This window comes from Bacillus rossius, chromosome 3, assembly GCF_032445375.1.
Source record: "Bacillus rossius redtenbacheri isolate Brsri chromosome 3, Brsri_v3, whole genome shotgun sequence".
Classification (NCBI taxonomy): Eukaryota; Metazoa; Arthropoda; class Insecta; order Phasmatodea; family Bacillidae; genus Bacillus; species Bacillus rossius.
The window spans coordinates 23,627,282-23,771,460 of NC_086332.1; the positions used below are offsets into that span (position 1 = coordinate 23,627,282).

Sequence of the window (144,179 nt, forward strand, 5' to 3'; positions counted from 1 at the left end):
TATTTATGGTAATTATCTAGTTGAAGTGCACATTCAAAAAAAGCAGGTAAATATTTACTTGGGCGGTATTTCCGAAAAAAAATGTTAAAAATCCGAAAATACCTTTATTTTATGCTCTTTAACTTCCTCTTTTCATTAAAAGTGGCGGAGGTAAGAAATTCCAAATACGTTAGGAGATATCGAATTTTTAAATTTCATCATATGTAGTTGAGCGGTATTTGCAAAAAAAAATGTTAAAAATCCGAAAATACCTTTATGATATGCTCTTCAACTTCCTCTTTTCATTAAAAGCGGCGGAGATAAGAAATTCCAAATACTTTAGGAGATATCGAATTTTTTAATTTTGCAATACAAGACCTGTGGAACCATTCGAGCGGCGCCATTTTTGTTATTTTTCCGTGTGTTCGTGAGACGTGAATACGTGAATCGTGAATGCGTAATTAATAAAATGGTTGATTAGGTCAGGTCAGTCACATTATTAATACTTTCAAACCAAGCCGACATTAAAAATTATTTTGTGAATTAATTTTAATGGCTGTTTAGTTTTAAAATATTTATAATGTAACTGACCTGACCAAACAAACCCGGACAAAGGGTGAACAGTAAACTAAAATGGTCGATTAGGTCAGGTCAGTTACATTATAAATACTTTCAAACTAAGGTGATATTAAAAATGTGAATTAATTTTAATTATTCCTTAGTTTTAAATTATTTATAATGTAACTGACCTTACCTAACAAACCCGTAACAAAGGATGTACAGTAACAACTGACGTAAATTTTTTTGTTACTTATTACTTGCGCAACAATATCAAAATAACAAATAAGACTTTAAAATTAGAAACGTTAAAAACTCACCTAAGTTGGAGGCGGTAATTAAACACCGTTTTAAACAATAATTGAACTAAATAATCACGTATTAGTTAGTTTGAATTCTGGCCTATCACGAACAATCACGTGACATCATTATCCAATAAAAAAAAAAATACTCGTACGTAAACAAGAAACAATGGTGCACGCACGCCACAGGAATGCGCTGGTTTTGTGCTGAAATTTAAAAATTCGATATCTCCTAAAGTATTTGGAATTTCTAATCTCCGCCGCTTTTAATGAAAAGAGGAAGTTGAAGAGCATATAATAAAGGTATTTTCGGATTTTTAACATTTTTTTTCGCAAATACCGCTCAACTACATATGAAGAAATTTAAAAATTCGATATCTCCTAAAGTATTTGGAATTTCTAATCTCCGCCGCTTTTAATGAAAAGAGGAAGTTGAAGAGCATTATATAAAGGTATTTTCGGATTTTTAACATTATTTTTCGGAAATACCGCCCATGTAAATATTTACCAAAAAGCATATAAGGGTAGTTTTCTTATGTATCTGCTTTTCTGGAAATTAATAATAAAACTCAAAAAATACTTTTTTCAAAAACTATTAATATATTGTATTTACCTTGAAATCACCCTTTATAGCTTACATTATAATACCTAAGCATTGACACAACCCATGCCATTTTTTTGTTCTTATTCATGGATCGGCAAATCTAATATTCACAACAGGCCATCAGAGGCCACGTTTGTGAATGTTCGGAACAAATTATAAAAATTTTTTACGTAGTAAGAATGATTGTTTGGATTAGGTTAGCTCCATTAAAAATACTATAATATTTTGTAGATGGTTAGTTTTCAATGGTTACTTAGGAATTACAGTAAAATGTAGCAACCAGTCTACACATGTCCATTTCAAAGCCCAAATAGTTCAGAAGTTCACAGAAAATTACTGAAGTTCGCTACTTGCACACACAATTCAGTAGCACATATTATAGGATAAATACACGCATGAAAGATGTCCATGCCCTCTTGCACCTTTCATAGACTTAAGTGAAGGAGAAATTAGAGAATAGTCAAGCTACATTAAAAATAAAATTAAAAAATAAAAAGTGTGGAAGGTTGATTAGGTAGGTTAGTATAGCTATATTACAAAAACTGTGAAATTGTGTAAACAGTTGATTAGTTTAGGATACCTACATCGTAAATTTGTAATTCCTAGTAACCATTAAAAATAATTTATAGTATCTTTAATGTAGCTATTCTAACCTAATTAACCATCCACAATGTTTTGAAGTATTTTTAATGTAACTAACTTAACCTAATCAACCATTCTCACTATTTGACTGTAAGTTCACCAAAACATACACGGACCCGAACGGGAAAGCAAAAATGTAGAAAGCTGCATCAATGCACAGGTATTGTAATATAAACTATAAATTGTGATATCTCAGAAATCAGTAGGAATTTAGAACTCTGTTTTCAGCGTAAATAGAGGAGCGTCTTTAGTGTTTGAAAAAAAAATTTTTTTCTGGATTTTATGTTATTTACGAAAAAATGTGACGCAAGAATTTTACCCAAATGAGTATCGGAAAATATTTTTTTTTTAGATTCTGATAGGTAACTACAGCAATGTGCAAGAAAATAAAAAAAATTAAGAATTAGGAACACATAAAAAGAAACGAAAAATCCATATATTTCGTAAGTACTATAAATTATTAGCATGTTATGCTAACGTGTTGAAAAAAAAGTGTTACACCATGAATTCTGTGAAATATCTAAAAACTACAGAAACACATTTAATTTGAAAGATGACACAATTAATATTTGAATATGCATAACAGGACTCTTTTTTTCAAGCTAGTATATGTAATCTCTCACCATAATTACCTACCTTCATTGCATATATAAGTTTATTTTGTGTACATATTACTTGAAGACTATTTACCATAATATGTAAAACAAATGGGGCCCCTACCTGAGTTTCTATAAAATATTATAATTCTATGCTGCGAGACTGATTGGTTGTTATGTAGAGGTTCAAAATCAATTTGTAAACTACCTATATTTTACATGCAGTGTTTCAGAACCCTCTTAATTACATACGTATTTTGGGTACTTACATATTAACGCCACCACAGCTACAGATTTGAAATATTGTAAAATGACATGAAGGGTTGGTTAGGTCAGGATAGCTACATCTTAAATTGGTAATTCCTAAGCAACCATAAGATATATTTTATAGTTTTTTTATGATACCTATAATAAACCAACCAACCGCCCACAATGTTATTTTTAGCACAACTTCTGTTGTGTTGGCGTTAATACGTAAGTACCGTATTTTGTTTCTTAGAAACTTCTAATAATTTAAGAAAATGCTTGTAGTAAAATATTTTTGAATGCGGTATTTAAATACTTTTATGATATTTTCATGTATTTAAGATCTATTGCAGATTTTCTCAGAAATGCATAATAATCATTTTCTGTATAGTTAGCCTTGTGTGGCTTTAAAACAGTGTTTTTTAAATTAATTTTTTTTCCCTTGTGTATCATGACTAGGTACGGGCTTTATGTCAAGATTGGTTTCCTATCGACTACCCATACTCATGGTATGAAGACATCACTTCCAATCCTCGATTTTATTCACTTGCTGCTGTTTACAATGGAATTATCATTGGCTTAATAGTTGCAGAAATAAAGTCATATTTCAAACTTAACAGCGAGGTACGTACATATTTGTAAAATATTTTATTGTAATTTTTTTTTGTGTTCAGGTGTATGCTAAACGTGTCTATATAAATTCTTATTATTTAAAATTCAAATGTATGTTGTTATTTCTCAACTGCCATTCAATTAGTCTTTTGCTGATTAGGTCTTTATCAAAATATCACTTGATCTTACCTCTAGCTTGTTGACTTCATTGTTTTCTTTGCTTAATTTTTGTAAGTAAAGTTTTTTAAAAAAAAAAATTATGTAAAATTATTCCAATTATTTATGATCCAAAAAAAAATGTTCTCAACTTATTTTGAAAATTTATAAATACTGATACTTATAAAAACTTTCAGTATTAAATGCCAAATTGTAGGCATTTGATTTGAATAAATGTATATTTTAATGATTAAAACCAGGCAGGAATGTGCCCAGGAAATTTTTAGGGGGAGGGGGGAGTGCCCCTGTGCTACTCCTCTGGATCTGCCCCCTGAAACCAGGTAAAAAAGTAAGCTTGCCAAGGTAGCAGTATTTTTAGTCTCTTCAAATACACTGGAGTGAAATTGGCTAAAAAGTCACAGCAGCAGCTTTAAAGTACTGGAAGAAAAAAATTGTTCCGGCGGGAAAGGGTAAAAGGAGTTAAATTTAGGTATAATACATGAGTATTTCGTGCAACCACAGAAAACTGAAATAAAACAAAATTAGATTCAGGCATTGAAAATAAGGGTTTTTGTTTCATGCGTTGTGTTAGCAGTTTAAAACCTACTACATGATTCCAATTTTCTTTTAAATTTTACATTATTGATTCAGTCAGTCGCAATTATTCTTAAAAAGCATTTGAATTGCTATACTGCATTTTTATGTTGATGTAGCTAAGAATAATCTCTAGATATTTAGGCTACCATTGTTTCATGTTAGATTTATAATGAAACAGTTTCTGTACATTCTTATTTCTATTTTTTCTTCCCTGTATTTATCTAGACTTGTAGCAGCTGGACCCTAGTAAATAAAACCTCATATAACCATATTAAATTGCAATGCCTTTATTTTTACAGATGTTTCCCATTATTTTAAGTGATAACCTAAAGAAAAAAATTCTTTGACTAACTTTGTGATCTAAAGAAAAGAAGACAGTTCAGATATGCTTCAACCATTTATTTTTGCTAGAAATAAATGATTAAACCTTTATATAATAAGTAAGCATTCTAAGCATCTGAAGTTAACAAATAAAAGTGGCTAGTTGAAGAAATAAAGAGGGCGATAAAGGGCTTCATTTAGAGCTGTTTTAGTGGTCAATGCGACGGCAAGTAAAGGTCAAACCAGTTAATGCAGATGAATGAAATTTTTACACATCATTGAGGAAATGTATAATGAATGATCCCAGTTGTCAGAATGCGGTTAATGTTGTTAATAATAAGCAAAGTTAATTAGTAAAAATGTTTATATTAGCGCAAGTTTGACAACTTGCAGAAAATAAAGTAATCAGAATAACAAAAAAGTAAAAACTGAACGATTTACATGTAACATTGTTTTATAGTATATGATTTTTGGAAATAATTATCTTCATACAATTGCGAATTATTTGCACACGCGTAAGTCACTGCACATTTATGTTTCAGCCGAAAATTTGCCACTTCACTGTTTGGAGATAGGACACTTTTATTCCATCCCTTCAGCAAGACCCGAGCGCTGTAGATAATCCTCGCCATTAGAGTGGTCGGGTTCCCGCTGTTATCTGCGCCTTTGACGAATGTGTGGAAGGGGTGTAGATGAAGGTCTGGTTTTCGATAACACATGTCTTGTCGGGTTACTCTTCATTTCTCTTGTCATTGCATTCGCGTCATCCTCATTAACATTATTCTTAGAGTATTCTTTACACATATATATTTTATTGTACCGTTTATTTACAAATATTTAACAGGATTGTGGATATACAATTACTAATTTTAGTTGCTTTTAGGTTACTTGGCATACATCTTATTTTCAACCAAATAATAATAGTTGTATAAAAATTTAATTAACTAAATATACCGTGGGATATTACTTTGCAAGCCATTTATTGGGGGATAAGTTTTACAGATTTTGCAGTTCCAACACTATAAGCACAACACAAAATACGAATAATTACACAAAACTGTAAAGCTGATTTGTAAACAAAATACATAAGTTACAATAGATTACCTCGCGGTTACATACAAATTGATAATATACATAAAAATATTACAAGTTTTCAAAGCTATCATGTTGTTTCATTACGTAGCATATAAAAATAAAAATGGGTGCATGTACTTAGGTACGCGCGTGAGAAGTTATTCTTCTTTGGCATCATTAAAAAATAGTTTTTAATTGCATGCAAATAATTAACTACAGTAAAATAATAAAAGGGCTGAAAAAAGATAGTCAACACAGTCAATAAAGTTCAGTTTAAATTTGAAAAATCAAATTAATAAATTTAGAGAATAATAAATATATATGACATAATTTGTACTAAATATTATAAGATTCTTAATTTTAAATATTTATTATTGATTATTTAATATTTTAAAAGAAAAAAAATATAGTGCGTGGAGTCCCTCCGCGCGGAAGAAGTGAAACTCACAATGTGGAAATGAAAATAGGAAGGGGTAGAAATTGATTTTTAGTGAAATTATATTGTATCAAATCAAACTAATATAAACCATGAAATCATTCAACGATAAAAGCTGTTTATTTAATAATTACGCGGACAGGTTCGCCCCAAGGAGAAAATTGACGCGGCGAGACCTCGTTGACATAGAAAAATGACACACACTCACTATTTATGTGTCTATGAAACATGATTTTTTTCTGTAATTTAAATTGTAATATACAAAAAGGGTATTGAAAATTGAAACAAATATGGCGACACTACAAACTGTCAGGATCTTTATTTTTTTCTTACTCTCTACTTAGTTCCTTACAATAGCAAAACGCATTCACTCTCGCGTGTCTCTTTCTATTCCCCCTCCCCAGGAGCGTTAAACGTTTAACGCAACCTTGTTGGAAGTCGCATTAGAAGTATAACTTCAAAAATATCTCTTGTTTGTATCCCATTTAACACTAAAATGTATTTTATATATAATGTATCACATATATAACACATGTATATTTCATGAATAGTAGTTACTGAAGTAAAATGGTTTTTCCTTTATTACAAAATAAAATACACAATATAAACTATTCATAACGTAATTTCTTCTTGCTTTTAGCATTCTCAGATGTAGTTTCTGCAATTGGCGTACTTTCTTCAGTCTTTGTGCTTTCCTTTAACCTTAAATCAAGGTAAAATAACATGTGTTTTTATTAATAACACTGCCTGAAGCTATACACTGAAAACGACCAATGAATACTATAAATACTATAAATAATTTGTGTACTTACTTATTTTTCTCTCTCCAATTTGCTAGATTTTTACCTCTATTCCGTTTTCTTCGCACATACAAATGCAATTTACCACGAGCATTACCTTTTACAAAACGTGCGTTTGTTTTCGCCATTTATAAATGAATATCCATTCATATATCCCGAGCTAACACAGCGACAGCAAGGAAAACTATATCCGACTGCCTCGCAGTACTTCCCTACCCCTTTCGGTCCTTATCTTGGGACTGAGAAGTGTCGCCTATCGCGAGGGACTCAGAACAATATCGGTCTAACGTACAATATCAGGCGCACATGTTACGCTTCAAGCAGCTGGAATTTCTAGTAGCTATTTATCCCACTCTTAAAGTGCTGCAAAGATGTCATTAATTCAGTTCCACCACTATAATAACCCCCCCCCCCCCCCCCAACTTTTTCTTCTCCAAAAAAATTGTGGGTATGCAATTTGAATATAATTAAATATCTATGAGACTCTCTGCTTACATCTCAATAGTTTTGACAGTTAAATTTAGTGTACTTACTGTAATTGATTATATCAATTTCATCCCAGCTCTGATATAAAATAATCATGTGATTTCTGTCACAGTAATATTTTGCAGTGCACATAGGTACATCAGTCGTTGAGTCTGATGATAGAGCAGAGTGTGTATGTAGAGTCGTAGTGTTTCAGGTGGCGGTGCAAACCCCAGGCATTGTGTCGAAGTTGTATCTGAAGCAGGCGGAGGTGGGCGGCATCATTAGACTGGGCTATAGAGCAGGATGTGTTTGGAGAGATTGATAGTGTCGTAGTGTCCCAGGTATACTGTTGTAGTCGTACGGGTGGGCTGCGTATTGAGCCCTAGGCGACAGAGCAGGATGTGTTTCGAGTGAGTGGTAATGTGGCGCAGGACCGAGGCATCCTTTCGCAGTCGTTCAGCAAGCAGGCAGAGGTGGGCTACATCCTGAGCCTGGGCGTGAGCAAGGAGCATCGTCGCAATGGCATCGCCTCGCTGTTGCTCGACAACCTCATCGCGCACCTCACGGCCGTGGAGCGCGCCGACTGCAAGGCCCTGTTCCTGCACGTGCTCACCACCAACTCTGCCGCCATCCACTTCTACGAGCACCGCAACTTCAGGTTCCCTCTCGCCTCTCTCGCTGTTGTCTTGTCTTGGTTCACAATGACTTTAGAGGTTCTGGACCGCGACAGAACACAAATTAGCAATATTGCTGGATATCGAAAGTCAGTGTAGTTTTAACAGGGATTTCAAAGATTAATATACAGTACAGTGGTATATAAAATGAATTGTAGTAAATTAAAAGAAAGAAAAATTGGGTGTTGTTGTTTAAAGAGGTATGTGATATGTGTCAATGAGTCATATGTCATCTTTGTAATATCATTATAGAAATTTAACTCGCCAAAAAAAAAAACTGTAAATAAAAACCACAGTAACGATAAACTCATGAGTGATCTAAATCGCTGGCATTTGCTGTAATGCAACCGGGCAGCCAAGGTCAACAGCTGGAATCACCCCAAACCATCTGACACAACTTGATTGGTGCCGGAATGCTGAATGCGCCGAACCGTAAAATGCCAGATTATAGACCTTTCACTGCATATGCATACTATTTGTTCATACGTGCATCTTCATAGATTCTGTACCTGTTTTCTGTTTCAAATTACTGCTAAAGGTAATCAGTAATGTTAAATATGACTCAGTGAACATTATTATAATGTCAATAGGCAAAACTTCTAGGTGAAGAAAGATTCCATGAAAAGAAATGATTAATTAGATCAGATACATTAAAAATATTGTTCACTGAGATACTAATTATTTTACAAAATGTCAATAAGTTTTCTTTTACAAAATGTCATAATATCCTAACAAATGTTCAATGTTTATTTTTAGCAGGTACAATGAGTCTCAAAAATGTATGTGAACTTTAATTCTGTTAAAAAAAAAATTGATCTGAAATCACACAGGCCATGCTTATTTATTATATTTTTATAATTACTTTTATAAAGAAATATTCCTGTAAAATAAAATAAATCATGATACCTCTTGTGCGTTTTGTGTTTGTTCGCCAATTTTGTTTCCAAATATTCAAGATTGAGTCGCAAGCTGTTAAATGTCACACAAGTTATTACAGTTATACATTGTAAAAACTGCAATGACTTTTATTCCTATGAGATAACACTAAATATCTTGTGATAAAATTTTGCTGAATTATAAATTGAAACGAAGGTATCCTGACAATAAATAAACCCTTGGTGAGTGAGAACGAGCCTTAAGGCATAGTTTTTCGATACAATGCAGTAGAAATGGTTTTTGTATATTGCTGAACAATATTGTCCATATATTCTGGGCATGAAAATTTTAATCTTCCTATAAGATCGTGAACTTCAGCACTGGTGACGGCCATAAGTTGAATGTTGTTGGTCTTCGATGTAATTTGTCCTAGCATAGCATTGACTATGTCTTGATCAGCTGGTAGCCAATAAAATTATTCTGAATAGAATTATTTAATTCCGAAACTATTTTTAAGTTGAGATCGCACATGAAATGACAATGGAATTAATTGAGTGGCAAGATCGTGAGAATCTGTTAGTGTCCAAACTAGCAGAACAACTTGAAATGCTAAAGTAAAAGGTTCTACTGAAACGTTACTAGGGATATTATAAAGACTTTGATTTATTTATGTTTATTTGAAGTATCATGTGAAGGTCAAACAGGAATTTGTGGAATGTCTCTCACTTTGCCTGATGAATGTTTTGTGTTTCCAACAGGTTACATTCCTTCCTGCCATATTACTACTCAATCAAAGGAAAATGCAAAGATGGCTTCACCTACGTGCTATACATCAATGGAGGCCACCCACCGTGGGGCATATAATATCCTTTACCACCTCACTAAGTATCTGTCCAGTATCAAAACTATCCGTACTTTGCATGTTGGTGGCGAGTGCGTAGGCAGCTAACATTACATGCACGGTACTGGTTTGGTTTTACATGCTCCTGTGTGGATGCAGACTGTGACTAGGGCCAACTGGGTTGTTGGTTTGGTTTGGTTTTTGAAGTGTCACTTTGGATGCATTTTTCACTCTTTGATGGTCAGCTTCCACAAAAGTAAGGAACTGTAATGATTTAAATGTGGGTGCTAAGGGGCCTGCCGAGCTACGAGTATTCACGAGAATGATGCTCTAAAGAAATGTATTATTCTGGGGGAAAAATTTATAAATAGTGTTAGTTAAATTTCTTTCTTGTTTTTGAAAAAAATATATTGTGGATTTCTGTGTGACTTAATTTTCTGCTACGAGCTGAGAGTGTTGTGTGACAAGAGAGCATTCAATTTTTGAGTGACGTGAATCCTTGAGAGAAATTATGTGAAAAAACATATATACTTATGTACATAAATATAAATACATAAATATAAATTGTGAAAAAAACTAAATACTATAAATACGTAAATATTAAACATTTGTGGAACTGTGGTTAGTAATGCTACCAGGCTTCAGTTTATATGAATACCTGATTGCTCTACTATTGGATTTGGGTTACGTGTGAAAAATCAGAGTAGAAACTTTGTTTTTTACAGTAGGTATGTAATACAACTAGTTCTCCAAATTTAAGCATCACACGTTTCACCATAAACATGTGATTTCTTCACAAATGACTCACTTGAATAAGTTGACATGATTATAGTTCTGTCAAAAATGAAATGTACATAATTACAGGTTAAATTCATTTATATACTGAAAGAGTCATATGATACAATTAAAATTTTGTGTAATCATTCTTAAGTTGTTAACTATGTTTAAAGAAGTAAAGTTTTGATAAAGTCAATTTTCAGTCGCTTATAAAAAATATCCGAATTTATTTTTCACTACGATATCATTGCATGTAACTGATTCATGCAGTCCTGACCAATAAACAATCGTGTCCCAAATTAATTTTCGACATTTTAATTTGTGTTGTACACTTATAAACTAATAATGTCAATGTTGTATGTATGATGGTTCTTGAGAGCTGTAGCCTATAAATTAATGGCAACTTATTAACAGTTTGGTAGGTTTTTGAGGAACATTACCTTATTTAAGAGCTCGGCTAGGCATGCCCCTTAAGCAGTCGTCTGATGCATCAATGTTGACGGAAGTCTCCCACGGCAGGTAAGGATTTTTGTTTGACTTGCAAAACCCCACACACAGCTCTAGCTGCAGAGACTGAAGCCCTGGCAAACACGGGCTTGTTCTGGTGGTGCTTTCACATATTTTAACACATTAGAAAAATCTTAAAATTGTGGGACTAAGTACTTCAAACATTGTGAAAGCAAGCGATATTCAATCCTTTATGTGATAAAATTATTTCACACTATTTTATGCTTGTACTAATTATTTAAATTTTATTAATACAGATTTTTGCTTACGAGCTGGAATAGAAGAAAAGCTTTGCAATTCATTGCTATTCTGTTTTTATTTTATTATTGAATTAGAATAAATGGGCCCCCCCCCCTTTTTTTTTTTTTAATTTTGTACTATTTCTGTTTATAGAAATGAAAATTTAGATTTAAGTCATGGATCTAGCAGCGATAGGAAGTATTAAAAACATTTTTCATTTAGAGTCAGAACCATCTCTCTGACGTAAACTCTAGGCAATAATTTTAGAAAAGACAAACTACAAGTAAAATTTTACTATAACATAATAATGTATTAATTTAGTAATAATTATAAAGTAATAAATTTATATAATTCATGACATGCAATTTCTGAAAATAAGTACTTTGATACATACCCTAATATGCAGATTTCAGACTATAACACCTAATGTAATATAATATCTTTATGCTGGTTTTTTACTATATATAGTTTCTTTAATACTATCTTGAGTTTTATATTATACGCACAATTTTTGGTGAAGTAATATTAATTTTTACAATATAATCCTTTTAATTCTTGTAGAACTTGGGTAGGTCAGACATCTGGAGTACGTGTGACTAAATGCATGATGTGCTTATGTTTAAGTAGGGCATGCAATTATCATTCCAGTCATAAATTATTCCTCTTGAAACAATGGTTTGGCATTGACGGCGTGGGTTGTGTGGGGTGTGTGTGGTGGGCAATTGGGCATTCACTAACACTAAGATGTGTCGCGCCCTTGGCAGCCTTGTTGTCCTCCTTGACTTGTGCCCACTGACTACCTGAAGCACTACTGCGGGGTGGCGTACCGCGCGGACCCCTGCTCCATGCCCGCGTGGCTGTGGCGCAAGCTGCAGGCTGCGATGCACTGGGTGTGGCCCGGCATGCGGCGCATAGCGGTGCACAACACCAGCGCCGTCGTCTCCTACTGCAGTTAGCGACCCCCGGGGCCTATCGCCGTTCTCACGATCATAGTGCTGCGTTTTGTGCTGTCGCGTCACGGACAAACAGCCAAACACCTGCGTTAAGATATGAACTGTTTCACACAGCAGTTACACAGAGTTTAAATTTTATTTATATCTTGTTATGCCCTAGAATCCCAGTTTTTCCGTGCTCTTTAGATTTTTCTAAAGAGAGAATCGTGGTAAATCTGTAAAAAAAAAAAAAAATAAATAATGTTGTATGTGTAAATAAAATTATAATTTTATTATTTAACGTGCTCTGTGGAATTTGATTATTAAAATTTTTGGTATGCGCCGTGACAATTTAATATGGCCAATTGTGATTTTTTAAAAAAAAATTTCTACTCGGTAGTTTGTGAATATGTATTGTATTCGTTATATTAATTTTTTTTTTGTTATTTATTATTCTTTAAGTAGCTCTTGTTCAATGTTTTAAATCGTACTGAACAATACTTTACTTTTTTAACATTCTTGACTGTTAAAAAAAAATTTTAGATAAAAGAAATGTGACTGCAATTATTTCAGTTCATCATAAATGCTAACATCTGAATTCCCTGAAGTTCTTATAAACTTATGGTATGATATCACTGTGGTGAAAATTGTATTAATTTTTAGTTGATTTTAAACAGTATATTTTATTTAATGTGCAATAATATAAGAGTTTACCCTAAGGTGAGTTTAAATAGCATAATTTTAATTACCTATCTTATTATTATCTTGGTAATAATTGGGCACCTGTAAGTAAAGACTTTACTCAAGGCCCAGTTATGTTATTCACCAAGAAACTATGAATGAAACACTTATATTGGAGAAAGGGAATGAATTAATAAAATTTTTGTCATAAAATTTTAGATGTGCCACAACTTTCACTGCCATTTCCATAGCATACTTAACACAGTAAGTACCAAAAATAATTTTGTAATGCTGATATTGAAATTAAACATTCATTATTTCGTTTTTTTTTAAAGCAGTGTCTGTGTTTCACAAACTTAATTTGTATTAGCTTTATTCACAAGCATGGTAATGTTGATCCTTGTGTTTGAAGCTTTGTTGTGTATATATGTGATTATAGTATTACATCAGAGATGCTGACTTGTAAAGTGTTCATATTTTGTATTTATTTGACAGCACAAGTTCAGACATACTAGGTACAAATGTGTTCGTGAACAACACTAACAATTTCTTACAATTAATAACAAAGATTTTTTATTTAAAACTACATTATATGGCCACCCCAAGTAAACTTTACACAACACTTAAAATTGTTTATAAAAAATTGTTGAGCATTTTTTCTAAGTCATTAATCAAAATTCACAATGTAGTGCTCATTTGAATGTCCAAAACAAAATACACAATAAAATGTTGGGAATGCATATAATTATGACTAAAATGGTTGGTTTTTACACATTTTTATATTGTATAGTGATGCATGTTATTTAGAAAATATTTGTGGACAAGCAGTAATGGATATTAGGAAAGGCTAAAACCAGAGTAACAATACAAAGGGTAAGAAAGATAATGTCAGATAAGCTGATATGTATTGTGCAGAATCAGTAGAGGACAGAAAAGCATTGTTGAAAAGAAGGGACTGTTATGACTTATGAGTGTTGAACACAAAATGAAGAAGACAGCAAGCAGAACGTAATAACAGGTTATAGAAGGTGAGATTTAAGTGAAACATATACAAATGTACCATTAGTATTATAGAACAGTAAAAAAAAAGGCTACAAAAGGACAACAATGAAGAAAAAATTTAGAATGTTTTGACGAAAGGCAGTAGTTGTTTTAGACAATCTTTTAAGAGTTGAAATATTTTGACGTAGCTTAGGGCACCCAAGGCCGATTTACTTACCAGTGTTTTTCCACATTGAGTCACTAAAGTAGTCCAACATGGCCACTTGTGCGATGAACTTAAGCTTCTCAAGTGTTTTCCAGTTTTAAGAAGTTACCACACCCATGAAAAAAGGGTGAATATTATAATGTTAAATGTTTTGTGTGGGGAGGGGGGGAGAAAGAAAAGAATAAAATTTGAATAAAAGAGATATATGACATAGGTACCTACGTATGTACATATGATTAACCTACCAAGCCCTAGAGTCAGTCCTAAGTGGCACCGTGATGAGAACACCTCAAAACGCACTAGGAACCGACCCATACTGAGAAGGGGTACCAAGCCAGGAGTTGGATGGGGCGGGGTGACATTTCTTCCCCTCTCCCTTCCCACGTGACTCACTTTCTGTCAATGATATATTGAATTATCTACAACACTAATCTACCTTCAGCACTGAAGAATTTGATTTAAAAAAAAAACAACTTATAAAGCGTTTTGTAAAGAAGTTTGACAATTAGGTTTGCAATATAATAAATAAAATAGATACTTAAATGGCAACATCTTAATGTTCGTAACTTCAATTTATACAATCTTTATATTGAAATAACTGCTCAGTACTCCTAGGATGTAGTTATATAGGCCTGCTGTCTGGGAACTGTCTCAGCAGAATATTAACAAATAAATTAAACACTATTCTAACAACTTGCAATAGGCTATTAAAAATTAATTCGGCTAACAAGTGGCTTTCTCAAAAGTCAGCATCTCTGTAAAAGTACCTCTATGTATGACAGTTTTCTGAAAATCTGTTCCAACATTTATTTTTCATAGTATTTATTCATTGTTTTTATCAATCTTGATAAAATCAACAGGTCTTGTTATAAAGTGAGTTCTCAGTGGTCAGGGGCACCTGACAATGCTAAGGCGAGTGTTTGATGATGTAAACAAGTGTAAACAAATCTAGTCATCTAGCTCACAAAAATCATTTCATGCAGTGATCATCTAATTGTGTGGTGAAAGTTTTGATGAGTGTATACGGGTGTGATGACCAACCAGAATTAATTTTGATATTTATAATTTTATTTATGAAAGTCATCAATAAATTTCACAGTTTACTGAAAAGGAAATTATTATATTGTATGTAAGAACTACACATGAAAATTAAAAGTTAACATAAACTTCAAAATATATACTTCCAGCATATCAGTCATCTACTTGTGCACCATAATTGCTAGGTTACATGATAAATGAAGCTACACATGTTTGAATATGTGAGTACACTTGCCTATGTGTTGGTTTTTATATCCGAGGGACTCTCAGATTTGGTGGTTTGTTTACGATCTGTTACTGCCAACATGATTTGTGTGGCATGTGGATATGTGATATGTATATAGGAATTATTATTGTTGATATTAGATTCAACTGTAAATAAAAATAAAGTTTCAATGTGCTTTTTATGTCAGTTCTTATGTGCTTTTGACACACAACCTTACTGGTGGGAATTTTACTGAGAGCATTACAGGCACCATCTCACTTTTAAAATTGTAGTGTACTGACGTACATAATTCAAGCTGTAGTATATACGTACACAGAAATTTCCTAGTGAGCTCTTGATACATAGAATAACAAAGTGTTTCAGTTTCTGATATTTGCTGAATATCATTTATTTACATAGTGTTTCAAGCTTTGAGAAAGAAGTCATATTAATGCTTTATTTGCTTAGGTTGTATTAACATATTGGTAAATCCTGACACATTGCTGAATAATACATAGGAAATCCTGCCATGAAGTTGTATTTTTAAACTCAATGAAGTTACTTAAGAATCTAAAATACGTACATAATTATATACACCTACACTTTAAAACATTTATTGGTCCAGTAGAACATTTATTGAAACTTAAATCTATGAAAACTATTTCTCAAAAATTTTGAAATACTACTATCAATTTTATTTTATGCATTAATGAGTCAGTTACCTATTTCCCCTCTAACGTTATTGTTTTAATAGTTGTTTGCTAAGCCAATAGTTGATTCTTGTACAAAGTTCCTGTTTAGTTGTTAAAAGGCTTGCCACGTTTTTGAATGAATATATACATATATATTTTTTAATGTATGTATGAAAACTTTGTACATGATGAATATATTTATTTGTGTTCCAACTTTAAGCAGACTTACATGTTTGTTTAATTTAATTGACAATTTTATACATAACAGACAATTTTTAGTAGTTCACTTAGCAGATGTGTATATATTTTATTACATAGTCCATTCTACTTTAATAAGTTGCTTTTGCATGTACAAAATGTGTAGTGTAGAGTATTACGTATGTGGTTATGTTTATCTTGGAAATTACTATAGTTTTTGTATTATTGTATTATTTTTGGTGTACTCTCCTTTTGTTGTCAGTTTTGCAACCTTCCTGCTTTTTAACTAATATGTACAATTGAATCTACTAAAAATATCATCGTTTAGCAAGAATTGAGACCTAAAATTTGGTGCGTAGGTTTGCATCATGAACCATTGGGAGATGCCAAAATTACATACAATATTTTGTTTTCTGTTAATGTCGGCAAGGTTAGTTAAATAAATTTTTTTTTTTTCTTTATTTAGAAAAATTAGTAAAAGTAAAACGTGTTTAAGAATTTACCAACTAAGAATCTTTTCTGTTTATATTTAGTTTAAATTATTTTGTACTCAATGTATAAACTCATAATAAAAGAAGTTTGGCTGGCTGAAAGGACAAAATATTCTAGTCCCATCAGAAATTAAAATTTTTTTTAACTAAATTTGACTGCAAGAATAAATTATACCATTTTATTTAATATCACATTCTTTGAAGTAGTAATAATATTAATTTTAATTTAGGTAAGAAGTATCCTTAAGCATTTTATTAATTTATTTTACGTGTAGCAATGATAGCCAGGCAGGAAGCAAGGGATAGGTATATTATCCATGGTAGAATCATGTGCTTTATTACCGTATTTACTCGCATAATCGTCGCAACAATTTTACCAAATTTTAAGGAGAAAAATTGAGGTGCGACCATTAAATGAGGAAAAATTGAAAAAAAAAAAAAATTAAGTAAAATTTTTTTGTAAATCGCGTGAAAATGCTAAATTAAAGAAGTTAATATCTAGGTACATGGTACCTATACGTAATATTTATATACAATACACGCAAAATAAACAAAACACAGGGTGTCTACTGACCCTGGAAAACCTGGAAAAATCAGGGAATTTTTTCAAAAATCAGGGAATTTTTTTTGGTAGGTTGTAGTTGGCAATACTTTTTTGTTTATTGATTAGCTTGCATTGACGTAGCAAGTGTATCCCCTCCCATTTTTATTTTTGAATGGCAAATAACGAACAGTTCCCACGTCCATTTTCTTTTATTTACCATCCGATTCGGAAGTGGCGTTAAATCACGTGATACAAACTGGTTAAAGCTGGTCTGTTATCCTGCTGACGTATGTGCTGCGGCATGTGCTTCCCGCGTTCGGATTACACCGACAGGTGCATTTAATTTTAAGTAATTATGGATGCCCCCAACGTAAACTGGGCATTTTTGTTAGCTTTGAAAATACATATCACAGACACTTTTGGTGAAGATTCGCCATCGTTGCTAGAAATTGGTAGCTATGGGCTTCATACGGTCCATGGTGCTTTCAAAACTGGAATTTCTGCTACACAATGGGATGTTACTTTTTGTTTAAGCATGTACCTGCAAGGAGGGCAGATTACATTAGAATAACTGGATCAGAGCTTTTTCCCAAGAAATTTTGTGCAATAAGATGGTTAGAAAATACTGCAGTTGCTGAGTGTGCCATGAAAACGTTACCCCACCTAAAGAAATTTGTTAGTGAAGTTTCTATTCATTAGTCTTTCAATGTAGGTAGTGGAAAGTGCTCTTGAAGATAATCTTCTAGAAGTAAAATTTACATTTTTCCACTCTTTGGCATCAGAGCTGCAATTGTTTCTTACAATGTTCCAAAGAAATTTGTTAGTGAAGTTTCTATTTCATCTGTCTTTCAATGTAGTGAAAAGTGCTCTTGAAGATAATCTTCTAGAAGTAAAATTTACATTCTTCCACTCTTTGGCATCAGAGCTGGAATTGTTTCTTACAATGTTCCAAAGTGAAGCACCCATGGCACCTTTTCTGTATGATTCACTGGTAGACATTTTATTAGCTTTGGCAGGAAAGTTTGTGAAACCAGAGGTACTGAAGAGCTTTAGGGAAAAAAACACAATGTATCTCGATTGGATGTAGATAACCAGGAAAATCTATTTACTGCTAACAATATCAAGTTGGGTTATGCAGTACGCCATGCCATCAAGAAACAAAAAGTACCAGAAAAGTCTGTCCTGTTACTGATAAATGATGTTAGGACTTGTCCAAAGGTTATGGTAAAAAAACTTCAAGACAAAAGTCCCCTGAAGTACAAACTTACCAAAGGAATTCCTGCTTATGTCAGTCTATGGCTTTAAATTCGGGTGTGAGGAAACAGCATGTGAAGTACAGTTTAGAATGTTGTCTTCGAAACAGGTGGCTATCAGGACAAGAAGCTGATAACATTGAGTGATCATATCAGTTGGTATGTTCCTCGCAAGATTCTGAAGCACTGTTCTCGTCTTTTTCTCGAGAAGATGGGCGCCTTGATCACTTGTGGATGCTCATTCTTAAGGCACATACAGTAGCTGCCAAAACAGGCCTTCTAAAGTTTGTGAGGATGATGATGGAAATGCATAATTGGAAAGAGGATTTTCAGTGAATTCTAATCTGCTGACTAAAAACTTGCAGGAAGAAACACTGATTGCACAAAGACTAGTGTATGACTTTGTTCAACGTTCTGGAGGTGTAGAGCATGTTGATATCATCAAGTCCATGTTACAATATGTAAGAAATGCTAGTTGTAGGCGTAAGGAAGCCCTGCAAACAAAACAAAAAGAAAAGGAGGCTACAGACAAGAAGAAGGCAGAAAAAAGAAGAGTTGAAGAGGTGATCAAGGCATTGCAGTTTAAGAAGGCTCGAGTGTTGGATTTGGCTTGTTCTGAAGCAAGTGCTATAGAGTTATAGACGCAAAAGTTGAGTCACTGCGAAATTGACGGGAGCTTCCTTTTACTAATGTTTTTTGTGTGTGAAATATTTGTAGCAGCATATTTTATTTGCCATCAATTGAGTCACTTTGGCCACGTCTAGAAGAAGGTAATATTTGTACTAATTTAAGTAAGTTGAAATACTTTGAAACCCATCAATGTATTGTTATGCAGTTTTTTCAGTTTCGTGGAATGTCATAATTGTGTTAAAGAAAACCTGGAAAAATTCAGTTTTAGACCTGGAAAACCTGGAAAAATCAGGGAATTTCATTTACTAGATCTGGTAGACACCCTGAAAACAACTTTTGGTTACAAGAAGTTTGGCAAAATAAAAATATAGTATAAACACGACATTGCGAAAAAATCAATAAACAAAATACATTTATAAAACGTATTCAGTCTGAACACTAACCAAGTTTATCTATTCATTGTCTGAACTAAATTCTGATGTATCAGATTCATTTGCATGTTTTTCACTTACTGAAAATTCTCTTTCCGCGGCCCGATTTCCGTGCTCTTCTGCAAATGTGATTACGCGCAACTTGAAAGCAGCAGTATACGAATTGTATTTACCCATATTTTCACAAAATGAACAAACTCTGCAATTACCGGTACTTTCCACTCCAATGCAAACGAGAGTAACAATGGCATCACAGCATCTTATCTTCCACACACATTCCTTTCTCCCACACGGCCAATTAGGACATGCCGCTCAAGGTTGGACCAATGAGAAGCGCCACAAGCCATGTGAAAGCAGGCTGTTCCATTGTGTTTACGGCTGTTCCGATCGCACCACACGCCACATGAAAGCAGGCTGTTCCATTGTGTTTACGGCTGTTCCATTCGCGCCTCGCGCCTCAGTCGCCGTCAATAAATTAGGGTGCGACGATTATGAGGAGAATCTTAAATACCAAATTCATTACCTCAAACAATAGGTGCGACGATTAAGCGATGGCGACGATTATTCGAGTAAATACGGTATGTTAGGTGACTATAAGTATAGGTGACTGTAAGCATAGATTATGGCTCAAAGCATGGAATTGTGTGATCCAATTATCAGGGGGAAAAAAAAAATATATATATATATATATATATATATATATATATATATATATATATGTATATGTATATATCTTGCGTACCATCTAATTACTAGCTGATATAAGGAAATTACTATAAAACAGACAAAATATTTAAATCAATGAAATTATTAATTATACACAATGATTAAGGAGACTGAAATGAAAACTAAGCCTTACGGGCTAGTTTCATGGCCAAATTCTAATTAAATGTCCCAAGTACACTTTTAGTGGTTTTCATGGTGTTCCATTACACACATTTTTAACAGCAAGTTTCACAAAACAAAATTATGTGGCAAGTTTCAAGAAAAATGTATTTGAAGGAGAAAACCAACATAAGTCTTGTAAAATCATGTATTAGTTGCACGTGGTCTGTGGGGTTTTCACAGGATGCTTCAAATTATGGATATTTTTAAAATTAAAAATTCTTATGTTTCCAGCATAACAAAAATGCATCACTGTATTTGTGTTTAAAAAATGTTTGGCTAAGCATGAGGAGTAGGGCTTTCAATGTATCAGTTGATTTTTTTTTTGAGTGCTCATAAATATAAAATATGTTGTAAATTGTTTCGAAGATGGTTGTAAAACGTTTGCCCAAACATCAGGGTATTCCGTCATTTCCATGGAATAGGCCTTACAGTTAAGAGACTATCTTTCATACTTGGAAAGATTAGAGGGGTGCTGGCAAGCGCCCTGCACTCACGAAGCGTGCACTATCCATTTGTTGAGGTCGAACACAGTGGTTTTTACTGTTCTTGAAGCTTTTGCAAGAAGTATTTCTGAACATGTAACAAAGACTAGTGCATTCAGTCATGTACGGAAATCATCTTTATGTGATTGTACAATGGTCTCGCCTTGTCTTCTGACTCCACGTGCCCACACACACAAACGTAAACTAACCACTATCTTTGTTTAGTCATCCAGTGATACCAATCGTTTATTCGCAACTAACATTAATTATTATTATGGAAAGTATGATGTCAAGCCTACATTACCAAATCCTATAGTTAATTAAATGGACCCTACTTTACACTATTTAATATTTCCATGGTGACAATTAGAGCTTCTGATATTAGGTAGCTGTTTCAATCGGAGTGTTGTGATTGTGGCACACCTGCCAGGGGTTGAAGTATTTTGTTCTTAATTTTACACTAGTTTTTATTTTATTTTATTAAAACTGTGGGGTAAAGGGCAATGCAATAAGGCGACCTTTTTTTTTGTTTCTTTTTACATGCCGATTGATAATAAGCCTTTAAAATCCATAGTATTCCTCTGCATCACAAAAATTCATGGGAAATAAGAGCATTATCCTAAATTATTTCAATTAACTAATTTTTTATTTCAGCGATAAGATTTGCAGGGTTTAACTTCAAAGGCGTTTGCAATCTTGGAAGCAGTTATGAACTTAAGTCGTATATGTAGGTTTTCAACTTATTTTTACGTGATGAATCTGCAGCTGAAGTTTGTTGGTAGAGTTCAGACTCATCATGTTGGGTCAAAAATGCATCTGCATTTCAAATTGAAGCCTGTACAGAAACCACAATTGGTGAAATGGTTGAGGTGCAGTTACAACAATGAGATATTGCAAGTTCAAATACTTTGGCAATTTTACCATCACATAAGAAATTATTATTTTGTACTTATTTTACAGGAATTTGAAACTTTATTATTTTGATCATGTCCTGCAATGTACTAATTCTTTTAAGAAGTGCTTATCCAATATTAACTTATATTCGTGAATAACTACAGCAAAAGTGTTTTATATTTAATAAATAAAAAAATTTGCACAGAGGCTCTTATAAGATCCTAAGGTTTTTCTTATATCACTGTTATAACTAATTAACCTGTATTTTAACACAGCTAATTTATTTCTTCCATAGTTTAAGTTTGTTTCTTCTTTTCACTATGAACAAAGTTCCGCACTTTAAAACCATTGAATGCATTTGAAAAGATGTGGTAAAATAACTACAGTATTGTGATGTCCACTGGTAAGGGTAAATAATTGAAAGAAAAAAAAACTTCAGCAGTGATTCAGTAAAACTTATATTCTGAAATATAATTTTTTTATTGTAATTGTGGGGAAACACTTGTGTATAGGCCTTCTAATAGATCTGTGCAGAAATTCTTCCTACTTGTGTTTTGAAAGAAATGGCACCACTTGGGTAGCCAAATAGTTATGTGCGGCTGCTTCTCACACACACACACACGCGCGCACACACACACACACACACACACACACCCTATATGCACTTGTGTGAATGGCCCCACCTCTCTGGAGATAAACATACATAACATGTTGGGCTGTGTTAGACTGTGTAGAAAAATCGATATTATTTATGTGGCTCTCCAATGGTATGTGATGATGTTCTGTAGGCCACAGTTAGGTATTAATTGAATAGAGGTACAAATATACATGGACATACACTAGGGCAAATGAAATTATAAATGACATAACACAACACTCATAAATAAAATATATAATTATTTTATTGAAACAAAAAAAAATGGTTTAAAATTTACCCTTACTAATAGTATTTATTTAATTACTTACTATATTCAAAACCTAACTGGTACTTGGCATCATAGATCACACATGAATTCCAATCAACAGGAGTTAGGATGCGCACATTTAATTCTTAACAAAAGTCTTTATTTGGGTTCGTCGAAATTACACAGTTTTACTATATGTTTTTAGGGATCTTAAGTAATATCCTCGGCTAGTAAGGTTTGAAATATCGTCGGTAGAGCTCAGAGTCTCTCAATCTGTAGGACCTCCAAGTTGATGTAATAGTGTGTAAAACAGTTAAATTCGTATCAAAATATTGTTTATATCGTAGATAATGTCAAATTACTGCAAAATATCAATGTTTACATTTGTTTTTGGAGGCGATGTGACGGAAAACAAACAAATTTTTGCACTTTTTAATTACTCACGTTTTACACTCCTAGGCCCTTTATCTTTTTAGATAAATCCTAAATTATGTTCTAGACTCCCTAGAATACATAATTAATCATCCTCGGTTCGGGATGCCTACCGCTCATTAGCTAAATTGTAGGATTTATTACCGTCGACGTCACAAGCTACAGCTTCTTAGCTGGCCATTATAGAACTCTCTCTAGCTTCTTAAATAAATCAGTTAAATTAACTGTCAAATGGCGGGCCGTGATTGGCCGAAAACCAAAATCAGTTACTTTAAATACTTAATAAAACGTGAAATCCGCACGCAATAATAGCGCGGATTACAAAATTTCACGTAAAATTTAAATCAAGAAATATTAAAATAATAATTTACATTACAAAATAATGGCGTTAATTTTACCGTTTACCGTCTTAAAGTTCATTTAGTCCTTAGAGGGGTTCCAAGAATACATATTTCAAATAGTCCAGAAAAAGTCAATAGAGTCAATTTCTCATAGATACACATAAAAATAAATTACCATTTCTGAAAATAAATAACATATTAGACATAGAGCAAACAATAAATAAATAATAATTAATCTGTCAAAACAAATAACATGTTGCAGTAAATAATGAATAGTTAAGGAAATAATAATTTATAATCCTTAATGGGTCCCTGCAAGTCTAAATAATTAACATATTTAAACAGGAATGGTAGGTAATTTAAATTGTCAAAATGTACTATTTATTAAAAGCGTACGTAAGAAGTGTCTCTTGACATTGATGAACCAATGTTAAAACTCATAAAATTGGTTATTTTTGTATACTATAATAATATTGATTGAAACATGATTAAAAGTTCAAATTTAGTGATGGGTCGAGACTCGAAAAATCGAGCGAGTTGAGTCGAGTCGGCGAAACTAAACTCGACTCGAAAACCGAGTTGATTAAGATCGTGTCCTCGAGTCTCGTCAAAGTTTAGTTTTTGGCTCGACTATGATGTTGCACAATTTCCAATAGTGAAGGTAGGTACTTATCCGAAACCATGCACTTTAAAATAAAATATAATGTATTATTTAGGCCTACCTAGTGGAAAACCTCTGATCCAACACTGAAAACCTTGAAAACGAAGTCGGAAGATTATTAATTTTTGATCGTGTAACCGCAAACAGTGTATCCCATCCTTCAATATGCACTTAATATTTATAACTGCAACAAAATACCTTTATTTAACTATAACGGAATTTAAAAAATGTTCTCTAGATTCAGTCATGAACAAGACCACGTTAATATTTGGGCAGCTTTGGAAGTAAATAATATTTATACTAAACACTAGATAGCCGCCATTTTAACTCCGGGCCAATGGCCTATGTAAGTCATCATACAGCCAGGGAATGTTGCCACTTTGGCAAATTGGACCACTTTCTGCAGAAAGGAACCAACCCACAAAAATGGGAAAAATGAGCCAACCTCGTTACTTGAAAAATTATATCTCATTCTACATTCTGCAGAAAGAAACCAACCTCTAACTATTTTGTGCACCTATCTATGTGATTTTTAAAGAAGGACTGAAAGTTACTTGGGATGTATTACATTCTGCAAAAAGGAACCATGTTGTTTGGTTCTTCTTTGCAGAAAACATATAATGGAAATTTTTTTCAGCAGAACAGAACCATGTGAGTTGGTTCCTTTTGTAGAAATGTATACCTATTGTTCTATGATCTGTTTAAAGTAAACATTGATGTTTACAGAGTGCAGATACAGACAATAATGCTAGTTATAGATTTCAAATAGCTATTACAGATTCTTAATGTGGTTAGTGTCTAAAAAATATGGACATTTTTAGCAGGGGTAAAAAATTGGTAGAGCTTTGTATATTACAAAACCCAGCTAACAATAGTGATTGTGAAGCAGGAGAGAGTTTGAGGCAAGTTCAGAGTATTGAGGTAAGTGCAGACTTTAATAACAAAAATAATAATCTAGTTATTTGGTCGATGTAAGTAATTATCATGATATAAATGTGTTATTTTATTTTAGGATGCTTCCAAGGATAATAAAACATGTGATGTTTGGCCTGGAAATAAAATGTTGTTGGATAATCCTGTTAGCAATCCAACAACTGAAAGCAACATTGATATAATACTCCAAGAAGAAGAGGGAAATAGAAGAGATAATAATGTACAGGTGTGTGCAACATATATTATATTTAATATTGATATAAGTTATTGGTTGGAAATAAAGATTTTTAAATTCAATTATATGTTATTATTTCAGGACCCTGAATGTACTGGACTTCCAGTAGTAACTCTCTGGCAAAATGACTTTGATTCAGTACTGTTGCCAGTACCAGGAGTTGAAATAGAGTTCATTACTGCTAACTTCACAAACACATCCCTGGCTGGAAACCTAACTACAGAGATAAATGGGACTGGCTTTGAAATACACGTTAGTACCTTAAATTTATTATTAATATTATTCTTGGCCTATTTGTTTAAAAATAATATAAGTACACATTTTAATAATAACAATTTAACTATTTTAGGATACTGATCCCATCGAGAGTGTACAACTTTTGCCTGCTGATGAAACTAGTTTAGAAGTAACCAGAAAAAATGCAAACATTGTAGCATCTACAAGCCATGATATTCTTCAGGGAGAAGAAAATATTAGTGAGGTTAGTGTAAATACAATTTTATTCATGCAACAAACTCAAAAAGTGCTTGGAAACTTTTATGTACCCGTTACACGCACTGTGTCTGCATTACACGATACATTGGTTACATTACATGTTACACAGGTTATCTGACGAGCTATCAGCCATGATGCTACTGTTGACTGACGAACCATAGACAACACCACACTCTCAGCCTTACCAACCGAGCTGACAGTACATAACAGTCCTTCCCTCCAAGTGATTTTTTACCCTAAGCACTTGTACATATTGTTATACACAATGGAGAACGTAGTCACTCAAGTTTCTTGGTGTTTTCTTGACTCGTGTGGATCGCTCCCTCACCCTCGTTGGCAAGTTACTCAGCTCCTGGGGCTGTCCCTGGGTCTCCTGCAGTGAGAACTCCAAGGTTCCAGCAAGCTCCTCAGATGTTTGCTGCCCTGGACGAACATGATCGACTGCAGCTGCCGAACCGCAGTCACTAGGAAACCCCAAAAATGGTAGCTCGGAGTCCCCCAACACTAGGGAACCGGTCGCTCGCTGGAGGGGCATCTCGCTGCCACTCATCCTCGTACCAGATGATCCTGGTTATGTCGCTGTACTGCTTGGAGGCCTTTGTGGTTGCTGCTGAAGCTCTGCTATCCCCCGATGGACAGCTTGCTGGAGCGATTCTTCCTGCTCTCGGGGCTGCGTCCCAGATGCTCCTCCCACCGGTAACCTCGAGCTCCCCTGGAGTCGTGTAGCGATATTGCGTCGCACCATCTGATCAACATGTCTCCGTGCCATGTGACCTCCAGCCTGAACTTGGTATGTAACTGGACCCTCCTTACGTGCCACCACTCCAGGGACCCACTTGGGTCCAGCTCCATAGTTGCGTATTAACACTGGGTCCTTTTCACTAAACTGTCTTATTTTTCCACCACACCCGTCCTCCACTAACCCTTTTCCCGCACCCGACAGCGACCGCGGGTGCAGCTTGTCGAAAACCGTCTGCAGCTTCCGACCCATCAAGAGTTCGGCAGGCGTCTTCTGCGTGACCGTACTGGGAGTTGTGCGCAACGAAAAGAGCAGTCTGTGTAATCTCGTATTCCAGTCGCCTGCTTTCAACCTCTTCAACTTGTCCTTGACAGTTTGCACCGTTCGCTCGGCTTGTCCATTACTGGCTGGGTGGTATGGGGGCGTATACTTGTAGATGACTCCATTCTTCTCTAGAAAGGTCTTCATTTCACTTGAAGCAAAGGCAGTCCCATTATCAGACACCACAACGTCCGGAATACCATGGTTACTAAACATACTCCTCAGCTCCTGCACCACTACAGCAGATGACATTGACGGCACCAACCGTACCTCTGGCCATTTTGATAAGGCATCAATGACAACCAGAAATATTTTCCCTTGGAAGGGCCCTGCAAAATCAACATGCAGACGGGACCATGGTCTCTGGGGCGTGCTCCATGGCACCTGGGTCTTTGCTGGTGCCCTGCGTTCAGCCTGACATATCTGGCAATGGCTTACAATCTCCTCAATGTCTTCGTCCAGTTTTGGCCACCAGATGTAGCTTCGAGCTATGGCCTTTGAGCGCACCATTCCATCATGTGATGCATGTAACATTCCTAGGAGGCTACTTCGCACTACCACCCGAGTTCCCCACAGCACACAATCACGGTAGACTGACAGTTCTAACCGGCGGTTCCAATAGGGTCGAATCTCCTCACTTGGTAGTTCTTGTGGCCATCCATGCAACACAAAATGCTTCACCCTCTTCAACACTGGATCCTCGCTCACGCATCGTGCCATGGACTGGGCGTCCAAGGGGGCGTCCGGCATTGCTTCAAACATCAGGATATCTGCCACTGCCGGAACTTCCCTAGGTGATGTCGGCTGTGGCAACCTGCTCAAGGAGTCTGCATGTCCAATCCGAACCCCTGGCTTATGCATGATGGTGTAGTCATACATGCCCAGCAACAGACTCCACCGTAACATGCGAGGTGACAGTATGTCCGGGGTTGGGCGCTTGGGATCCAAAAGTCGTAATAGTGGCTTGTGGTCCGTCACCACTGTAAATGATCGGCCTGCCAAATATTGATGAAATTTAGTCACCCCAAATATCACTGCGAGGGCTTCCTTGTCGATCTGCGCATAGTTCCGCTCACATTTTTGCAGTGTCCGCGACCCAAACGCCACCGGTCTCTCTTCACCATCGTCCATGACGTGTGCCAACACTGCACCCACACCATACTCTGAGGCGTCGCATGTTAGCACCAGAGGTCTTGTGGTGTCATAATGGACCAGCACACAGTCTGTTTGTAGCAATTCCTTGGCCTTGGTAAATGCAGCTGCATGCTGTGTCTCCCATTTCCAGGCAGCGTTTCCATCAAGCAGTCGGTGTAGAGGCTCCAACACACTAGCTTTATCTTTCAAGAACCGCTCATAGAAATTGAGCAAGCCCAAAAAAGACTGCAGGTCCTTCTTGTTTTGGGGCACTGGTACCCTACGGATTGCTTCCACTTTGTCGTGTGTGGGATGTATCCCTTCCGCATCTATCCTATAACCTAGAAAATTCACCACTGCGGATGCAAAAACACACTTGGACTTCTTCAACCGTAACCCAGCCTTGTCTATCCTTGCCACTACCTCCGCTACACGTGTCCAGTGCTCTTCTTCATTTGGGTCCGCTATTAACACATCGTCCAGTAGCACTACCACTCCTTCTATACCTGCTAAGAGTGTTTCCATGAGCCTCTGGAACACGGCAGGGCCACTGCTCACTCCAAACTGTAATCGGCGGACCTTGAAAAGTCCCTTGATGGTATTGACAGTCAACAAATCTGCCGTTCCCTCGTCGACTCCAACCTGCATGTAGGCATCCTCCAAGTCCAGCTTCGTGAAATATTTCCCCCCTGCCAGCGATGCCAGAGCTTCGTTGATGGTCGGCAACGGATAACACTCTGTCTTACATGCTGGATTGATTGTGCCCTTGTAGTCAGCACATATGCGAATGGACCCATCCGATTTCATAATAGGCACGACAGGTGTCGCCCACGATGAATACGGCACTGCCTCGTAAGCTCCTCGCATCACCAGCTTGTCGATTGCATCCCCTACCTTGTCCCTTATTGCAAACGGCACTGGTCTGCATTTCCTAAATACTGGTGTGGCTCCCTCTTTAAGCACGAGGGATACCGGTGGACCTTTGTACTGTCCTAAACAACTGCTGTCAAATACCTTTGGATACTTGGCTACCAGTTCCTCCACCCATTGACTCTTCTGCACAACACTAGGTTCCTTGCAACTCTCTACCATGAAAACGCCCTCCACAGAAATCCCAAGGGGCTCCAACCAGTTCCTCCCCATCAAACTCGGCCCTTTCCCAGCCGCCACTAACACCGGAAGCAGTACTGCCTCACGTCCCCTTGTTTTTACCAAGACTGTTTTAACTCCCTTAACTCGCAACTGTTCCTGGGACCACGTACGCAATGCGATGTTACACATGTCCAATGGTGGCTGTTCGGGCCACAGGGCCTTGTATGTTTCCTCACTAATAACAGAAAAGCTTGCACCTGTATCTATTTCCATGCAGTGTTTGTTGCCATCCAACCCAACATCCATGACAAAGGGTGCCTTACTTTTCAACGCACGCAGGTTATTCAAACTGTACATTGCTTCATTTTGTTCTCCCTCTTGCTCCCTTACTGTATCTGACAACATGTGAGTAAGTCCAGAGTTAGACTTATTCCCCACATTTCCCTGTCGGGCCCCACCAACAGGCCTACCTTGTTTTTGTTTTGTAATACAGGCTTTCTCTATGTGGCCCTGTTTGGAACAAAACCGGCACACAGTTGTCACATGCCGACACTCTTCCGCAACATGATTCCCTGTACATCGCCAACACTGTTGTTTCCGTTTGTTCTCCTGGGGGCCCATCATTTGTTTACGTATTCCCGTGTCCATGTTTGCCTGAATACCAGCCGGACGTCTGCCGGTATGGCTTCTGCCTGCCACCGCATGCACCGGATGTTCGTCAACACGCGTTGTACTTATCTCGTCACCTTTTCCACGTAAGTCCAATATGTTCTTCCCTGTTGCCTCAGCCGCCATAGCAACATCCACTGCATCTTTGAAGCTCAGTGGATCCTTAGACAGCAACGCGTGCTGAACCGATCTATCCCGCACACCACACACCAGTCTGTCTCTCAACATCCTCTCCAAATTGGGGAAGTTACAATGCGTGCTCAATCGCCGGAGTTCCGCCAGATAGACTGCTATCGTTTCATCCGCTAGCTGGTCACGTTTCAAAAATTTGTATGTCTCAACAATCTCGCTGGGTTTCGGTTCGAAATGTGCGGACAGCTTGCTGAATACCTCGGCGATGGGTATCTCATCGGTAGCCTGTGGAGCTAACAATGATGAAATTAAGTTGTAGAGTTCCGCCCCGCAGACAGTGAAAAATACAGCGCGTTTTGCTTCGTCGTTTTCAATTTTATTAGCTATAAAATAAAACTGCACCCTTTCGCGGTAACTCTTCCACGTGTCCCGACTCGGCACAAACTCTCCCATAACCCCAATCGCCGCCATCATCGCCCGCACACCACTTCACGCGCACGAACCGATCCGGAATTCCTCGTCGCCACTTTTATGTACCCGTTACACGCACTGTGTCTGCATTACACGATACATTGGTTACATTACATGTTACACAGGTTATCTGACGAGCTATCAGCCATGATGCTACTGTTGACTGACGAACCATAGACAACACCACACTCTCAGCCTTACCAACCGAGCTGACAGTACATAACAGAAACTTAAGTTCTTATAAATAAATTTTTTGTTCCAGGAGGAAATGTTAGTTCACCAAAATGCTGATACCGATTCAGACTTCGCACCTAAACCACCCGACTCTCCGCAGAAAGGATGTGATCCGCGGCCAAAGCGAGGGCGAAAGAGGAAGCATGAAACTTCAAGAGAAGAAAACAAAGCAAAACGAAATAGAAATGAAGAACATTACAACAACAAAGGTGTAAAAGTTGTAAAATCTTTCAAAGATTACCGATGCAATTGCTCACAAATGTGTCATGAGAGACTTTCAGTAGAAGTGCGAAAAGAACAGTATATAAAATACTGGGAGCTTGGTTCTTATGATGCACAAACCAATTTCATTGCTGCTCATGTGTCTGAAAATACAAAGAAAAGAAGCCAAGGAAAAAATGAAGCAAAGAGATGTTTTTCAAGACGTTACAGATTTGGCAGTGAAAATGTATGTAGGGATATATTTGTCATTACTCTTGGAATTTCAACTAAAAGAGTTAATACCGCACTAAAAAAGTTAAGGACTTCTTCCATTACTGACAAAAGAGGCCACACACAAGGTGGGAAGAACAAGATATCGGATGGCAAGAAACAAGAAGTAGTGAGACAGATTTCCAAAATACCAAAATATAAATCTCATTACAGACGGGAACAAACTGGTGCTAAATTTCTTCCCCCAGGCATGACCTTACAAGATATGTATGGAGCCTACAAAACTGAAGTTTCTGAGCCTGTTAGTTATTCCACTTATAGGCGCATCTTTCTAAATGGCTTCAATCTGAGATTTAAAGCATTGAAAAAAGACACATGCAATTCGTGATACCTACGCAGCAAAATTGCAGACTCCGTATTCTGAAGAAGAGACATTGAAAATAAAGCAGGATCACGACAAACACATTGATATTGCAGAAGAGGCTCAAAAACTTATGAGGACTAACATGAAGGATGCAAAAGACCAACCTGCAATGGAATGTTTGACATTCGACATGGAAAAAACGTTACCACTACCCAGGATTCCTACCAATGTCATGTTTTACAAGAGACAGTTGTGGTTATATAACTGTGGCATTCATTCTGGAAAATACAGCAAAGGTTTGTGCTACGTTTGGGTTGAAGGTCAGGCAGGTCGTGGTGCACAAGAAGTTGGATCATGTTTACTCCACCATATTGAAAATAAGATTGAGAAAGACACAAAGACACTTATTTTATGGTCTGATAGCTGTGGTGGCCAAAACCGAAACATAAAATTGACGCTCATTTTGAAAGCTGCTTTGGAATCTCATCCCTCGTTGACAAAAATTCACTTACGGTTTCTTGTATCAGGACACAGTTTCTTACCAAACGATGCTGACTTTTCTGATATTGAAACTGCTCTCAAACATCAGCAGCGTCTTTACCTTCCCGAGGACTACAAAGAAGTAATGAAGACATGCAGAAAAAGAAATCCTCTTGAAGTGGTTGAAATGAAAAAATTCATCGGAACATCCCAGCTGGAACAGATGGTTAGCAATAGGAAGATAGATGTGAACAAAGAAAAGGTTTCTTGGTTACAAACCAGAGAAATAATGCTAGAGAAGAACAAGCCTTTTTCTATTTTTCTGAGAAAAGACTTTGTAAGTGAATATTCAGAAATTGATATCAAAAAACGTCAAAGTGGCCGACCTTTAACCGGTTTCCGTGATAAACTAATACCTCTGTGGGAAAATGGTAAACCAATAGCCATCCCAAAGCTTCGTGACATAGAATCGGTAATGGATTTAATACCTGGTGATGCCAAAGAGTTCTACAAAGCCTTGTTTGGAGCTGCACAAGTAGAAGATGATGTTGATGGCTTCTCAGGAGCACCAGATTTTGATGTGGAATAGTGTAGCAGATGTTACTGTTTTTCAGACTACAAAACCAAATTTTTAAATAGAATCAGTGATGATTGTAATACTTGGTGATGACAAACAGTTCTATACAAAGCGTTGTTCGGAGCTGTACATGTAAAAGATGATGTCGCTGGCATCTAAGGAGTACCACATTTTGACGAAGTGTAGCAAATAGCTGTGGGTTTTAAACTACTAACAAACTACCTACTTATAGTTTTGAAGTATCTAGTAGTAAGTATTTTAATAAAAAATGTTACTATAAAACAGGTTTATCAAGGAAAAACTTTTATTTTATTAGTAGTTGTATGTAAATATATTTTGTATTAAAAAAACTACAAAATGTTTACTAATGTATTTACTTAAAGTTTCTGTCGTATTTATTTTTGTTAATCAAGTGTATTAAAAACTATTAATTTATAAAATCAGAAACACTAATAGTGCAGCTTGGATCATCCAACAAATTAAATAACAATATTATTCTATTCTGCATAAAGGAACCAATAAACAAAAAAACTATTTTAAGTGTTAAATAATAAACTTTATTTACTGAAATTTGGAGGGATGCTGCAGGAGTAATAAAAGAGCTGTAGTAGTGAATATTGACATTCTACACATCCTTCTGAATTGTTTATTGAAGATACACTTTGACTATCATTATCTCAGTTCTTATGTTGTGTGTGTTGGTTCCATTCTGCAAAAAGTGGTCCAATTGATATCAACAATAATTGAAATCTCCAACCAGTTTTCCATGGCCGAACGGAAAATTGAGGCTGCTGAAGTTTATGTTTACACTTGAGTTTGCTTCGCCGGCGTCGTATTAATCATAAACGGTTTAGTATTAGTGGAATAGATATGTTTGTACGGCCTGGGACGTCAAAAAGTGACGAATAGAAATCAAAAGCAGAGATTTGGGAATTTTTTGAAAAATGTGATCATCAGACAGCTAAATGCAAGTGCTGCAAAAAATACAAGACTCAGTCATCATCAAATTCACGTCTGATTCGTCACTTGGATATTTTCACTTAAAGCGTCAGTATGAAGATTAAAAAAAAATACAAAAATCAAAATGTGTAGGGAAACCTTCAATAATTCAAAGTTTTCATATTTAATTACATATATTATATTGAGAAATATTTAACTTATATTTATTTCGCTCATCATTCTGCCACTTGAACCTCGCTAAGTTTGACTCATCTCAACAAATTTCCATGAGTTCGGCTCGAGTTCGACTCGAAGACAAATTTCTATGAGTTCGACTCGAGCTCGACTCGAAGATAAATTTCTTTGTTTAACTCGAACTCGACTCGATGCTGAAATAGGGTGACTCGACCCATCACTATTCAAATTATTAATAAATATTTAAATTTATCCTTTTAAGAAGTTATATATGGTCTTATATCATTTTATGCTGTCAGTACAAATTATTTGTGTTGTTGATTAAGAATGACTACATATTTAACTTTAATTCATATATGTATATTTTATATGCTTACATTCCCTACCTAGAGTAATTTAGGGAAAAAATCTTCTGTGACGAAAAATAGACTGCCATATCTAATATACCTTTAAACACATGTGTTGTTATTTTTACCAATGTATTACAACGGCTAAAATGTTTATTTTCCAACCATTGGAGACCCTTAACCTTAAGAAACAGATTGTACTAATTTTGTACTACATGGTTTGTTAGATTCTTTACAATGGCGAGTTTATTTTACCAGTGTGCACAGCAGCGCTAGTCAGGAGTGGTTTCACATTCTTCGTTGTGCAAGAGCACGTGAAAACATGAAAACATTAAACATACAGACAATTGTGGGGAAACTGCTATATATGCACACCCCCACTCTTCAAATGTTCAATAAACATTTGGTATTTGATCTTTACTGCCCATTCATTTTTATTAAATGCTTCACAGTGTATTATCTAGTATAGCGAATAGTGTTAAAAACTGAACCGTTAAAGGCCATGTATCTTAAGGAACAGAACATTGAAATTTTGTGGAGTTTGGTCTGGTGGTTATTTCACGACGACTTGTTTATTTGACTATGGCGAACTGCTACTCTGGCCGGGGGTTCCTTCTCGTGAGAGATAAAAAATTACACCATTAATACTTAAAATATTTAAAGTGTTTTACACGCTCAATTAAACATTTGCAGAAGTTTACCGTCCCAGACCATATATCATAAAACTTTAAGGCAGATGTACTGTAAGGTTTCTTGTGTTGTCAAGGGAATATATGTGGTGGGTCAAAATTATGACCGTGGGCCCACCACATTGTTGGACAAGTGGAGCCGGCTAAAGACTATGTCCCTGGGTTATGACAATCTATACAAATAAAACTTGATGGTCAAAATCGTAATACATGCGTACGTATAGTCCACAGTAACCTGGACATGAAGTTGAACACTTTGTACGAGGCAAAAATATTACCTTACAATAATCACCAAAAGTTACTGGAAGACTTATGTTGCAATCAGTATAGTGTAGAATGTGTATCGTGAAGTTTTATGGTGTGCACTAATAGGACTCTTAGGTATAAAGAGTTTGATGACAGAAAAGTAATGAAATACAAAATGTGGATTGCTGTGAGGCAAGAGATTCAAGATCAGTGACAAAGTATTTGAAGAAATCTTTTATTCATCCACGTCAATTAATAACACAAATTGCATTAAGATTTGAAAACATTTTTGCCCATGAAAGGAACATCGTTCACCAGTTTAATGCTACGAAGAATTTAAAAATAAATATTCAAGATGAGGATGTCCTTACATGGATTTCAGCGAAAATTATTGCACAAAGTATACAAGAAGAGATACAAGCATTTCATTTAGGTGGATCACGAGGTCAGCTAGTAGTGATTCATCAACTAGCATAAATACGATTGTATTGTACAATCTCTAAGAACATAGTCCATTCACCTGCTGCCATTTGGGCACATCTACAACCAATCTTTAAAGCTCTTCCAAATGGCATTAGGCATGTACACTTCTTGAGCAATGGCCCTGTTACGCAATACCGTAACAAAACAATGTTTTTTTGTAATGGCAACTAAACTCTGAAGAAATTCCAGGTGTAGATGCATTTATATGGAATTATACAGAGAGTGGGCATGGAAAAAGTGCACCAAACGGTGTTGGCGGATTTTGTTGTAAACGCTGGTGGTGATATTAATGTTAATAGAACAATTCGTACAATCTATCCAAGAATGATGTAGCAATACAATTGACAGTCAAGTCATCCAGTAAATGATCAACAGAATTGAAAAGGAGGTGACAAAACAGAAGACATTCAAAGGTACTACCTTGAATGTGCATCAAGTCACAGTGTATTTTCAAACTCTATTCTCGATCAAACTAGCTGTAAGACTCTAACGATGGGAGGTCTCGGCTACTTTTGTAACAGCAATGCTTGTGAGAATTTCAAAATAGGCAATATTAAATATGACCCAAAACCCAGATGAACTGTGGATGAAGTGTTTACTGAATTAGAAGATGATCTTCATTTATCTGAAGTTATGCCAAACATGCTAACTGAAGCACTGAAAGATTATGCTGAAGCTTGAACCAGTGGCTAACAGCAGTTATGCTGCTGTGGTTAATAAAACTGATGAAGAGAATGATTTGCGAATTAAGTTTTTTGAAGATTTGTGATGCCAAAGTACAGACCTTTAGAAAAGATGAAAGTGACATTTCAGATGTGTCCTTTGGCCAAATAATCCATTAGTTGAACAATCCTGATATAATTCGCAAGCAGAAGAGAATATTTCAAATTCCCAAAATTAGTAGACTTTTTGAGCGTTAGCTCTCTCGTTCTAAGAGAAAAGACAAAAGTACTACTTTATTTTGCACATATTTATGTGACGTGTTACTATCAAGAATTATTTCATTGAAATTGTTTTTCTATTCACAAAATTCCCGGCGGTTGTAGAACTTCATTCAGTAAAATGAAACCCAAGAGACACTGTGTTCCATCTTAAATACTTCCTCTATTATTTACAAATTACAATAAAGATGTATATCAGACTTGGTAAGCACTTTAGACCGTAAGTGGTACAAATGTTTTAAACTTATTTTGTCGTGATGAACCTGAAGCCGAAGTTTGTTGCTCAAATTCAAATTCAGACTCATCCTGTATATACGTAAGAAATAATTTTTTTGCAGGTAATACATACATCCGGAATTTCGTACAACCCATGGATAGACAGTTACGGAAACACTAATATGATACTAGTTAAAACACCAATAACAGTTATAATTTTTTGGCTGTTAGTTTTCCATCATTTTACAAAAAGACAACAAAAAATTTTTGTTTCGTCTTCATTTTGTATGTATATTACTTGAAAAACTATTGCATTCACTACACATTATTTTTGTAAACATTAATTATGAACACCACTGAACACAAGAATATTGAATGAAAATTTTAACACTTTTTCATTAACTAAAAAAGTAACATATATTTTAAGGATTATTATCATAAAATTTCAATACAATTATTTTTAATTGATTCCATGTTTTAAACTTATTCAATGCTAAAGTTTAAAATCCAGGTTAATATCAATATTAGTAAAGTTGGCTTCTTTTTATCAGGATGATATTGTATTCAGTTAGCATGGTAATAAGATGACATGAAACAAAAACACTAAAACACCCAAATTGCACCGACACAAAGCAAAAAAAAGATAATTAAAAACATCACTCAGCATCATTTGAAGATTTATTTTAAGTAATTTTAGCTGGCAATGAAAACCAAACACAACCATTCATAAAATAATAAAAACACTTCAATTGTTTGCTGAAAGCCAGATTATTTTATTGAGTCAATAGATAAGTTTTCATTTCAGTGAAACTAACTACCTTAAAATCTTCCAACATTTTTTACGTAAGTTTTTTTTGTTGGATATTGTGGGATTTTCCGGTTGATAGTTTGAACCTCCACTTTGGCAACACTCATTATTTTGCAGACCCATGTTGGTGAGGACGGCGGAATGGCACTACCGCCGGTAGCCGCCGGCCGGAGGGGGATTCTGGCTCTGGCTGAGAAATGCCAGGTGTCCCTTGGGGCACCTGTTGGCATAGTGGCCCTTGCACCCGCACTTGTAGCACGTCACCTCCTCGATGGGCTTCTGGGGCAGTTTGTTGGGGGATATCTCGTCCCCTCCGTCCCCTTTAGGCACGTACACAAAGTTCTTGTTCGGCATCTGAAACTGGACACCACCACAAATCAAGCCTTTCTACAATGTATTTCAACTTTTTTTCAGTCCCTTCATTATGGAGATGCATCTCCTTAATTAAATAACAACCATGTTAATACAAAAATTCCCATTAATAAAGTGTTTTCACAGTCCCTAGAAATTACATAAAAGTTACATATAAGTAATTTGTTAAATACAAAAGTATGGTTTATGTATGTTCCAAAGGTAAGAAATTGCATAAGTAAAGGATTGTATAGTACAAATATTCGAATAATTTAAAGAAACAATGTGAAGCGTAAGCTAAAATAATTCTGTTGCCACTGCTTTGATTCAGTTTTATTGGAGGAGGGGGGGGGGGGGGGGGAAGAAAGCTAGGATATTATATATTCTTCCAAAATGATGGTATGTGTATTTTTGGAAGTAATTTTAAAACCTTTGGTTTATTCTTTTGTCTTAAATATTTTTAAGTAACTTAGTATAGTACAAAATACCTATTGAGTCACACGTGTAGCCATCCTAAATTTTTTATTTACAATCCCTTAAAAATAGTAAATATGGTGCTGTTTGAAATTATGTGCAAGTGTTCTTGGATTGGAGCATATATTTTTTTTGTGTGTTATTATTGTATTAATGAGAAAAATATTTTTAAATTATATTGAATTTGATTCAGAAATTAAAATTAAAAAAAAATGGTGATTAAATTTTGTAATAGTTTGGTTAAAACAAACCAAATAATAGTCCCTTAAGGTTTGTATTTATGAGGTTTGGCTTTCTCCTGAAAAACCCTAAGCCCAGAGAACACGCAAGTGAAATGTTTTGTACCCGGAAGTCTTCCTGTTTCATCTGCGCCTCCCTCAGCTCGGGCGGCATCTTGTTACAGTACAGTGCCTTGTGCCCACTCTCGTGGCAGTAGTGGCACGTGATGGTCACCATCTTCTTGCCGTCCTTCTGCTGGACGTCCGTCGCCGGCAGCTCAAACCTCGGACTGTTGGCACAAAAAAAAAAACCTTCTAACTCGGCTACTATATCCGAAATATTTATTCTGTAGCCTGCAAACAATCTAGACTGCCTCAAAAATACCACAAATGGCAAAACATTTATAACTGCTGCACATTCCTTGAGGGCTAACATTCCAATGCAACTGTAGGTGGTTGAACTTGCACTATGACCCGCATAATCAAACTAAAACACCAAAACAGTTAATATTAATTTAAAGATACAAATGAAAGTGTCTAAACATTTCTTTTTTCCCAAGGCATAAACCAAATGGTTTCCAGATTAGAGCCTAAAGATATGTCTAGATATCCTAATGTCAAGAATAATCTGAACTTTTTTTTTATTTATTTAAATAGTGCAGGATAAAAAAATGTTGACGTCTTCACAATCTAAAATACAGTTTGAAATCATCCCTGTTAGGCAGATTCTGCTAAAGCCTGAAGTTTTAAACCCCCAATACATATAGATAGACAAGACAGTGTCTGACATGGGAGAAACTATGTATAGTTTGTACCCCTAGTAAAAAAAAAAAAAAAAAAAAAAGCTAACAGCAGAAGCTGGAAGCTTGTAACATTACTACATTAGTGAATACCTTTGACGCCTGCAGCTAGGCTGACCGGTCTGTCTGTTCTTTCTCGCCTGCTCCATTAACAATTGAAATACCAAGTGAGCCAACACACGATCACACAATTCTCATCACGATACTGCTCTTTCCTTTGCCCTGCATTAAATGAGGGGCACTGTTTGAAGCTGAACGTCTGGAACATTTGCTTTTTTTCACGACTCCTAAGTTGCCTTTCAAGTGAGAAGCAAAAGAGATATGTAGGTATTGCATGCATGAACCCTTTTCCCTTTCCCGAGTTCTTTGATAGCTTCAGCATTTTGATTATTACTGTTGCCAAGACAAGACAATAATATCCCTGCTTATTAAGCTACACTCCCCTACCCTGACACCGAGCACGGTGTCTAAATGGTTAAACTGTGGACTCACATTTGGAAGAACTCACGTTCAAATGATGATCCAACCATCCTGATTAAGGTTTCCCATAGTGTTCCTGACATCACCCCAGACAATTGTTACTTTCCATTGGCCATGGTTGATTTATTCCACAATTTCCTTTTGTTGAAAATGCCCACCTCTAAAAGGTTGCTGCTGACAATAAGTAAAGACCACTTAAATTTTATAAAAGTATGCTGATGAACCCTAGTCTGCTGGCAGCATTGGACTGGAACCACAGCTTCAACTCAACAAACTGTCACTGATTCTACCCAACTGAATACTCCTCTGCTCTTATGGCTTAAATTGATGGTGTTAAAAAAAAATTTACATTGTTGCATTTATTTTAGGCTCTATTCCTTAAGGCCGCTGTGTACATGGGCAAAAATATGGTGTGAAGAGCTTCAGAAGATATCTCACGGTTTTAAAACTGCTCAAGATATACAAGCCAGGTCTGTTTTAGAAAAGCATTTAATAATACTCTGAGGGCAGAGATGAGTAATCCTGTGTCTATATTAATTTTATAAATTGTATTTTCAGAAGAGTGGAGATGGCTAAAACATATGTTTTCAGATTAATTTGACCTTCATTTCCCCATCATATAATGTTATGAATGCCGTTCAAATCTCATATTTGTTCTATGCACAACATAAAAAGCACGAGCGTCGCCCATAATTCCGCCTAACACAAATATAGCCCTGACTAGGGATCCGTAATTTTATTTTATTTTTTAAAATATATTTATATTTTTTAAATACATTAAACGAAACAAAATACAATTTTACTTGCAATGATTCATTCCCAGGCCAAGTCATACCTCTCCTTCCAATGCGTTACTTACGACACATCTACTCAAAACAAAGAGGCCAGAGAAACTACTGATTTGCCACACATTAATTACTCAATGCTGAGGACACCGTGAACTTGAACCTGGACTCCACGAGGACACCGAAACTCTTAACTGAAGACGGAAAAGCCGACTTACTGCATGAACTTGCAGTCGGAGCCTTCCGGACAGAATCCGGCCACGTAGTTCATGCACAGCACCCTGCGCACGTGTCGGTGCCTGCAGTTGGGGCCGTGTCGACAGAACCCTCTGTCGTACCACGGGCAGTCTTTTATCTTGCTCTCCGGGTCAATGTGCAAGAAGGGGCATTCCTTGTTGTGGCAGGCGTCTGCAACACAGTCATCCATCCTTGTGTCCGCACGCCCCCGGCACGGCATCGCTGGCACTTGTGGCCCTCTTGTTTCTTTGAGCTGGTGAGTTACATCGGGTGTACAAGGAGGGTTCCCCCCTCCCAACCCTTTTAAATATTTAAAATACGGTTAACTGCCACCGGTGGCACTACTTACTGAAGCGCGAGTAGAAGTAACACTCGGGCATCTTGGTCATGTCGTACTCGTGCAGGAACTCGCACTGGTCGCCCTTCTTGCAGAGGCCACGCAGCCAGTGCTTGCACACGATGGTCCTGTCCCCGCGCACATGGCGGAACGGGCACGACGACCCTTTCACGCAAGAACCTTTCGGGTAGAATTCGCACACCGCTGCGATGGACTCTGGAAAACACGCACAATGCCAAACATTAACATGTGATGGTTTAAAAAAATGTAATTGAGAAGCAAATTTCTTGGCTCTAGTGCAGGCAGTGCGGATTTATGGACATGTTCTGCTTGGCTTGTACAATGAGTTTTGTGTGTAAGCACAGAATATTACCAGTACTAAAATCGTCATTTTAGCAGACCCGAGGTACCACTATTCTGTAACAATGGATATTGTGAGTCTAATCTGGAACAGTGTTATGGTTGGCAGATGATGTCCATAATCCTATTGTGAATATTTGTTTAAAAAATTAAGCTTTTGGCCCTACCTAGGCAACAGTAAACATAATACCTAACTAAATGCAAACATGTGCACACACACAAACACACACACACAGAGAAGAAAAAAAAGAGAGCACTAACAATGAATGGGTGGGGTAAACAAATAAACACTAACAAATACAAATAAATATAAATGATTTGTTTGTTACTGGGCCTGCAAACTTCATCATATGTAACAGCCAAAAAGCGTGTAGGCAGCCGACCAGCAAGCGAACCAAATAAACATTAATTCCATCAGTTCAGCTCTGCCCTGCCAACCTGCTGTCATGTGACAGGCAGCTTAGCCAATCAGATGCCAAATCACCATCTGCAGAAAGTCAGCACTGTAGGCCATCAGGTCAGTATGCCAGAGCCTTGAGAGTGAGTACCCATTCCAACTTAAGAGACAGCCCGAGATGGCTTTCTTTTATTCATCCAGCTGACCATACAAGTGTACACAATAGTATCGCGGGCATGTAAAAATATCAATAAATTATTTGTTACACATACAGCTCTTTAACTGTAAAACTTTTGCAGGTAATTAAAATCTTACATATCTTACACTCCTGTCTCATCACAACCACCCCAATGTTTAGTATAATTGAAATAAAAACCTTTGGTTTTTTTGACACCTAAGCCGAAAATAAAAAAAAATAACAATAGATCGAACTAAATTAATAACAGTAACTCACTATCCATCCCAGAAAAAGGTAGAGGTAATGCACCATGTTGTAGTTCTAAAGCAATTTCTATGTCAAACTTTATGGTTTCTACGCTTGCTACGATGAATTCCATTGCAACAAGACTCCACCAAACGCTACACAAAGGTGTACAAAAGCGATGTAATGTTTTACTTAATTTCAACACTGAACATTGTGTTGAACCACAAAAGTCTTAACGAACGTACTAATAAATAATAAACAACAACACAGATGATAATGACAAGATGTATATATACAATAATTGATTAACAACTGTAATATTAACAATTTGTGACTGCGCGTAGCGCTTCAAGCAGTGGTGTGCAAAACTAACAAGTACAACCACAAGTAAATAGTTTTTATTTATTATTTTATTGCATATAAAACTTAAAACTCATAAACCTGCATGTAAAACTCTAAAAAATGAATATTAATTTTTTAAAATGAAAACCGATGTCTTATCCCTGTTTATAGCGCTCACTGCGGAAGTATTCAGCGACACAGTGCCTCAAGAAGTGCATGTAAAGATATTTGAGAACACACCATAGACAAAACACACATTATGCTTGTCTTTTTAAAACTCCACAAATGAACCCGAGATAGTGTGGCAAATAAGAATTCTCCGAAGATTTAGAAATATGAAGTTTACTGAACATCTATCTGCGCATATTACTCCAGAATGGAGAAAGCAATATATAAATTACGAGGTAAGATCCAAAGTAGAACATTTAAATTTGTATTTAGATTAGGAACTTGACTATTGGGCTTCCACCCGGTAAAAGTGTGTTTTTCCTCCGCCGGTTGATCGCCCAGGGCTCCGCGCCGGTGCTTTTGATTTTGATTTTATTTGTCTAGCATTAATGGGAAAAGTGTTGTTTTATTATCTTGTAACTTAATGTGAGGGTCAAAACTTATTTAAATTCATGATTTCGTATTATAAAATATTTTTAAATTATATTATTACCTCGTATAGTGACAATTCTACCGGAAATTTCATAGTAAACAGATCTAAGGATAATTATCAAGAAGTAATACCAAGTAACCTGGGATCGGTAAAAAAGTTCAGCGTGTGGTTAGTAAGGGGAGGAGGGTGCTGGGGTTGCTTGGCAGGACCCTACAGGGCGCAGGAAGAAGGAATTGGTCAGGCCAGGGATGGGATATGGGACCCCTACCTACTGACTTGAGGCAAGGGAGCTGGAGGAGTAGCATAGAGCAGTAAGGTGGGTGATGAGTTTGTGGAGGAGAAGGGAAGAGCAAGAGGGGGAAATGCATAATCTGACGAAAAAGGGAGGAGGAGGGTGGAAAGGTTAGTCAGACTTTATAAGGTGATAATAGGAGGTAGGTGGGGGCAGCTAGGAACTAGGGTACACTGAGGTTGGTATAAAGAATGGATGGATCACAGGTGGAAGAACCAGAGGGAATGGAGGCGAATGGAAAGAGGTAGGAACCCTTTCATTGGGAAGACAGGGAGGAATTGGATTGGGCTTGAAGGAATGCTTTGGGTGAAAGATGCAAGGGATCCGAGGAGCAGTCTAAAAGGGAAGGGTTGGGGGGGGGGGGGGGGGGGCAGTGAGTTAAAAGTGAGGACTTCTTGCACAATTGCGAGTGTAACATATCACTCAGTCAATTAAAAAAACCATCATCAAAATTTAAGTTACAGGTTGGGTTAATAATTAATGTAGTTTGAAAAGAGTAAAATTTTAAAATTTTCGGGGGAGAGCCTCCATAAAAGTAAATAGCCCAGGGCCCCACAAAGTGTAAGGCCACTACTGCTGCTGGGTTTGCTTGGTTGCCGGCCCGGGCACATCGATTAAGGACAAGGAGGGGATGCCAATGGCAAGACAAGAGCCCCTAAAAAGGCTTGTACTTCCCCCATGCTGAGGGCTACGTCCTAGGATGACGAGCATGGTGCTTCCACATGATGTTAAGAATTTTTTTGACCTTAATGGCCCCGACACAAACAACGTAGTATTAACACATGGATAGTCACAGCTATAAGCACTTACACATCACCAAGTAGTACAGTGACCTGACTACAATGAGCACATGATCTTGACCACATTAACTATTTTTGTTGTTTGAACCTTCAAACAATTAATGCTGCTGTAGCGTTAGTGTCAGTAGCGGATCCAGAGGGGGGGGGGCTAAGGGGCTCAAGCCCCCTCCAAAAGCATCTGGGTCCACTATTGTTTTAGTGTTTGCCTTGATAAAGCCTAGCCTCAGCTGGGTCAAGCCCCTCCCAAACCAAAATCCTGGATCCGCCACTGGTTAGTGTGTATTATGAGAGAAAAAAATGAAGTGTTAATGTAATAAAATCCAAACTAGCATGAGAATTGCAAAACTAAGTGCAGAAATAATTTTTGTTCCTTTAATAATTTGGGCTGTGATGATTATTGCTTGACATCATTGTGCAAACACAATATAACAAAAGAAAATAATATACGGTGCAATCTAGCCTACATACACATTTTCGTATTAACACATAAAGTTCTCAAATTACAAATATAGTAAGACTTAAAAGAGCTTATAATCAACCAAAAATATTAATGAGGTTAGCAAATACCTTGGTATTAAGTGAGAGTTAATGTAAGAGTTAACTCTACTTAATACTAACACCGGGCATGTGTAAATGCTTATCATAATCTACACTTGTAACAAATCAGATTGAATGACTATAAGTTCAACTGTTATGTATAGGGACAAGATCATTATACTGAAATTACACTGAAAAGGATGTCAGAACACCATATAACACCAAAATGTAAGTTAGTATACCATAAAGCATTGAAATGCATCTAAAACCATGAAATTTAATCATCATTCTTAATCAGAATTTAACATAAATCATAACAACAATATATTTTAATATATTGAATTCATTTAATGTACTGGCATGGGGTGAATGTGACTTCTCGTGTCTTGTAAACCTGCATATTGTCAAAATTACGGGTGGTGTTCATGACGTCTGTATAGTTAAAAGTTTTGACAGTAGCTTCCCAGTGAGTATATTAACATATAATATTTTTGGTTTGGCTTGCTGGACTGTGGTGGTGCTGGGATATGCAGGAGATGAAGGCAATGCTATATGCAGCCGTGGAGCAGGCCCCATCTGCCGAACTGGTGGAACCGGAGGTTCTTACGAGGTACTTCACCAAGTTCGATGAACAGTTCTTCCATTACTGTGACAAGGAGCTCACCAAGATCAATACCTTCTATTCAGGTACCTGTTTAACATTTATTTATTTATTTAACGTCATTGTAGATGGTAAAGCAACATGCATGTTCTTACGCTTGAGCACATTTGTAAGTTCCGCAGATTGACTATAGAAGTAGATCACAGGCGAGGCTTCCCAGCACCAAATTTTCATGGCCAACATCTACCGTGGCTATTGGTGCAAGACTTAAAACTGTGGACATATTATTCACCTGAACTTCCTCTTTCATTACGAGCTTCATTTCATCTTCAAGCTCTGCCAGCCAGTGACAAGGGGGAGGAACAGGCATTACCTGGGTCACTGCGGGGTTTTCTCAGAAATAAGAGCGGTCAGCTGACCGTATCGTAACAATATCTTAATAAGATAACTGTAGTAAGCAAAAATTTTCATATGCATTTTGTCAGGTGGTGAGACAACTGAGCAAATGCATTTTCATGCTGTTCTCCGTGTGTTATAAAGACACGAAAAATAATGACACTGGTTTGGTTTTCTACGAAACAACATTGATCTCGTTTCGTCATCTAATGCTCTTGTATAATTGATATAGCAGTGTATCAATTTTGTTTTCTGCATATGTTGAACGAATGCTGATAAAATAATTGTTTTCCAATCACTTGGAGTCATGTCCAATACCTCATTTCAATTAAATTTGATGCTGTAGCATTTCTGTAGTCCAATTATAGTATAATCGCACCATTTCAGAGCTTTGATAAACTACTAATTTTGGGCTACCGATTATTCCTTTCGATGCTTGTAAACTGTGACTGTGGCAACTGTCTAAGATTGGCGTGATTTCATTTTGAGAGACAAAATGGTTTAGGTTTACCCTGACTATACTTACTGGAAGGCTAATGTATGTTTTGAATAATAACTTTGCCATTTCTGGAGACCAAAATTCAGCATATTTATTTAACACGTTTAACTCCAAACATTTGTATATTTTTGCGACATCTTCAATTAGGCCACAGTTATTTGACATGACCTAAGGATGTCTAAACTAATTCAAAAGTTGTTCCAAATATGTTTTTCACATCGTATTCGCGCACTAAATGTGTAGTAAAAATTGTATATAATTATAAAACAATGGTATGTGTTGCCCCAAAAAGACATTCTAAAGTGGAATATGTGTTTAGAAATCATTTTGCAGATGATGATGTGAAAGTGTTTTATGAACTTCCACAAAACATGTAGTACTAGCTTAAAGAAGTAGTGCAATTCATAATTTTCTAAAATCTTAGAATGATCATTTTGTAACTGGTTTTAACACCTTATATTTTAGGTTCACAAAAGTTGGGTATTGTGATGGCATTGAATTACATTTATATATTACATGTGTATGTTAAGTAAGGAAATAAATGCATTACTATAGATTAAATGCTTAAGGTATATACCAAAAACAAAAGTCATTCTTTTAAATTGAGGTACGTATATCAGACACTTTGCACATATATTAAATGCAGCATGTATTTTTTTTGTATGTGCAATTAATTGTTATTTGCATTTCTTAGGACTTGTTTCTTAACCAGAACACTGATGGTTTGCACGCTACATTTGGCAATGGTATTAAGATTCCTGAAGCAATTACCGTCTTGGCAGCACACGTTTACGTGTCTTTTTCCTTGAATATTTGTACAGATAAATCTGAAAAGAAAAAAAAAACGTTTTTTTTTTTTTTTTTTTTCCATCAATAGGTTTGAGTTCCATACATTGCACCGATATATGATAGGTATACTGATTCTGTACCTTTTCATGTGTGTCTCAGTTATATGAGCCATCATATAACATGCATATGTGCTGCTTAAAGACCAGAACCTTGCTCTTGACGGAAGTGAAAATTTGTGTCAACTAACTTTGATTAGTAGAGTATGATCAAATATTGCAGAAATAAATGTTGGACATGGTAATCTTTTTTGAAGCACTGTGTAATTCTAGAGATGAAAGACCTATAAGATTGCACATTGGCTTAAAACAATGGGTTACATTTTAATTATTTTATAATAGAATCTCAGTTTTGTGTCTTTTGGGATCTTTATTTAAGTCTTACATTATCTTAATTAATCATTAAATATCATAATTAAATTATAGAAAATTTTATACAGGCAACTAAATTAACTCTGCTCAAAATTTATTAACATCTGCCAAAAAAAAATTTAAGTAGCACTCACTAAGAGGTGGATGAGAGTTGGAACAACAAAAGAATGCATTTTCTCGTGGAATTGGAGTATCCTGATAAAACAACCTATGAAAACCAAACGTATGACACTTTTCTCACTTGTAGATAGTCATGGTTTGGCCCAGCTGGAAAACAACGCTGATCGCCACTACTATAGGCGGGCGATCTGACCACAGAACCATTGTAGCCTGAGTAGCAATAAGACAGGAAGCAACAATGCAAGGGAAGATATGAGTAGGAGATTATAAAGAAAAAGAAAAAAATGTTGTACCCAAGGAAAATTAAATTCTCAAGACTCTTTGTCTCTCACACCAAGTAGCTTATTTAATATTATTGTCATTGTTATTAGGCATTTTTGTGTAGATTTATTATGATAGCTCTTTGTGTTGTCGAGTCACTTTTTTTCCCCATCAGATAATTCATCACGATAGCAATCATACTTAAACACAGCCTTGACTTACGCAGGTCCTGCTTGGCAGTCTGGCTACTGTACTACAGGCAGCACACCCACTAGGGTGCTGCAGAGCTAACTTATTGTCAACCTCAGGAAAGGAGGGTCTGACCGCTTCACAAAGATAGACATCACCATGACTGTGGGTCAGGAAAAAAAGATATGCTCTGGAAAATTGTTTCAAAATAAAGTTGAAGCAAAAAGAGTGGTGCAAGAAGTGAATAAAGTATGGATGAAGAAATAACCAAATATGTTCAAAGCATTGTGTTAAAGGTGTAACATGGTGTGTGACAAAGGGAAAAAGAGAAGAAGTAGAAAGTGGTGATCATAAATGAGAGGAAGAAAATGTAAGGTTGGAAGAAGTAGCTGAATGTTGGAGGAAGTACTTTAGGAAGATAAGACAGGAGAAGTAGGAAAAATAACTGTGGACAAGGGAAATAATTTCATGTGGGAAGAGGTTGAGAATGAAATCAAAGAGAATGAAGGATGAAAAAGTGCCTGGGGTAAATCAATTAATAATGGAAGTGGTGTGGTAGATGTACACATTGTTCATCTAGGGTGGTAAGAGTAGTATGGATGGATGTCAGGTTTCCAGAAGATTGGAAATAGTGTCTATAAAAAAAATGCAACTGCACCAACTATGTTAAGTTTAATAATGTTGATGTGTGCAAAAATCTTCTATAAGATTCTAGAAAGGTGAATAAGGAAAATATTGGGTTTAAGGTGAGGGGTGTAATAGGACAACTTCAGACAGACTTGCTTAAAATTCTTTATTGTCAAATATGGTATAATAATTTCATGGACCTGTTTCTATTATTAGTGTGAACAAAAATTTAATTTAAGTGTCTGTACATTCCAAGTGCAAGCTGTAATGTAGTTAAAGTTACAATGAGGGCTTAGTTATAACTTATAATATCAATTTTTTTTAGTGCCAAACATGACTTGATTACCAGAATCTCAGTACATACTTTGCATCTTGTTGCTGTAACCATACTGTTTGAATGATACTTAAGTGATACAATAAAACCCCGGTTAACCAAGCTGGGCTTAACTGAAATTGTCTCCAAAATCGCAAATCCAAAAAATACTTAACTATACTGTACATTTATACTTTTTCCTTTAAAGAAATACCTGTGTAGTTATTTTAGGTTCCCTAAGATTTATTGTACAATGCAGTGAATCAACGCAAGCTGATGTCCTTCTGTTAAAAAGATGGCCTGACCTTGCTACACAAAAATGGAGGGAGTAATTTATGCTAAGTGTACATTATGTAACGATATTCTAAAACTTAAATTGTAACTGTGATAAAGAAAATAAGCGTTGGCTACAAAGAAAGTTGTGAATTTATTTTACCTTTAAAACATTGCAGAATTACATACTACAATTATATAAAAAAAAATAATTAGAATGTTAATGGCTTAACCGAAAAATTTTTTTTATCTGAAACTTCTCCCTCCCCCTCTCCCTTTTATTTTGGTTAGCCGGGGTTGTACTGCTTATGTATTACATATGCTTTCATATATCTCTAAATAACTGTCTTGTTTCATTATGCAATGGATTAAATTTAACTTTAATCACACCTTGAGAAGTGAGAGACGAATCTGAAATGTTGAATATGAATGCTGGGCACAATATCTGATGTGGTAAATCCACAAGTAAGTAAATGTAGTGCTTAGAAATAGCCATAAACTGACATGCAAGAAAAAAGACTACTTGATTTTCGTACTGAGCATCGTCCCCTCTGAGTAGTTTGGTGGGGAAAAGTGGTGTGTGGCCAGCAGTTTGTGTGACCTTGTTCACACAGCAGTTCAGAACAATGGGAAATTACGATTTTTTTGTGTTGCTAGGCCCACAAATCTATGCTTCTATACTAACATTATAAAGAGTGCGTGAGTTTGTTTGTTTGTGTGAAGTAAACCTGAAACTACTGGATCAATTTCAAGAATTCTTTCACCAGATGGACAAAAGCTATGTTTTATTTTAAAAAAAAAAAAGATTAATAAAATACTTAAAATAATAGTAAAGAAATACACCATAGATGTATGTACATCTTGAAGACAAGTATACCAGAGAAATAAAGTTGCACCAAAGAGATATGGAAGTGCTGATATAAAGGGTGTGTGTATTGAACTCATTTTCTTTACTTTTTTTTATTTGTGCTAATCTTTCCATGGAGGTAAGAAAATGGAAATAGGCTATGTTTCATTTTAGATATTAAAAAAAAAAAGATGGTTCCAAAGATATAACATTTAATTCAAAACAGGGCTTTGCTAGCTTAGGCTTAGTAAAATGTTGCAGATGTAACGTAGTTATAAAATGTAGGCAATAAGGTAAATGAAAATTTTATTGAAACTTTTAACGTTGGCAGTACGCGAATCCCTTTTGCAATCGCTATTGTGGCCTGTGTCACCATGCATTATTTATTTTTGAATGGAGTTTATTATCCAGTCACTTAGTAACAGGTGTTTTTATAACAAACTAGAATTTCTCAATTCCCTCAACCCATTAGGCCGTTCTTCTGACTGTCTAAAAATATAAGTTGGGATTCCAGTTACATTTTATGTGTAACCTACACCCTTCAAAACTGTGCAATGGGGCAAAATTGCAAGTTAAAGCACTCAGGAACAACATAATTGAAATCATCACGCTCGCAGGATGAGCAGCCATGCAGATGTCGCACATTCCTCACCTTCACAATTTAAGCTAATACAATTTCCATCAACAAACGTACAAATATGTTACTGTTGATCTGAGTAAAGAGTGCTTTTCTCATGCACAACTGTATGTTGGTATATCTAGATCAGGGAATGTGAAGGATTAGTATATTTTGAATCTCTTCTGAAAAGTACAAAAAATGTTGTGTATTCAGTAATATTGAAATTAATCAGTATCTGTTAAACTAAACAGATTGTTTATTTTTCTAATATTGTACATTGAGTACCTATCCTTACTCTTTTCTGTAATTTATAATGTTTTTTTTTTTTTTTAATTATGAATAGCTTAAATACATATCAGATTTTTATAATGACTGTTTAAAGTGTTCGTTCTCTGTTGAAAATATTATCTACCCGAGCAAAGTTGTAGCGTGTTGCTGGTACTTTATAAAGAAATTCTGTTGAGCTTTTAATTTTAATTCAATATTTTACAAATTAGTCATGACTTTTCATTAGTTTTTTTTACAATATAAATAGTTTTATAAAAAAAAATTATGTTTATCTAAATCCCACATAATTTACTAAGTTGGGTTCATTTTTAACAATGTGTGCACTTTTCTTTTTACAGAACCTTTTATTAAGAAATCATCAATTTCTATTTGTATTTTTTGCAGTTGGAATGCTTCTTGTTTAGAGTTGAAAAGTTTAAACATATTTTACATTTCACTGCTTTACCTTTTTCCAACATTATGGTAACAGATGATTTTTAAATGCCCATTGCAGTGCTTATTGAGTCAGCAGCATTTTATTTTAATGTGTGTATTTCTGTTTGTGTTTTTAAATACAATGTGACAATGTACTCTGACATGCTTGGCTTAAGGATCAACCATACTCGCATTAGACTCAATAATAGAAAGTTAGATGACTAATATCTATATTCATATCAAATCAATGGTTAATGTAACAGAATTAACAAACAAAATATTTTATATGTTTAAAGTTTTAATGCAAGTGTTATGTGATGACGTTGGGGTCTGCACAGTCTTTTTTCTTGCATGTCTAGTCTAGTGTTCGTATTGTGTCCACTGATGACTGGTTTGCTTACTCAAGATCGTCACAGAGTGCTGGTAACTTTTAACTATCAAACTGGTGGTGATTATCAGAGAAACTGGCGGAAGCAACTCGCAAGTTTGCGAACCTTTGCAGCGAGCTGAGCGAAGCGCAAGAGGAGGAGTTCAAGGGCAAGGACGGCCCTCTGCGCCGAGGCAAGAACATTCTGAGGAAGAGGGACGTGCCAGCTCGCAAGATGCAGGAGCTGAAGCTCGCGTTCAGCGAGTTCTACCTCAGCCTCATCCTGCTGCAGAACTACCAGAACCTCAACTTCACTGGCTTCCGCAAGATACTCAAGAAGCACGATAAGGTGAGTTAGTTGTAACGGTTTGGAGTCGTGTCATTGTGTGTTTTAACATCGGGTTGTACGCATGTGTAAGTATTATAACTTCTGGTAGCCTTAGGCTAGAAAGTAGTTATTATTAACATATTCTCCAATCCTTCTGAAGGTAGAAAACTCCAATTCCATCATGTAAACAAAGTAATTTCTCATTTGCTGATTGAGGTGCGTGTTCCCGGCAAGATTAAGTAATATTATCATTGGTTTGTGGTGACAAAAATTATGTGTAATGATAAGTTAGTGTTTATGTCACACTGCTCTGCATTGAAAGCCCTTTAGGATCATAGTGGATGCCAATTGCCAGTCCTCACTATATGAGCATGATACTTAAGTGTGCTCAGTGAAAGTGACCCTAAAGATGTAATTGTTATGATTTAGAAAGACAGCTGTACATAATTTGTGTCAACCCAGAGCTGTTACAAGTTCTTAGGGTCAAGGGTTTGCCACTTTGTTCTCTCATGCAGAATCACAGTTTCAATGGCTGTCCAGTTACATTATTGAAATCAATATTTAAATAAAGTACTTGCAATGTTGGCGGTAGTAAGCAACACAAATGTTTTTACGTTCGGGTCCTGAGCGCATTAAATACAAATTATTGTCATGAAATAATGCTAATTTTTGTAAAGTAACTCTCTTGTGCCACATTAGAGTAAGTTTGCTCGGGCAAGACAGATAGTGAGACATTTATGCAAGCAAGAAGAAATGAGTTTACTTTAATACGTGTCTTGTTTGCACTGTGGGCTGTTGTTTGACCAGCTATAATTGCCCACCTTTCGTAGATGTTTGTCCTTAGAAATCTGTATAGACTTGTTAAATGGCTGCTGTCATCATTTTGAACATTTGTAAAACATTCAGCTGTCTCTTGATTCGACCGGAGGTGGTTGTTGGCATTCCAGCTGCTGAGCGTGGACATCGGAGCCCGGTGGCGCATGGAGAACGTGGAGTCGTCGCACTTCTACACCAACAAGGACATCGACAGGCTGATCCAGGAGACGGAGACGGTGGTGACCCAGGACCTGGAGGGCGGGGACAGGCAGCGGGCCATGAAGAGGCTGCGCGTGCCGCCCCTGGGGGAGCAGCAGAGCCCGTGGACCACCTTCAAGGTGGGGCTGTTCTCGGGCTCCTTCATCGTGCTGCTCATCGCCGTCATCCTCTCAGGTCGGCAGCCGGGCCTGTAGTGCTCCTTGTACACGATAGTCAGTACAGCATACCGTGTTTTACTGCATAATCATCGCATGTTTTATACTAAAATCAAGTTCGAAAAGTAGGGGTGTGACATTTATGTGAAAAAAGCATTTTTTGTGATGTAAAGTTATTCGTAAAAACAAAACCTATTCATGGAAAGTACGTTCATTTAAAAAGTAGAGTATACAAAAGCACGCCAGACAATTTAAATTAATAAGTCATGCAACAAAAACATTTTGTTCAGCTTCAAATAGAAAAACCAAAACTGTGACGCGAACGTGAGTCGGAACTCATAACCATTGTGGTAGGACATGCCACGAGAAAGCGCGGGCTATCAAATCTAGTTAACTCAGCACTGGACATAGTGCGCGCATTGCATGCAATTGGTGATACGTCTGTATCGATATTGGACTACGTGTGTGCGCTCTATATGGGAATCAACATAACCAATCATGACTGATGCCGACTAGCCTGGCTACATTTTTATAAGCGTACACAGCGGCGACAAAGATGAAAATATATAGGTTATAACGTTTGCAAATGTTTATAAAAGAAAATTTACACATTAGTCAACTTCGTTAATTAAATAAGTAAGCTGTAATTTCCAAATGAATATTATATTTCAACTTTAAAATACATTGTTTTATACAGAAGAACTACCTACACAAAGTTCTTGTAATCTTAAAAAACATCGTGAGATGTTTAAGGGAGAAATTTTGATGTCCTAAAATAATGGTGTCACGATTATGCGATAAAACACGGTATAACACCAAAATACAGGTTAAATAATATAACTAAGCAGAATTTTGACAAAAATTCATTCATATCGAAAAATGTAATCCTTTAAGGTTGAAATTTAATGAATTCCATTATTTCAGCACAAATTATCTACCATATGTATAAATAGAACTAGTTTATTTAATTTGTTTGATCTTACTTATTGAATTATTATAATCTACCAATGTAGTTCATTATTATTGTTCAGAAATAATCTATCTAAAATTGGTTTATTATATAACAAATTAATCTAGTATTATAAAAGTAAAGAAAGTTATGACAATAAACCCCAAATACCCTGTTTTAAAAACAAAATTGACCTAAAAATAAATCCTTTACATCTTGTCACTATTAATAGAATGTTGATTTGGCTGCACTAGTCCAGTCTGTTACACATGACTAGGGCCAATGAAAAATGGTAAATAAAAAAGGCCCATTTCGGTGAATAAAAAGAGTTATTTCGGTGCCACATTTCGGTGAAAAAAAAATTGTTTAGTTAGAAAAAATAACTACCGTATTTACTCGTGTATAGCGCGCCCTCGTGTATAGCGCGCACCACGATTTTTGCAACAAATTCCAAAGAAAATTTTTTTTTTCCCTGTAAATAAATTTTACTAACATTTTGTGGTACCTGTTAAATAATTACGTATGAAACAAATGATAATTTAAATTGATGTGTGGTGATGCGTGAGGAAAATACGTAAACTCTGCTGTGTAGACTGAAGATAATGAAGCGCTGTATCGTCACAACTGGTACTTGAACGGGAGGGAGGCAGGCAGGAACGTGACGCGGAGGACTAGATGACTCACCGGTAGCAGCTGCGACGAGGAAGCGAAGGAAGTGGGAGGGGGAATGGCGACAACATTCTCTCTCTCTCTTTTACTTTACTAGCTGCGCCGGCTTTCTGTAGAGGGGGAGGTCTAAAAATAAACAAGAGAAGTGCAAGCTTGCGCGCGCACGTGTGTGTGTGTGTGTGTGTGTGTGTGTGTGTGTGTGTGTGTGAGAGAGAGAGACCAGGTTGTGTGCGTGCGTGTGTGTGTGTGTGAAAGAGAGGCCTTGTAGCTTGTGCGTATGTGTGGGGGCTGGCCAGAAACGTCACCCGTCACCCGGCAGTTAACGACTTCCACTCCTCCTCCCCGTCTCACCCCCTCACTTTTTTTTCCGTGTATAGCGCGCATCCTTATTTTTTTCCTTTACTTGAGGGGAAAAAAGGGCGCGCTATACACGAGTATATACGGTATTTCGTCATTATAATTTTATACACATGTATGTATATGTTTGATGGAATAATTGTTTTATTTGGTCGAAATTTATCAAAAACAATGTTTTGAAGTACATTCACATCTAAAATTTAGCACGCTGCATTTGTAATTAAAATTCTCAAGATTACATACAACAAAATCGGAAACTGATCAGAAATGTTAGTGGCTCAAGTCCATTTTGACTACCTATCTCTGAAAATCAGCTATTATATATTTCCTGCAAACTAGTCCCCACCAAAACACTGTACTTATTCAACAGTACAGAATATTGTTTTTTTTTGTTTACGTTTTTCACCGCCTCAACTGCGTGTGCGGTATTTGTTCATGTATATGTTGGCACTCTTGGCCGGCATTTATTTTCGTGCATTGCCGTGACAACTACGAAAATAATTAGTCGCCTCGGCTAGGACGCCCAAATACAACAATTAGCATTTTGAAAGTTATGATTTGATTGGCTAATATGGAAGTGACGCTATTTTTCTGGACTGCGTTTGGCCGATTCAGAGAAAGGAACAAAGATTGAGTTAAGGCCTATCGACGATTGCGTCACCAGACGCATTTGCGGTCGGCAAAATAATGTCATTTTTGCCGTTTTATGGTCTTCTACGTCTCGTAGGAACGTGTGCGACAACGGAGACTGAGTAGGCGTACGTCTGGATGTAATAATTTTCATTCGTGAAATATATGGTTCTAGAGTAACTTGACGCTTAGTTCCAGAACCCGATGCTTTGTTCACCTAGTGCGATGCTCGAAATTTACAGTGTTTTTCACACGTGTATTTTATTTTCCAGTCGACTTGCACATTACAGAACTTGCACATCATGATGCCTTTTTCTTTACTGAACACGTAAAATCCTTCGTCGTCATATTATTTAGCTCTTTCGAAAACACAACTTTCGGCATTTTATACGTTTATCATGTGACCACGGTAATATGACCAAAATGACACAAAAACTTTCAACGGAAAACGATCATAGATGCGGAAGAGAGACATCATCCACTCGGAAATAAAGAACTTAAACTCGACAGACACGCACTCGTGAAAACAAAATCATAGAACATTTCGACACTCGTAACTACCAACGCCATCTGTGATTTGTCCACCAGTAGCTAAAGTGATAATGTTTATTGCCACACTCTACTCTATGGGTGCTAGAGAAAAACAAAAGCAAAGATGGCGTCTCACATATAACCTCTTGGAATAATAAACGTTTTGTGCAAGTTCCAGAATGATTCAACGTGATTTTTCGCGATAAAAAGGTTAATTTCGCGCGAATATCGCGATTTCGTCATATTTCGTGAAAAACTACGGATTTCGCGCATCACAGCAAATTTCGTTAAAACGAAATGCAGTATATTAACGTCTTATCACTACCATGTAAGGTTATTTGTATTACACATCATGTGCAAGTGATTTTTTTAAAATTTCGCGATTTCGTCATTAACGAAATTTGACTACCCCTACACATGACTCATTAATTTAATGAATTTATTGTGATGCAGTTGGTTTATACTGTACAGCATTTTCAAATATTTTATTTCAAGATTAATTCACATTCTTCTGTGCAATAAAACAAAATGCAAAGAAGGGTTAACACACAGGAAAAGGTACAAATTGCTGTAAGAAACTATTATAGATTGTGTGGCAGGCTGAAAACTCAATACAGTGTAATGTGTTTACAAACTTAAGTTTTACTAAAGTTTTGATAGTGGTGGTATGTGAAGCATAAAATAATTTTGTTTACTTTTAAGTAATTTCATATATTTGATTTTCAAACAACTTTTTTTTCTTGTTTCGCATAAATACATCCTGTCAAATTTTCAGCAAGTCACTAGGAATGGATAAAAAAAGATAACCTGTTTTTTCATCAAAAGAAGAAAAAAAAAATTACATTGGGAACAACATTACTTGCTTTTTCATCCAAATCTTCACTCACCCCTTTCTAGACATATGTGAAGGATTTCTTCAAACAGTGCACTTTTCTTTATGAAGTGTATCTTTCACCAGAGTGAGAATTGTCACTGCAGTTTATGTCACCAAACTGTAAACAAACACTAAATCCAGGCCTCATTGCTTACCGTTACAATTCATGAACAGGATATGAAATCATGAATGATTGCTGTAAACACATATTTAGCAACTTGGATCTGTAGCCTCACAACTTAAGAAATTATGGCTGCAGTAGATTGGAACTGGTAACCAGCGGTTGGTCATACCTCATTTTTCTCACATTGGATTCTCAAGAGAATAGAATCCACTTCTGAGATATGAATACCGGTAACATTCTGGAATAAACATTCAACCTTTTACATTTTATTTTAAAAAATATATATATAATATTTATATGTTCAGTGTCTAAACAATTCATTTTTTTTTACAAAGTTCCCTGCAGTGCTAAACAAACGTTTTGAGAGCACCTTGGGTGGAGGCAAACACAGCTGTGTCTTCGAAAGTTTTTGCAGGCTAAAGTATTGAAGGACCGGTCAACTACTGATGTTAATGTTTGAATTTCTGGATGTTTTCATCCAGGGATTTTTTTTCTTAGGATTTTTTTCCTTAGGATTTTTTTCCTTGATATTCTGATCTCTGTATCATCAAATATTTGATGGTGCATGCTGCATATTTGAGGGTTGGAGGATCGGCCCGCCGACAACGCTCTGTGTTTCCCGTGTGCAGCCATCTTCCACCACAGCAGGAAGGACTGGCACATAGTGACGCGGCTGTACCGCGGCCCGCTGCTCGTCGTGGCCTTCCTGTTCCTCATGGGCATCAACGTGTACGGGTGGCGGTCGTCGGGGGTGAACCACGTGCTGATATTCGAGCTGGACCCGCGCAACCACCTGTCGGAGCAGCACATCATGGAGCTGGCCTCCATATTCGGGGTGGTGTGGGCCCTGAGCGCGCTCAGCTTCCTCTACAGCGACTACCTGAGCATTCCCCCGTACGCCAACCCTCTGGCCCTCGTCACCATCATGGCTGTGTTCATCTTCAACCCCACCAGGACCTTCCAGCACGAGGCGAGGTTCTGGGCCCTGCGGGTGCTGGTGAGTCCCCTGTACCGCCACGTCGGATTAGTTTTGATGGGATTACGAAACGTAGAAAGTGAGATGTAAGCCTCTAGAAAACACCAAACAATGCTGAAATGAAAACAGGCAGAAATTGTAAACTCTGAGCGAAATAAATACTCAGACAGGGCAGTAATGCAACCTTGTGGCCAAGGTCGACAGATGGAATCCATCCGAAAATATTGGGACGCAAGCACCTTAGTTGGTGCTGGTTTACAAGGTGTCGAGATTACTGTGTTTTATCGAGTAATTGTCACACGCGCATAATCATAGTACAGTTTTTTAGAGCATCAAAATTTGGAGAGAAAAAATTCTCCATAAACGATGCATTATTTTTTGGTCCCGCTGTTATATTCCGAGTGCTTTGTGTAAGTAGTTTTCCTGTATAAATTAATGTATTTAAAGTTAAAATCTAATATTCATTCGTATATTACCATTTACTTATGTACTTAGTTAACAGAAATACAAAGTTGTCTTATGTGTAAATTTTATTTTAAAGATGTTTGTTATAATCTTTATCTGTTCATCTTCGTTGTCGCTGTGTACCATTTATAAAAATGTAGCCAGCGCTAGTTGGCATTGTTCATGTTTGGCTATGTTGATTCCCGTTAAGAGCACCCGCAGTAATCAAATATCAATATCAATAGCTTGCCGATTACAAGCAACGCGCGTGCTCAGTCTAGTGTCGAGTAAAGTACATTTGATGCCCACACTCTTTCGTGGCAAGTGTGTACTACGACGATAGTTATGTGTTAGTTCCAGCTCACGTTCAAGTCACAGTTTTATTTTATTTTTTCTATTTAAAGTTGAACATTTTTTTTTTGTTGCATGACTTATTAATATAAATTGTTTGGTGTGCTTTGTATTCTTTACTTTTGAAATAAATGTAGTTTCTAGTGGTGCACCGATGCCGATACCGATGAATTGTAATCGGCGATTATGGGTACTTACCGATTAATCGTAATCGGCGATTATCTTAACGATTACTTTGCCGATTATCTACGTTCCGGCGTAATTAAGTAGGTTTTTGTTTTTACAGTGTAATATTTTGTTACACATTTTAGGACGAAATACAGTAATATTTGTATATATTACAAAATTCATCTAACTCCGTCATATCAAGATTACAGATATTTCGTTAAGTTTAATAAATCTCATTGCCTCGAACAATAAAAAGTACATTTTTCTTTTTCCTACACGTTTATTTACGTTTCGTCTTTTGTTCTGTCTTTTGTTTAGTGGCCTTGTACATTACCTATAGCCAGAGACGTAAAATAGATGGCACGCAATCAAAATACCACAAGCAGTTACAGTGGATTCTATGAGAATCGATCTTTTCGAGTCGTAGTAGCGGTTCAAAATCGTGGTCCCGATACCTTTCAGAGTTTATCACTGCGTTTTACAAACTCGTTATGGGCGTCTATGGTAACATTATCCGTTGTTGTGTTATTTGTATGTGACGTGAAAAGTGAAAAAGTATTTATAATTTTATACATTCAGTCAACATTAATAAAATCACATGTGCTAGAATTGGTTTTGAGTCATTTTTTATAATTATAGTGAGATGGCGACTAGGGAGGAAAAAAGTGAAGTGTGGAAACATTTTTCTATAAACTCAAGTGAACAAAATATAGCAACATGTTTACATTGTTAAACGGTAATTTCTCGATGCAACCTTATGTGATAGTCGATAATAATGCTAGTTTTCCGCAGCAAAAACTTACCCACTGTAAATTACAATTATTAGACTGTAGTTAGTTGTTTACAATAACAAATATAAATAGAAGTTAATTTAATTTACACTTTGCAATGACTTAATAGTGTATTTTATATATTTTTATACTGTTATTATAACTGTGTTCTTAATTTTAACTAATCTTGTTATTAAATTCACATGGGAATAAAAAATTTTGTGTGCATTATTAGACTTAATAAATTTTTTCATTATAATCGGTAACTGAATCGGTATCTGCCGATTATTGCTCTCATAATCAGTAATCGAATCGGTAATCTAATCTGTAAAGTCATATCGGTGCAACACTAGTAGTTTCCATTAATAGGTTCTGATTTTATGAATGACTTTATTAAAAAAAATGCTTTTTTCGCATAAAAATCACACTGCTACTTTTCGAATTTGATTTTAGCATAAAATATGCAACGATTATGCGATAGAACATGTATATGGTGAATTACGATAAAACCAAAATAATACCATAAAACATGTCAATACACCATATCATCATGAAACTAATCAACAGTTTTAATCAAAACTTACTCAAACCACAATATCAAAGAATTTCATTTATTTAGCATAGTTTGTACCAAAGTGCATTGTACTAATTATTTGAGGATTTTCTACATTATAATTTTTACAAAACACCTAACAAATATTTTCTCAAAATTATTGAGGTTTGTCTCTGTTTGAGTTCTGAATTTGCAGGGTAGGATAGTGGCAGCACCGTTCTTCTACGTCCACTTTGCAGACTTCTGGCTGGCAGATCAGCTGAACAGCTTGGTGGTGGTGCTGTTGGATTTCCAGTTCACCATCTGCTTCTACATTTCCAACCCTAATTGGATGGAAGCCTCAGGTAAAATGTTTCATTGCAGTTTTTGCTGCTTGCATCAACTAGGTTTTGGTTTTCATCACTTTGAGGGTATATTGAATACTGCATAGTTTTAAAATTGAGGTTGAGTTAGTCTCTGTTGTCAAGTTGGGGTTTACATTTCATTGAGGTTGCCAGTGAATCAGATTTCTGGTAGAAACCATAGTTTTGTTACAATTGCTATAATTTTTTGTGCAGGGAAGTTAAAGGTATGGGAAAAGAATACATATAAGGGTCAAAATAAGTTCAGAATTTTGTTTCTGATTTTTTAATTTAAGAACTAGTGTTATTTTATGAATTAAATATAGATGGGCGAGCCTCATATTTTAACACTCAAAGACAAGTCAATCTTTGAAAAAAAAAAATTGCTGATCCAAGTTCAGAATTACTAACATATTTTCTAATGAGCTAAACTTGAGCCACCAGAATTTTTTAAGCCCTAAATGGGCTAAATAATACTAACTTCCACATTCATAAAATAATAATTGTGTTAAACATACATTCTCTTACCTTGTAATACATTTATGGAAATTTTTTTAGGATTACATTTAACCTTAAATAGTTTACTGAACAAGTTTTTTCAAGGTTATTTCCAAACACATTTTTATTTACCAATATCCAGTGCTGAAGATAAAACTGCACTCTTTCTCCTGTGATTGCAATTTTACGCTTTTGTCAGCCATTTTATTAAACTACATATTGGGCGAATATACACAATATTTATACACAAATAGAAATACTGTTGCATGAACACAAAACTGGCAAGTAGGATTGACCATTGAACTGAATTCCGGCAAAATTGCGAAAAGTGCTTGATTTTCTAGTAGATTCAAACCACAGAGGCTTGGCTCGAGTTCTCTGGCTTCAACCCATCTATGTGAAATAACTTTTGTGATCCATTATCTGTGTTGAAAGAACTCACTGCAAGGTTAAAAAAAAAATATGTTTATCTTTAAATGCTTGAGGTGCAGCATTCAAGACTTCATATTTGTTACAATACTCCCAGAGTTCTGGCCATCAGCTGGCCAAACTGGCGATCTGCACTGTAACACTTCTCACTGTTAGATTACAGTTGCTATGTTTTAGTTTGGCTTTTTGCTGTAATCAGTCAAAAACATTAATCCATCATTTAAAGTGTACTACACAGTGTAAAAACAAGGAGGTTTTTTTTTTTTTTCCATGAGCTGATCTTTTAACAGCATAATTTATTGGTCTGTTTGTGTATCTTTGATGTTGCTCACTTGTATCCAAGAGTATCAAAGGGATGGAAACAGATAGTAAAACAGGTTGGTGCTGACTCTTCCCTTTGCTATATATACATTTCTTAATCAACCAACTGTATTTGGCTTTTGAATTAATTTTTTCCTCCATTAAACTATTGAATTTAATCCAAGACATTGATTTGATCCTAGTTAATTTATTCAAAAATTTAAATTAGTGGGATGTGGACATCTCTACTCTATATGTGAAAGGCACAAGGGCGACTCCAGGTAGACTTCTCGGAAGGGACTATCACACAAAGAAAAGGATGCATTTGCAAAATGACTTTAAATAAGTCAGAGATTGGCCTTTGAACATTTTTACAAATTCATGGTCTTAATACTAAACTTTAATAGTTCATACAGCTGTTGAAGAAAGAAAAGTTTACCACATGGATTTAAATTCTTTTATAAACATAAATATTCCTACCCTTCAAAATAAAAACAAATTAAAATTGTGACTTGGGAAGGGCTGCTTTTGGAAAGACATAGTAGATATTCCGGGGCATCAGTATACATTTTTCACTTCATTTTGTTTTTAATTTAGAACTCAAAAATAAAAATAATGTATTGGATGTCTTAATAAGTGTATTACTGCTGCAGATTGTACGCCTAACAGAGTGTTTTGTGTGTTTGTAGATAGCAACATGTGCTCGGACTTCCTGTGGGTGCTGCGGCCAATAGTGACGTGCCTGCCAGCGTGGTGGAGGTTCTCACAGTGTCTGCGACGGTACCGCGACACCAAGGAAGCCTTCCCCCACCTGGCCAACGCTGGGAAGTATGCCACCACCTTCTTCGTCATACTGTTCTCCTCGCTGCATTCTGCGTACTCAGGTTTGAAAACAACTCTCTCTCTCTCTCTTTTTTGTGTTTCATACAGATTACCATGTTAGTGTAGATGGCCTGGGATGTGGTACTGGTTGTTTGGTAATCTTGTTATCAATGTTTGTGTGTCTAATAGTCATACTATTTAATCTCATTTTTTTGTTGGTGAAATGAGAAACAATATACAGTGAAACCTCATTAATACAAACCTGAAGGGGAGTAAAATATTTCAGTTTGTAATAACGAGGTTCATATTAATGAGGTTCTTGAGCCAATAGGTAGAATAAGAACTCGATAAGAAATATTGAATTCCTACATGTCAGAGCACTAAAAATGTGGAATATTATTATTGTAATAGAAGCCAGATATTGACATGCACACTAACAAAATACACTTAGAAGCAATTTTAATAGTTTTAATAAAATATACTATAACAGACTGATAATTAGTATACATATACGTACAGCGAAACCCCTTATTTACGTTACCGTTATTTACGTTTTCCCGTTATTTGCACTATATTCTTCAGGTCCCGTTTGGTTCCCATATAGTCCAATACAATACTTTCCCGCGAATTACGTCTCAAAAATCGAATCAATCCCGCTATTTACGTCACGAACAACCATAAACAACCAGAAAATACCGTGGAGCTAGTAGGCAATGAACATTTTAAATAGCAAAATATACATATTTTATAACATGAAAAGTTGCTTTTATTTCTAAACATGTAATAATTTAAGCCTAGGCGTGTAAAAGTACGAGTAATTATAGCAGGAGACAATCTAAAATGCACGAGGGAAAAACGTAAACTCATGAATGTACAAACATGGCTGCTTGTAAGTTCTGATACTGTATTTATGTCACAACTTAGCCGAAATACTGGTACGAGACATAAACTTCACAAGATAAAATGAGCGGTGTCTTGGTAACTGTTTTATACAGTAAAACCTTTTTGTTGCGACCCCATTTATTGCGACCACCTCTCTATTACAACCCGATTTCGAGGAACCGTGAAAAAATTGCCGAAAATCCGAAGATAAACAGACAGAAAATAAGTTTCTTGTGGTGAGTAACGTGTTGCTGCGTTTCTCTTGCCGAGTGCTTCCTGTCGACCGCTGTCAGCGCTTAACAACCCCCATTCCACGTCCCTTTGTCGGCAGGGTGCAGATAAAGGTTTTTGTGGCAACGTGTTTACGTTTAGCTTATTGCGAGTGTCTAGTGTGGTACGCAGTTAAGGCAAAGCTACCTGCTGGATTTCTCTTGATTTTGATTACTATCGGTTGACAATACACAGCGACCGACTGGATGCACGCCCGCCTCGACTTGTTTTAACTGCCGCAGCGATGTTTATTTTGACAGCTCAAGCAATTAATTTTTCCCGTGGGTTGATAGAAAAAGGTCGCTTCACCCAGCATAAAAAAAAAGGCTACGCCACTTATTCCCCGCGCAGGAAACACACTGGCTGCCGTCTGTCTACCCCGCATTTATCTTTCTTCTAACATTCCACGTTCTCCTCTCGCGCGAGCAATAACTAGGGCCACGATTATATGGTGAATCGCGAAATCGCGAAATTTTCCGCGAATTTATATGGAAAATGCGAAAAAAGCGATTTTTAAGAAAAACCGCTAAATAACACCGAAATTACACAATACAAGTCTCTTATATTTTAATGTGAAAAGCTTAATAGTCAAGACTTGCCCGGGTCCTGGTTGATAAGCTGGAAAAATTTCCTGCCTTGCATTTCTACATGCTTCCTCTAATCAGCTTTAGGGCGCCGTCTGGTCAGCGTGTGTGTTAGTGAAGCGGGATGATAAGATCGACGCTCAATGGTAGTTCTAGCGCGGTAAAACCTCTAAGTGCAAGGCTTCTGAACTGGCGCACAGTCATCTCGTTCCCGTCAGATAACAGTGAAATTTGAGCGGTGACCATAACATTATATGGCGGAAAAATAAAGATAAAGGTGTAATGCATTTCCCTATGATACTTTCAAGAAATTTGTAACGGGTTTTTTACACCTAAAACTTCGAAAACATGTCTTTTAGCCATTTTATCTCAAAAGAACCATTAACAAATTCTTAAATGCTTTTCGTAAACAGACTCCAGTCGGATATATAGTATAGTTTGGAAATTGCGTAGGTTTTTCGTGGCTGTGCGCGGCACACGACTGTAGTTGCCATGCGTCACGCGCCGAGAATGTTGTCCGGCAGGAAGGGCGAGTATAGTTCATTTGCGGCAAAAATGAATACTTTTACGGCCCTGCTAAATTTTTCCATTAAATAAATTTTGAAGTTTCAGTGATTTTCCTTCAGAAATAATGTTGTGTAACTAACAAACAATTTGTATCAAAACAATTAACGGTAAATGGCTGTCGCGGGGGCCCTTAAAAATTTTTCATTTTACCAGAACTGGACTATACAAACCTGGCTTTAGTCGCACACAGTTTGGTGAAGGTGAGGAAGGATGTTGACAGTTTCACATGCCAAAGGACGTTGAAGTAGGAGGGGGAGAGAGACACGATGGTTTGTATGCCTGGGAGGGATGAACCTTGAAGTCTAGACAAGGGAAGGAGAGGTAAGCCGTATGACGTCATGCATCCGCCGCCTGTGCTGCCGCCAGCCTGTCTAGACGATATTCCCGCGCTCCCACTTACGTTGCACAAGCTACTGCTGCCGTATTTTTAAAGGAAATGTCCCATTATTTTTTTGTTATTCTCACATGAACATTATTGGAAATATTAAAGCCGACACAAAAAATACGCTGTGTGTTAAAGTTAACAGATTTTAATAATCTTTCATTTTGTTTTGTTTTAAATTTTTTTTCTTCTGATTTTCACATTTTGGTCAAAATGTCCAATTTTTTGACGGTTCTCGAGAATGTATTCGTAAAATCACTGCTTCGTTAAATCCGGGGTTCGTGACATCGGGGTTCTAGTGTATTTAACTACGGCAAGCAAGAAATCGTACATGTAATCTAACCAGTAAAAATAAACTGTCTATTGACATATTTTCTTTAGAGGTGGCCTGTAGGGCGACGGACTTGTCATGAAGGTTTAAAGCACAGCCGTCTAGCATTGTGAGTGACAGCATCCTGCCATTGTATGGCTGGTTTCTTAGCGAGTAGCGGTTTGGGAAAAGGGGTTGGGGGGGGGGGGGGGGTTGAAATCAACTGAAAATTTCGGAAAACATCTATTACGACCCCCCCTCTATTCCGACCCTATTCCTGGGAACCGTGAGGGGTCGTTTCAGAGAGGTTTGACTGTACGTCTTTTATAATTTGGGAAGTATTGTACAGTTGACGCCATATTTTTTAAACTAACCATTTATTTCTGGGGATCGTAAATAATTAATTATTGGTATCAAGACATCATGATAAACGTAAACTTGAACATGTCACGGCAGCGAGAAAACTGGTGCGTATACCAATAAACTGGTATTAGAACTGGATAAAATTGGTACACGGGAGGTGGAGCTTATATTTTTTTCCGCTAAGCTCGCATCTATTGGTTGGCGGCTGATGGCGTCATGAGTCTGGGCGGAGCATAGAGTGCGCATGCGCCGCCGCGTCGTTACAGCAGCTGACCGAGTACAATGACCTTTCTCCGCGTTTGGCGCGCTATTGACGGTAAATATTCATCAATTTGCGGCCTTTTCTTAAAAAATTTTTTACTGTGAGCAATGTGTATGTAGCCCGTATTTGTTATAAACCCTGCCGGTTGCAACTGTATTTATAATTTGGAGAGGCAAATAATCTCCTTGAACAGCCAAAAAAGCAAGCAGAAGAAAATTTCAAATTTATTTTTTAGGAAGTAATCAGAAAAACATTTTGGCTTTCATTCTTTTTTTATTTTTGTCAAATGTGGTAAATTAATAATTGATTAAATACTAAAGTAAAATTTGTTGTTAGTGTGTTTGTACCTGCATTGTAGTATGTGCTATTAAACAAAAGGAAAAAAATTCTAAATAAGGTAAACTGTACTCCTTTTTATGCTTTTCCCTTTATTTACACTTTCCCGCTTTTTACACTTTTTTACTTTGTCCCCATGAAAAGTGCAAATAAGGGGTTTTGCTGTATGTATGTATTCTTATTTAATTCGCTTCCAAAGTTTTGACAAAAATGATTAACATTTACCGTACAGTTAATTGCTGTTGAGTGTATAGCAATTCTTATGCAAAGTATGCAAGATATATTTACATAGGTTTAAAAAAATCATTAATTTTTTTCTGGACACACTTATCTCTGTAAATATCATTTACAGCAGAACATATCTTCTCAAATCCTGCAATCAAGTCAATTGGCACATCACTTGCAGCAAGTACATTTTCCAGTGTACGCAAAGCACTGATTGTATCACTTTTGCTTGGAAGTTTATGCACTACCTCACCATTGTCGTCATCACCATCATTATCCTGACTTGTACCACCCTCACAAAGTGACTGTACAGCGTCAGCCGTTGGTGTTTCCTGTAATCCTCGTGAACCAACAAGATCTTCTGCAGTTAATCTTGCACTGGTGTACACACTGTCATCAATATGAACAAACTCATTGAAGTCATTATCAACTTGCACATGTTCTTTTAACTCTTGCCAATCCTCTAAAGGTTGATCACAGTCAGGTTCTTCAACAGTTTGCTGGCCAAAACCACTTTTTGCAAAGCAATGCACAATTGTCTTTTGGCTGATGCTGTCCCACGACATGGCTATACTGCGGATAGCATCCAAAACTGACCATCTAGGAAGCTCAGTCTTTCCTTTTTCACACTGCCTGATAAGGTATTTCACCAAGCGCTGTCTGTAGTTTCTTTTCAAGCACTGTATTATACCTTGGTCGAGTGGTTGTGTCACACTTGTTGTATTTGGTAGCAAGAAGAGTAAGGTAATGTTTTCCAACTTCATACCATGAGCAGTATGTGCAGCACAGTTGTCCAACAATAACAAAATTTTGCGATTTAGAGTCGCCATTTTCCTGTCCAATTTTAACAACCACAACTGGAAAATTTTTGTGGTGACCCAAGCCTTACTGTTTGCCTCGTAATCTACTGGCAGGTTTTTTGCTGCAACATCTTTGAAACATCTTGGCTTGGCAGACTTGCCAATAACCAAGGGTCGAAGTTTAGTACTGCCATCTTGATTACAACATAGTAAAACTGTAAGACGAACTTTACTGTGTTTACCGCCATGGCAGTTTTCACCTTTTACGGTTAGAGTTTTATTGGGCAACAGATTGTAAAAAAGCCCTGTTTCATCCATATTAAACACATCTTGTGGTGCAAATTTACTTACGATGGACTGTACTGACTGAAGCCAGTCACTCGTTGCTGTTTGGTCGACAGCTGCAGATTCGCCACAAATGGATTTTGTGGCCAAATTATGCCTATCTTTGAAGCGTTGAAGCCATCCGTTGCTGCAATGGAAATCGTCAATTCTGAGTTGCAGTGCCAGCTGATCAGCCTTTTCTTGGATAATAGGCCCGGAAATTGGAACTCTGGCGGCGCGCATTTGATGAAACCACTCCAGCAGTTTGGCCTCTAATTCGGAATGTTTACCGACGCGCATCCTTTTCTTAGTTTGATTACTACCTTTCCTGACCGCTTCTTCTATTTTATCTGCTTGCTTTAGAATTGTACTTAAGGTTGATTTTGATATACCAAACTCTTCAGAAAGTTCTGTTTTCGTTTTTTCACCCTGACGAACTGAATTTATTATCTTAATTTTCGTCTTCAATGCAATTTCCTTGCGTTTACGTTTTGCCTCCATTTTTATGTGTGTACGTACAAATTCTAAAGTTTAATAAAATTCTCACGAGATAATTCACTTAAACTTTCATTACAACGTACACAAATATTAAACACGTTAGGCGTAACATATATTTTGTTTTTATTGGTCCGGCACAGATTCATGTATACAAAGGAAGTACAAAATCGAACGTAAATACCATCCCACGTGAAGTTCGATATATCGAATATTGTACAAACGCGAGTGATTTCTGAACATATCGAACACACGAACGAGTGATTTTGAAAACATAGAGTTAAAAACACACTTCGGACACTCAGGCGGGGCCGTATCTTTGTGGTAATCTTTGGTTCGTATTAAACGGTAAACATGACTGTTTGTTTATACGGACGGGAATTGTTATTGTTCGCTATACATAATAACGAGAATTTCGTATTAACCAAACAAATCTTCATTGTGTTTAATGGGCATATTTTACGGGGAAATAGTAATAGGTAATATTAACGAGTCATTCGTAATAAGCGGGATAATATTAACGAGGTTTCACTGTATCTGCATATAATATTGTGGTATGTAGCCTACCTTTGATCTTTGAGATAACTGCATACAAAACAAAATAATAAGAACTACTATTAATATGTGTTCAGATATATTCAAAAGTTTACAGAAGTTACCTTGAGACCAAAGAAATGTCATAAAAATGAAATCACCATCATGCCATGTGAGAACGAGCCTCATGTATTTTTATTAACTTGGTGAAGCTTCTCAAGAGAGTATGTTGTGCGACTCCTGTGTTCCAGATAGATACACCTTTGCTTCCGATGAGCCTTACTTGTACCTGTGGGTGCTGGTGTCCATTGTCAGCTCGTGCTACGCTTACACCTGGGACATAAAGATGGACTGGGGGCTCTTTGACTCAAAAGCAGGGGACAACAAGTACTTGAGGGAGGAAATTGTGTACTCTTCAACTGTGAGTCTGCTACTCTGTTTCTCCAAACATACGAATTTGTTCAAATATTCAAATATTGATTTTTTTTTAATTCCTTAGAAAAACAATATTTTCCAGAGCACTAATATATTTTTTCATGTATAATTATGCTCATTTAATAAAAAATATTCAAGTTGAGTGGGCAATGGAGAATACGGTAGTGTACAATTATGATCACATCTTTTGAACAAATATTGTGACATTTGTTTGAAACACACAGAGTGGGACATAATGCTTGGCTTGGTGAATGTAAGTACTTTTTATATATAGAATACACAGAGTTTTTTAATTTTTTTCGCTGCATTCTTGAATTTCAGTAAACAAAAATTTTAAGCAGAACTTACATCATCGTGAAACGTTATAGACAGTATGTAAATAAGTAGTCCTTATAGAGTAAATGTTGGGACTTTAAAAATAAGATGTTATAAGCAGGAAAAAATTATAGGCAGCAACAGTTAGAGTCAAGATTTTGTGGTGTTATTTTAAGACAAATTTCTGTGTCAAGAAATAAAGATTTCGGTGTTATATGGTTTTTTTTTTTTTTTTTTTTTGCTCAAAATACCCACGGCAAAATTGTCTTGCTTTTCTGTACGACATGCAAATTTATTAAAACAAATATTAATAAACACTAGTGATGGTTCGAATCCCATTTTTCTCGAATCCGAATCCCAAAAAGTACCTCGAATCCACCCCTCGAATCCGAATCCAGTTCTCAAGGGTTAATTATAAAATAATTTATAAGTTAAGAGAAAAAAATTAAACATTATGCAGAATTATTTAACCCTTTAAATTTTTATTTAAAAAAACAAGGATTTGACACGGTCTGGATCAAGACGATTCCGTTTTTGTTCACATGTTTTCTGCAGTGCTGAACAAACGTTCAGAGAACACTGTCGCAGGTGGTGAACACAAATATTTTTTGGACAGTTTATGTAGCCTGGGTGAACACGCAGACTGAGTTTTCCAGTATTCGAGAATGTTTATTTCTGGGTTAACTGTAGGATCATGTAAGAATCTGGTCACTTCATCAATTGCTGTAGAATCCGACTTGGTGGATTTAAGGCATTCAGGTATTATCTGTGAGTACAGTGATTCATGTATCCACGGAAATCGGAAAACGAAATTCAACATCCGACGCAACAATATTTTGTAGTTACCAACTTGACATTGTTTAAAGTCCCAAATGAAGGTAAACGCTTTCCTGAAATATTTAATGGAAAATGAAAGGCGCCATCTTGGCTTCAATGGTTTTAGGCCATAAGAAATATTGTTGTGTGTCTTTTAAAATTAAGCCTCACTAAAGCATAGTGATTAATATGCTCGAAGTTAAAAGTGACGCGGTGGGTTCTCTAGTTTACCCATTAAAATTCTTTATATTAAAATTAGTTATTTTTTATGTTGCTTAAAATGATTAGCTAACAAATTCATTGGTTGGTCATCATGGAATTCTCAGATAATACATATTTTAACGTTGGTAGTCTACACAAACCAAACTTGGTCCTAAAAACTTTCATTAATAGAACGTGTATCAGAATATTTAAAATTGAATTGCGATTAAAATAATAATTTTATAATGTATTAATTTTTGTCATTCATTATTTCATTGTTATTACTACATGTGCGACTGTAACTTGTGATGAAAGTCGGCATTATTGTTGTATTACTAAGTAACAGATTTCTCGGTTAAGTTATTTAAAAAAAAAACAAGATTCATATTTAGTCTAGATCCTAAATGTGCTTTATTTTATGTTTTAGCATATTCTGAGAATACATATGTGATTTATGCCTTATTTAATGCCAATGTAGCGACAATGCATCCATGTTGATGAATATAAAGTAAGTTTCCCAAATCAGTACATGCTTCATAATTTTTTTTATATAATAACGAATTAAAAGTACAATATAGTAGAACCTCGTTATCCGTGACGCGCTAATTCGGGAATCGGATAATCCGGGACGATTTAAAAGAGAAGAAAAAAAAGAGAAGTAAAAATTGTCAGTGCTTAAAATTAACGTCAGGCGGGCCGGCGGCCGGCAAACACTACAAGCCATCGCATGGGCCGCCAAACTCTGCACAACGCTGTTTGTACCGACCCTTTGTGTCGCCCCCCTTTCAGCTGTCACATTTGTCACTCTTTAAACTTGAGGGGGATGTCCTGACTTCTGCTTCCCGTCTCCCTTTGTTTGTTTCCACCCGCCAACGCAAGGCAGGCGCCTGGCGAGTGACGAGTGACGTGTCTGGCTGGCATTCGGCGTGTCTGGCTGGCATTCGGCTGTACGAGGGGGAGGGGAGGAGGGTGCAAGGTCAGCACGATCTTATCTTTCTCTCTTCGGCTGTTGTAAATGACCGTGAACTAATGGCTAGACAGTGCTGTATTTTTTTAAGCTGAGACACTAATTCGAAGAAGGCCGGCCCTTACCCAGCTGCACGCCGGTGTCTGAGAAGCTTGACAAGACCTTCCGGGCTTTTAATCGCTAGTCCGTGAAATTCGGTAATCCGTGATTATCTCGGTCCTGACCATCACGTATTAACGAGGTTCTACTGTACCTCAATAGGATGTGTTCCAAGGAAAACGTAAACAGGCCAAGTAAATTGTAAGCATTTAAGTTTTTAAAGTACTACATTTACATCAATATTTTTCCTCGAATCCCGAATCTTTTCCCTCGAATTTCGAATCTTTCGAATACTAGAGATTCGGTGGGATTCGAGGATTCGAGGATTCGACCGGCCCATCCCTATTTTTAAGGTTATACGCACGTATTTTTAAGCAGTGAATGCAAACAAATTACGGAAATTAGTGGATGTCTTGTAGGAGATGTTTATTTTTGCGTTTTTTTCAAAAGCGGCAGTTCGTTGTAAAGGGAATTTCACTATTTCGGAACAAATAAAATTTGATATTTAGAGGTTAAAAAAGCATTGATCTTATGGAGGTTCAGCGGGACCAAAATTTTATTTCGTTGCATGGGGTTTTTCGTTAAATAGAATATTCGTTAATGGAGGTTTTACTGTAATTACAATAAATTTTCTGACACTAGCTTTTTCAATGCAATTTCTGATTATATATATATATATATTTTTTTTCTAAATCATAAAAAAATATTATTTATCAGCAGGCCTGTGTGAATATTGAAGCTGTCAAATATGAATTAAAAACTATTCGTATTCAATTCAACCTGGAATACTAACACTTCAAAATACAGTAAAACGTTCCCGCATAATACGTTTTTCTGTTTATAATGTTCAAAATATTTCCTTGATCATTTCCATATTTCCCTATGTTAATTTTTCCCATTCAATAGTTGGCATTTATAGGTGCTTCCCATGTATAACATTCATCATTTCAGGAATAAAATAAAAAAAATAATGTAATAAAGTTTATCTTTACACTTTAAAACAAAATCTTGAAATTTGGAGTAACTTGTAATTTTAGTAGGGGTATTAAATTGATTAATGCAGATACCCTACAAATTGTAAGTAAATAAAAATAATTTATTTTTAATTATATTTGTAAATAACAAACATGATATCTACATGTAATAATTTAACATAAAAATAATTTATCTGTTTGTATTTGATCGTAAAAATTTCCAGAAAACTAATTTTTATAATACAAAAACATTATATGATTACATTTTCTTCATAATCTAAGTCACATAACAAACCAATAATGATCAATGTGCCAAACACGTCACATTCAAAACGACTCAAAATTCAGTTTTCATAACGAAACTGAAGGACGCCATCTTGGTATCAAATATTTAAACCATAAAGTTATTTTTCTTTCAGAAACATCGGAATGGTTTTCAGTTTTTTAATTTGGTCATCATGTATGATCAAAAGTAAATTATGGTATTATGGAAAATGAGTAGGGAATAAGATGTTTGATTTTATTTTGATTATGTGTTACTTATAATTTGTCCTTACGTATCAATATTTTTTTGTGCACTTGAAATCATTTGGACTATTATTGGTTTATGGGATGGATGAGATGATTTTGAGATAAATATTAATGGTTAATATTTTTTTTTTCTGTATACCAAGTTAGGTGACATAATTTCAATGCTGTAATGTTTCATGATCATGAAAAATCCAATGGCTTTCCCAAGCGGATTCCTTCCTGAAGTAAAAATGCCATTCCCGTCCACGTCTGCTTGTTTTAACTGTAGTGTAATAATAATTAGTGTGTGAGGGAAGAGAGCAACTAGACTGCTGGTGTCTTGTGTTCCCGGCAGGGCTACTACTACTTTGCAATCGTGGAGGACTTTGTCCTGAGGTTTGTGTGGGTGCTGTCGATGTCGCTGACGGAGATGGGCTACATCCACGCCGACCTCATGGTCACCATCCTCACTCCGCTGGAAGTGTTCAGGTCAGGAGCCAACTCCTGCGTTGTTCCAGGCATCAGTTTAATGGTTGGAGGATTACATGAAATTATACGTAAACGTATGGTTCGGTACATGAAAAATAATTGAAATATGTGAATTAAATTTGTTAATTTAATTTCATTGTGTTCAGATTTTACTGATTTTAACTGATACAAGCCAAATTGTTAAAATGTCGTAATTGATAGAGCTTAGGTCAGCTACAGCAGAAAGATTAATTTCTAGGCTTGTATTTAATATAAAACATGTTTATGTTTATACTATTTTTAATTAAAAATTAAATTGCATTAATCATGCCTTAGTGTTATTTTTTTATCGTTACGGAAACTTCTGTGGTATTTTCCTTGCTATAGAGGGTGTAATACCCTCTAATACTGTGATGAAATTCTCGTATTAGTAAACTGTGTTATAGTCGCAGCATCAATGCCATACTGATATCAGATTGTTTCAACATGTTTTTTTAAATTTTTAAATGTCTGAATACAAAAAAAAAATATACAGTGCTACTTCAGTAACCTAACCTGAGTGATATTTCCCAGTTAACAACCTCAGACATTTTAGCTATATTTATCTATGTAATTTGCATATAAGAACACCTTCAGCTCAGACTAATAATTTTCATCCCATGAAGGTTCCTACTGTAGTTTTGAGATAGCGGGATTGAGTAAACTAACATACTACATAGGTAATTTATTGTGTTATCAAGGCCCGTGCATCCCGTTATGATTAGGGAATCTGTGTAGGTCAGTCACCAAATTGCTGGACAGGGGCTTAGCTAGCCATTAGTCCTTTGTTGAACAGGAACTGTGCGTTTGCGTTCTGTTTCCCCGAAATAAATGCAGATGTAGTTTGAATAGTTCGATGCGTGGAGTGAATACTTATTGTGTACATTTTTAATTCTACGTAACCAAATAGATTAAAAAAAGAACATAATAAATCTGCCGATAGTTACGGGAAGAAGAAAGTATTGCTGTGAGTTTCCCCCCGTCCATTGTCTACCTGCCCCTCCATCAAAGGCATGTGACGGGAAACTGCCACTTGTCAGGTGTGCTCTCTCACTTCTGGCTGATTTACACGTACCAGCATCGTGACAGTGCTGTGACTGGCCCGTGAACCTGCTGATGAGGTTGAAAATATTGTTCCAGGAATTTGAAGGGTTTTGCTTACACTCGGCCGGCGCGTGTCAGTGCCGCTGCAAACCATGCTGTACCCGTAACTGTATCGAGATTATATTTTCTCGTTTTACTGCCGTTCAACTGGTGGATATCTAAACGTGTAGGTAGTTGCCAGAAAATGGATGAAACACTGTCCATTGTGAACAGAAATCAATATGAGATCGCGGTATGAGAAGTTATATGCCAGCCACTGCACTTGTCACTTCACTAGTGTGTGAAAATTGGCCTTCCCTCGTGTTCTTTCTCTCACACTATCTCTTGACAAGGTAACTGGACTAATCTGTTAACAACCTTCTTGCTTGCTTTATCGAAGCTGTCAAGGTTTCAATTTTTTGACTGTTCTGCGACGTGTCATCGCGGCACTGCGACGTGTCATCGCGGCACGTCACAAGCCAGTTATAAAGTTTTTAGATTGAATGTTGGGCATTTTTGGAAGTTTTAAGAACGTAACCAAGTACATTAACATAGTTCCTTATGGGGAAACGGGATTTTATTAAAGGGCTTTTTGCTTAGCGGACAATATGCTGAAATACAACCTGTCCATTAATCAAGGACTTACTGTACATGTAATAAAGGATGGTCTATACTAACATCTTAGGATAATGTTAAAAAAGAATGTAAAGTTTCAACGAAAATAATACTGATGCGATGCCATTGCTGTGGTTCATTGTAGATTGGGAAAAAAGCTTACAAATTAATGTATATTCTTCCATAATAATAGTAGTATGTCTTTTTTTGGTACGTAATTTTAAACTTTGTTTTATTCTTCGGTCGTAATTGATACAGTAGAATTTTTTTTTCTTGAGCCATAGCTGTAGCCATCCTAAAATTGTATTTTACAATCCCCAAAATAGAGTACCTACATTTAATGTGGTATAAACTTGTGAGAAAGTTTGAACTTTTATTTGAATTTTATTTATAAATTATTTAAAAGTGATTAAATTTGGTAATAGTTTGTTATTACAAACTTCATCATTAATTATTAAATCATCATTCCTTCAAGTGTATCATTGAGATGTTACTTCAACTGCGTTTGTTTTGCAGGCGTTTTGTGTGGAATTTCTTTCGGCTGGAGAACGAGCACTTGAACAACTGCGGTAATTTCCGAGCGGTGCGAGACATTTCGGTGGCGCCCATGGACTCGTCGGACCAGACCCAGATCTTGCGCATGATGGATGAGGAGGATGGTGTGGTGAACAGGCGCAAGAAGAAGAGCTCCGGTGCGCAGGGCAAGAAGAAAGAGGAGCACCGACTGGTACTGGAGGGAGAGTCTACCGACGATCCAGACAACTAGGCGGCACAACACTTCCTTCACTCTGCCACTTGATTGGAAACCTTTTTTTTTTCAAATACTAAATTTGAATTTCAGATTTACTTTTCAGTTTGCGACATTGCAGAACTGCTGATATGTTAATGTTTTTGAATTTTTTTTTATGTGCAGCCTATCCGCTAAAGGAGAATTTAAATGGGAAAAATAATGTAGGGTTATGCCACATTGAAATGCAAAGATATTTTGGATTATGCTTATAATTTTATTTGCAGAACTTCTAAATAATTTGCTGTAGATTTTGTTTTTTTAGTTGGGATTAGCGCCATGTTAGGGTTGCAAACTAATTGGTCCCATATTGTCTCAGTTGCTAGGCCCTGTAAGTTTTTTAATGCTATATTTTGTTTTTAGTTCAGATACGGGTGGTTCCTTAAACTCATGCTCTCTATTTCTTTATGTTTACGGAATATCCGTGTAGCCAGCCACTTTTGAGCTGTGAGAATAGTAATTAGTTTTTATGAGTGATTATTATTAATCAGTATTACTATTTATAGCAGTAGGTATTGTTAGCTAGTGATACAGATTTAGTATTTTTAATGTTTGTTTCATTGAAACATAGCTCTCTCTTTTTTATTTCTTTTTAACAAATTTTTTTTTTGGAATAGCTGAATTTTTTATTTGCTCAATGTTTAAAATTTTTTTGATAATTTTTATTTTGTGTGATCTCTTTAGTCTGTAACAATCTCCATGTATCTCGATAACTATGTCTAGCTAGTATATGTTGATTATTTTTATGTAAATGTGATCGCTCCTGAGTCCTAGTGGTGCCCTTAAAGTTGGCATTATTGAAACTAAGCTCACAAGAAATATGAGATTCTTAGTAGGCACTTAAACATTTTTCCATTGGTTACCTGAAATGAAAAGTATTTGATGTTTCAATGAAATGTTTTACTGATAATTTTTAAGCTGGTGTTAATATAATATTGAAACTAAGATTACAAGCAATATAAAATTCTAACTAGGCATTTAAACATTTTTGCATTGGTTCCCTGAAATTATTAGTATTTGATGTTTCAGTAAAACGTTTTATTGATACTGTAAGCTGGTGTTAAGATAATATTGAAACTAAGTTTACGATTAATATGGTATTCTAATGTTACCTGAAATGAATATTTGATGTTTCAGTAAAATATTATACTGATAATTTTTAAGCTGGTGTTTTAAGATAATAAAGTAGAGTACTTGTTATCAGTATGGCAATATATTATGTTGATACATTTTCATAAAATAAATTTTTAATGTTTTTAGTTCTAGTTATTACCCAAAAATTCTTTACCAGTTTCTTGTTAGATACTAGAAAAGCTATTGGGAGCATTTTTTTTTTTTTGTTTATTTACAATGTTTAGAATTAGATGTAACTAATTCTATGACTTTTAGATGATAATCACAATCTGTGGCACTCTTATTCTGCAGAGCAAGGAAAAAATGCTCACAAACACAAAACTGATATTGATTTTTATTTTTTGCTTGTGTGTACACAACATTCTATCCAGTTATTAGAAGTTTTACATTATTTAAATTATGCATGAAAACAGTTTGATTGCTGGGAGTGGAAGTGGGTGTTCAGCCGCAGTGAACAAGACTTGGAAATAAAGAAGCCCAAATCCCCGCACTGTTTCATGTGAACTCAGTTGTACTGATGCATCATAGTTCATAGATGTCGCACATGTTACACACATTAGTTTTTTGATGCCAAATACAAATTAAAAAATTTGAAAAGGTATATAATTTTTTTAAACTTTTTTATATTAATATAGAGTAATAATATAGTAATTATAATACAAATTGAAAATTATATTTATATTATAACATAAAGTAACTTTATATATATCTTTTTTCATAGTATAGAATTGATGTAGGCTAGAATGTAGCCACACCATGACCCACACATTCAAAGTTTAACTAATCCATGTATCATTAAGATATAAATTGACCACTTCATTAGATGACTAGACTAAATAATTATGTTAAAGCCCCAAGTGGCAAACAGAAAAAAAAAGAAAAAAAAGAGTACAGGAGCTGCAATACAAACATTGATCACAAAACAAACTATGGAGTTTAAAAGCCACGGAGAAGAGGGGAGTTAGTGGGAGGGCTGGAGACTATAACATTATCATTCACACCCATGCCGGGTTCAGAAGGCAGTCAAAAGTGGTAAAAGTGACTCAGTTTATATTCAGTGTTTATTTTCTAAACTAATCTGTGCCCATCTTGAAGCAAAGATGATTCAGGGCAGATCCAGTCGTATAGAGGTGTTTTTGATTGCCAATTTTTTTTTAAAATAACTAATACAATGGTACCTCACAACTACTATGACAACTAACAATGTTAGATGAAGATTTTGTTGTAACTTCGAGCATTCTCAAGTCCCAAATAGTGCTAAACAATTTATTCAAGTTAGATTCCCACACCTTCCAAAAGTGTAAATTTCAAATTATGTCTTGAAAACTGCATTATATAGAAGAAGAAGAAAAAGAAAAAAAAAGTTGCAATTTTATTTATGGACAAGAAATGTCTCTACTAAATTCATTTCACCTCTAACCACTTAAGTTTTTTTGTGACAAGTGGCCAGTAAGAAATCTGCTGTGACCGTACTGTATTTCGGTAATCCTTGGGGAAACAGAAATCATGATCGCTGTGTTGGGACTCTGACCCAGATCTTAAAAATTTGTGACTAAATTTTTGGGGCCCTAATATTTTCGAAAGGGGATATATTGGGAAGCCTGGAGGATAGGTAATGGCCTGTTTATAAAAAAGGTATTTGGGGGGGCCCTCCTCCAGAAGGCTGGAAAAATAAACTCTTTAAAACAAAGTTTTCAAGCCAACCAACCTGGAACTTAAATTTCGACTATGATTTCGCTAATTTATCTTAATCTGTAATAAAATAGTGTCTCTTGTTTTCCCATTGCATTGCTCGCTATGTGAAGGGACGGGGATTCAACGAGGGACTGCAGTTGGGGAAAATGGGAAGCAGTGTGAGATACCACACTTGACTTATGGCAATGTCTGCAATGTTTCCCACTTTTGAAAATTCAGGGGTTGAACACCCCGGGAACTGAAACCAGATCGCCTTGATTGAAGGTACGTGATGTGCTCATTTGTCAGCCTGTTGTCTCTGCTGAAGACACCTGGGGTTTGCACAAAGATTGAGGAATACCTGCACGTGTTTTTTTTCTGTTATGGTTTTGCACATCTAGATGATGGTTACTGAACTGTTAAACAAAATCTTCGTTAAAATATTGAATTCTAGCGAAAAAAATTTCATTTGTAAGTTTTTGCACATAAAGTTCATTGTAACTAAAATTAAAGTTGGATGGATTATTTAGTGACATTTTAAATACCTACTACAAAATTGTGAAAATATGTGCATTTTATTCTGACCGCCTAGTTTTTAGAGTGAGCGGCAAACTTTTGATGTGTTTGGAGCTGATAGGGGTTCAATGAATCTAAGTTTCCCATTTGATCACATGTGTTTTTCTTGTTTCTTGAAGGGCTGTGCCTCGGTGTGCATCAAGCCTTGATTACAAGACTGAAGACTGATCACATATGGGGCAGGGCCACAGCCATGAGTTAGTGTAGAGGGTCCAAGGACCAGTTAACCATTAGAGTGGTTTTGACGTGACGTCTAATAAATCGATGAACGCCGGCTGCACGCACGAAAAAGTGTCCCGTTACGCACATTGATCTGGTACGCTCATTGTTTCGTTACACTGTGTCCCGTTACGCTCATTGTACGCTTGCGCCGCATCTATCTCTCTTCCACTCGATCGGCCTATGCGTCCGAGGAGAAGAAATACAGCGGCAGCACACAACTTAAATCTTCACGTGAACTGTTTCGTCAACTGTTTATAAAGTGAAGTGAAAACTTAATGTGATTTTCATTGCTTTTTACAACAACATTTACGGCAATAAAGGTTCATTATTCTTGCATTTTAAAAATCTGATTACTAGTATAATTTCAAGTTTTTATTCTTTTATTATTAAAATAATAATGATTCAATTTTATTCATAAAAGTATGCAATCATTTCATCAATGTTTTGTTATGACGTCACGTTAAACTTTCGTCCGTAAACCGACTTTACAGACAACTAAGTAATTTGCACCTTCCGCCCATCAGAGGGCGAAGCAAGGAATTGCCTTGTACAGTGTCTAAAAAACATTTTTATATTAACCATTCTAAACTGGCACGTTCTGTCCTTTTCAATAAGTGGGATCATCCAGATATGGTAGCATGATGATTATGGTATCTGTATAGAGTTTGTTGATATAGACTTGAGTAATACTTTGAACAGTGTTCCTTGTGATATAAGTGTGCAAAAAACTTTTATTAGCTCAGCATTTTGGCCTCATCTCGCACAAGAGCTAGCTGAAAATATACATATAGTTTGCAAGTTGTGGGGAATAAATTTAAAGGATGGTAGAGAATTCCAAAACAAGCAAAAAAAAAATTTTTTGCTAAGGAACATGTTGGGAAACAAAACCCTGCAAAGTAGAGGTGGGTTGTTACAGCAATTTTCGGTATCTGTTCCAACCTGATACTGATACAGTAATGTACCTAGTTACAAGTCTCTGATACTTCTGTATCAGACGGTCCCAGGAAGCAACAAAGCTCCGCGTACGCAGACAGTGCGACCGGAAGGAGAATCTGATACATTATTTATCACGCCCGGTAATTCTCTACCTCTGTTACTCTCATGCCCGCCTGATACAGCCAGTATCAATCAGTTCAACATTCACTGCAGTTCGTCCTGGCCGTGTATCACCGTGTACATTGTTGCGGGCTGTCGTGCTTTGTAGTTAGTATCTTTATAGTGAAATAAGGAATGGATAAGTGCACGAAAAATACTTCATTTGTGTGGAATTTTTTTACGGAAAATAATGAGTTTGCTAATTGTAATTTGTGTAAACAAAAACTGAGTTATAAATCATCATCGACTAATCTGAAGAAACATTTGAAACGTAAACATTGATATAGTATGCTCACTAATGTACGTATGTGTTTTTTTTTTTTAATTTTTTATAAAATCGTTTTCTTTTAATGTATGAAAACACTAGTTACTAATTGTTTTCGGAAAAAAAAGTCCTAATGTTGATTACATCTGTTATTAGTGTCAACTGAGAATTTATTTGCATTTTCATAGCTGTTAGGTGCACAAATATAAATATTATATCTTGTATTAATGTACTTTTTAATATTAAAATTTAATTAGTTTTATTATTGAACGAGTCTGTGCACGCACTGCGCTCTGAGCGTACTTTGATGTGGGACAATAACCAAACGACTCGTAACAATTTAGCTTTGCGCCTCTCCTTCAACGCCTTCCCCTGCTCTTCCTCCCCTACATTATTTCCCTTCTTTATCCCTTATTCGTCGTTCCTGCTCCCTCCCCTTTCACAAGCTCCGCCCAAGTGATCGTCATCTGCGATCGGGTTCTGCGCACATTGGCCGTGGTGTTGTTCCAGGCGAATTCTGAACTGATACTAAAGTACCTGATACTTTTCAAGTTGCTCGTTTGCCGTTCCTGATACAGGCGCGTATCAGTGCCAAAGTATCAGGTTGATACTTTTCGACCCACCTCTACTGCAAAGTTACAAGTGCGGATGATAGCTTGAAAATTTGAATTTTGCGGGCTTCAGGAATCGTTCAGGAGTCTACTTCACTGGCTGAGAGGTGGTGCGATTGCTGTGCAGTGACGTTCAAACGCTCTTCGGGAACAAGGCGAAGAGTCAGACTTACGTTTAGAGTGAAGCCCCACGCAGTTTGGTGTACACAACCTTTCGTGGTATGGAACTGCCAGTTTAAGGCAGTCGTGAGTTAAGCCGTACGTAGGTCTTCCTATTTGGTGCTCGTATGTTCTGAAACCGCCTTTGGCGAATGCTGCAATTTATTTTTCGTCCTCCCGTACAACATTATCGGCTATCCCTGCGAATGTTAGGTCTGGCGTGCTATTGTATTGCAAATATCTAATCGCCCAAAGCTAGACGTGTAAACGTACTACAACCAGCCACCGCTTTTCTGCACACGTGGTATAAGTAAGACAAGCGCCCTAAAAGCATCTTTTTACGACTTGATTACAAAACATTGACATTTATCTATTATGTTTAAATTTAATATGAATGTATTATACACATAACCCTTCCGGAAGAAATTCTCTAAATGATGGTGAAAACCATATCAAAATCCATTGTGTAGTTTAGAAGTAAGCGAACAAATAGACGCGGGTAGTGACTGTTTTATACTATTTTGAGATAACTATAGATAAGTAAATTCTAAGAATAACATTTAAACCTTTTTAAATATGTTTTTTTTTCTAGCTTGGTATTATTTGTGTAATCAATAGGCAAGGTGTGGTGACGCGAAATTGTAAATACAAATTTTCATATTTCCGATATTTTACAAACGAGCACTGATGCGGTCCTGAAGGAAAACGCAGTTCGCCCGCTAGCTTCACAGCACTTCGACCTCGGACGACGGCGACGGCGCCGTGCGACGTGAGGCCTTGAGCGCTTGAGGCGGAGGGGGTTCTGGCGATAGCGGGGAACCCCCGGCCGGAACTGAGTCACCCGCCACAGCATCGCGGCTAGTCGCTCCGCCATCATCAGACTAGTGATGGGCAGAACGGTTCTTTTGGATCAGTTCCGTGAAATGATTCGTTCAGAACGATTCGGTCATCTCGGTCAATTCGTTCTTTTCTGTGTATGGGATCTGGCTCTTTTATCAGGTGTCGTAACTCGTTCATCCTTTAGAGTATTATGTACGTGTTTTTGTATTTGAATTTGAACATTGCTTTCCGTAGCCAGTGAATCACAGTTGCGTATATGAAACAAGATTATTTATATTTTATTACTTTTTAAGTTAAAAATATTAATATATAAGCTATTTACACTTTAGTGACAGTAAAGTGTTTACATGTAGACCAACACATTTACAAAAAAAAAGACAAAAATTTAATACTACTACTGCGATTCAGTATGAAGAGAAACAAATGAAGTACATTAATTAACCCAAAAATGGTAAGTGTGAACATTTGTAGTTACTTTCCCTGTTATTTTTAATTCATATGGTTTTTTTTTTTTTTTTCCTAATTTGTGTATGTGAATGTGAAAAAGCAATTTTAAACCACTATTAACAGTTGACATTTTCAGGTATAGATACTTTTCATGTTACCCTATTTTATTTGATCAGTTATCGTTTGCTCATGTGAACATGCGCACGCTGTGATTACTAATTCTTCAGACTCCTGACGTCATGAATCATTTCACGAACGAATCAGACCGGGCGCGTGGCCGGTTCTCTCATCTCGTTCTCTCGTTCTCTCCGCGTTTTCGTTCTTCCGAATCTTTCAAGGTACCGGCTCTCAAAGAGCCGGATCTTTACATCGCGAACGAATCGCAAGATTTCGTTCTCTCAAAGATTCGTTCTTTTTGAACGAATCGTTAACGAACGACCCATCACTACATCAGACTGGAGTTTACAACCAGAGAAATGCGAAATAGCTAAGAAGTGCAAGAAGCAAAAAAAAAAAAAAAAGTTTGAGAATACCCGTTTACAAATCACGCAGTATGTGAAAACGCAACACAAGCGTTGGCCAAGTTTCAACCGTTCACGTTTTGGTTTGTCTTTTTTTTTTTTTCCCCTTTTTTTCTATATTTAAATTAACATAAATTCCGAAAACTTAAAAAAAAAAATTGCAGACGTGTAGGCCTATACGAAATTTTACGATTTTATTTTTTTTGTTACATGCATCCCTTTTCCACTTGTAAAAATTCCAAGCAGATAAAGATAATTTAAAATCGAGTTATTAACATGAATTATCAAAATACGCCATGAGAAATAAAAACTTTTCTTCAGTTTTTCTTTTCAAGTGTAAGTGTTGATGTCTAGCGAGTTGCGTGTTTTATGAATGACAATCGTTTTCTTGCGTGATTTGCGTATTGCGCCCTTGCGTTTCTTGAAAAATGTATTAGTGTTTTATGAGCTGACCTAGTGGTTTTAGATTTTCATTCGGGATAATTTGGACGCAGTTATACTACCAGGAACTGTACTTTCTTAAATTTGGTATTTTGGTTAAAAAATAATAATACTAATTGTCAATTAGCCTACATTTAAAAATAATCAACATGTAAAATAAATATGGAATGTCAGTGTAAAATTTTTTATTCGCAACGCGGCATTGTGAAATGGCTTTAGACAAGGAAAGTGTAATAGTATTTGGTTTCTGGTTGAATAACTGCGTTCATTCCGTCTTTAACGTTATTAGAAGACATATTGATTGAGTGTTCAGCTCTTGACAATAATTAACCATGTTGTTGTGGCAACAGTATCTGTATGGACGCCACAGGGTTTTAGATTAGTTGTAATTACATCGATATTTAGCACACAAAAAATAAGTGCATACCAAACATGCAAAATTAAATCTTACAAAAGTTTAAATAAGAAATTTGGGTGAATGACTTGTATTTATTAAATGATAAAATCATTTAATTCGTTAAATTATACATGGAGTCAAAAGTAAAATTACAGCCATTTTCTTCTTACTTCCAATCTCATATAGATTCCATTTGCCGTCACCTGCTGACTCGGGATCGAGACCCGGGGCAGTCCTAGTGGTTTTCAGTGGCTCTAACCGAGGTGGTCGTGGGTTCTTGCCCCTGCGTGTTCCACTAGGATCGACGGCTGTTCATGGTGGGAGGGAGTCCCTACTCCTAATAAGCACTGGCCCTAAACAGTGTAGAGGACTGTTTCCTAATTGCTCAGGGGGCGCTTGCGAAATAAAGAAACGGTATTTAGGTGCTGGTTTTTAAATCTCGCATCTCACATAGTGTGGATGGGGGCACAAGTTACACAATTACACTGGACAAAAAATACGTTGGCACTACATACACTCGCACTGGTCGCACTGATAATTAATTACGTATTACATGGATGTTACGTTGCGGCACTTGCATTGATTTGTGGGTCGACGAAGAGTTTGGGTGGATTAACGACCATTCCCGTGATGAACTGTAGATAGCTTCGTGCCCGGGCTCACCTGTGTGAGTTGCGGGCCCACGAAGATAATATTAAGGGGCAAAGTCTTTAAGCTTGCAGTCGGCAGTCGTATGCTCGACGAATTACGTTAATTTCTGTTCGCGGGAGTCGGCCCGGACCGTAAGGTGACTGCGTCGCGAACCGTTGTTCCGCGACGAGTAAAAATTAAAGCGTCCGGGATAAGCCCTGCACCGGAAAAGGACACGCGGGGAGAGGAAAGAGGTTTTAGTGATTTATAATAGTTACCAGAATGACGAATTAGGAGCACAAAAGTTGAAGCTTTGAATATATATACTGTATAGAAGTCGCGAGTGGATAGGATTTACTCTACGTTTTTCAGAAGCGTATGATGAGCAGCTTGGGAACTTCACCGCTCCAGTGCGCTGCCGTAACGCCCTGTATCGTCTTAGTTGTTATTTACACGTTAGAGCGCAGCACTGTCGCCCGCTGTCATTCCCCGCACCCCCCACCCATCATTCACTGCAGCTCAAGGTCGTTCAACGGGGGGGAAGGGGTGTTTGAAGAGTTCGACACTTGTCCGCTAGGGACCACCACAAGTCGATGCCCTAGAGATGGTGGCGATTGCGGCGGTGAATTAACCAGCTACCTCAAAACCGTATTAGAAATTTTAACCTGGACTGGCGACTGTTGAAGTCTCCCCGCGGGATCACACGTCCGGCCCGGCCCGTGAGTAAAACTCTACTGCCGCTTTGTGCCGGCTTGGGAGGGGAGGAAGCGTCACGACGCGCCGAACTTTCTAATGTGCCGTTATTTCAATTTTATAATCATAATTATTCATTATTATTTATAGGACACTCGTATCTTAATGACATCTGTCTAAATTAGTTGGCGGAAGGCCTATAATAATAATAATACACAACAAAATTTAGATTAATTATATTTGAAAATAAAAAGTCAAGCTGGAGACTGTCTGTCACTTGTTGACTACTCCAGTGGCTATTTGCAAGTGAAAACAGGGAGGTAAGTTAGGTTGGTTAACACTGTGGTTAATTATTGGCGGAAGGCCGCAAGGGACGTTCGGACGTTTATTAATTGCGGTTTCCCACGGGGGAAACCGCTGCACCCCTACGACGCACTTTCACTATTAAGGGTTGTTCTGCTAATTAAAAATCATTTAATTAATCACAGTAATTTATAATGCGTGAGAACTGTTTGGTGGTGTTGGCATATGGACGTATCTGGGAAGGCACTCACCGGCGTCGGCTGCTCGCTTGACTCACGTGAAATGTGCTAGGGGTGCGTTCCGTTAGTGGGGTTTAATACTGGCGAGTGGAGGCCGGGCTTTATGACCTTCGGAGGAACGACGACACATTACTTAATTAATTAATTACATCAAAAAATGCTATTTAGGTTATATTTATACCCTTTAATTATTTTCCTTCAGAGAAAGAATAATAAAATACATTTCAACTTTAAAAAATAAATAGGTGCAACTTGAGATGTTGAAATAATTAGAATCCTAATCGATTGCTCGATTTATTTTTATTGGCAATTCACCATCTATCTAAATTAATTCCTCTCCAAAGGAACTTAACAAATTGATGAAAACCAAGTTATACTAAATATTTTAGAAATTTGATGCACGCTAAGTGGGTGTTTGACGATAGATAAAAATTATTCCACTTGATATAAATTTCAAAACAATTAAAATATCTGTGCTTGTTACTCGCCGATCTTCGACGTGTCCTTGTTTGCGCTGGAAAAAGTGCTTTTTTTAGTTGCTAATTATTTGCTTTTAAGACTTAATTATGAGGTTTCTGTCGGGGTTTAAAATTATCACAAAAACATTCGACAATACTTCAATATAGTTTTATTTTCATATAAATGTTTGATGCAAAAGCAAATATACATCTCAAAAGAGAAAATACCTTAAACACTATTCCATAGTACAAAAATTAAGTATTTCTGAAAATGCCATGCACTGCTCACCCACCCATACCTCTGTACATCACGCGCATGTGCAGTGGGAACAAATAGTCCTGTACTCTTGGGCGGTTTCTTACTGCGGAAAAACTGATTGAATCTCAATACAATGTTTGTGGTATTTTAGCCTCAGGGGAAAAAAAAATTAATAAGAACAAAGATCTAATTTGATAACGTCAAGTTCAAACGAAAAGTATTCAATGCCGTACTGAAGACTAATTTAAAACTACTGTCCGAACAAAACATCTTGGCAGGTGGAAAATCGTGTTGCGGTATGGCAGGAAACGGTCAACCCGACTTTTAATCAATGTTTTTATGACAGTCTGAATTCAGCTGCGCCAATTGGGATTTGGTGTTGGGGGGGGGAGGGGGGGTGTAGAGGAGGATTTTGAAGAAAGAAAATAGAAAAAAATGTAAAATTTGAACATGTGAATTCATTAAAAAAACTTAATTGACTAATACTGACATAAATGAGTTTACAGCAGGTAGCCATGGGCGAAGGCGATGTGGCTTCTCACACAGGATATTTTGAAAAAAATATATATATATATATTTCCCCCTTTATCCCCCTCTCTCCAAGCGTCCGTCACTGATCAGAACTACGATGATCCGTTACGTCCAGAGAACCAACTAATGGGTGTCTAGTGGAGCCAGCCGCCAAGACTTTACTCGGACGGTAACGTGAATCATTAGTAACGCAGTACATTAAATAATCTCGTTTTATCACGTCGAGTGAGCATTGCTCTTTACAAGTACCTAATATGGCATTAGACTCGTTCGTTACAACGTCACTCAAAATAGTACGTACTTTAAATGCAAACATATCGTAATACAATTAAATACTTATTCTAATAAAACAACAAACATGAAATCCAAGCTTTAAAAATTCCTTACAACTGAAATATAATCGTTTTTAAACGAATTTCATTATAACAACACCTACATTGGCTAAAGTTCTTGAAACAAAAATTAAATATAAAAACCCACACGGGTAAACTTGAACATTGAATGACGGCGATTGCGTGAACATTGCCATGTAATCTGTAAACTGTTATTTCTTCACAAACCAGTAGGAATTAAGAAACATTCCTTACAGGATTAATTCAGGAACGTCTCTAGTCCATGCAAAACATATATTCCTATTTGTGGCGGGTAGATAATGAATGTCGGCGGCAGCGTAAAAACACAGGTATTACAATGTAAGATATCAAACTATAATTTTTTCTCAAACCAATAGTAATTGCAAAACCATCCCTTGGGAGTAAATTTAGCAACGTGTGTAGTGTGTGAAAACCACGTTTTCCGAATTTTTTCTTTTCGTTCTAAAAAGCCGGGACGTCCGATAACTACCTATTACTAAAATAACAACAATTTCATACATTTAAAAAATAGGTATTTAGCGCGAGATGTTTTAACACTAGAATAAGCAAAATTCTTGTGTAAAAGTAAAATGTTTGTTATATATATGAAAATAATACTCTGATATTTACGTCTGATTAAATTTACGTGCATAAATTCCGTGAAAATGCCGGCTATTTCGTCCCATAAGAATATACAGGGCGCATTGTCGACCCGACAGTCCGTTCACGTCGTAGCTCCCAATGATCTTCGCAACGATCAGCGCTCACAACACAACAGAAAACGTGGTCGAACGATGATCAAACCAGTTTACGACTTGAGATCACGCCTGAACTCTTAAGGGGCCCGCCACGTCAGGGGTGTATGTGTGTTAGTGAGGCGGGATGATAAGCGCGACGTTCGCTGGTGCTTCCAGCGCGGTATAGCCTCTAAGCGCAAGTCTCTGAACTGGCGCGCATTCGTCTCGTCGTCACAGGATAACTGTGAAATTTGTGCGGTGACCGTAACATTATATGCCGGAGAAATGAAGATAAAGGTGTTATGCAAGCCCCTTAAGTGCTTTCAAGAATCTGTACTGATTGTTTTATGCCTAAAAATTACTCTGAAAACACGCGTTTTAGGCATTTTAACGCTTCTAAAAATACAGTTTAAAAAATTAATCCGAAATTAAAAGTACTTTTCGGTCCTCAGCGAACTCTTAAATGCTATTCGTAAATAGGCCCCACTCGGATATCTTGAGTAGTTTTGAAATCGCGTTGTTTTTCCTGAAGCTCTGCACACCGTATGTGTGCCCAGGTAGGCGGGCCCCTTAACGGTGCAACTGGACGCGAAATGTAAGCGGAACGGAAGAGGAGATATGGATACGTAACAATGAAGCGTGGGCAAGGATGATAAAAAAAAAACATCACCTTGGGCGCGGCACTTTTTTTCCTTCGTTCAAAAACGTTGAAGATGAAGTGCTTAATGAGCGATGCGTAGACACAAGCACGAGCACGCATGAAAACACGAACGGTGAGTAATTTTTTAGTGACGTCACTCGTTCGTTGGTCTCGAGAGTGCGTAGATTATCGTGGGCAGGGGCGCAACAATTAAATTTCCTAAAAAGGGGGGGGGGGCAATATACCTTTTTATAAAGAATCATCGATCCCCCCTATTGAAGCAAGGGTCCGGGGGTCCTCCCCCGGGAAAATGGTGCTACTTTAGCAGTTTTATTATCTAAAAATTGATTACAAAGCACTTTCTTTTCCCCCGTTTGCCCCCACTTCAAGGTTTCGGAAGGGGGGGGGGGGTGCAAAATACCCTTGCCCCCCTCCCCTGTTGTTGCGCCCCTGATCGTAGGTATCTAGTTATAAAAATAATGTAGTTTATTTTTTGGTAAAAAGAGCCGCTGGACGGACGGCGGCGGCTAGCAGGTCCGGTAGCAGTCGTCCCAGTGCGGCCAGAGGCGTATGGCGGCGGCCAGCTGCTCTCCGGGGCTGGAGGTGTTGGCCACCTGCCTGTGGGCCACCAGCTTGTAGTCGGCGGCCAGTTGCTCGCTGTCCACGGCGTGCCGCAGGAACGACCGGGCCGCGTCCAGCTGTACCCTGGGCGGGGCTATGATCTCGAAGTCACCTGCCGGTCACGCCGCGTGCTCAGGCCCGCACTTCATTCCATAGGCGTGCACAGGGGCGGAGCCAGGGGGGGGGTTTAGGGGTTCAACCACCCCCCCCCCACCCTTAGCACCAAATATTATTCATCACTCAAACAAATTTCATATTAAAATTAATAAAATTTTTACCATTACAGTATTTAAATTTAAGTACCTAAAACTGCTAAAATAGCACTATTTTCCAACTTAAAATCCAAATTTTCCCGGGGGGGGGGGGCATGCTCCTTAACACCCCCCATACACAAATCCTGGCTACGTCACTGAAGGGGGGTGTTTTGGGGATTCAACACCCCCCCCCCCCCCTTCCACCACGAAATAAAGGCAAGAATATTACGAACTCTCGTGTCATTCGAAACTCATTTTCTGAAGTTTCACACCGAGCGACGAGAGAGAACGTCACCAGGCAGCCCAATTGGCAAGTTAACGTAAACAAATTTGGATTGCAGTGGTTGGTTCATGAATGTCCACTACAACATCCACGTCGACCCGAAGAATGTGGTTACTGAATTTGCAAAAAAAAAAAATCAAAAAAAAAATTTATTCTGTAAAAAGTTTGTAAGCTTAAAAAAGATTATTATAAACAATTATTTTTTTTTATGCAGTTTTTCTTAAAAATCAGAACCTCCCCCCCCCCCCCCCCCCCCCGAAAAAAAATGCTGGTTACGCGTATGCTTCATTCTACTGTCGTGGGGTCCGTATTCCGTAAACCTGGTGTTGCGGGTGAGAGAACTCTGTCACCGGAATATTTCATGATGTGAAACATATTTCTTACGGATGTTTCAGACACAAATAACTTTCGGCAAGTACAGTTTTTTTTATTTTTTTTATTGTCAGCAAAAAAACTTTAATTTATCTGTTTCTTTCAGTTAACAACTTTTTCCAACAACGCCGCGATATTTTGGAAATTGTAGTATAGAAGTAATGTTGTATTTGTAGGCATTGTTCGGTCTTAGAAACTCGGAAATATGACTTCCAGTTAGTTGAGAATAAAAGCTCAAAAAGTGAATCTTTTGCCAGAGTATTTTCTTAGAAATAGAAAAAAGAAAACATGGAATACACGTCTGTTCACCAAATTTGCTACAAACCACAAAATGCAACTGCTTGTGTAGTTGAACAGCAGTTTCATTCGCCCGTACCAAAGCGACCTGGAATCGATTCGCGGCCGAGCTGAGCTCGGTTTTCCTCGCAAGTAGAAAACGAATAACGAATGTTGCCGTGGGCGTGTGGGTTTTCTCGGGATATTCCCGCTTTTATTTAACTTTTAGCCTTTGACATGTATTACTTAGTTTTTTGTATATCATTCATAGATCAATAAAAATTTAGATTTCCTGAAACGCCGAGAAACCCAGATTTGTAGGATTACTGGAAATCTAATTTTTTTTAAATTTATTTATGAATTATATACAAAACATTAAGTAATTCATGTCCATGGCTACACAAAAGCGATTAATCCATAACTGTATAAAACAGGATTACATTATCTTAGTTAATGCTAGGGTTGACATACAATTTTATATTTAAGTTTCTAAAAAAACATTAAATAAGTACGTATTAAATTTATAAAACATTTTATAAACAATTAACAGTTGGAATATTATAAATTTGTTTTAAGTAATTAACAAAAACAAAAAAAAAATTATGGAGGCAAATTAATTAGCAGTAGAAAAAAATAAAAGATGCAACAGACGACTGTTCCAGCAGCGCCTGCTCTGGGCAGCTGTGTTCCTGTGGGAAGCGCGGTGCGGGCAATTCCCCCCTCCCCCTCCCCCCAAATCACCCCACTAATCCTCTGGAATTAAAAATAAATGGAGACTTTACAAAAAAAAAATTCACTCCAGTCCACACCTGATCTTTGAAGAAGGTTCAATTTTTTTTTTTAGTGCTACTGTACTGTGATTAATTTTTTTTGAAACTTTACTACTCTTAAAAATAAACTGCAAACCATAGTTTCGATAGTAATATTTAAAGACGTCAGATACTCTTTAAAGTAGCTTTTTAAGAAACTATTATTTTGATGTGGCAAATCTTATATCTCGGTACACGGCATTTGATGGGAGTAATTTCGTGAATGAAACGGAAGTCGCGTGGGACGGAATTGTGTAACTACGGTGCTGCCATCAATAGCGGATGGCGCGAACCAAAGTTCACAAACCCAAACGGAGCGACTTTATAAAATTAACTGTTTAATGAATTGGAACAAGATGGGCAATATTTAAATAAAAATCCTTGTCGGAAATCAGGTACAGAGTAGGGGTTTAATAATTATTTTTTTAAAGCCTTGATCGCTTTTAATAGATCCGTTTCATTATATAGTTTACAAATTCGGTCTGCTAATCAAGTGATTCGCGTGAAGAAATGTAGCTGAAAACACAATTTGCGTATGTCTAAATCACGCACGGCATTACTTTCGTGTCCGAGTTTCGTTGCATGAGAACAAGTGAATTTGCTCGTTACCCGAGGTTAGTTAGATGTTGCACAGCTTACACATGTGCGTCGCAACCGGGGGGGACGGGGGAGACACGTCCCCCCCCCCCCCAATAATAAAAGTCTTCAATTTCGTCCCCTCCAATAATATATTTAGTTTCGTAGTTATATTAAAAATATGATTTCTGTGATATAACCCATATGTTGCGCATGGTGCATTTAGTCCAATCGTGGTAATGTGAGCACTTTTTAATTAGATCTTCGTATAAAATCAAAGTCAGGTCCGATACCGAAGCGCGCCGATAGCAGAAAGCCGGGACGAATCGAGCCGATCCGATCAAGTGCGCGGCCTTCCATTGCAACAAACTATAATTAGAATATTTAGGAAAGAAAAATGCCTAAAAACCACCTTTCTGCACCTTCAAACCCCAAATTTTCCCGGGGGAGGACCCCCATACCCCCCAATTTTTTCTCCAGGGGATGGATATTCCTCAACAACTAAATCAATTTAAGTCCCCCCCCCCCCCAAAAAAAATATATATCCTTGCGACGCCCATGGCTCCCACTTGAAACAGCTGTCCAGGACGCGACGCACCTATGAACGCCACTCCCAGCGACCGGTTGTTGAAGTGGCGCGCGAAGGCGCCCTGCGTGCGGAAGCCGCGGCCCTCGTACACGCGGCCGTCGCCGCCCACCAGGAAGTTGTAGCCCACGTCGGCGTAGCGGAGCTGGTCCATGAAGTAGTTCTGGTCGCGGCGCACCGCCTGCGCGCAGCCCGCGGCGCAGTCGCAGGGCGCCGAGGCCGTGTGCGCCACCACCACGTAGCGCGCCGGGAACTGGGGCAGGGGCTGCGTGCCCCCGGGCACGGGCGGGCGCGCGCCCCACTCCTCCCGGCTCACCACCGGCGCCTCCACTGTCACCAGCCATCACGACTGTTAGTCCGCCACTCTCCATCCCGCATCCACGAACAAGGTCTAGGTTTGGAACTGCAGGGGCTGTCTATACAGAGGGTAGCGCACCGATGGACTTACGAGAAGTCAATGTAGCAGCTGGGATTCGAGGGCCGAAGTGGCCGAGACTGTTCACGAATGTTCCAGAAGGTTCCAGAATGTTGTAGAAACTTCCAGAAGGTTCGGGAATGTTAGAGAATGTTCCAGAATATTCTAAAATATTCCAGGAGGTTCGAGAAGTTACTAGAATCTTCCAGAAGGACCGTGCATGGTCTAGAATGTTCTATAAGTTTCGAAGGGACTTCGGTTCCTGTTTGATATGAGCTGGCTGGTTTTTGTCCGCGCGAAGCTAGGGTAACTCCGGCCAGTTCATATTATAACCATATTTTATTGTTTGTAAAAGGGGGTTCCATACTTTTATATCAATCCTAGCATGCAATTAAGACATGAAATTATGTGGTGTACAGTTTTGATAAACCTTATGCAGCCTTTTTCTTAAAACGCTTAATATTTATGATATCATTCATAAATCATTAAAAATTTCATTTTCTTAAGTCTGGAAAACTCTTTTTTTCAATTTTGGAAAATATTATTTTTATTGTTTAATGTAAGCCATACTAAAAATAAAAAAGTTAAAAAACGAAGGCTTCATACGAACGGTTTATTCAAAACTGTATAACATATTATTTTATTATTTTAATACCTGCTAGGACTGACAATTTTTGTCAGTAAATTTAAAAAAAATCATAAAATGAAGACTTGTTACGTCGGAAAGCTTTTTATAAACAATAAATATGATTGTATTATGTTTTTATTTATAATAATGAACATAAATATGAAGACCATAAATCACTACCGTTAATCAAGCCAGGCGAGAGCTGCTGAAAAAGATTTAAGCAGGGTTACCATATGCCCTCTCTCACTCGGATTTCATTTTTCTGTCGCCTCTTCGACAGTCCGGGCGGGTTTTCTAACAGATTATGTGAGAGCGATTTACTGAGAAAGACGTGAGTCATGCTTTTAAGAGTCCGGTGTTTGAAAATAGTACTTTTTCCATATCATTCGGTCTATATCACCTAACAATAATTTCTTAATTTACATTCAATATATTGTTACGAACGCGAGAGGCCAGACCGCGATGCCAGGTTCGGAGCTGGCTGGCGGCCCCGCACGGCCACTGGCATCTCGCGCCATCCATTTACGTAAGGCGTGCCACGCATGCCTGGCCGGATTACAAGGGTCGTCGCTACCCCCCACCTCCCTCCGCACCACGCGCGGCGCCATGCCTCGGTGCCGTTCTCCATCGCTGAGCGGCCTTGGGAATTCCGCGGGCCGCCGCAGCGAATTCACCCTGCTTTTCTGACCTCCTGTTCGAGAGTCGGGTCGGCCCGGGATGACGCGACTCGTCGCAACTGCGCTCGTCGGTTCTGGAAAGACGACCCACGACTACTTCAACCGCGACGCCGGCCTCCGCGGGAGTTCTTGGGGCGGCGAGAGTTAGTGGCGAGAGTTAGTGGTGAGAGTTAGTGGCGAGAGTTAGTGGCGAGAGTGCCGCGGGTGCGGCGAGAGTTTGGCGACAGAGTCCCGCGACGGAGTTGTGTGCCGCGTGAGTTCCGCGAATAGTGCGGCCCAGCGAGGAGTGCGGACTGTGGAACTCGACAGACTCTGAGTGGCATGGGGATAAACATTTTCAAGTGCGAGTAATTGGTGATTAGGCATTTTTTTAAAGTAAGATGATGTATTACTGATGTAAATATTAGTATTAATCAATAAAACTGTGTAATAAAACTGATTGTTATATCCCTTACGAACCCAGTTCTCCCCCACATTATTATAAATCGTAACTATAAATATGGCTTATGTGTTGCTCAGCTGCAAAATCACACACATATACCTATCTATATATATATATATATATATATATATATATATATATATATATATATATATAGTTTTTACATGCATGAGTAAAATTCTTTGTTAAGACCTACATATTTACATGGCACATTTAATTGAGGATTGATCAATCTCACTATTCTCAGCGAATGACGCTAGACGGCTCTTAATGCAGGACGTACAGACGCACACTAAGGTTCTTGAAGCCAGTACTCACAGCGCTCGGCCTCGATGACCAGCCAGATGCCGACAGTGATGCCGCCGAACAGAGTGGCGAACAGCACGAACAGCAGCAGCACCCTGAAGGTGAGCGATAAGACGCTCTTGTGCGCCCGCCGCAGCAGCGGGTAGCTCTCGTCCACCAGCTCGCCTGTCGACACGCAGCACAGCGCACACGTGAGTATCTCAAGTCTTCCATCCAGGGCCGGGCGACCCGGGCAATCGCCCAGGGCCCCGCGCCTAGTGGGGCCCCGCGTCTGCCCTCACCCTAGCACCTGTCATGTAAGGTGTACACCCCTGGCCCTAATGTATATTAGAACCTCTTTAATATGTATTACCCGCAACATGCAGGGGACGAGTGTCAGATAATCGGGTAAGCAATATGTGGATCACATTACCTGACACTTGCCAGCCGGCGATGCTGATTAGTGTTTGCTTCAGGTTACAGTTATCACAGATACGGCGACAACAAGGCTTTGCTCTGAGTGTCTTTTTCCTCTGATATATCTCTGGGGAAGGGTGGTGAAAAGTACACACAGTTGTGCTTTTTTTTTTGTTATATGTTTATATTACTGCTGCCAGTTATCAAAGGAATTGAAAGTATAGGATGCTATGTATACCCTAAACTTCTTCTCAACAAGTGGATGGGGTGTGAACGTACGTGTTACAGACCGATGTTGTTACTGCAGTGTCGCCAGATCAGTGGAAATATTCGTCCGTCCTGTTATTTTGTTGTAACTACTTTCAATGATATTTATTAATAGGGCTAGTTATTTTTAATTAGACAGTTTCATAATCAAGGCTGAAATTTTTATTTGTTAGTTTCAGTCAGATTAATATACAATGACCTCTCGTGATCGTGACTTTGGTAGGAAATATGATTCTGGCCGTTCCAAACGGAAAAAAATTATTTAAAAACGCAAAGAATTTGAAAAAAAATTAAGTGGTTCTTTAACAAAATATTTAAAGACTGATAAAATTACTGTAGATAAGGAACAGTTGTGCGTTCAAGATTCAATACCAAGACATAAAAATACCCAGTAGCCAAAGTGAATCTCCCCTGAAAAACAATGAAGTGTTGTGTTCCGAGTGTATGTCTGCGTCATCTGAACATCTGTGCGTGCGAGATTCAACGATGGCAGAGGAAGAAGTTACTGTCGCTGCAGATGTAGGACTCAGTGGCCACAGTGATACACCTTTCGGAAGCGACGAGGTGATGTATCCTGAGTCGACGTCATAATCATCTGCACATGTGCCATTAGAGGATAACGATGTGGTCTTCGACATCCGTGAGGAAATCGATATCTTACCTATTAATGTAACTGTGAGTGACCCTTTTTTATGGCCTAAACAATGAAGTGTCTTACAAATAACTAGTATAGTTCAAAACGGCCCTGTGGGGGTATACGATAAATTTTACCCCAAAAATTAAAGTGGTCGACATTTTACAGACACACATTATATAAAAACACTTATAAATGGTGAAGAGCAAGATATGCGATGGTTAGTTTATTCCAAGTCAAAAGATACTGTTTACTGTTTTGCATGTCGTTTATTCTCTCTAAGACCTAATCCCAACAGTGCCCTTGGATCTAATGAAGGTATGAGTGACTGGAAGCATTATCCGAGGTGCTCAAGTCTCACGAAAAGAGCAAGTGTCACAAAGAATGCATGGTAAAATGGCTTAGTTTAAAAAACGGCCTTTCTTGTGAAAAAAAAACTATTGATTCACAAACCCAGGCCCAGATTCGAGCTGAACAACAACGCCGGAGAGACATTTTAGAAAGGCTATTAGCCATCGTACAGTTTTTGGCTAATCATAAGTTGGCTTTCAGAGGGCATGAAGAGAGGTTGTCCAATTCGAATAACAGTGGAAATCTTTTGGATTTGGTTAATTTTATTGCACGATTTAAACCAACATTTCGAGAGCACTTGCACCAAAATATAAATAAGACAGTTGCCAGAAACCACTACCTGAGTAAAACTATTCAGAATGAATTTATCGACATATGGCCAATCATGTTATAGCTAAAATAATAGATAATGTATTAAAGAATAAGTACTTTGCAATCATTTTGGACTGCACTCGAGATATAGCTCGGATTGAATAATTATCAAAAATTCTAAGAATAACAAACCAAGACAATGCAGAAATTGAGGAAAATTTAGTAGAATTTGTAGCTGTAGAAAAACTACTGGTGAAAATCTGGTCGATTACATAATAAACAAATTGGAGGAGTTAGGCTTGTCCATTGTCAACTGTAGGGGTCAAGGCTATGACAATGGTGCTTACATGCGTGGGGAAAAGAGCGGTGTACAAAGAAGGATACTCAACATTAATACTCTTGCATTCTTTGTACCGTGTGGAAGCAACAGATGGAACTTAGTATTGGGAGACGCTGCTTCATTTTGTGCTCAAGCGCAGACATTTTTTGGTCTTTTGCAAACACTGTACACAGTTTTCTCTTGCTCAAGTGAACGATGGGGTATTCTGAAGTCGTATGTCAACATTTCTCTCAAACCTCTTTCCGAAACCAGATGGGAGTCCAGAATTGAATCTGTAAAAGCTGTGAGGTATCAGCTAAGCAATGTTTGTGATGCTTTGTCAAGTCTTCGTAAGAGTAACACAGACTGTGGTTTAATAAGTGAGTGTCAATCGTTAGAAAACGAAATTACTACATACGAGTTTGTTGCATCTCTTGTGGTGTGGTACGATATTCTTGTCAAAATAAACACCATCAGTAAGGTATGGAAAAACATAAATGTGCATTTAGGTGTGGCAGTTAAGCATTTAGAAACATTTTTTCAAGTGGTTAGATAAATATCGTCTGAGTGGCTTCAATACGGCATTGGTAACAGCAAGAGAAGTAGCAAAAGAAGTTGGCATCAATAGCGTGTTTAAGAACAGCAGAAGACGGCGTAAAAGAAAATGTTCTTCTATGAAATAGAAGATGAAGCTCCCGAGCTTCCACCTGAAGATAATTTCAAAATAAACTATTTTCTGGTGGTAGTAGATTCAATACGAATGTGCTGTCAGCCAAGATTTGCAGCTTTGAAGACCAATAAAAGCAAGTTTGGCTTTATGTATCAAATCAAGGGCCTACAGAACATGAGTGATGAAGATCTAATGAATAATTGTCAAGAACTACAAATTTCACTGAGCGCCAGAGATAAAAGTGATATTGACGCTGTGAACTCTATGAGGAATTAAAAATGTTGGCCCTTGTCTACGATGGAGAACAAGACGATGTATTTTCAGTTCTTAAGTACATTGAACAAAATAGCTTGATAGATGTATACCTACCCAAACATTTTTGTAGCATTGAGAATAATAGGTACAATTCCTGTGACAGTAGCATCTGCAGAAAGGAGTTTCTCCAAGTTAAAGCTTATCAAGACTTATATAAGAAACTCCAAGACACAAGATCGATTATCATCTTTAGCCCTCCTCTCCATAGAAAACGAGTTGGCAAAGTCTAGATTACACTGATCTCATTGAAGACTTCAGCCAGAAAAAATGTCGCAGGGTTACATTTTAATAAAAAGTCACAAGAGCTTGTATTGTGAGATGAGTTGGTGTTGTAATATTTTGCCTTGGAATGTTGTATTTGGGTTTTTTTCCCTTAAAACCATTTTTTTTTTCATAAGTGAAAGAAAAAAATTCACCCATGTGATTTTTGTACCAAATACTAAACAGCTACGTATATAAATTAACCCTCATTTACATGTGGCATATATTTGAGCATTTGTACAAAAACCATTCAAATTTATTTTCGTATTTTTATTTTTCTTCTTTGTATAATTTTATTTTATGGGAAAAAATATCATATGTATGTAAATGAAAAAAAAGGAAATGTTATTTTTTGTTTATGCTTTTGATTTTTTATATTTTTTTATGATTTCACTTTTAAAAATATTGACAGCTTTTATAGACTTATAAAATGACCAGATTTCACCAGAATTAAATTGTATGCATTAATAAAACTAACCCAATTACAATTTACCACGAAAGAAAATTTCTTTACCGTCGTCGAAATTTAGGTTTCATATAGGCTCAAAAGTTTAATTTTCTAATTTTCCGGGAGAGTGACCACAAATCCCCCTTTCTCCAGTGGTATTCCATACTCCAGTCTGATAAGACCCCCCGCCCCCTCCCTCCGAGATACAAGGGCCCCGCTGAAATAAATTGTCCAGGGCCCCGCACAGTCTAGGTCCGCCACTGCTGAGCTGGTGTACCATCATGCCGCCTGTGGACTTCCTGCGCCCCTAGAGAGCCGGCTAATTGCATTTTGTCACGAGTTTCGTCAGAAGACAAGTTCTGCGAATGTTTCACCATAGAAGCATTGCATAAATTATGTTTTGGTTGCAGAATTTGTCTCCAAGTATGTACTTCGCGCCATTTGCCATTTGTAATAAAACCCAGGCACTTATTCTTAAACAACACGTTTTGTTTGACTAATAACCCAGTGATCACTCTCTATAAAATTATTTTCTTTGTTGCCAATAGATAGCTAATTCGTACAACTTACAAACAATTTCTATAGTCAAATTTTTTAAAAAAATCTGTTAAATATCTGCACATTAAAAAAAGACCCGTGCTCGTAAATCTGAACCTTAAAAAACACCCAACCAACACCAAAGACACGAAATTCTTATAAACACTCTACAGTAGAAATTCTAAGCTGCACCATTAATTCAAATTACTTGCAAATTTTTCTCATAAAATTCATTCTATAATCTTCAACCCAACAAAGAGCATTAAAAGCAATGTCCTAACTAATTATTTGTTTGAAAACGCACACACACACATAAAGGATGGGCCAATGAAATCTTAAAATCTTCATACCTGTATATAATCAAATCCTTAGTATCCGAAAGATTCGATATGCGAGGAAAACGACTCGAAGACAAATATTATAGGGAAATTAAGTAAACTAAAAAAAAATTAAACTCTGATAACCTCTGAAGTTTAGTAGCTAAATCTCTGTCTTTATACCTATCCTGTTGCCATTCCCCAATATATTTTAATTTAATATGTAATTATATAAATAAAATTGCAATATGTAGGTATTGATTATGGAATCTTAGTTAGTAAAACAAACATTTAAAAGGTTGAATATTTCAACGCCATAGTTAACATTTTTTTTTATTTCCTGTTCTTTATTTTATTTTTGACTCTTCAAAACTAGATGTGGATTCGAGGAGTATGTCGAGTTACTCTTTGGGGTTCTAATTCGAGATTCGGATTCGAGTAACTTGTGATTTTGCTCATTATATATATATAATATATTTATGATGCATATGTATGTATATATGCAGGCCTGATGGCAATCCAGTGACTGAAAACGCCAGCAGAAGTGCACTGAAGCGCAACAATGCGCTACCCGCTGCACACAACTAAAGGAGGGAGGGGGGTATTGCGAGTGCGCCAACCTTCACCCCACCTCCCAACCAGACGTTCCGTCAGCTCCCGAAAAAACTAGGGATGGTGGCACTAACTAAAGTCTGTCACGCAAACAATCCAGTAGGTCCCGCGCTGTTTTCTGATCTCGTCAGCTTTGTCGAACTATTGACACGTGTAAGCCCCCTTTCAGACGCGACGGTTTGGTAGCCATGTGAGGACTCTTTTTGGGCTGGTTTCTCACCAGGCAACTCGTGGAATCAACTTCCCTCCCCAACGGGAGATCAGTACGATGTTAGAACCTGAGGGAGCAGGAGCACTTCTTGTACTTGCTCTCCTGCAAGAAGAGAAGCAGAAAAGGAGAATGAAAGAAGAAAGCTGTTGAAGAAAAGTGTGGGTTCACCTGTTGTTACAAAACTTCCCCACAACCTTCAATCTTTCTAGTTTTATCGCTGTATTCCTCACGCCTCATATCCGATATCGGCGGGACTACTGCGTATTTCTTCCACAAACTGCTCCACGTGGAAACAGACAGGAGGAACGCCCTCGGTGGACTCGACTAGGCGACTGGTGTGAGGGACGAATGCAGAGTAGTGTCTTGTGTTGAGTCTACTGGTGGGCGGCACAGGTGCCTATTGGCCGCCCGCCAGAGCGGACTAGTGGCCGGCGAGTGAAGGGGTTCGCTACATGACACCCGCTCAACTAGTGGGATCAACTAGTCGCCTCGTCTGAAAGGGGCCTAAGAGTCAGAATAAAGAGTTGTTGACAAGTTTGAAACCTGATCTTGCAGCGTTTGAAACGCAGAATTAGGATTATTATCAGTTTGAAACACAGAGCTAGAGACATAAAATAAAATAAAGATATCCGTTAATGGTTTGTCTCCCAAATTTTCATTTCTCCCCTTACCCTCCTTCCTGCACGGAATGCATGCAATCCTCGTCACACTGAGATGTAACTCCGCGCTTCTTACCCTTCCCTCGATCCTCCGGCGATTCCTCGAGATCCGGAGGGTCGCTCCCGCTTCCCCCACCCCTTCATTCCGTCGATGCCCCATTCGCATTGCGGGTCCCGCGCAGTTACCTGAATTAGTCAAGTCCGCGAGGTCGCGGTCAGGCCACACATTCTTCGACATTGTCTGTCTCTGTATCATCAACCTAAAGTTAAGAAAGAAAACATTCCATGCTTTATGTTTCGCTAATGTCGTGCCCCGACTTCAGGTACGCATTTGTGTACGTGCGACTTCACGTACTAGTGCTTGTGGAGATCTTGTCGAGTTCGGACGGGTTCAATGCTGGCCTCTTCAAACAGTCAGTGTTAGCCAGCCGAACAGGTTGTTTACATTATTATTTTTCTACAAATAAATTTTATTCTAACAACAATGTTTAACTGATATTAGTATTTTTTTTACACTTCTTTACTATCACAAAAATTTACGGAAATTACTTTATGATTCTTTCTTTGTTTCGTAGTTAGATCGGTATGTATGTGCACGTATTTTTTGAAACTGCGCATTTATAAACATTTTCCGATGTTTATTTTTTACTCTCTTAATTAATGCCATTCATATATATTACAAGTATTTAAATTACTAAATGTATCAAAAATAAACTACGAGACTTTTCAAAATGGTGACGTTCTTTCATTTCGAAGTACGCGAGAAGTACACTTCCAGTTCCGGGGACAATAGGCTACGTATGATGATGTACTTCAAGCGGATTCGGACACAGCCTTAGTTATTTCTCCAGATGAGAGGGTTTAAAATATATATCTACACATCCAATAACGCGAACCGAAGATTAAGTAATTTGCGATTGCGGAAAGCAGGAAAAAAGCTGTGTCCAAACACGTAACTCCTTATCATACCTGGTTCTTGGAGTAGATATTGTGATAAGGGGTCGAGAGTTACTGAAACACGTGGACGTGTGATAAGATACAAACTCACGCTGCTGCTTCTTTTTTTTTTTTTTTTTTGCATTCACAACCGGATCCTCCAGTACCGACAAAACATATTAGATTGTCGAAGCATCTCCGCCTTGCTGTATTTTAATATATTTTTCAGAAATGTTGCAAGAAGTAAAGCAAGACTTTCTTGCGTCTCTGATAATCTCAGCGTAGATGACTTCTTTATTATTTTTATTCTAATTGGAAAAAAGTTTACTTTTACAAAAGATTCGTTTGAAAACCAGTTGCAGAAAAATAGTTTGTTATACTAAAATAAATATATTTCAACTTTGTACAACGCACGAGTATGGTTATTTTTGAATATATGAAATACGTTTTTCGAAATAGTACTATTTCTTAAGAAAATTGGTGCATAATTTTATTTTTTAATTGATGTTTCATTAATTTTTTTAAACCGTGAAAATATAGGCTACTAGAATATTCAATAATGTGACTTAATTTTGTTTTGCTTTTTTAACGTGCGCAGTTAATACTGGAAAGCTATTCAGGGAACGGTTTACAACAAACTTAACTATTGGAGGTACTGGGACAACACAAAGCATAAATGCCCGAATAATAATCCGAACCCTGTATTACTGCGAATTCTATGTTATAGTGATACAGTTATTTTCGTGTAAATGTACAAATTTACAATCATCTGTAATTTTACATGAATATTTCTGTTCCAATTACAAATAAAAAAATTTCTGTGTATTGTCATAAAAAACTTCACAGCAAACACTCTGACACTCGTGAGTAGAACTATTTTTTAAAACAATTTTCTTTTAATTCTGTCACTAACAATTTAAAAGATTGTTTAAAATTACAGGTATATAGCAATTTTAATTCTCACACCTGAATTCCAGCGACGGAATAAATATTCCTGTTTAATGAACCTCTTCGCTTCAACCTGATGGCATCTGTGACGTCACTAGGTGTAACTACTTCATATTTTGTTAGCTTTTCGAACAAACCGCGGCGAATGAAATAAGTTAATTATATTTCCGTTCGAGACGAAAACCTTCATGTCCTGTATGGTGACTGTGTGTACAACCATTTCTCGTCGTAATTTAAATGAACACTCTACAATGCCAAACATGATTAAAAAAAGCCTAACATATTATTCTGTTTATTTTGTTGCATGTCAGGCAATGAAAACTTTGATTTGAATTTCCATTACGATTATACATCAGCACTGCTACTAAATGTTAACATTTGTAAGTTTTACTTTCCTGATTATTATAAACTCTTCAATAATTGAGAAATCGATATGGCAAAAGTAACTTGTTGTAGTGGTAATGTGAATATAGTGTTGATGTAAGTATTATGCACACTTTTTTTTTACGTATGTGTGTATTTACAGTGAAATGAAAGATGTATATTGATGGTATATTCTATAGGTTAGGAAATGAATACATACATATATATATATATATATATATATATATATATTTATATATATATGTGGGTGTGTGTGTGTGTGTTTCATAAGCGCAATAAATATAAATAGATTGTTTATAACACAAAAAATTCTTTTCTAAAACTTGTAATTTATTAAGTCGAAATGTAATCAATGTTTACGAATTTTTATTTATGAATTAGTACCGATGTGTGAATGTAAAAAAAACTGCCGAGATATAGTGGCGCTTGTCTTTCAATTCTATCGAATGAATTTAATAGGTAGGTGAACATAGGTTGGGCATTCCTTGTAGGCTTGTAGCACGCAACTCGTTGGCAGCACGGTTGATGGCAACATTACAGTATATAGCACTACGCAGCTATAGCGCGTTTCATCCTTAGATTGCAGTGCAATTTTAAATAAATGGGCATTATCTTCCACTTCACAAATCATGATTTCGGCCATCATCGCTGTCCTTGTTTCAGTGTTCTCTATTGCCAGATCAAAAACAGTTTCAAACATAACGTTGGAATGCAATCAGAATTTATTAAAATGTATCTGAACATTTTTTTTTGTAAAGTAAAATTTCGAATGAGAATTTTATAAGTACATTTTCCTGTTGTATTTTATCAAGAGCATCATTTGATATTCATTAATTTTTATTTATAAGGAGTTCTAATTGAAAGACGCCATTTTGGTTTCAGTTGTTTTGTTCACAATTTTTTTGTAATAATTAATATTAAGGGCTTTTTTTTTAATAATTTGAACATAACATATAATTTTATGGAATGCCTTGATGTTAACAGTGACTGACTGCTACAAATAATTTTTCATAATAATTCGTGTTGAGTATTGAATTATTATTTTTGTCACAATGACAAGTGTGAGAATACTGCCAATAGATACTTATTCGTGGCCCTAAAAATACAAAAGGTTAAATTTAAAAATATATAAAACTTATAGTTAAATATGGCATACAAAGTAATATTTTCAATGCTAACAAGCCGGGTGGAATCAATCTGGCAACAGTGGGTGTCATATACTCTGTACTGCACACTAAGCGTGAGAGAGACTGCAGCACCTTCCCACAGAATTAGAGTCTTAATTTCACACGCCATGCTAGTTATTTTCGTTTTCTTGCCATCTTGTAGCATGTGCCACTTTTTTCCCGTTTTTTTAGTCATTTTTGTTATTGCTCTTATTTTTATATAGTCTATACGCCCATAGATTTATTTATTTTTTAGAAATTATTTTGTTAACTCACTTATGTTATTTATTTTAACAGTTTATAGTTTTTGCATTTTTAATTGAGTTTAGTTTATGCATATCAATATTGGCCGTCAGAGGCATGCCGAAGGCCGCTAATATTCAAGAAGCTCCAAGAGCTATAAAGATTATAGGAGAAAGAATATTTTAATAAGTATATGTTTTTGTTGGGATTGAAAAGATAATTTTTTTATGTAAATATAGGCTTTAAAAAAGACGTTAAATTTATTCAACAAAAACAAGTGTGTAATTATTTTTGCTGAAGAGTTCTGAACTTAAAGCTGTAGTTCCGCGGATGGCCGCGTGATGAACTGGCCCTGAGCGCAACGCCAATCAGCTGGGAGTTGCGAGCTGGGAGCGAGAGGCGACAGGTGTGCGCGGACAGTGCCGCGGGCTTTCACCTTTTTGCACGCGTGTGGAAATCGAAGGAACGAAGATGTATTGGAAGAAATGTGCTGGACTTTACTGGTGAATCATGGTCTGCATTTCCTCGGCTGTTGGCGGCACCGCGCCTGGTATGGGCGATTGTGACGCGGGCCCATTCTGCAGTGCCTCGTGCTGGGCTGCGCGAGGGCAAACGTCGGCCAGGCCTCGAGCCCTGCTGGGTTGGCCTAGTCTGCACTGAAGAGAAGAATTGCATGTGAGTCGTATGTTTTCCGTATTTATAGCTTGCAAGAGGAACCGCTAAATACGTGCTAGAAATTGACATATTTTTTACGATACTGCATGCGCGTAAAGATGTTAGCACAAATTCTACGATACTGCGAGCGCGCAAGTTTGTGTGTGGGCGAGAATGATTTATCTACTGGCAGGGAAAATTTGAGTAAACTGTCTGGGCCAGAAACGGTCACGTGATTTTTTGCAACCCGTTCGAACACGTTCAGAAACATTGTGTCCTTTTTTTTTAATTAATGAAGCTGTGGCCCTAAAGAAATATTAACACACAACGGCGTTAAATATGACTTTAATAAAAAAAACTTTAACGTAATGCGCATAGGGAGCTCCCATTTTATGTATAAGTGTTACATAAAATACAATTAAGCCTAATCTCATATTTTATGTAAGTTTGTTTTGTTGATGATTTAATGTATAATACTCATAAGGCAACTCAGTAATTATCTTATATCTATAATAATATTATAAAGCTGAAGTGTTTGTTTGTTTGAATGCGCTAATCTCAGGAACCACTGGTCCAATTTGAAAAATTATTTCAGTGTTGGATAGTACATTTATCGAGGAAGGCTATAGGCTATATTATATTATCAATAACATTAGGGATCCTTACTGAAGTCCAAGAATCAAATGCGTTGGAGGGGGTTAGATACAACATGCAGTACACGTACGAAGTGTGTGTAAATACCGCAGGCGCTATTGCCTATTAACATTGTTGCCACGCACTAGATGCTTTATCATTCTTAATGTTCCCATACAAGTAAACACCCGTGTGATATTAACAACGAAGCAATCAGTACCCTCATAAGAGTTCAATTAGTATTTAAATACTTTTTATCACTTTAAATCGCAAACCTAAACTATTGTTTTTTTTTCCTCTCTGTGTTTAATTTGTTTTTTTATTGCCCTTTTTTTAAGTATATATATTTTACAGACTTGAAACTTCACAGTAATGTTCCTTATGTTACGCAGGATGACATTTTCCGAAAATTAGATCCCATGGGTGGTTAAAACCAGGCAACAGTGGGTACTTTGTCTGAATGAGAACAGGATTTTGCATTGTTCATGCCTTCTGCGTCTCCATGGCAACGGGCATCGAGCGGCAGTGGCGTACCCACAAGGAGGGCATGTATAATGAGCGGCGCAAGAGTGATCTGCCTGTAGACTGCCGTAGCGAAGTACGGGTACATCAGTTGTACGATGCGTGCACGAGTCGGGAAACCATCGGTGCTATTCATTTTCTCTCCGGTACATTATACAGCATTGTAATAAATTTTCACTGAATTTTTTTTTAATTTACCATTACTGTAAATGGGAGATGTGGCTTAATTTTTTTTCCATTAGTATAGCCGTGCGAAGCCGGGTCGGGCAGCTAGTTTTTTTTATATAGGTTGGGGCGTATAGATATACTTTATAATGTATTAACCATTGCAGTATTATGGTAGAAACTATATGTAATTAGTTATAGGAAACCTGTAAAGATGTGTGTTTAAATATTATCAATATTTTGTAATAATTATTATTGCAAGTAAAGTGCGGGGACTTGAACTTTGAATTACCGCACATGAATTTGGTAACTGTTAAAGTGGAAATTTGTAAGTTGTTATTTTTCTTATACGCGATATTGCATGTAGCTGCGTATAGCGTTGAAGGTTTCTATTTAATTAGTTATCACAAAGTGCATTTGGCTTCATTTTTGGTAATGCTGCAAATTTAAGTACGTATATGATTTTATTGCCTGCTCCGGTGGCAAACAAGGGTATAGATGTGCCTTTTTTATGTGACCCATTTAAATTTGTATTTACTTGGGGAGTTTGTGGATTTTGCATCACGACGCATAGTAGGCCTACACAGTAGGGAGCGGGCAAGTTATCTCTGCTTGGAACTATGTGCAGAGGTGACAATCTTCTCTATCTCTAAACAGTATAAAACAAAACTGTCACTGGCGTCTGTTTATTCCGTTACTTCTTCCAAGCCTCACAATGGATTTGGATGCGGTTTTCGCCACAATTTAGAGAATTTCTCCCGATAGTTTTGTGTGTATAATACATTCATATTGAATTTAAAGATAGTATAGAAATATAGATGTTTTGTGATCAAGTCTTAAAAGGACGCTTTCAGGGTGCTTAGATGGTTTACGCTGACTTACATGACAGACACATCAAATTAATGTAAAGACCTACAGAAAAATTCGTGATAGCATATGTTTATCTTCTGTGAATGACTCACAGTAAGAACAATGGCAGATACAGAAATTGTGGAAGGAGGAATTATAACAAAATAAAAAAATATATAAATAGAACGTGTATTTAAAAAAACTAACTTCAGTATTGACACTAACACGTTGACAGATGGGCCTTCAGTAGTAGCCGTAGATGACTCTTCTCACACAGTATCATACTGTATTCAATGATAATTTATTTCCATAACTTCTGGAGGGAGGATATATATCCTCTATTTCCCCCTGTATTCGACAACTCCTGACGGTAACAATTTTTATCTTTCAAAATTTGTTAGAAAATGTTATCTGCGAAGCTATTTTGACCGAATAATTCTAACTGGTGTTAAAAGTAGGGTGTCCTAGTATTTTATTACGGAATCTTAAACCGCCTAAACTACGCAAGAAAAATCATTAAAAACCTTTTTAATTGAGTGCATTATTCTGAACGGATGCGTGACTTTGCGGATTCCAGTAATACCAACGAATCTACCGTTTCAATTTAAAACACTTCATTTCCCAGTAAAACTGTGTCTAAATGTAGCCCTTTCGCGTCTGACTTCCAAACAAATTCTGTTCGTGCTGTCTCATGAGGAAAACAATGTGAAGATTGTTTACAAAGAAATTCTTTAGTAATGGGTAGTACGTGTTGGTAGGTATATAATTCTTGAAAACACCTGACAGTTATGAGAATTCTATTCGTACTTACAAGTACCTACTTACTTAATAAAACTAAATGACGCCATATTAGTAGATCGCATCCGTGCGAAGCGCATCCGTGCGAGATAAAGGATTTCCCTGTAAATTCATCCCCATGACTCTCTTGCAATTATTGTTGTTGGGTCACAAACTTAGTCACCAGATGTAAGCTAAAATATATTTTCTAACCGTAAAAGGTTACGAAAGTAATCATGATCATCACTCAATACTTGCGAGACCTTTTGCAGCTATTAGATACTATTCAGTAGATGTCTGTTGAGAAAGTTTAAGCAGAAACATAAACTGCAAGATGTCTATCATGACAAATGAACAGGAAAATATCTTAAGAGCCCCGCTTACCTGGACACACACATGGTATACAGAGCTTCAGAAGTAACCACGCGATTTGAAAACGGCTCACGAAATCCGAGTGGTGTCTGTTTACGAAAATCATTCAAGAATACGTTGAAGGTGAATGAGTATTTCTGTTTCCGAGTTTCATTTTTAAACTGTGTTTTTAGTAGAATGAAAATGACTAAAACGCGTGTTTTCAGAAAAACCTTTAGTCATGAAACATCTGTCTGGTACAGATTCCTGAAAGCACTCAAAAGACCCTGTATTACAACTTTATCTTCATTTCTCCGCCATATAATGCTATGATTATCACTCAAATCTCATAGTTTATGTACGACGAGAAGACTTCGTGCGTCCTGAGCCTTGCGCTTAGAGGCGACATCGCTTTAGAAGCTCCAGCGAGCGTCGAACTTACCTTACCGCTTCAATATCCCAGACACATCCTTGACTAGGCGGATCCTTTAAATAATATTCAGTAATCATAAAAAAATGAAATAATCAATCTGAGCCTTTGGCTTTGAGGAGGGTCAATGGAAAAACCATAATACGAAGCAAGATTTTTCTTTCCTTTGGCATCTAAAGCAAGGCGAATACAGCGCGAACGTAAGTCTCTCTCTTGCTAAGAGGATGTGTTTTTTTTTGACGTGACAACGTCTAATAAATCGATGAACGCTGGCTGCACGCACGAAAAATTGTCCCACTAGATTTTATCATACAAAAGATAGAAAAATTTAAAAAAAATTTCTTCCTCAAAGAATATAATATTTTTAATGCCTAAATGGTTTGGTTGCAAAAATCTCTTACGGTTCAGTCTCAGGCCGAATATGATATTTCATTTTCTTCTGGATAAATCATTTCATCAATGTTTTGTTATGACATTGTCACGTTAAACTATCGTCCGTAAACCGACTTTACAAGACAACCAATTTTTTTTTCAAACTTTTCCGACTGCCATAAAAAAATAGGAACATGGTAACCAAGAAGTATGGCGTCCAAGATAGGTCGTAGTATAGCACAAGATCAAAAAATAATATTCATGTTAAATTTTCGTCACTGTCGGCTTCTCAAAAAGGCATAGTGTATAGCTGTTAAATTATTTAATAAATTGCCCAAAGATCTTCAAATTTTCTGTTTTCAGAACAGTATCTTATTTTTAAAAAAAATTAAAGGAATTTTTCCATATACATACCTTTTATACTATTATTGAATATTTGGATCACCAATATTAGTATGTATAAATTTAATTATGATTTCTGCATAATTATAGCTTGGTGTTGATTGTATCATAGCCCTACTGTGTGTGTGTATTTTTATTATTTATTTATTTTATAACTGATATAGGTTTATATACCGTCAATTTTTATTATTTTAACCAACTGTAATATGATTGTATGATTTGTACAGGGTGTCTACCAGATCTAGTAAATTAAATTCCCTGATTTTTCCAGGTTTTCCAGGTCTAAAACTAAATTTTTCCAGGTTTTCTTTAACACAATTACGACATTCCAAGAAGCTGAAAAAAATTGCATAATATTACATTGACGGGTTTCAAAGTATTTCAACTTAATTAAATTAGTAAAAAAATTACCTTCTTCCAAACGTGGCCAAAGTGACTCAATTGATGGCAAATAAAACATGCTGCTACAAATATTTCACACACTTCCTTTTGCAAAAAAAAATTAGTAAAAGGAAGCTCCCATCAATTACGCAGTGACTCAACTTTTGCGTCTATTGCACTTACTTCAGAACGAGCCAAATCCAACATCCGAGCCTTCTTCAACTGCAATGCCTTGATCTCCTCTTCAACTCTTCTTTTTTCTGCCTTCTTCTTGTCTGTAGCTTCCTTTTCTTTTTGTTTTGTTTGCAGGGCTTCCTTACGCCTACAACTAGCATTTCTTACATACTGCTCTACACCTCCAGAATGTTGAACAAAGTCATACATCTGTCTTTGTGCGATCAGTATTTCTTCCTGCAAGTTTTCAGTCAGCTGATTAGAATTCACTGAAAATCCTCTTTCCAATGATGCATTTCCATGGGAAAGTACAAACACCATCCTCACAAACTTTAGAAGGCCTGTTTTGGAAGCTATATGCCTTAAGAATGAGCATCCACAAGTGATCAAGGCGCCCGTCTTCTCGAGAAAAAGACGAAAACAGTGCTGCAGAATCTTGCAAGGAACATACCAACTGATATGATCACTCAATGTTATCAGCTTCTTGTCCTCATAGCCACCTGTTTTGAAGACAACATTCTAAACTGTACTTCACACGCTGTTTCCTCACACCCGAATTTAAAGCCACAGACGGACATAAGCAGGAAATTCCCTTGGTAAGATTGTACTTCAGGGGACTTTTGTCTTGAAGTTTTTTTACCATAACCTTTAGACAAGTCCTATCATTTTTCTGTAACAGGACAGACTTTTCTGGTACTTTCTCTTTCTTGATGGCATGGCGTACTGCATAACCCAACTTGATATTGTTAGCAGTCAATAGATTTTCCTGGTTATCTACATCCAATCGAGATACATTGCGTTTCTCCCTAAAGCTCTTCAGTACTTCTGGTTTCAAAATTTTCCTGCCAAAGCTAATAAAATGTCTACCAGTGTATCATAGAGAAAAGGTGCCACTTTGGAACATTGTGAGAAACAATTCCAGCTCTGATGCCAAAAAATGGAAGAATGTCAATTTTACTTTTAGAAGATTAACTTTAAGAGCACATTTCACTACACTGAAAGAGAGAGATGAAATAGAAACTTCACTAACAAATTTCTTTAGGTGGGGTAACGTTTTCATGGCACGCTCAGCAACTGCAGTATTCCATCTGATTGCACAAAATTTCTTGGGAAAAAGCTCTGATCCAGTTATTCTAATGTAATCTGCCCTCCTTGCAGATATGTGCTTAAACAAATAGTAACTGTGCCTCAAAAAACTAAAAACGTCCCATTGTGTAACAGAAATTCCAGTTTTGAAAGCACCATGGACCGTATGAAGCCCACAGCTACCAATTTCTAGCAACGATGGTGAATCTTCACCAAAAGTGTCTGTGATATGTATTTTCAACGCTAACAAAAATGTCCAGTTTACGTTGAGGGCATCCATAAATACTTAAAATTAAATGCACCTATCGGTATAATCTGAAAGTGGGAAGCACATGCTGCAGCACGTCATGTCAGCAGGATAAAAGACCATCTTGAACCAGTTTGTATCACGTGATTTGATGCCACTTCCGAATCCGATGGTAAATAAAAGAATTTTGACGTGGGAACTGTTCGTTATTTGCCATTCAAAAATAAAAATGGGAGGGGATTCACATGATGCCACGTCAATGCAAGCTGATCAATAAACAAAAAACGTATTGCCAACTACAACCTACCAAACAAAAATTCCCTGATTTTTTAAAAAATTCCCTGATTTTTCCCTGATTTTTCCCTGATTTTTCCCTGATTATTCCCTGATTATTCCCTGATTACAAAATTCCCTGATATTTCCAGGTTTTCCAGGGTCAGTAGACACCCTGTTTGTATTGTTGATTTATATATAACTTATATTGTATTAAATTGTATTTAACTTGCTCCATGTCCCTAATTTGGGACTAAACGGAGTGCATGAATGAATAAATAAATAAATAAAGCACATGCAAGTTGAAGCGCTGCATGCTTGGTTCTGAAGCACCACCCTCCAACCAGCGGAACTGCCTCACCGTCATCGTCGATCACGGCTGTGCATCGGCCGATGCTTGCGATGTGCGCATCCTCGCTCGGCCCGCCGGCGAAGCTGCAACTCGCGGAGGCCATGATGCAACGAGCCGAGGCCCTGCTGAGACCGCCGCCTGTCCGTCAAGTGATACATACCCCCTCCGCGTCTACTGTCGGCCGGCCCCGCAGCCGCGTAGTCTAGATCGCGAGAGCAGTTTCGCTCCTCGGCAATGTTCGCTCCTAGTCGGCTCGGCGAGCGCATCCAGCGAGAAACATGCATTCATTGAACCCGAGTCAGTCGCCCGCGTAATCTGCGTGTGTGTATATTTGGTTACTTTAGAATTATCGCGCAAAAAAAAAAAATTCAATAAATTCTCGCAGGATGAAAAATAGGCTATTTAAAAAAGCTACATACAAATACAATTAAATACATGCTTTTAAATCTTATACTTTAGTTATTGATATTGAATATTGGTCCAAATCATTAAAACATTTATTATTGCGAATATTAGTGATAGAAACTGTGTTTATAATCTTATTCTAATGTATTATCAAGTGTATTTATATGTGAGGTTAGGTTCCCGTAGGTATAATTAATTTAAGTCATAAATTATAAATTATTACATCATTATTTAATAAATAATTAGAATTAGCAAATTAGAATAAACATTAAGCATATTTATTTTAATTATTAATTATAATTCATCTTAACTATTTTACTAAATTAATTAATTAATTTTATGCACATGTTGTATTAATATAGAATACAGAGTATTTATTTTTTCATTTGATTGAATTTATACTGTAACAACCGTATTTATTTTATCACTCCAGTCCTTAATTATTTTATTTCTATTAATTATTTGCACGCAAAATTAAGATTATTTTTTTATGACGCCAAGTAAGTAAAATTTATAACATGCGCACATAAGAACACGCACCCATTTTTATTTAAAAATTCAACTGAATTCGACCAAAATTATTAAAAATAAATAAAATTAAATAGGCATTTCCAGTAGTGTGTGTTTTTAGTAGGTACTTTATTGTGTGTATATATTTTTTAAATTAAAAAACACGATGAATGAACACAAATTAAGACATACAATATTTTAAATATAGTTCGCTGCTGAGACAGCTTCGTTATCACATACCAGATATAGAAGGAAACGTTTGTTAAGCTCCTCTGGCACACTCGTTGCTGGGAACACTCAGGCCGTCTCAGCTGCGCTTTTCCTGGACATGATGGTGTTTAGTAAGTTATTGTTTAGGTTTATGGTTCAAGTGGATTACTGAAGTTTGACTTTTCACTTCTAACGCATGCTGCAGCCAAACGTACGTTTTTTTTTCTGTTTGCTGTCCAACGCTGTTTCCATTCATGGTCATGGAAGGCTACAAAACCAGCTGAATAACAAAATTAACAACAGCTTGTTTCTGTTTTGGTAAAACTATTGTGTTTGTTTCGTCTTTTCGTTTCGTCGTGTTTTTGTCTCGTTTCAACTGTTGTGCTGAATTATTTTGGGTTCAATATATTTTTGTGCTGTCATCATTTGTGTTTTTTTTTTTTTATCGTTCTATTCTGTTCTGGAAAACTATTGTTTGTTTCGTCTTTTCGTTTTGTCGTGTTTTTGTTTCGTTTAAACCGCTGTGCTGAATTTTTTTGGGTTCAATATTTCTGTCAGATCATTTGTGGGTTTTTTTTCGTTCTCTTAGTACATTTTTCTTTGTTTTTCTTTGTTTTGTTGACCATATTCCTGTTACGGAGTATTTTGTGGTGTTTGTATCCTTGTTGACAACAGCTTTTTTTTTGCTTAATTTTGTGTTTTTTGTCTTTTTGGGGTTTTTATTTATTTATTTCTTTATTTTTTATTATTTTTTCTTCAACAGAAGTTCTTAGCAATGGCGTATGTCCAAAAACTTACATCAAGGAATACTAAACTACTATCATACTATCTTAGTTAGGAACAAAAACAATAAAAAAAAGGCAACATAAAATTATTTCTAAATAATAAAAATTTACCCTTACGCAAAACCTGTTTGTGAGCAAGTAAGAAGTCTCACTCGCTATGCATAATTGAAACTCTGAGCTAGTGAGAAAACGGCTCCTTAGAGAAAATTCTCTAATTTACACAATTTTTTTTTTTCTCCGGGGAGTGGCTTCCCATACAGCTCATAGTTTTGAAATATGTTTCAGAAGTGTATTTTTACCGTGACTAAATATCTTAATGTTACTGCAACATCGCAGAAAAGTTATTGAAACTTGTGTTCTGTATATGTATGCAACTCGCTCAAATAAGTACCTACCTAATAAAGACTTTGCCACCATGATTCCTTTAATAAATTTGACTACAAGTATTTTAAGTTCCCGTTTGTTTGAGGTTTCTAGTCCCGCAACTATTGAAAACAAACTGGAGAGCAATGTGACAATGCGAAGTATTAACGCATGCTCCAAAAATGCATGAATGTACACAATCTGCAATAAAGAGCCAAAATATTATTGCCACCTAGACGCTAGTGCGAAACAATACATTGCGCGCGATCTAGCGGCTCGGTTCGCAAGTTTTTACACACATACACACACCAATACACACGTTCTCTGCCGGCTTCCCCCTCCCACCAATGAAAGCCACAGACGGGGACTTCCCAGAATTCTCTCAAGGATGCGTAAGCAAGCGGAAGCGTTATGAGGTCTGTTAGCTACGTCATGAGGAAAAAAATTTCCCCGGTTCAATCGCGATTCACACCCACCACTTTTTTCGAGCTCGCGTCTAGACCCAGGCCTCTGCATAGAGGACGACTTCCCTAGCCGTGATGCACTAATCGATTCCCGGTTGGTTCAAAGACGTGACGCAATGAGCGCTTACCAGGTTAACTCGATCATAGTAGGTGTTTACTGTCCTACCTTGTGGTATACGTAACGTTGAGAAGTTTGCCTGCGCAAGACCATATCCCGCTGAAAACGGAAAATTATTTGACAGTTGTGAAGGGTAGGGGGGTGGAATAAGATTACTTTCATTGGGGAGGAGGATCCAAGACCTCAAGACCTCACATATGGATGAGTGTCGTTATTTCGTAATTAGTTGCTCTCAAAATGTTGAAACACCAACAACCAAGCTGATAATAAAGTTTTCAAAAATTTGTCTTTCATATATAAATTTTCTCTTTTAATTATTTCTTCCCACTTCAGTAATATGAGGGTAGCTTCCTGTACACCCTTGCTGCCTTGGATGCTACGTTGCTTGAGCTACGTTGCCTTGCTTCGCAGTTACATGGTTATAGGTCTGCTGGGGAACTCGCCATGCAAAATAATAAATAATGCATTGAGTGTCGCACCTCCGGATGTCTACCACCCCGTGGTAGACCTCTAAGGTTATGTGGAAACTGGCACAGTCAGGTAAGTGCCTTTTCTTTCATTTCAGCTACTCTTAATGGTATTCCATGAGGTATGATTGTAGGTTGTATAGGTACAAAATTTTAAGTTTGTTGCCGTCAAAGCTGCATTGAACCATAATAATTATTTCCGACTCCTGCATTTACACAATGATAATTTATTGATGTTTCTGTGTTAAATTTATTACCTTGACTATCGCACAAATAAGTTTTTTTTTTTTAAATTGCGCTTACAGTTTTAAGCAATTACCCTTTACAAAGAGGTACATGTAGATAGTAGAATACTTAAAAAATTAAAAAATATATATTTTTTCGTAGTGAATCGTGTGGTATGTCTTAAAAAAAACTGGCTTAAACTAAAGTTTTTTTTATTTAGGAAATTGAGCATGTAGTATATTTAATGACAATGCTGGATGCCGTTAAGATGTGCAGGTGAACAAATTAAAAGATTGATGAAAAATATTTTTTAAATATATATACCTATGTATTCATTTTTCGCATTCAAAATATTAATATTATCGTAAACCTGGAATTAAAAAAAATCAGCCCAGAAAATGAATATATTTGTGTTAATTTTCTTTGATTGTCCCACAAAACAGCGTTTATTATATTTAATTTTTCTCTCATAACCCAACCAACAGTCCATACTCTTTTTCAGCATTTAAAATATAGCTAACTTTAACTTACCAACATCTCAAACAATACATTACCGTAAAATTTTTTAAATAACTCAAAACCGTTTTACAGAACTACCAAGGACAATCAGGAGAACTAAAAAATACCTTTTCCATGTATGTATAATCGCTTTAACGGTTGAGTCTTTCTTGCAATAAATTACCAAACATGGTTGTTAAAATCGCTCATAATAGAAAACATATGTTTTCGAGTAAAATTGTAAAAATAAATCATAATCAAGACATTTCATGAATGTATTTACGATAGGAAAGAAACCACTGCTTTAACAGGTGAGTCACTGCAGAACAGTGCTAAGACCGTTTAGACGGGGCAATCACAGATAACTACTGCTGACAGTTCACTTTGACCATCATAAAAGAACAATTCATTGGCCATTTGCAAAATCAGTTGGTTTTTTTAAATTCTATGGGCTAACTTAATACATTTGTCTAGTATCATAGTGAAGGAAGCAGTGTGTAATGGCTTGCCTTGGCTTGTCTTGGCTTGCCCCGTCTTGCCTTGGCTTGGCTTGGCTTGGCTTGGCTTGCGTTGACTTTACTTGACTTGACTTGACATGTCTTGACGTTTCCTCAACAGTACCGCCAATGGCTAAGTCCGGTTTGAACTTTGAATATTTCCGCCTCTCCTCATGCAGTGATTGGCACCTGAACAATTTATATTACCTGCAGTATGGAAAATTTTCTATCAGAAGCAGCTGGACTTAAACTCTCGTTGACATACCATACTTAAACGCGGAATTGAGGTCAGACGTTGTGGTGACTAGTCGGAGCTTCGGGTGGCTTAGCGACGGCTTTCTTCTTGAGGGCGGCTGCCCTCGGTGAACACTCTTCGGCGAGCGCCCAACCACTCTCTGCGGAGCGATTATTTCCCTAACGCAACTAATAACTAAGTGAGTTTGGGACGGGTCTGGGTTAGGGAGAGAGAAAGTGCGTCTCAGGCCAAAGCCTATACGCTCTACTCATGCTGGGTTTAAGCCATGCATCATGTACTAGGGATTGGCCAGCCATGGCTGCCATGACTAACTCCCCTCACGTCTTAACTCTAGACTAAAACTAGATAAGTTGGGCCCAGGGAAAACCCTGGGAACTTACATGCTGGATGCAATATCCCATGCATTAATCTCAAACAGGTTGGTTACATACTCATACAGGAAACAGAGTGGAGCGGCGGAATACTGCCATACTGGAAACCTACCATAATCAAAGAATTCCCCCTGGGGGTGACGAAAAAGTGCCATAATGGTAAACTACCACAAGTTAAAACGCAACCATACAGTCTTAATACTCGAACGACATGAGTAAATTATGTCTGATATCTTAGGAAGAAATTGTAGAAATAAGCAACATACAAAATCTTGTGATTCTAATTCATGTGTTAACTCCAGATCACTGGTTGAACTGAAATGCAATCTAGTGACCGAAAATCACAATTCCCTGACAACCGACGGTTAAGTAAGTAAAATATTGCATGATTTATATCATATGTTTAAAATGCCACGACATATTTTCACCATCAGGCGTATAGCCATCTATAGTACTGAGGTGGCTATTCAATTGATTTTTTTTACGTCATGTCTATCAAAAGAACGATAAAATAAATTTAAGCATGAATGATTTCACAAAAATATATGTTTACGTTATTACATCATTAATAATTCCCACATTATTTTTTTGATGGACTGTTGGGATTCAATTTTCGTGGGCTGACTTCACTACGACCTTATTTCTTAACGGCTGTGATGTATGTGTCGTATCAGGGCTGTCACAGGGTACTATGATTCAATGATTATGTTTTTAGCATGTGCTGAGAAAACCACTAGAATCGCATTTTAACATATTGATCTAAAGAAAAAAATTGCCATTAAGAATATATAAAAACAATCACATCATTTCCAACCTGATTACTGTGAATACGGAATATTTGTTATAGTTTACTTGAGAACGATTCACTTTTGCCGTTTAAGTTTTATTGATTAAGTAGTTGTAAAATTAGGCCTATATTTTAACTGCGTCAATGACAACGAAATCATTTAGAAATACTCAAATGAGCTGGTTAAGAGAAAACATGTCAGAATATTCATTTTGAAAGCCTTGAACTAATTTTTATGTATGTTTACTAGAGGAATAGCCTATTTACGATATTATATTTCTTCTTATTCTGAAATGCTTGCTTGTCCGTGAACAGATTAATAGCGAGGTCAATGCAGACGGCCAAACACAACGCCACAGTAGAGCGACAATGTGAAAGGAATTAGCCATGACCTATAGTAAGGAAGCATCCTACCAATTTTCTAGAATTATTTCAGGAATCAGCAGAAGAAATCGGTGGGGCTGTATCGGGACTCGCGGCCGTTGGTTTCGCGTGAAACGTCTGTCAGCGAGTCGCTTTTAGTGTAATGGTTTAAAATAAAAACAATAAAAACGAGACAGTGACTACGTACTAAAATAATTTTTAATTAAAAACAAGACTTTAAATGGTAGCTTACTATTCATTTAAATTAATATTCGACGAACATTTTATTTAACATTGGCCTGTGCTATGAGAAATCAGATATCGAAAGCATAATATCAACATTAATGGTTTTTTGGTGAACGTACAATCTGTACTGCCCAGTGTTGTCGGTTCTCTATATACAAACACACGAATCACCGCGCTATCACGTCTGAGTCGTGAACTACACTGAACAGAATTTTTGTTATTATGTTTAATGTTTTAACTATGTTTAATGTTAACGTAATTGTTTTAGTTAATGCTTTCATATTTATTATTATTTACGTCTTCAAAAGTCTCAGTTAAAATTAATCAAAGACTTTGGTTTTCCGTGCGGCCATTTACCTCTGTTGAATGGACTTGACCACGTATGAAAGAGGGGGAATTAGCGGAGGGAGGTGGATGACGTCACGGGTGTGTGACGTATGGAGGGACAGACCGTTTTGGACTCTGGGGGAGACAGAGGCTTGCGGGCATTGACCGACGACGGAACAGCTGGGAGTTCCATGGATATGGGGTGTCGGTGTAGCTCCGTGCACGGGAGTAGGGACGCGACCCACACGGTCGTTGTTAGCTGTTAGCCGTGGAGAGTGCTACGCGGTGCAGTCACTGCCGTGGCCTGCATCAGCTGATTGTTGACGTGACAACGTCTAATAAATCTATGAACGCTGGCTGCACGCACCGAGCCACGGGAGTATATTCGCGAGGAAATGGCGTTCTTACAAGTACGTATTATTTTAATTACTAGTGTAAATCAGTATATTTAAACAGTGTTGTATGAGTATTGTTTAAGCTGTGTAACTAAATATTTATTGCTGGTATGATACTTTTCACGCTTTAGTTTGACATTGGTAATTATTTGTCATGAGTTATTATTTTATCAACTAAATCAAACACAGTATTATAGTTATGAGCCCACGAGCGTGTAAATATTTCGAGTCCAACAGAGAATATGCTAGTTAAAACAAATTCAAACAAATATCGTGCGTGGAATATGTTTAATATATACAATCTGAAACAACTATTCTCAATATGGGCTGCATCCGAATACTGGCCTAATGGATCCCTTAGCTAAGGGATCCACTAAAAGTGCATCGTAGTGGACGCGGCCATCTTTGTGTTGAATCCGAATTATCACAAGGGATGCCGATGCATCCCTTCACGCATCCACTAATTCGAGATTTCTAGGGATGCGACACTCACATCCACTAAAGCGTCCCTACATCCATTAGCTTCGGAATCGAGGTTTATTTTGTTTGTGTATAATATTACTTCAGATTTTCAGCATAAGATTTCTTTAAAACATTATAAGCGAAAGTGATAACTTAAACAGAGACAAATAGAGACGTTAATAAATATAATCAAAATACGAATTTAAACTTAAAGGATAATTCAAAACTCATAAGTATTTTTAAAGTTTACAATTTATAAAATGTATTTTATTTGGATCGCTAACAGTAGGTGTATTTGGTATGTATGAGGACAGGGGAGGAGGGAGGGGGATCCGGGGATCCGATCCAGCCACCTTAAGGCTTCGCTTCATCAGCCATGTTGGATTATGTCACTTCCTTCGACCATGCACACACGAAAAAGTGTCCCGTTACGTTCATCAGCCATGTACGCACGAAAAAATGTCCCGTTACAGTAGTTGGAAATAGGGGGTTAAAGCACAGGCGGAGGAGCCAGGAGCCGGCCGCCATCTTGGATGACGTCATCGGCGGCCATCTTGGATGACGTCATCATGACCTTTGACCTTGACCTTTAACCTTGACCTTTGACCTTGACCTTTGACCTTGCCAATCTATGCTAATCTATGCCAATCTACGCTAATCTATGCCAATCTATGCTAATCTATGCCAATCTATGCTAATCCGTATGCTAATCTATGCTAATCAATGCCAATCTGTATGCCAATCCATGCTAATCCATCCGCCATTTTGTATTTCTAGAAATTTCCACCAACTTCGAATCGTGACGTCACCTTTGCACTTTGTGTCACGGACGCCATCTTGGATTTGAATTTTTTTTTCGAACTTTGAAATTCGATGTAAACATCAACCGCCATCTTGTTTTCGTCTGCTGGTGGCCGCCATCTTGTATTCGTCTGCTGGTGGCCGCCATCTTGTTTCGTCTGCTGCAGGCCGCCATCTTGTTTCCGTCTGCTGGAGGCAGCCATCTTGCGACGTCATATAGTTCTGTTGGTCGCCACCAGATAGCAGCAGAGATTATTTTATTTTATCTAAAATAATTTCAGTGCCGAGGCTGGGATTCGATCCATGGGACGTGAAAACGTCCAGGATGTCGTGGTTACGAGGCGGACACCTTGACCACTAGACCACGAGACCAATTGGGATATGGTGGAATAAATAATCTATATATGCCACGTACTGACGTCTAGTTTTATGATAAAAGGGGGGGAGGGTGTCTTTGCCTTCCCAAATGCATGAAATTCAAATTATTATTATACCATCGCCATCTTTAATTCCAGCACAGACTACCAGATGGCGCCAAATTCAAATATTAGTTAGGGAGTCGGCAGGCAGGTGTCGCATGCCGCCATCTTGGTTCTCAAGTTGGCTGGTAGATGTCGCTAGTATCGCGCGCCAAATTCAAAAATTAGTTGCCAGAGGCGCCGCCATCTTGGTTCTCAAGTTGGCTGGTAGATGTCGCTAGTATCGCGCGCCAAATTCAAAAATTAGTTGCCGTCACTGCCACCAGGGTATCTGACAAGTCCTAATTAATATACTCATACACATCCTACCTCTATGACTTCTACAAACAGACTGATTGTCTGCGTATAATTACATTTTACCATTCTCTAAGACATTTATAAGTATCAGTACCTTGGGGGGATATAGGTTATAAGAATTAAAAAATAATAAGTAATGTGTAGGTAAAATCTTATATATTAAATTAAGAACATAAACTGAAACAGAAACTATACAACCAAAACAGAAACTATACAACAAAAAAACAAACTATACGACAAAAACGGAAACTATTAAAACAAAAAAAACAGAAACTATACACCAAAAATGGAAACTATACAACAAAATGAAAACTATAAAAAAATTGAAACTATACGACGAATGGAAACAACAACCAAACTGCCAAACTATTTACAACAAAAACTATTTACAGAAAAAAAATTATTCATCGCCTCCGATATAGCCGTGGGGGACCGTGCGGATACCGTCTTCACAGATTAAACGTTTGTCGTCCTCCCACGTTATGGCTAGCTTATTGCTGTATTCGCTATACAGCACATGCTTTCTCGACCGTATGGCTCTAACACCTGCCCTCCTTGTGCGGTGGTCTTGCAGGGCATCCAGGTAATCACCGAATGTGATGTGGTTTTTGATCACACAACGCTGGATGCCCTTAGCCTTCTTCTCAACCTTGCCACCACACATGTATGCATAGAGTTTGGCCCGCAGACTGACAAACTCGCTCATTACTTCTCCCCCACATTCATCTTTGAATTTGCCAACAACTTTCTTGTTTGTGGGGGAGAAGCATGGGTGGTCAGGAGGGTAGCAGCTGGTGTCGAATTCAGACATGAACTTAGGGTCCGCTTTTAGATCATGGTAGAAGTCCTGTGTCTGAATCTCATACACAAAGCTGTCTGTATCCATATATGCCAGATGAATATTTTCCTGATATTTCGGTTTCATAGTATTATAGTGGAAGTCGTACATGAGTGTTTTTGATAGATCAAGTACTGCGAGTCCGGCATAGATCGGCTTGTCGAAAATGATGGTCTCATGGTTCAGGTGGACAAGACACAAGTTTGGCTCATACATTGTGCGGTCCTTGAAGGACGGACGACACACCAACTTCTTAAAACGCTTCTCGGAGCACACCAACTCCATTTTGAGCCTCCGTCTCTTGTTCTCCATTAGTTTGCCAAATGTCGAGTTCACAGCGAGCTTGAAGAACTCCTTCTCGAACTCGTTGGCTGCTGCTTTACGCTTGTTGGTGTTCAGCCGAATATAGGTCTCCAACCATGCCGACTGCTCAAACTGAAGAAGAACGTTATGTATTCTTATGATTTTTAGACCATGCGATACTGCTTGCTGTAGGTTTTTGTAGTGAACGATGTAGTGCTCTTTATTTTCCAGCGTTGTCATCAGCTTTGATTGCTTTGAGCCGGGCGGACACTGATTTACGGGAAGAAATGGCAGGTCTTTGTGACTTTCGTGGAGTTCGAGAGGGTACTCCACATCACACTCGATAATGTAGCCTGTGGGTGAATTTTCCGGAATAGACATGACATCAATTGATGTGTCTGTCCATTGGAAATGACGAATGGGGAGCGGCAGAGACATCGCCCACCCGTACAAGTTGTTTGCATCAATGTACTCCAGGAATGTGGATGGCTTGGAAGCATCATGTGTTTCTGGTACGTAGGCATTATTAGCTACGCAATGACGTTTAATGCTTTGCGCTACACCACCACGAATACCAGCCTCCACAAACATATACATGTCGTAATCTGTGAGTAGCTCTAGCTGTACACCTGTGGTTCGAAGCATCGCGTCGAAAGCGAACCCAGGACAAGAAATGTAGTGAGACGGATCTAAACTATATGTTTCCAAGCAAAGACTGCGGAAATTCTCGAATACGTCCGCCAAAATCAGAACATCCGTCTTTAGGTACAAGTCAGCGTACTCCCCTAAGGTAGCACACTGAAACTTGTCCCAGACATTTTGTGCGTGAGCGTAATCTGCCTCGGAAATACCAGTATCGGTCAGACTGTTGTAGAAATCGCCGATAGGTGGAAGACTAGTATCATCCAAACGAGCAAAAGAATCCACAAAGTCGTAGGGGAAGACTCCCTTGCGGGTAACCAACTCCAACTCATCAGGAGCGAAAAACTCAGCAGTACTTATAAACTTGTCTGCAGGCAAGAACTCGGCGAGCGAAGCAAGACCCCGACTCATAAAACGGAACGTATCGACAAACTGAATGCTGAACTTATCATGTAACTTTTTGGAAAAAGTTATCAGCTTCTCCTCTGAATTCGGAATGATGAAGATGTCTTTACTATCATACCCCAACTTCCTGATAATGAAGTTCTGGTCGTATGCCAGGTTGTGGAAGAACACAATCAACTTTTTTGGTCTGCGCCTGAGAAGGTTGCAGTCATTACATGCAGACCCAATAAATTCGCCGGTGAAGTGATTGTGGTCACGAACTTTCTTTACAGCCCCTCCAAACTTTCCCCCACAGTAGCAACAACACCTTGCTTGCAGAAAAGCAGTGTTTTGTGCATGTGTGAGCGGAGTCATAGTAACAGATGTAGAAAATATTTTCTGTACATCATGTCCAATCTCCACAATGCGGGATATGAATTTATCTTCTGCGTCACACCCCCTGTATATTTCAGGCTGTGAAGGAAGTGAAAAAGTGAGGTGTGCAGGAATGATGGAGTTATCTGCTTTCACGTAAATGCAGTAGCTGTATGCCTTATGCTTTTGGTACTGCAGTGTGTATGCTTCATCAGGATTCGGGTGACACGTATGGATTTTCTCCAGAATAGCTTCAAAGTCGCAATATACCACGATGGGCATCTTGTCACTGTGATGGAAGTTTATGAACTTCAGAACAGGAGGCTGGCCATTTTCATCAAGCGATGGCATTTCCATTCGAACAGCAGCATGCTGTTTGCAGAGCTCACTATGTTTTTCCAAACACTGAAGACCAGTGAGCCCGCTAACCCTATCCCGATCATCATAATGCTTGAAGCATCTTTTGCAAACATGAATAGCCTCAGTGTGTGTAGTGAGTTGGGACCGAACCAGAGCAAAAAATTTTTTAATGAATGTGAAATGGGACGAATTGTCATTGACCAAGAGCAGCAGATCGAAATGATGTTCTTTCTCTTCAGGAGCGACTCGTGCAGGAACAACATTCAGATTTTCGTCGATACTGTAAATGTTGATGGAGACTCCGGGGTTCTGTTTTTCAAACAGAGGTATTTGCTTGATTGGAGTAGGGAAGTCAATGTTGTTGAAGTTGAATTTATCTTCCAAGTCGTGGTAGCGCTGGTTCACACGTTCAGGATGCTCACCTTCCACATACTTGACAAGAATTGACCACTTAAAGCACATGTGGTCTTCAAGATTTTGCAGATTGATCACTGCGTATTTGTCTTTGATGCATGTAGGTAATTCGATGTAGGAGCTGGCACGGAGTGGATCGAGCTTGTTTATTCGTAGTTGAAGTCGCTTAACGGCCGACAAAGTCCATCCGGACCCCTTCCCCATGTAGTCTTCCTCCTCCTTGCAGATCTTAGAGATGGACTCGGTAACTGCCTCCTCCACCTCATGAACTGCGTAGAGGGGAACATTCATGGTTTTGAAGGCCCTCTTGTCTTCGCTGGCATCCGTAGGTTTTTCGTAGTCGCACTCGAGCACGATATTGAATTTGAGAGGTCCGTTCTCTTCAATCTCCTCCACAAGTTGGTTTATTATTTTGTTCTTGATGGAGTCCATGTACGTACAAATGTCCTTGGCAGTACTTGACGTATTAACAGCAATGTAAGTCTTCAAATTACCCTTGAATCCTACTTCAGCGGTGATGAAGCCATGGGTATTGACCAAACCCGCGCCGGTCACCACCTTTGTTCGGCTGGTCGATGGTTTAGGCAGTACTGCAGGCTTAACTGCTGCCATCCTCTGCTTCTTTGTCGGAGGCGGAGCAGACCCCTTGCACACCTTGATGTGGGCTTTCAATTTGTCAGCCCTGACGAACTCCTTGGCACAGTTGTCGCAGGTATGTTCTATGCGGTTAGGGTTGAGACCACAAGCAGACTTCTCATTACGTCTAGCAAAATCAGCGCGGGCGAAGACCTTATAGCAGAAACTGCACCGCATGCCTGATGTCGTAGCGACAGCTCCAGCACATGTTGACAGGTGCTGCTGCATCTTGTCGCTGCGTGCGACCATCTTGCCACATAGGTGGCACTGCTGGAAGTCACGCTGCTGGTTCTCGGCACACTGACGTTCGTGACGGTAGCGGTTGTTGCCTGCCGTGAAGGTAGCAGGGCAGAAACGACATTTCTGCACGGTAGATGCCATCACAGCAATCGGTAGTCCGGTCTTGATGTACGAAACAGGCGAAGGAAGCTCGACGTATGGAGAACTATAACAGAAGAATAAAGAAAACAATGTAGCTAGCCATTACACGAAAACAAACATAACCTCAAAACTCTAGCCCTTAGGCTAACTAACCCAAACTGTTAGCAATGTTACTAAATAAAAAATTTGCAAACATAACCTCAAAACTCTAGCCCTCAAGCTTACTAACCTTAACTGTTAGCAATGTAACTAAATAAAAAAGTTGTAAACATAACCTCATAGCTGCTCCTTCATGTACAATCCAAAAAATGGTATAATATTTAAAGTACTGGTAAAAGTTAAAGCTGAAAAAGTATTCAATGTTAACTAAAAATGATTTATTACATAACCTCAAAACTACTCTAATGCACAACCCAAAAATGCTAGAATATTTAAAGTACTGTTAAAAGTTTAAGCTAAACAATTCCTGTTTACCCACACATAAGTGTACAGAGAAAAAACTAGCTATCTTATAACCTACAAAAAAGCTGAGAAACATAAAAATATTAACGAAACATGTAGCATACCTCAAAAAACGATGAAGTGGAGCTGCAGAAGATGATGTAGCGTTGGCGGTAGGAATCGTGGTAGCAGCGAAACTCACTCACGAACTAACTTACTCAAACTCTAAGAACACACTGAAGCTCCGACAGCTAATCCCGGCCTTTTATAAGCAGTTCTGCTTTTCAACAACAGATGACACCAGGTGTTGTGTTGAGTCATAATTTATTTAGTTCTTTTATGTGGTATGCGGGATGCTCACTAACGTTCGCAAAACAAGGATGGCTTCGCTAGGCATCAAGGAGAAGGAAGTTTGTCTTTCATGTTAATGCTTCTCAGCTGTCTCAAAGCATATTATTTGTCTGAGTAAAGTTATTATTTTTTAAATCCACCTGATAAAAATATTGTGTGTTCTGATTTATTGACAGAATTTCACTGATTAAATGTAACTCTGAATAAAAATGACATGACTCAGTAAGTAAAAAATTCTTCATGCAGAGATAGATCTCTAACAAATAATCAGGAGCACTCGGTGAAAACCATCAGATGTCTAGCCAGGAATAATCAGAAACACTTGGAGAAAGCCATCAATATAATATCAAGATTAATCAGAAGCACTCGGATAAATCCATCAGATGTCTAGTTAGGTATAATCAGAAGCACACGGAGTAAACCACCATAATATTGTCAAGAATAATCAGGAGCACACGGAGAAAACCACCATAATATTAACAATAATAATCGGAAGCACACGGAGAAAACCACCATAATATCGACAAGAATAATCGGAAGCACACGGAGAAAACCACCACAAGTTTTATTTGATATCATAAAAATACAGAAAAAAATATTTAATAAATAACTAAAAAATTAATAAAAAATTTTAAATGACAAAATAAAATACAAAAATACATAAAATTCTGGCTTGTACTAGAACTATATCTTTGCTCAACAATGAGAAGTTCACAAGCTAGCAGAATCTGTTTATGTATTTTTGTATTTTATTTTGTCATTTAAAATTTTTTATTAATTTTTTAGTTATTTATTAAATATTTTTTTCTGTATTTTTATGATATCAAATAAAACTTGTGGTGGTTTTTCTCCGTGTGCTTCCGATTATTCTTGTCGATATTATGGTGGTTTTCTCCGTGTGCTTCCGATTATTATTGTTAATATTATGGTGGTTTTCTCCGTGTGCTCCTGATTATTCTTGACAATATTATGGTGGTTTACTCCGTGTGCTTCTGATTATACCTAACTAGACATCTGATGGATTTATCCGAGTGCTTCTGATTAATCTTGATATTATATTGATGGCTTTCTCCAAGTGTTTCTGATTATTCCTGGCTAGACATCTGATGGTTTTCACCGAGTGCTCCTGATTATTTGTTAGAGATCTATCTCTGCATGAAGAATTTTTTACTTACTGAGTCATGTCATTTTTATTCAGAGTTACATTTAATCAGTGAAATTCTGTCAATAAATCAGAACATACAATATTTTTATCAGGTGGATTTAAAAAATAATAACTTTACTCAGACAAATAATATGCTTTGAGACAGCTGAGAAGCATTAACATGAAAGACAAACTTCCTTCTCCTTGATGCCTAGCGAAGCCATCCTTGTTTTGCGAACGTTAGTGAGCATCCCGCATACCACATAAAAGAACTAAATAAATTATGACTCAACACAACACCTGGTGTCATCTGTTGTTGAAAAGCAGAACTGCTTATAAAAGGCCGGGATTAGCTGTCGGAGCTTCAGTGTGTTCTTAGAGTTTGAGTAAGTTAGTTCGTGTGTGAGTTTCGCTGCTACCACGATTCCTACCGCCAACGCTACATCATCTTCTGCAGCTCCACTTCATCGTTTTTTGAGGTATGCTACATGTTTCGTTAATATTTTTATGTTTCTCAGCTTTTTTGTAGGTTATAAGATAGCTAGTTTTTTCTCTGTACACTTATGTGTGGGTAAACAGGAATTGTTTAGCTTAAACTTTTAACAGTACTTTAAATATTCTAGCATTTTTGGGTTGTGCATTAGAGTAGTTTTGAGGTTATGTAATAAATCATTTTTAGTTAACATTGAATACTTTTTCAGCTTTAACTTTTACCAGTACTTTAAATATTATACCATTTTTTGGATTGTACATGAAGGAGCAGCTATGAGGTTATGTTTACAACTTTTTTATTTAGTTACATTGCTAACAGTTAAGGTTAGTAAGCTTGAGGGCTAGAGTTTTGAGGTTATGTTTGCAAATTTTTTATTTAGTAACATTGCTAACAGTTTGGGTTAGTTAGCCTAAGGGCTAGAGTTTTGAGGTTATGTTTGTTTTCGTGTAATGGCTAGCTACATTGTTTTCTTTATTCTTCTGTTATAGTTCTCCATACGTCGAGCTTCCTTCGCCTGTTCCGTACATCAAGACCGGACTACCGATTGCTGTGATGGCATCTACCGTGCAGAAATGTCGTTTCTGCCCTGCTACCTTCACGGCAGGCAACAACCGCTACCGTCACGAACGTCAGTGTGCCGAGAACCAGCAGCGTGACTTCCAGCAGTGCCACCTATGTGGCAAGATGGTCGCACGCAGCGACAAGATGCAGCAGCACCTGTCAACATGTGCTGGAGCTGTCACTACGACATCAGGCATGCGGTGCAGTTTCTGCTATAAGGTCTTCGCCCGCGCTGATTTTGCTAGACGTCATGAGAAGTCTGCTTGTGGTCTCAACCCTAACCGCATAGAACATACCTGCGACAACTGTGCCAAGGAGTTCGTCAGGGCTGACAAATTGAAAGCCCACATCAAGGTGTGCAAGGGGTCTGCTCCGCCTCCGACAAAGAAGCAGAGGATGGCAGCAGTTAAGCCTGCAGTACTGCCTAAACCATCGACCAGCCGAACAAAGGTGGTGACCGGCGCGGGTTTGGTCAATACCCATGGCTTCATCACCGCTGAAGTAGGATTCAAGGGTAATTTGAAGACTTACATTGCTGTTAATACGTCAAGTACTGCCAAGGACATTTGTACGTACATGGACTCCATCAAGAACAAAATAATAAACCAACTTGTGGAGGAGATTGAAGAGAACGGACCTCTCAAATTCAATATCGTGCTCGAGTGCGACTACGAAAAACCTACGGATGCCAGCGAAGACAAGAGGGCCTTCAAAACCATGAATGTTCCCCTCTACGCAGTTCATGAGGTGGAGGAGGCAGTTACCGAGTCCATCTCTAAGATCTGCAAGGAGGAGGAAGACTACATGGGGAAGGGGTCCGGATGGACTTTGTCGGCCGTTAAGCGACTTCAACTACGAATAAACAAGCTCGATCCACTCCGTGCCAGCTCCTACATCGAATTACCTACATGCATCAAAGACAAATACGCAGTGATCAATCTGCAAAATCTTGAAGACCACATGTGCTTTAAGTGGTCAATTCTTGTCAAGTATGTGGAAGGTGAGCATCCTGAACGTGTGAACCAGCGCTACCACGACTTGGAAGATAAATTCAACTTCAACAACATTGACTTCCCTACTCCAATCAAGCAAATACCTCTGTTTGAAAAACAGAACCCCGGAGTCTCCATCAACATTTACTGTATCGACGAAAATCTGAATGTTGTTCCTGCACGAGTCGCTCCTGAAGAGAAAGAACATCATTTCGATCTGCTGCTCTTGGTCAATGACAATTCGTCCCATTTCACATTCATTAAAAATTTTTTTGCTCTGGTTCGGTCCCAACTCACTACACACACTGAGGCTATTCATGTTTGCAAAAGATGCTTCAAGCATTATGATGATCGGGATAGGGTTAGCGGGCTCACTGGTCTTCAGTGTTTGGAAAAACATAGTGAGCTCTGCAAACAGCATGCTGCTGTTCGAATGGAAATGCCATCGCTTGATGAAAATGGCCAGCCTCCTGTTCTGAAGTTCAAAAACTTCCATCACAGTGACATGATGCCCATCGTGGTATATTGCGACTTTGAAGCTATTCTGGAGAAAATCCATACGTGTCACCCGAATCCTGATGAAGCATACACACTGCAGTACCAAAAGCATAAGGCATACAGCTACTGCATTTACGTGAAAGCAGATAACTCCATCATTCCTGCACACCTCACTTTTTCACTTCCTTCACAGCCTGAAATATACAGGGGGTGTGACGCAGAAGATAAATTCATATCCCGCATTGTGGAGATTGGACATGATGTACAGAAAATATTTTCTACATCTGTTACTATGACTCCGCTCACACATGCACAAAACACTGCTTTTCTGCAAGCAAGGTGTTGTTGCTACTGTGGGGGAAAGTTTGGAGGGGCTGTAAAGAAAGTTCGTGACCACAATCACTTCACCGGCGAATTTATTGGGTCTGCATGTAATGACTGCAACCTTCTCAGGCGCAGACCAAAAAAGTTGATTGTGTTCTTCCACAACCTGGCATACGACCAGAACTTCATTATCAGGAAGTTGGGGTATGATAGTAAAGACATCTTCATCATTCCGAATTCAGAGGAGAAGCTGATAACTTTTTCCAAAAAGTTACATGATAAGTTCAGCATTCAGTTTGTCGATACGTTCCGTTTTATGAGTCGGGGTCTTGCTTCGCTCGCCGAGTTCTTGCCTGCAGACAAGTTTATAAGTACTGCTGAGTTTTTCGCTCCTGATGAGTTGGAGTTGGTTACCCGCAAGGGAGTCTTCCCCTACGACTTTGTGGATTCTTTTGCTCGTTTGGATGATACTAGTCTTCCACCTATCGGCGATTTCTACAACAGTCTGACCGATACTGGTATTTCCGAGGCAGATTACGCTCACGCACAAAATGTCTGGGACAAGTTTCAGTGTGCTACCTTAGGGGAGTACGCTGACTTGTACCTAAAGACGGATGTTCTGATTTTGGCGGACGTATTCGAGAATTTCCGCAGTCTTTGCTTGGAAACATATAGTTTAGATCCGTCTCACTACATTTCTTGTCCTGGGTTCGCTTTCGACGCGATGCTTCGAACCACAGGTGTACAGCTAGAGCTACTCACAGATTACGACATGTATATGTTTGTGGAGGCTGGTATTCGTGGTGGTGTAGCGCAAAGCATTAAACGTCATTGCGTAGCTAATAATGCCTACGTACCAGAAACACATGATGCTTCCAAGCCATCCACATTCCTGGAGTACATTGATGCAAACAACTTGTACGGGTGGGCGATGTCTCTGCCGCTCCCCATTCGTCATTTCCAATGGACAGACACATCAATTGATGTCATGTCTATTCCGGAAAATTCACCCACAGGCTACATTATCGAGTGTGATGTGGAGTACCCTCTCGAACTCCACGAAAGTCACAAAGACCTGCCATTTCTTCCCGTAAATCAGTGTCCGCCCGGCTCAAAGCAATCAAAGCTGATGAAAACGCTGGAAAATAAAGAGCACTACATCGTTCACTACAAAAACCTACAGCAAGCAGTATCGCATGGTCTAAAAATCATAAGAATACATAAAGTTCTTCTTCAGTTTGAGCAGTCGGCATGGTTGGAGCCCTATATTCGGCTGAACACCAACAAGCGCAAAGCAGCAGCCAACGAGTTCGAGAAGGAGTTCTTAAAGCTCGCTGTGAACTCGACATTTGGCAAACTAATGGAGAACAAGAGACGGAGGCTCAAAATGGAGTTGGTGTGCTCCGAGAAGCGTTTTAAGAAGTTGGTGTGTCGTCCGTCCTTCAAGGACCGCACAATGTATGAGCCAAACTTGTGTCTTGTCCACCTGAACCATGAGACCATCATTTTCGACAAGCCGATCTATGCCGGACTCGCAGTACTTGATCTATCAAAAACACTCATGTACGACTTCCACTATAATACTATGAAACCGAAATATCAGGAAAATATTCATCTGGCATATATGGATACAGACAGCTTTGTGTATGAGATTCAGACACAGGACTTCTACCATGATCTAAAAGCGGACGCTAAGTTCATGTCTGAATTCGACACCAGCTGCTACCCTCCTGACCACCCATGCTTCTCCCCCACAAACAAGAAAGTTGTTGGCAAATTCAAAGATGAATGTGGGGGAGAAGTAATGAGCGAGTTTGTCAGTCTGCGGGCCAAACTCTATGCATACATGTGTGGTGGCAAGGTTGAGAAGAAGGCTAAGGGCATCCAGCGTTGTGTGATCAAAAACCACATCACATTCGGTGATTACCTGGATGCCCTGCAAGACCACCGCACAAGGAGGGCAGGTGTTAGAGCCATACGGTCGAGAAAGCATGTGCTGTATAGCGAATACAGCAATAAGCTAGCCATAACGTGGGAGGACGACAAACGTTTAATCTGTGAAGACGGTATCCGCACGGTCCCCCACGGCTATATCGGAGGCGATGAATAATTTTTTTTCTGTAAATAGTTTTTGTTGTAAATAGTTTGGCAGTTTGGTTGTTGTTTCCATTCGTCGTATAGTTTCAATTTTTTTATAGTTTTCATTTTGTTGTATAGTTTCCATTTTTGGTGTATAGTTTCTGTTTTTTTTTGTTTTAATAGTTTCCGTTTTTGTCGTATAGTTTGTTTTTTTGTTGTATAGTTTCTGTTTTGGTTGTATAGTTTCTGTTTCAGTTTATGTTCTTAATTTAATATATAAGATTTTACCTACACATTACTTATTATTTTTTAATTCTTATAACCTATATCCCCCCAAGGTACTGATACTTATAAATGTCTTAGAGAATGGTAAAATGTAATTATACGCAGACAATCAGTCTGTTTGTAGAAGTCATAGAGGTAGGATGTGTATGAGTATATTAATTAGGACTTGTCAGATACCCTGGTGGCAGTGACGGCAACTAATTTTTGAATTTGGCGCGCGATACTAGCAACATCTACCAGCCAACTTGAGAACCAAGATGGCGGCGCCTCTGGCAACTAATTTTTGAATTTGGCGCGCGATACTAGCGACATCTACCAGCCAACTTGAGAACCAAGATGGCGGCATGCGACACCTGCCTGCCGACTCCCTTACTAATATTTGAATTTGGCACCATCTGGTAGTCTGTGCTGGAATTAAAGATGGCGATGGAATAATAATAATTTGAATTTCATGCATTTGGGAAGGCAAAGACACCCTCCTCCCCTTTTATCATAAAACTTGACGTCAGTACGTGGCATATATAGATTATTTATTCCACCATATCCCAATTGGTCTCGTGGTCTAGTGGTCAAGGTGTCCGCCTCGTAACCACGACATCCTGGACGTTTTCACGTCCCATGGATCGAATCCCAGCCTCGGCACTGAAATTATTTTAGATAAAATAAAATAATCCCTGCTGCTATCTGGTGGCGACCAACAGAACTATATGACGTCGCAAGATGGCTGCCTCCAGCAGACGGAAACAAGATGGCGGCCTGCAGCAGACGAAACAAGATGGCGGCCACCAGCAGACGAAAACAAGATGGCGGTTGATGTTTACATCGAATTTCAAAGTTCGAAAAAAAAATTCAAATCCAAGATGGCGTCCGTGACACAAAGTGCAAAGGTGACGTCACGATTCGAAGTTGGTGGAAATTTCTAGAAATACAAAATGGCGGATGGATTAGCATGGATTGGCATACAGATTGGCATGGATTAGCATACAGATTAGCATAGATTAGCATACGGATTAGCATAGATTGGCATAGATTAGCATAGATTGGCATAGATTAGCGTAGATTGGCATAGATTAGCATAGATTGGCAAGGTCAAAGGTCAAGGTCAAAGGTCATGATGACGTCATCCAAGATGGCCGCCGGTGACGTCATCCAAGATGGCGGCCAGCTCCTGGCTCCTCCGCCTGTGCTTGAACCCCCTATTTCCAACTACTGTAACGGGACATTTTTTCGTGCGTACATGGCTGATGAACGTAACGGGACACTTTTTCGTGTGTGCATGGTCGAAGGAAGTGACATAATCCAACATGGCTGATGAAGCGAAGCCTTAAGGTGGCTGGATCGGATCCCCGGATCCCCCTCCCTCCTCCCCTGTCCTCATACATACCAAATACACCTACTGCTAACTTGTATAACATACACGTTACATTATTTTTTAATTGGTAGGTATTTATTATTTACGTTTTGCTGAATATTCGTAGATATCCCTACACAAAATGGCTGCGTGAACATTAGTACGACTGACAGTGAACAGGTGGTGCTAGCAGTAAAAGTATTCGGATACTTTCCATCCATTAGAAATGCGTCCTCCACATTGTGGCTGCATTTGCTAAGGGACGTAGGGATGTGTGTGCTAAGGACGCATCCCTATGTATTCGGATACAGCCATGGTCTCGTGACCATGTGGTTAGCATGGATGACTTCCACTCCAAAGGTTATCGGTTTGAATCTCGGCAACTGCGAATTTTTTTTGTACTTATAAAAATAAATACGGCGCACGCAACATTTCAAAAGTAATAAATATATTCGAATTAATGAATGCAAATAAAAGTAAATTTTTTATTAAATTAATTGTACATTTCATTTCACTCCTTTGTATCCATACAAAATAGTGATAATTCAATAAAATTGATTCAATTTTATTCATAAAAGTATGCAGAGGTAGATTTTATCATACAAAAGATAGAAAATTAAAAAAATTTATTCCTCAAAGAATATAATATTTTTAATGCCTAAAAGGTTTGGTTGCAAAAAACTAAACGGCTCAGTCTCGGGCCGAATATGATATTTCCTTTTCTTCTGGATCAATCATTTCATCAATGTTTTGTTATGACGTTGTCACGTTAAACTATCGTCCGTAAACCGACTTTACAGACAACCAATTTTTTTTTTATAATTTGGAAGGAACGGCAACGTATTGTGACCGTATGTGGTCACGAGACGTTAATTTACGACCCTGCACACAAACATTTAAGGACATGAAGTAGCTTACCTTTCATGTTGACGTGTAGGAATGACGTCACGACTCATAGATAGGCTACGGCTGTTTGCGGCAGAAGACGGTGCACTTTCAAACAAAATACCATAGACAAAGTGGAGACTTCATTCCTACACAACATCGAATTCAGTGTTACCAACTCCGAATTTAGCAAGAAGAAGAATAAATCCCTGAAATTGGTTGTTTATCGATTATGTGAACTGGTATGAAGATCCTTCTAGAACATTCTAAAATCATCTCTATTAATCCCGAGATTTGGAGGGGCAATAGGAGGGAAGGGTGGGTGGGTGAGATGGGTATATAAGCTCGGGATTTTGACCAGTTAGGAGATACCGAGTTCGCCTTGAGCCTTGGCCGAGGACGGACGTGTGAAGAGGAGCTCCGCGCCTGATGCATGCCAGTGCACTAGTGTGCTGGCCCGAGGTGGTATACAGGGAGTGTGTATTCATAGAGTGAGCGCGCGAAACGCCCGGGGAGCAGCTGCCCCTATAGCCTAGCCGCAAACCCGGACTTGTCCGGGCTTTGTTGGTCAGTGGGTGTGACAAGTGGCTGCAGGATGCAGGACAGCGATTCAATGTGAGAGAGTGTGTGGATGTGCCTCTGCCCTCCGATGACGAGGCAGAGATACAAAGTGACTATGGCTTCCAGGTCTTTGTTGGCAAAAAACAAAGAACTGCAGCTAATAAAGAGAGGAATCGTCCTGCGCTGACAAACCCAGCAATTGTAAGCCAGCAGGCTGAAAGGGCCAGGAAACAGCCCGTGAGGAGGTCGGTGCATCCGACCAGCGTGCAAGCAGCAGGTTCGAATCCTGCGCCGCCCAATCCAGCCCCTCAGGCAAAAAAAATACAGGTCAAGCCACTGTATGTGTTTGTACACCAGTACACCCAGTAATTAAGGCTGTACTCGACGCAGCACTGACAGAAATCTGGACGTGTGTCAGCAGAGGCCGCGACCAAATAATGATTAATACTGCTACTGTGGAAGAATACCACAGAGCAGTACGCGCACTAGAGCAGGCGGGAGTCCAACACTCCGTGCTGCTACAAAGGGACGAGATTCCCAACAAATTCGTTTTCTGTAGAGTGCACAGTAGCGCAGACAAGGAGTTTATTCAGGAGCAGTTCGCACAAATGCAACTGCCAGTGCAGAAATTCTGGTTTCTGCAGAACAGGCAGACCAGACAGCCCATAAACAAGCTAGTTGTTGAGCTGCCTAAGGCGGTAAATCCTGACAGGATAAACGCCCTTAAATCCTTCGGAAACTTCAACATTCGTGTTGAAGATTACCGTCACCCGAAGGGCCCCCTGCAGTGTGGCAATTGCCAGAGGTTTGGACACCCCGGTAAAGGCTGCAGAGCTTCGCCTGTGTGCCGCTGGTGTAGCCAGGGCCACAGGACTGAGGCCTGCCCCCAGGGGGGGGATAGAGGTAAGGCAAAGTGCGCGCAATGCGGGGGCCCGCACTGCGCCAGCTACAGAGGCTGCATGGCCTATAAGAAGGAAAATTGGCGCAATCTCCCGGCCCAGGACAGGAAACAGAGAACTGCAGTCAAAGCGCGCAATGCGCGACAACAAGCGAGCTGCAGTTGCAGCTCAAGTCCCGGCCTCGCAACAACCAGGCCCTTCTGGGTATCAGCCCCAGCCCCCCTGACAGGCATGGCACAGCCCGAGCTACCCCGCCCCCCAGCAACACAACCGATTCTCAATTTTAGCAGACAGGTACGAACTGGAGTGCCCAGTCGTTGCCAACCAGTGGAGGCCTAGAGGCCAAAACCAACCACAAAGGCCCCCGAAAAAGAACCACACGGGGCACAAGAATGGGAAGGGGCAAAAAACCCCGGCGGAACAGCCGGCCCCGCGGCAGGAACAGCCGGCGGCACTGCGCCCAGCCCCCCCTCCCCCCTCCTCCGGCTCAGCAGCAGCCAATCACGCGGACAGAGCCCGTAGCCACCGACATGCAGGTGGAGCAAGCACCAGCAGTGCAGCCAACCTGCCCCGCAAAAAAGCTAGCCCCTGGCCCCAGCGAATTCCTGAAGGTTGTCCAACAGTCGAAAACCTTCACCCAGGACCCGAACCTGGGGGCTTATTCTAAGTACATCGTTACATCCATCGAGTTATCTCGACATCGAGTTCACTCGATAGGGTTTCTAACGACAAAAAATATCGAGAGCAAGAAAAATGTATTCTAAGTATGCTATCGTTACGACACATTCGCTCGGGTAAGTTCGGAGTTTTAGATACCCTCCCCTTCTTTACTGACACGAGAGTGGGCATGGCGTCAAAATGGCAACAAAACGATTGAAAAAAACATATTTTATTTAAGTAATTTTAATAAAATTATATATGGGATTAACAAAGTATGTAATATTTATGTCAGAAGTGATATATTTTATGTTGAGTGTAATTTTTGCTAGTTAAAAGATAAATTGTAGTAATAAACACAGTATTACAAAAACTATCGCGATAAAGAATTTAAGTTAGCAAATTTGGTGACAATTCAGGGGCGGAGGTGTTTATATGTTGTTTGTTGTTATTACCTACACGGCTACACGACTTACGCGAAATGTATTCCTAAAATAAAGTAAGTTTACGTAAAAAACACATTTCTGAAAGACATTAACAAATCATGATGGAGTTTTGGAATTTAATCTAGAGCTGCTACGAAATAAATTTACGCCTATTTTCACCACAGCCAAGAAAAACCAACTCTGGGGCGAGCTTAGTGGTTTACTGAATTCGAATGGTTTGGGACCTGAGAAAAAGACAGACAACTGGATAAAGTTATTTATGAAATGTATATTTAAATAATTAGGTAGGCTTAGTTTTGAAATATATTTATATATGTTGTGGTTGTTATTTTATTGAAATGAAAGTCTAGTGATAGCCTAATAAAGCGGTAACAGAGCCACCGATCTACAAAGTGTGGTTATGTTGTTCAACTACGTTTAAGAACTTTGTGGTAGTTATAGATGAGAGAGGTGCATTAAGGGGGAAAAAAGACACAAATATCTTCAGAAATGTATTATCTTACTTAATGACGTTTTGTAATTATTTAAAAAGGTGCTAATCACTAATTGTTAAATATATTTCTGTATTTTGCAGTTTTAACAATTTGCTAATATTGGTGCACAAAAATAAGGTAAAATCTGGAGAATGGATTAACTTTGCTTCACTAAAATTACTGTAAAATTTTCTGAGAAATTGGTTAGGTTCTTTAGCTACATGAAATTATAAAATAGTGCAAATGGCTCACTTTATGATATAATGTACAAAATGTATCTTCTTTACTTGACCTACAAAAGATGCATCACAGATATATGCAAATGTTATTTAGGGCTCCCCACCCCCACACACATGAAAAAAATCTAACATACTATAAAAAAATTATTTGAACATTACAATTTGGTAAAAGCATAATAAAACTTAAGAAAATGTGTGACCATAGAAGTTGAAACCATATTACAATATTTAGTCAATAATTTATTATGTAATTAGTAAGCTAGTAAAATCTGTTTTCTTTTAGATAAATCATAATCCTTGTAAGTCTGCACACAACTGTCGCACTAAATCACGACTCAAGCGAAACATCCCCATAAAATCCTTTTCTTTCATTTCAAAGGGATTAGTTTTATCCCGAAGAAGTTTCGTTTCTTTGCGCATATCTACGCCTTCGTCTAATTCGACAGCTACATGTAACAAATACCTCCTCCACGCATCGCCCATTTTGACAGTAACGATGTATTTATTTGTTTTGATAGCTTCGTACCCTCTCGTTACGAAACGATAGCTTGCAACGATTTTGTACATCGAGAATGACGTCACAGAAAAACTTAGAATACGAACTTGTCGAGAACGAACGTTAATCGATAGATAACGACAAATTCCATCGAAACGATAAACTTAGAATAAGCCCCCAGGCCCAGGTCCTAGAGCCGATGTGCCAACTGATGGCTATCTGGTGCAATCCGGCCATGTCCCTTCAGGACAAAGTACAAGCCACCATGGGCTTCGTGACTACCCTAAGGGCCAGTTTCAATGGCCAACAACCTTAATTTAGGCCCTGTCGTCTTAAACCCCGACGACAATAGACTAAGCACCATCCTTTACTGGAACGCACGAGGAATTAAAAATAAAATAATAGTTTACAGATCACTTAACTATTAACAACATTAAAATCGCGGCCATAAATGAAACTCACTTAAAACCAACCGATCGCCTCACGATATTAAACTACATTATATACAGGCGCGATCGCGATACTAGAGGTGGTGAAGTTGCCTTAGTGGTCCACAAAAGCATTCAGCATTCCGAATTTCAATTACCTATATTTAACGAACTCGAAGCAGTAGCCATAAAATTAAAAATTAATAATCAAAACACAATCCTAATTTCTATGTATGCAAAACCGGGCAGGACACTAACAGAATATGACTTAGATATTTTATATCAATCAGCTCCTGCGTTTCTAGCAGTTGGAGATATTAATGCTAAACATAGCGACTGGAACTGCCGACGTAACACGGCCAATGGTTTCGTGTTGCGAAGGCACGAGTCAAATTAAAACTATCAAATATATGCTGCCTCAGAGCCAACTCATGATAGTGGAGCAATAAGGCAAACCCCAGACATATTAGATATTGTACTAAATAAGCGAGTTCACACGGGCTTCGAACTCAAAGTCGTTCACGAAATGTTATCTGATCACTTCTCAGTTCACTTAATTTTCGATGACGCTGATACTGACATCAATCCGCCGAGAACAGTCAGAGACTATAAAAAAGCAGACTGGAGAGGTTTTCAGACAAGATTAATTGATAATTTACCTGCAGCCGATGCTGCCAACTTTGAAACTAAAGAAAATATAGATTCAGCAGTAATTGAACTTACAGAACAAATACAGCTTGCGATGAACTCGTGTATTCCAGAAAAGGTGGTTAATTTTAAGCAGGACGAACTGCCGGCGTATATTCGCGAACTAATTTCTCAGAAAAACAGACTAAGGCGCGAATTTAGCAGGCGTCGACAACGGGATATCAAACGGCGCATTAATGAACTACAAACACTAATTTCCGAAGAAATTACTCTATGGAGGAGTTCCCAATGGGACGAAAAAGTTTCGAAACTCCAGGTGCAAGACAATAGCACCTGGAATATGACAAAGCGGTTTCTCAGTAAAATATAAAAAATACCTCCGCTGCAGACCCCCACTGGTGTCGCATTCACCCCGATAGATAAAGCTCAAGCATTTTCGAATACACTCGAACAAGCTTTCACACCAAATCTCGAGCCCTGCGACCCGCGATTTACTGCCGAAATCTATAGGGAAATTGGAATAAAATTAAATCAACCCCTAACCACAGAGCCTTATTTAACTCAGTCGCAGGAAGTTAAACAAGCCATTAAGCGCATGAAACCACGTAAGGCCCCTGGTAACGGTGGAATCTAGGCGATTGTACTTAAGAAGCTGCCAGAAGAAATTATTGAGTATCTGGCAGCCCTAATCAATGCTATCTTTAATTTACAATACTTCCCTTCGCAATGGAAAGAAGCGAACGTAATAGTTTTTCAAAAACCTGGTAAAGATAAAACTCTTCCACAAAATTATAGACCTATTAGTTTACTAAATATATTATCAAAGGTGGCTGAGTATATTATCCTCCAAAGACTCAACACCCACATTACAAATAATAATGTTTTACCTGACGAGCAGTTTGGTTTCCGTAGCGAGCATTCCACAACACATCAACTAGTGCGAATGGCTGAACAAATAATTGATACGTTCACTTGGAATCAACATAGCATAGCAACATTTATAGATGTCGAAAAAGCATTTGACAAAGTATTTCATGCGGGATTAATATATAAACTCTAACAAACAGGCTTTCCCGACTGTTATATAAAACTACTGGCCTTATATTTAAGCGGTAGATCATTCAGTCACGACTGAAGGGGCTTAGTCAGACGTAAAGCAAATCAGAGCAGGAGTCCAGCAAGGCAGTATCCTAGGACCTGTATTATTCAATATTTTCATTTATGACATGCCTAGACCTGATCATAGATATGTACAATTAGGATTATATGCTGACGACACGGTTCTCTTTAGTAGATCTAGGAACTTAAATTTGGCAGCCGAAAGGTTGCAAACCGCATTAAATCTATTTGAAAATTGGTGCACAAAATGGCGAATTAAAGTAAATCCGACAGTCAGAAGCCATAGTATTCACACGTAAACATCTACCGGAATTAGAAAATAGACCACGCTTAACACTCTTTTATGTAGTAATACCGCATAAAAACGTAGTCAAATATCTAGGAGTACACATGGATAGAAAACTACTATGGCGAGATCACATAGAATCAAAACGAAAGGCAGCTTTCGCAAGACTCATGACCCTCTATCCAGTCATGAGTAGGCGACTCGGGAGCTCTGTTAAAAACGGCTTAATAATATATAACGCGCTCATTAAACCAATTATAACATATGCGGCACCAGTCTGGGCAACTGCGGCTGAGAGCCATTTAATAAAACTGCAGCGAATACAGAACAAGAGCATTCGTATCGCGACAGATGCGCCTGTGTATTGCCCCGTCAGGGCTATGCACAGGGAGCTTAAACTCGAACTATTGAAAGATTTTTATGTCAGGACTGCACATAAATTCTATGATAAGTGTCACTTGAGCGCAAATATGTATATTTCCTCTCTCGGAGACCGCGACCCGGAACTTTATCGCAAATATAAAATTCCTATCTCAATCCTGGCACACAGGCCGCCCTAGATGCTCTGTGATTGGCCGGCCCACTGGCCAATCACGTCGCGCACAGGTTCATGCGCGCGGAACCCAGCCCTGTCTACACGGAAAATTTCCTACGCGAGTAACACTTTCAACAATAATTATTTTACTTATAAATACTAAATAAACTAGTAGGCTGTAATTATTCAGCAATGAAGAGCCTCGCACAGCGGCGGGCCTGCCTTGCAGACGGCAAAATTATACACCGGCTAAATAGGGTGGCAAGCTGTCTGCATGTATGGGCATGGCCATGCTAAAGTGCGAGGTGACGAATTAAATTAAATTAACAACTAACTGTAGATTGCGTGCCATGACTGGGGGCGCTCGTCTGGGCATTCAGTGCAAATATACACCGATCGATTTGGGGAT

General features: G+C 37.8%; 4 protein-coding genes across 5 annotated transcripts in view; 2 read left to right on the top strand and 2 right to left on the bottom strand.

Annotated features, from left to right (window-relative positions):
* Positions 1-12,497, top strand: part of LOC134530355 (N-alpha-acetyltransferase 60) — a 13,653-nt gene extending 1,156 nt beyond the window's left edge. The window contains exons 3-6 of the mRNA XM_063365111.1: positions 3,387-3,551; positions 7,823-8,049; positions 9,700-9,804; positions 12,100-12,497. Coding sequence (XP_063221181.1) covers positions 3,387-3,551; positions 7,823-8,049; positions 9,700-9,804; positions 12,100-12,262 — 660 coding nt within the window. The 3' untranslated portion in view covers positions 12,263-12,497. The remainder of the gene's footprint in view (positions 1-3,386; positions 3,552-7,822; positions 8,050-9,699; positions 9,805-12,099) is intronic.
* Positions 12,498-35,156: 22,659 nt separating this feature from the next.
* LOC134530356 (cleavage and polyadenylation specificity factor subunit 4) lies at positions 35,157-42,701 on the bottom strand. 2 transcript variants are annotated; one of them, XM_063365112.1, is made up of 5 exons: positions 42,277-42,701; positions 41,078-41,281; positions 40,710-40,899; positions 38,554-38,716; positions 35,157-37,743 (listed from the first exon to the last, which is right to left on the bottom strand). In XM_063365112.1, exons 1-5 carry the CDS (start codon positions 42,377-42,379, stop codon positions 37,531-37,533), a joined length of 873 nt encoding a protein of 290 aa, XP_063221182.1. In that variant the 5' UTR covers positions 42,380-42,701; the 3' UTR covers positions 35,157-37,530. The 2 variants fall into 2 exon arrangements, with proteins under 2 accessions (XP_063221182.1, XP_063221183.1); XM_063365113.1 differs by having other exon boundaries at positions 35,157-37,737; positions 42,277-42,570.
* A 105-nt stretch (positions 42,702-42,806) lies between these two features.
* LOC134530358 (solute carrier family 53 member 1-like) lies at positions 42,807-78,055 on the top strand. Its single transcript, XM_063365114.1, has 10 exons — positions 42,807-42,992; positions 45,352-45,505; positions 51,942-52,198; positions 53,125-53,386; positions 58,131-58,498; positions 60,960-61,107; positions 63,021-63,215; positions 69,739-69,908; positions 74,160-74,293; positions 76,526-78,055. Exons 1-10 carry the CDS (start codon positions 42,924-42,926, stop codon positions 76,773-76,775), a joined length of 2,007 nt encoding a protein of 668 aa, XP_063221184.1. The 5' UTR covers positions 42,807-42,923; the 3' UTR covers positions 76,776-78,055.
* A 9,599-nt stretch (positions 78,056-87,654) lies between these two features.
* Positions 87,655-114,087, bottom strand: LOC134530359 (peptidoglycan-recognition protein SD-like). Its single transcript, XM_063365115.1, has 4 exons — positions 113,930-114,087; positions 96,279-96,431; positions 93,811-94,128; positions 87,655-90,754 (listed from the first exon to the last, which is right to left on the bottom strand). The coding sequence occupies exons 1-4, from the start codon at positions 114,021-114,023 to the stop codon at positions 90,549-90,551; spliced, it is 771 nt and encodes a 256-aa protein (XP_063221185.1). The 5' UTR covers positions 114,024-114,087; the 3' UTR covers positions 87,655-90,548.
* Positions 114,088-144,179: the final 30,092 nt, after the last annotated feature.

Bases quoted from the DNA above. Each gene is read 5' to 3' on its own strand.
- LOC134530358 (XM_063365114.1), top strand. From the start codon at position 42,924: ATGAAGTTTACTGAACATCTATCTGCGCATATTACTCCAGAATGGAGA. The intron at 58,499-60,959 runs GTGAGTCCCCTG...CTGAATTTGCAG, and splicing joins TCTGGGCCCTGCGGGTGCTG to GGTAGGATAGTGGCAGCACC. The intron at 61,108-63,020 runs GTAAAATGTTTC...GTGTGTTTGTAG, and splicing joins TAATTGGATGGAAGCCTCAG to ATAGCAACATGTGCTCGGAC.
- LOC134530356 (XM_063365112.1), bottom strand. From the start codon at position 42,379: ATGGAATTCATCGTAGCAAGCGTAGAAACCATAAAGTTTGACATAGAA. The intron at 40,900-41,077 runs GTAAGTAGTGCC...ACTGTGTTGCAG, and splicing joins TTACTTCTACTCGCGCTTCA to ACGCCTGCCACAACAAGGAA. The intron at 38,717-40,709 runs GTAAGTCGGCTT...TTGTGCCAACAG, and splicing joins TCCGACTGCAAGTTCATGCA to TCCGAGGTTTGAGCTGCCGG.
- LOC134530359 (XM_063365115.1), bottom strand. From the start codon at position 114,023: ATGGCCTCCGCGAGTTGCAGCTTCGCCGGCGGGCCGAGCGAGGATGCG. The intron at 96,432-113,929 runs GTGAGGCAGTTC...GCGTGTCGACAG, and splicing joins AGCCGTGATCGACGATGACG to GCGAGCTGGTGGACGAGAGC. The intron at 90,755-93,810 runs GTGCGTCGCGTC...CGTGACCGGCAG, and splicing joins GCTGGGAGTGGCGTTCATAG to GTGACTTCGAGATCATAGCC.